General features: G+C 32.1%; 7 protein-coding genes, 1 long non-coding RNA gene and 2 pseudogenes across 11 annotated transcripts; 5 read left to right on the top strand and 5 right to left on the bottom strand.

Moving 5' to 3' along the window:
• Positions 1 to 19,092: 19,092 nt before the first annotated feature.
• On the bottom strand, positions 19,093 to 26,794 carry LOC105797680 (G-type lectin S-receptor-like serine/threonine-protein kinase At1g34300; annotated as a pseudogene).
• Positions 26,795 to 26,927: 133 nt separating this feature from the next.
• LOC105799432 (cypmaclein-like) lies at positions 26,928 to 28,887 on the bottom strand (annotated as a pseudogene).
• An 11,958-nt stretch (positions 28,888 to 40,845) lies between these two features.
• Positions 40,846 to 42,877, bottom strand: LOC105799431 (uncharacterized). Its single transcript, XR_001135568.2, has 3 exons — positions 42,661 to 42,877; positions 42,276 to 42,317; positions 40,846 to 41,104 (listed from the first exon to the last, which is right to left on the bottom strand). It is a non-coding gene; the product is annotated as an uncharacterized LOC105799431 (long non-coding RNA).
• Positions 42,878 to 53,396: 10,519 nt separating this feature from the next.
• LOC105799430 (ABC transporter G family member 25) lies at positions 53,397 to 60,056 on the top strand. The gene is made up of 3 exons (XM_012629983.2): positions 53,397 to 53,637; positions 53,764 to 54,607; positions 58,740 to 60,056. Exons 1-3 carry the CDS (start codon positions 53,518 to 53,520, stop codon positions 59,756 to 59,758), a joined length of 1,983 nt encoding a protein of 660 aa, XP_012485437.1. The 5' UTR covers positions 53,397 to 53,517; the 3' UTR covers positions 59,759 to 60,056.
• A 6,516-nt stretch (positions 60,057 to 66,572) lies between these two features.
• LOC105799429 (uncharacterized) lies at positions 66,573 to 67,172 on the top strand. The gene has a single exon (XM_012629982.2). It carries the CDS (start codon positions 66,573 to 66,575, stop codon positions 67,170 to 67,172), a length of 600 nt encoding a protein of 199 aa, XP_012485436.1.
• Positions 67,173 to 80,145: 12,973 nt separating this feature from the next.
• LOC105799427 (receptor homology region, transmembrane domain- and RING domain-containing protein 2) lies at positions 80,146 to 89,498 on the top strand. The gene is made up of 4 exons (XM_012629980.2): positions 80,146 to 80,614; positions 80,893 to 81,123; positions 82,472 to 82,876; positions 88,633 to 89,498. The coding sequence occupies exons 1-4, from the start codon at positions 80,473 to 80,475 to the stop codon at positions 89,199 to 89,201; spliced, it is 1,347 nt and encodes a 448-aa protein (XP_012485434.1). The 5' UTR covers positions 80,146 to 80,472; the 3' UTR covers positions 89,202 to 89,498.
• A 6,167-nt stretch (positions 89,499 to 95,665) lies between these two features.
• LOC105799428 (protein disulfide-isomerase 5-2) lies at positions 95,666 to 101,350 on the bottom strand. The gene is made up of 5 exons (XM_012629981.2): positions 101,002 to 101,350; positions 100,665 to 100,768; positions 99,922 to 100,292; positions 97,604 to 97,911; positions 95,666 to 96,251 (listed from the first exon to the last, which is right to left on the bottom strand). The coding sequence occupies exons 1-5, from the start codon at positions 101,200 to 101,202 to the stop codon at positions 95,943 to 95,945; spliced, it is 1,293 nt and encodes a 430-aa protein (XP_012485435.1). The 5' UTR covers positions 101,203 to 101,350; the 3' UTR covers positions 95,666 to 95,942.
• A 9,915-nt stretch (positions 101,351 to 111,265) lies between these two features.
• LOC105799424 (probable alkaline/neutral invertase D) lies at positions 111,266 to 117,604 on the top strand. Of its 3 annotated transcripts, none has more exons than XM_012629977.2 (5): positions 111,266 to 111,412; positions 112,091 to 112,534; positions 113,028 to 113,459; positions 115,316 to 115,874; positions 117,101 to 117,604. In XM_012629977.2, exons 2-5 carry the CDS (start codon positions 112,142 to 112,144, stop codon positions 117,394 to 117,396), a joined length of 1,680 nt encoding a protein of 559 aa, XP_012485431.1. In that variant the 5' UTR covers positions 111,266 to 111,412; positions 112,091 to 112,141; the 3' UTR covers positions 117,397 to 117,604. The 3 variants fall into 3 exon arrangements, with proteins under 3 accessions (XP_012485431.1, XP_052476544.1, XP_012485432.1); XM_052620584.1 differs by having other exon boundaries at positions 111,267 to 111,412; positions 112,134 to 112,534; XM_012629978.2 differs by lacking the exon at positions 111,266 to 111,412 and adding an exon at positions 111,755 to 111,907.
• A 438-nt stretch (positions 117,605 to 118,042) lies between these two features.
• Positions 118,043 to 119,301, top strand: LOC105799425 (NDR1/HIN1-like protein 6). The gene has a single exon (XM_012629979.2). It carries the CDS (start codon positions 118,368 to 118,370, stop codon positions 119,127 to 119,129), a length of 762 nt encoding a protein of 253 aa, XP_012485433.1. The 5' UTR covers positions 118,043 to 118,367; the 3' UTR covers positions 119,130 to 119,301.
• Positions 119,302 to 134,234: 14,933 nt separating this feature from the next.
• Positions 134,235 to 137,156, bottom strand: LOC105799423 (serine carboxypeptidase-like 45). Of its 2 annotated transcripts, XM_052621374.1 has the most exons (11): positions 136,881 to 137,156; positions 136,596 to 136,697; positions 136,424 to 136,519; positions 136,230 to 136,322; positions 136,053 to 136,123; positions 135,618 to 135,962; positions 135,397 to 135,521; positions 135,231 to 135,320; positions 135,029 to 135,146; positions 134,754 to 134,938; positions 134,235 to 134,612 (listed from the first exon to the last, which is right to left on the bottom strand). In XM_052621374.1, exons 1-10 carry the CDS (start codon positions 137,110 to 137,112, stop codon positions 134,792 to 134,794), a joined length of 1,419 nt encoding a protein of 472 aa, XP_052477334.1. In that variant the 5' UTR covers positions 137,113 to 137,156; the 3' UTR covers positions 134,235 to 134,612; positions 134,754 to 134,791. The 2 variants fall into 2 exon arrangements, with proteins under 2 accessions (XP_052477334.1, XP_012485430.1); XM_012629976.2 differs by lacking the exon at positions 134,235 to 134,612 and having other exon boundaries at positions 134,631 to 134,938.
• Between the last annotated feature and the right edge of the window lie 7,023 nt (positions 137,157 to 144,179).

The raw sequence follows: 144,179 nt of genomic DNA, 5'->3' as shown, positions 1-144,179 counted from the left end.
TTCTGCACCATTCCCGAAAGTGAATGTAACAGTACACAATAATCATGAAAATAGAAAATAAAGAGGTCGTAAACGTAGTGGGAGACGTGGTCGAGGACGTACTAGTAATCGTTATCATGGTGGTCATAACAACGATACTTCTAACCACCAGAAAAGGAATAACAATTAAAGACAAGAAAGAAGTGGTCAAAATAATCTTCAAAGATTGTTGAGAATATATGCTACCGATGTGGTATGAAGGGGCATTGGTCACGTACCTGTCGTATGTTTGAGCATTTAGTGAAACTTTATCAAGTATCCATTAAAAAGAAGGGAAAGCATATGGAGACAAATTTTATATCCCAAAATGATGAAATGGAGGCAAAAGATGAAGATATTCATTATAATTCTAAAACTGACCATGCCTACGAGGGTAATAAATTTAATGACCTTAAAAATATAACTCACTTAGATGTGACAAATTTATTTGAAAATCATTAGAAAAATTGATGTTATTTTGACATTTTTATGTTGTTTTAAGTATGCTTTATTTTCTTGCATAAGAACAATTTATATATTTAATAAATATTTGTAATGTTTCTCATATTATATTTTGTTTATTTTTATGAAGAATATGAATATTTAACAAAATTTCGATGGACCCAAAATCAATGGAGACATGTGTCTTGCAGATAGTGCTACAACACATACAATACTCAAAGTTAAAAAAAATATTTTTCTCATTTGGAAATAAGTAATGCCCATGTTAATACAATATCGAGTAGTTCAAAACTTATTAAAGGCTTCGGAAGAGCTATTATATTATTACCTAAAGGTACAAAATTTGTCATTGATGATGCTTTATATTCCACTAATCTCAAAGAAATTTATTGAGTTTTAAAGATATTCGTCTTAATGGATATCATATTGGGACTATAAATGAGAAAAATATTCAATATCTATATATTACAAATGTTGAATGTGGAAAGAAATATGATTTGGAAAGGCTACCTGATTTTTCATCAGGTTTATATTATACACAAATTAGTGCAATTGAGTCACATGTTACTACAAACTAGAAGTTTGTAGAACCCTATACTTTTACTATTTGGCATGATCGGTTAGGCCATCCCGGATCTATTATGGTGCGAAGAATCATCGAGAATTCAATTGGACACCCATTAAAAAACCAAAAGATTCTTAAATTCAAGGATTTGTCTTGTGTTGCTTGCTCTCAAAGAAAATTGATTATTAGACCATCACCAGCTAAAGTTGGGATTGAATCTCCCACATTTCTGGAACACATTCAAGGTGATATATGTGTGCCCATTCATCCACCATGTGGACCATTCAGATATTTTATGGTATTGATAGATGCATCTAGTAGGTGGTCACATGTGTGTTTATTATCAACTCGCAACCTGACATTTGCGAGACTACTTGCTCAAATAATTCGATTAAGAGCACGATTTCCAGATTATGCAATCAAAACTATTCGTCTTGATAATGCTGGTGAGTTTACATCCCAAGCTTTTAATGATTATTGTATGTCAATTGGGATAAAAGTTGAACATCCTGTAGCTCATGTTCACACACAAAACGGTTTAGCTGAATTGTTTATCAAACGCCTCAAACTAATAGCTCAGCCATTGCTTATAAGAACAAAACTCCCTGTTACAACTTTGGGATATGCTATTTTGCATGCAGCAACACTTGTGCGCTTAAGGCCAACAAGTTATAATAAATACTCCCTATTACAGTTGGCTTTTGGTCAGGAGCCAAAGATTTCCCATCTTAGAATTTTTGGATGTGCAGTATATATTCCAATTGCTCCACCACAACGCACAAAGATGGGTCATTAAAGGAGGTTGGGAGTATATGTTGGTTATGAATCTCCTTCCATAATTAAATATGTTGAACCATTAACTGGAGATTTATTTATTGCACGATTTATTGATTGTCATTTTGATGAAACAACATTCCCAATATTAGGGGGAGAGAAAATACAACTGGTAAAATAAATTACATAGAATAGATCATCATTATCTCAATTAGATCCTCGCACAAGTCAATGTGAACAATAAGTTCAAAGGATCATGCATTTGCAAAACATCGTCAATCAACTGCCAGATTCATTTACCGACCTAAAGAGAATTACAAAATATCACATACCAGCTAAAAATGCTCCAATACGAATTGATATCACAATAGGGCAAATTGTTAGTGCAAAAGAAAGTAATCCACGTGTGAAGCGTGGAAGGCCAACCGGTTCCAAAGATAAAAATCATCGTAAAAGGAAATGAACAATTATTCAATATGGTAATATCGTAGAGGTAAGTTACCAAGAAGAGCCCAAATATATAACTAATAAAAAAACTCCAGAAGAGGTTTAGGTACCTAAAAATGGTGATAGCAAAGAGATCTCAATAAGTTATGTTACTTCAAGAAAAAGATGGAACTGAAAAAATATAGTTGTCGACAACAATTTTGCTTATAATGTTGCTATTGAAATAACAAAAGAAAAAGAGGATCTTGAGCCTCAATCTATTGAGGAATGTAGAAATAGAAAAGATTGGCCAAAATGGAAAGATGTAATTCAAGCAAAATTAAATTCACTTTCTAAACGTGAGGTTTTTGGACCTATAGTTCAAACACCTAAATATGTAAAGTCGGTATAAATGGATATTTGTGCGAAAACGAAATGAGAAAAATGAAGTCGTAACATATAAAGCATGACTTGTAGCACAAGGATTTTCGCAAAGGCCTGACATTGATTATGAAGAGACATATTCTCTTGTGGTGGATGCAACCACGTTTAGATACCTTTTTAGTCTGGCAGTACGTGAAAAACTTGACATGCATCTAATAGATGTTGTTACAGTCTATTTGTATGGTACACTTGATAGTGAAATCTATATGAAAATCCCAGAAGGATTGAAAATCACTAAAAGATATGGAGTTTCCCGGGAAAATTGCTCAATCAAAATTAAATAAAAGTTTATATGGATTAAAACAATCTGGACGTATGTGGTACAATCGTCTTAGTGAATATTTGTTAAAAGAAAGTTATAAAAACGATCCAATCTGCCCATGTGTTTTTATAAAAAGGTCTGGATCAAACTTTGTGATAATTGCTATTTATGTTGATGATCTAAATATTATTGGAACACCTAAAGAGCTTCAAAATGCAGTAAATTATTTAAAGAAAGAATTTGAGATGAAAGATCTTAAAAAAACAAAGTTTTTTCTTGGCCTGCAGATCGAGCATTTAAAAGATGGGTTTCATGTCCATCAATCAACTTATACGAAAAAGATCTTAAAGAAATTTTATATGGATAAAGCACATCCATTGAGTACTACGAAAGTTGTACGATCGTTAGATGTGAATAAAGATTAATTTTGTCCTTGCGAGAATGATGAAGAGTTTCTTGGTCCTGAAGTACCATATCTAAGTACCATAGGAGCATTGATGCATCTTGCAAACAACACAAGACCTAATATAGCTTTTGCTGTAAACTTGTTAGAAAGATTTGGTTCTTCTCTAACACGTAGACATTGGAATGAAATTAAACATGTATTTAGATATCCCAGAGAGACCATTGATATGGGGTTGTTTTATTCAAATGATTCAAAATCCCTATTAGTTGGCTATGTTGATGCTGGATATTTATTGGATCCACATAAAGGTCTATCTCAAACGGGATATTTATTTACATGTGGAGGTCCTGCCATATCATGGCGTTCAATAAAGTAGACATTAGCTGCTGTCTCTTCAAATCATGTTGAAATAATTGCAATGCATAAGACAAGCCGAGAGTTTGTTTGTCTAAGGTTATTAACCCAACATATCTAGAAGATATGTAATTTGCCTTTACAGGAAAAGATGCCAACTATCTTATACGAAGATAACGCAGCATGTATAGCTCAACTGAAGGGTGGTCATATCAAAGGTGACAGAACGAAATATATTTTACCAAAATTATTCTTCACTCATGATCTTGAGAAGAAATGTGACATAGAAGTACAACAAATTCGTTTTAGTGATAATTTAGCAGATATTTTTACAAAGGCATTGTCAACTTCAACGTTTGAAAGACTACTGCACAAGATTGAAATGCGTCAACTGAAAGATGTAATGTGATATTACCATTAGAGGGAGTCAAAAACACATTGTTCTCTTTTCCTTTAACCAATGTTTTGTCCCATTTTGTTTTCCTGGTAAAGGTTTTTAACGAGGCAACTTGTAATAGGAGATTGTGTACTCTTTTTCCTTCATTAGGTTTTTATCCCATAGGGTTTTTCCCTAATAAAGGTTTTAATAAGACACATTTTTATTTAAAAGACATCTAATGGGGAGTGTTGTAAATACATTAAATGGATGTCTATAACCTTTAAAAATTTATAGAAGTAATGAGTTAAAACCCTATTTATTATTAAAGATGCTTAATGTAAGTGTTAATGAAGTAGTTAAATAAGCTTCATTTATTTATGTTGCATTGAATGTCAAGTGGCTTATATTTAGAACTCTTTTATAAATGAAAAGAAGATATGAGAAAGTTCTCTGTTTACTTTAAGTGTCTTTTATTTGATTATTTTATAACATATCACAACTTTTCTTATATTCTATACTTAGAGTTCTATTAAAATAATAATTTTATTTTATAATTAGCAAAATTTTGTTTTCATCAAACTTTTTTAAATAATAATTGTAAACTAAATTATAATTATTTTTAAATGTGTAATTATTATAATTTTATTAAATTATCCCAATATTTAATAAATTATATTATATTTAAGTGTATAATTATGACAACTTCTATTTTAGGTAAACTTTTTAACTAAACATTCTAAATTAAATATTATAATTATTTTTAAATTTCAATTTAGTAATATGATGGAAAAAAGTTATTTTTATTAGTTCAAAAGTTTCTCTAAACTCGTGTTTATATATATTAGACTCTTATTTTTATATTAATATATTAATAAGTAAATATATCATCTTAAAATAAATTGATAAATAATAATTTATGAGAAATTATTGTATCATCAACCATAATTTATAAATCATAATTAATATATTATTAAATAAATATTTATAGTAAATATAATAATTATAATTTTAAAGTATGAAAATACTGTTTCACTTTTAAGAAAAAAAGATTTTTGATTTCATTCGACTTAAATTTCATTGGAAAAAAAGAGATAAAATTGATTAAAATAAAATAGGTAAATTAATCTAAAATTTCACATTTCATCAATAATTTGAAATAACCTAAGGAATAAATAATATTAAAATACATCCTATATTTTGACATCTTGCTATTATTTGAAAATGTGAAATTATAAGATGATGCGAATGCTTTGAATCCAAACAAATTATTCTTAATTTGAATTGTGAGAGGTGTAATTTTACATCATATGAACCAAATACACCTTTATAATTTTGTTCCATGATGACTGACATTTTTAATAATAATAATAATAATAATAATAATAATAATAATAATTTATACTCTTTATATAAAAGAATTGTTTTTTCAATATAAAAGCCCTAGTATATATAGGGTAAACTACAAAAATAGTCATTTTTGTTTACCTTAGATTACATTTTAGTCACTTATGTTTGAAATGTTACATTTTAGACACTTACATTATCATTTTGTTACGAAGTTGTCACACTACCGTTAAACTCCGTTACCTTCGTGACGACAGTCCTACGTAAAAAAATTAGGTTTAAATGTTACATTATCATATGTAGTTCAAATGAGTTTTAAATGCCAACTTAGATGTCCAATTGCTGGGACGAAATTAGGTTTTTAAAACCCATTTGGACTACCATGTAAGACCGCTGTTAAGACCACTATTAGGGAGGTAACGGAGATTAACGGTAGAGTGACCACTACATAAAAAAATGATAACGTAAGTGACTAAAACGTAACATTTCAAACATAAATGACTAAAATATAATCTTAGGAAAACAAAAGTGACTATTTTTGTAGTTTACCCTGAAAATTATGAAAAATATGATGAAATGTTAGCTTTTTCAATATTTTAATTAACATATGTTAATACATGGTATTAATAAAGATGGAGAAGGAGGAGAGGGAGCAATGTCGAAGGTCGGTTCACCCACTCTAGGATCGAGAGCTGGACAAGTAGAGGGGCTTAGGCAAATGTGATAGATGATTTAGTGTACTAGAGTTGAAAGTGGAGGAGTCCTCCTATAATGTTGATACATTTGGGTATTTATAGGTAAGTAAGTGTTATTACCTAACTATGCCACACATTGGGCCATGGATAACCAAATGAAAGGTCCAATTGGGTTCAAATTAAGGTAGGGATATAATAATAGTCTCTGTAACACCCCTAACCCTTATCCGTCGTCGGAACAAGGTTACAGAGCATTATCGGATTTTTCAGATCAAATACGAACATTTCATGTCATTTAACACACATATCAGAAACTAATCATAACCACCCATATTGTTTCTTATGTGAGCCCTCGAGGCCCAAAATAAACATATGAAATAAATCGGGACTAAACTGGGAACTCAGAAAATATTTCAAAAAATATCAAAAAATTTTAATGGAGTAGGGGACAAACGCTCGTGTGGCAGAACCGTGTGGCTCACAAAGTCAAGAGACACGCCCGTGTCTCAGGCCGTGTGGGCATTCAAAATAGGGACACATGGCTTTGCCTTAGCCCGTGTCCAAATTAGGGTGCTTACTAACTTGGGTCACACGACCAAGCCACACGCCTGTGTACTAGGCCGTATGAAAAATCCTGGGTATTCTGTTTTGCAATTTAATAGATGCAGGAGATACATGACCAAACCACACGCCCGTGTGCTAGGCGTGTGTCTCTGCCGTGTGGAATAAAATAGGCTATTTTATAAGCCATTTTTCTCACCCAACAAGGCATGTACCTACAATCAACCTTATACATATCAACAAGCCATACTTAGACATCCAAAACAAGCCAAAATATGTGGCTAATCTCAACAATTTACTAATAGGCCAACATTGAACAAGTTACGTATACATGTCATTATAACCAAAATCAAAACATTTTAAGGTACCGATAGAACCGATGGATAGTGTGATATAACTCCGACAAGCTTCCAACCCAATCGAGCTTTTGATAATCTAAAAAGTAAAGAAAAACAAATACGTAAGTAATAAATGCTTAGTAAGCTCATATAAACTTTAATCATGTCCATTCATTTCAAATATGAAATTTATAAATATCAAGAATAATTTAATATTGATACCACAATACTTATGTGGCTATATTAATCAACTCACCAGGTAAATAAATCTACATCATCACTTGTACATATTATCCCTAGCATAATAGGATTTTAAAAAACTTTATACTCTTCCGAATTTCTTTATTTTCACTTGCATTTGTTTACTTTCTACACTCATTCCATATGCATAACACACCAGTCATAAACATATCATTCAACCATAGCCACAAGCTAATGCATTTAAACATAACATTTTTTGAATTAATCATATAATAAGTCTTTTCATAAGAAATTACATAACTTTAAACTTACCACTCTTTCATGAACACAAGCATAGTTTCATTTGAGCACTTACCATTTCAATGCATCTTATAATTAAACATATTACCATTCAACCAATAGCTTGGCATTTGCCTAAGTATCAAACAACAACACTTGTTAGCGTACTTGAATATATTTCATATAATTTCAACATCGATAACCTTACCATCTCAACATGTTACACTTGAGTTTATTACTTATCTCAACTTACATAATTTCCAAATATCAACATATCAAGATACTGATATAAATACATATCATAATACATATCATTCTCTTACCATTTTTTCATCTACATATATATATCATTTAAGACAACTCTCGATATTTCACCTTTTGAAGAACGACTTACGGATTTGAGTACATCATTTTTAGAAGCCCGAAGGCTGAACAGAAGCTCATGAGAGCTAAACAGAAACCCATAAGGGTTGAACAGAAGCTTGTAAGAGCTGAACAGAAACCCATAAGGGTTAAACAGAAGCTCGATAGAGCTAAACGTAAACCCATAAAGGTTAAACAGAAGCTCAAAAGAGCTAAACAGAAAGTAAACATGAATGTACTAAAATCTAAACCTCGGTTTACTTGGGTAATTTGCCATCATTTTCCTCCAATCCCATCATGCGCCATATAATGAATGTACTAAAATCTCGCGTTCAATCCAAACTGAGTATTAATTTTGATAATATTTTTTAACAATAATTCAATTCTAACAATAGAACTTATATATATTATCAATCACCAATAAACAATCATTTTAAATCAAAATTATACAGAGTACAACTCATACGAACTTACCTAGTTGAATTGCAGAAATATCAATATTCAATGCATTTTGGAAATTTTCTATTTTTCTCGAATTTCCACTCGATCTCAATCTAAATTAATAATTTCATTCAATACATTAATTTAGACGATAAAACCATTCATTTCATGCAATTTAGTCATTTTAGACATTTTTACAAAATTGCCCCTAAAGTTTATCTTTTATTCAATTTAGGCCATGAACTCAAAACATGCAATTTAACCATTTTTAATACAAATCCAAGCTAGCCGAATGTTCATGGCATTTAATACAGTCCATTTTTCAATAATTTCACAACAAACTCTTGTGCTTTTACTATTTCAACAATTTAGTCCCTAATCGGGAAATTTATCAAAATTACTTAACAAAATACTTTTAAATATCAACCAATATCTCAAATTCATCATTTAACATCTAAAATCATATAGATTCATCAATGGAAACATTTAAAATCTTTAACAGTTTCAAAATCGAAGGTATGAATTAGCTAGACGTATTAGTAACGATATCAAAAACATAAAAATTATTGAAAACGGGGCTAAATTGAACTTACCTACAGCAAAAAAATGAAAACCAGCTTGATCTATCTCCCTTCTCTGTTTTAAACTGAAAACTGGAGAAGAAAAGCCTTGAATGCTTTTAAATTTCAATTTGTCTTATTTAATTTCAACATAATTACAATTTAGCCATTGTTTCTTTTTATTTTATTTTTTTCTTCATATGCGGCCTCATCCATTGATTTAGGCATATTTATCACTTATGTACCTTTTTATTTATTAACCAAGCCATTTAGTCACATTATTATAATTAACAAGTTTTGTATCTTTTTCAATTTAGTCCTTTTAATTAATTAACTATCAAAACATTAAAAATTTTTCAACGAAACTTTAATACTACCTTAGTGACACTCCATAAATATTTATAAAAATATTTACCACTCAGTTTATAGAATCGAGGTCTCATCGGATTTATTATAAAACACTTGACCTAATAATTTATTATAAAACACCAATTACTAATTCAAAACCTTTTTAAAACCATATTTGACTCGTTAATACTTAATAATAAAATTTACTAGCTTACTCATCGGATTTGGTGGGCTCGAACCACTATTTTTGACACCCCTAAAAATAGGGTTGTTACAACTCTCCTCCATTAAGAAATTTCGTCCTCGAAATTTCTCACTTGATAAAAGTCATCAAGTCAAGTATTTTTGTCTTCTTAATGATAAACTTCAGATAAGTCCACCATAACTTATTTCGATTCAGAACTCGTATCAGAAGTCACATCAGAACTTGATATTATACCAAATTTAACTGAACGACCATGATATTCTCATATCACAACTTTATCATTAGCAGTACAATTATCGAGAAATTCAAAGTGATCGTCTAACGAATCTTAACCGAGAAACCCAAATTATCAAACTCTGATTAATGCTTCTGACATGTCTGCAACTGAAATCTTTCAACTTATATTTATTTCTCCTTATATGGAAAGTGTCAAGCAATATTGTTTAACACAAGCGCAATAGCTTCAACCATTGAGATGACTATAATCCATAATACCATTTCCCGATTAGAATTGGTCTAATAGATATATTTCTATATTATGTCTACTAGAATATGAATCTCTCATTCTGACTGTTCGTCAATTTACCAGTGAATGCACAAAATTTATTCCTAGTCCTGAGGATAGTCTCAAATGCGTATAACTTAATTAAATTTTGTAATGAATAACCCACTCTAATTAAAAAAATTGTGTCCTTCTATCAATTGAATAATTAAAATTGCAGAATATTCTTTCGTCTTATTGTCAAGATAATCCATATAAACCATATATCATAATTCTCTCGGAATACTAACCGAAAATTACCACAAACTGCATTAACTCTAATGAATTATGACATCCCGTTATTGACTTGTTGACATAATTCTGGATTATGACCAATATATAACTTTATACTCTTTCGAATTTCTTTATTTTCATTTGTATTTCTTTACTTTTTACACTCATTCCATATGTGTAACACACCAGTCATAAACATATCATTCAACCATAGCCACAAGCTAATGCATTTGAACATAGCCTTTTTCGAATTAATCAAATAATAAGTCTTTTCATAAGAAATTACATAACTTTAAACTTACCACTCTTTCAGAACACAAGCATATTTTCATTTGAACACTTGCCATTTCAATGCGTCTTATAATTAAACACATTATCATTCAACCAATAGCTTGGCATTTGCCTAAGCATCAAACAACAACACTTGTTAGCGTACTTAAACATGCTTCATATAATTTCAACACCGATAACCTTACTATCTCAACATGTTACACTTGAGTTTATTACTTGTCTCAACTTACATAATTTCCATATATCAACATATCAAGATATTGATATAAATACATATCATAATACATATCATTCTCTTACCATTTCTTCATATACATATATATCATTCAAGACAACTCCTGATATTTTACCTTTTGAAGAACTACTTACGGATTTGAGTACATCATTTTCAGAAGCCTAAAGGCTGAACAGAAGCTCATGAGAGCTAAATAGAAACCCATAAGGGTTGAACAGAAGCTCAATAGAGCTGAACAAAAACCCATAAGGGTTAAACAGAAGCTCAAAAGAGCTGAACATAAAGTAAACACGAAAGTTCGGAACAAATGCTGAACTCCGGTTTACTTGGGCAATTTGCCATCATTTTCCTCCAATGCCATCATGCGCCATATAACGAATGTACTCAAATCCCGCATTGAATCCAAACTAAGTATTAATTTCGATAATTTTTTTTAACAATAATTCAATTCTAACAATAGAACTTATATATATTATCAATCACCAATTAACTTTCATTTTAATTCAAAATTATACAGAGTACAGTTCATACGAACTTACCGGGTTGAATTGCGAAATATCAATATTCAAGAACATTTTGGAAATTTTTTATTTTTCTCAAATTTCTACTCGATCTTGATCTAAATTAATAATTTCATTCAATATATTAATTTAGACGATAAAACCATTCATTTAATACAATTTAGTTGTTTTGGAAATTTTTACAAAATTGCCCTAAAGTTTATCTTTTATTCAATTTAATCCCTAAACTCAAAACATGCAATTTAACCATTTTAATACAAATCCAAGCTAGCCAAATGTTTATGGAATTGAACACAGTCTATTTTTGCAATAATTTCACAACAAACTTTTGTGTTTTTACTATTTCAATAATTTAGTCCCTAATCGAGAAATTCATCAAAATTACTTAACAAAATACTTTTAAATATCATCCAATTTCTCAAATTCATCATTTAACATCTAAAATCATATAGATTCATCAATGGAAACATTCAAAATCTTTAACAGTTTCAAAATCGAAGGTATAGATTAGCTAGACCTATTTGTAATGATCTCAAAAACATAAAAATTATTGAAAACGGGGCTAAATTGAACTTACCTGCAACAAAAAACATGAAAACCAACTTGAGCTCTCTCCCTTATTTGTTTTAAATTAAAAAATAGAGAAGAAAAGCCTAGAATGCTTTTAAATCCATTGATTTAGGCATATTTATCACTTATGTCCCTTTTTATTTATTAACCAAGCCATTTCGTCACATTATTATAATTAGCAAATTTTGTACAATTTTCAATTTAGTCCTTTTTAATTAATTAACTATCAAAACATTAAAATTTTTTCAACGCTCGATTTATAGAATCGAGGTCTCGATACCTTATTTTTAAACCACTTGACCTAATAATTTATTATAAAACACCAATTACCAATTCAAAATCTTTCTAAAACCATATTTGACTCGTAAATACTTAATAATAAAATTTATTATTACCCTTAATAATGCGTTGATGGATAGTGTTTCTATTCGACTAGTGAGTTGTCAAATAGAAGGTTCGAATTTATACAATGGAGATGTGTTGTAAGTATATCGTGGATATGATTATTGGATATGTAAAATAGAGGAGGTTCAAGCCATTCATTGACATTGTAAAATGTAAGATATGCGACCCATTCATTGGAAATATGAAACGTAAGAAATGAGTTTTTACGAGTAATATTTGAGTAAGTACTTGCGAAAGGTGGTATTATAATGTTGATCTGAAAATAATTATTGATCTAGAGAGATAAAGTGCATGTGCTCGTAGTTATAAAATTTATTCATTAACCTAACTCTGAATTTTACGAATAAGATATGCCTCACTTCTACCAAGAGTCCCAAGGGGCCCAAATGTTGAAGATATGCCTTACCTCGGCTGAGAGCCTAAAGGACTCTCGGGGGGGCTCGAATATTTGAGATATGCCTTACTTCTACTAAGAACCCGAAGGGTTCATGGAGGGGTTCGAATGTTGGAGATATGCCTCATCTCCGCTGAGAGTTCGAAGGGTTCATAGAGGGGCCCAAATGTAGGCTGATCGCAATTATTATTTGGAGAATAGCGAATGTCTTGCTTCCAGATACATAGGAGAGGCTTACGGCAAGTAATTAAGTAACCCTGCTCCCAATCACATGAGGGAGGCTTACGAAAGGTAATAAAGTGGCTCTGCTCCCAAACACATGGGGGAAGGCTTACGAAAAGTAATAATATAACCCTATTCCTAGACGCATGGGGTGAAGCTTACAAAAAGTAATAAAGTGAGCTTGCTCCCAGACGTATAGGGGGAGGCTTATGAAAAGTGATAACTTGACCTTACTCCCAAACGTATAAGGGGAGACTTACGGAAGGTAATAAGATAACCCTATTCCTCGATGCATGGAGGGAGGCTTATGGAAAGTAATAAAGTGGCCCTATTCTGAGATGCATGGGAGAGGCTTATAGAAAGTAATAAAGTGGCCCTACTCCAAAACGCATGGATGGAGGCTTACGGAAAGTAAGAAGGTATTGCTTCAAGACGCATGAGGGAGGCTTATGATAAAAGTCACAAGTCAATCACATTACTGTGGCTTTTGTAATTCAGAATTTCGTGGAGAGTACGGTTCTACTACGTTAAATCACATCAACCAAGTCTACTCAATTGGAATTTACATAATAAAAATCGTGTCAAATCATAGCTTTCAACCAAGTCTACTCAGCTTGGACTTACGTGATAAAAATCGTGTCAAATCACTACCATCGGCCAAGACTACTCGACCCAAATTTATGTAATGAATGTTTGTTGAGCTCTCCTACAATGCGAAGAACCTCATTATATAACCTTTTGATGTGTGAGTGGACAGATTATATATGTCTAACAGTTCAATTCATCTTGACAAACATCTCTTCTAGGCATTTTGTCGAACACCCATACCCTTTTTTGTTCAACAAATTTCCCAACATTCGTATAAAAATTGATCGAAATAATTCGAATAAAGACATGTGGCTTAAGCCCATATTTCCAAACATGGCCTTGAAACTTTCTCCAAAACCAAATTTAAAAACCTAACAACAAGCCTTTATTAACGAAGAAAACGTGATACTCATGGACCAAACTCCAAGTCTAAGCACATCTTTGTAATTATCTAATAGTAAGTTGTGACGGGAGAATGACCATGAGCAAGACCTTTAATTAATGCATTATAGATAAAACATTGGGTTTTTCCACATATCAACATCATATGCACTAATCATTATATTGTATGCCACATGAAAACACCAAAGACTCCATAATTTCAACACACAAAAAACCAATTTTCCTAACCATCTCAAGAATCGAAGTCTATGCACTAGACAACCTTATTCTTTTATTCGATGTTCCAACTCGACTTAACAAGGCATTCTCAAATAAAGATTCAAAAGAGAGTAGACTCAATTGAAGAATTTCCTCACGGTTTACGCACATTATGTTTTATGTGTATTCTCTATTTGACACATTCCCATCAATAACCTCTCTAACAAGAATTTTCCAATGCAATAACCTTTGGTTGTGTAGGAACCAAACGGTTCAAGATGACTACGAAGGGTTTGGTGGTGGAGGACTTGGGGCAGTTTGGTCTACGCTCACGCATCATTGTTGAAACACAATATCAATGGAGATGGTGAAGGAGGAGAGGGAGCGGTGTCAAAGAAGGCTAGTTCACCTACTCTAGGGTTGAGAGTCAAACAAGTAAAGGGACTCAGGTAGAGGTGGTAGAGAGATTAGTGTATTAAGATTGAGAGTGGATGAGTTCCCTCAACTATGCCACTCAGTAGGCCCTGGTTGGCCTAATGGAAGGTCTAATTGGGTCTAAATTAAGGTAGGGATATAACAATATGTGTTAGGATATCAAGTTGCGGAGAACTTGTTAAGTTGTTGTTAGACTTGTGCTAACAAAGACAACAACAAAAAATTCATAAATCTTTTAACAGTTTTTAACAACCTTTTATTTTTAAACTATTATTGTCATACACAACAAAAACATATAGGTATCAGATATTAAAACAAAGATAGAAGGACTTATCTTTTACAAGATAAATTGGAGCATGACAAACAGTCTTTAAGATAAATTTAGGAGGGTTCATGCAAAAATATTAGGCTTGAAAAGTAGGCTTGAGCAAAAAAATTAGACTTGTTTAAAATATGAGTCAAGCTCGGGCTTGAATGTTTAAGCCCGAGCTCGACCCACGTGATCCGACCCACTTTTTAGTTTTTAATATTTTATATTATATTATTTTTATATATTATATAATTTATAACACATTTTTTTGAACATATAACACATAAAAATTAAATCTGTAATAGTAAACATTAAAAAATATTAAGGTGACTACATATAAAATTTTAATAAATAAAAATATATTAAATTATTAAATTTTGAATTAAAAAATAATATAAATATATTTTAAATTTTTTTAAAAATAATATGGGTAAGCTTAAAATGAGCTTGAGTTAGCTATTTACAAATATAAACGAGCTTGGACAAAATTTTGAAACTCATATTTTGAGCCGGGCTAGACTTGGGCGAACATAAAATGTGTTAATATTATGCCTAAGTCCGATCCGACCCATTAACACCTCTAGTTTTAGTTAATTATCATTTTTATTTTTTTTATCTTCAATCTTTATATTCAATAATAACAATTTAATTGGTTATAAAAATATTTTAAATATTAATAAATTAAATTATAAATTTTTTTTTGGTAAAAAAGAAAGTTTATTACATATTACAAACCATCAAAAAGTCTATTACCCACACCTTGAATATCATGTTTGATGTGAGCAAAAATTTCTAAAGGACGACTGAGAAATGCTTGCAATCGTTGTGCGCTACAATAAAGCTATAATTTGATTCAAGAATTCACGATGCAGCCGAATAGATGATTTCTTTTTTATTCCATAAAGGCCCATAATACCCATTGAATAGCTCCCCTCGAAATGACTATTATGACCAAACATTGAATAGTCCCGAAAATATTATTCCTCAAATGTCCTAAAAAATAACCTTTTGAGTCGGCCAAAAAACACTTGAATACAGTAAACAATCACTTTCCCCAAGCACACTTCTCCAACCCTTGGACCGCAACAGCTTAAGACCATCATATATTGCCCAAATCTTTGTTTGCTCAATGCTACACTATCCAATATTGCGTATGAATCCATAGATCCATATGCCGCAATGGTCTTTGACAACCCTAGGCACCAAAGCCATTCCTGAGTCAGGTCTCCTAGCATCATCAGTGTTCAATTTCACCTAACCTGGTGGTGGCGAGGACCATTTGTCAACCGTGAACGAGCACGACTAGTATGAGCAAAGTTGCAATCTGTCTCTTTAATGTTAACTACCTTGCTCCAAGAGGTTTTGACAATATCAAACACGTTAAAAGATTCATTTTTAAAAACAAGGAGATTTCTTTGCTTCGATAATTTCCAGCAAATCACACCAAAAGGGAGTGACAAGTGAAATCATGGAAATATAACCCCATGCTATTTCTAAGGTTCTCTAAAATCCAAGCTAACAAAGGAAGAGAGAAAAACCTGTCATGCAAATTTGGAGGAAAGAATTGCAACCAAGTCACACGAGCCTTATAATAGTCGAAAACGTGTAGGTAGTCTCCTCTAAAAGACCACACATATTACATATCCCATTATCAGTCTTACCCTTTGGGCACCATTCAGCATTAGTGAGAAGCCTCTAGAGGACAAGCCGAAGAAATTGGTGCACTCGCAGTGGACCAACAGAAAGACTATACTAAGGATTATTTTTTATCTGTTTCTGACTAGGAATCCCATGAGAGGGAACTTACGTCGTCTTAACTGAAAATTCTCCGTTAGTGGACCATTTCGACATAAGAGAATCCGGTCCGATAGTTAGATTCGGGGGCGGAATACCAGCTATTTTAAGAACAGATATCTAGGTGATGGTGAAGATAACCCCATTTCCAGTCACCACACTTTTAAGAGGCATATCCTCGTCGATGCCTTTGCTATTAATGCAACGAGACATAAATGGACCCAGGTGTTATTCCAAAATCTGATCCAACATTCATCCCCCACGGACCAGCATAAGCTTTGGTGCAAGAGAGGCCAAACCTTAGCTAAATATCTTCAAACGAAAGAACATCTAGAACGAGATATATCCAACGGGCACTGCTCATAAATTTTGTATTTGGAACGTAAGATCTTAACCCAGAGAGCTTCTTTATTGGTGACACAATGGAAACCCAATTTTAATAAAAAATAGGATTCATTTTGTTCTTTCAAGTGCCTAAGGCTCAGAGCTCCATTAACTTGCGGTTGGCAGCATTCTTCCCATCTAACTAGTGCCGGTTTCCAGCTAGAAGCGGATTTCCCCCAAATAAATCCCCGTGCAAATTTCTCAATTTACGAGCAAATTCTGCTTGGAATCAAAGTAGTTTGCGTAAAGTAGCTTAGATTGCCATAAGGACAGATCTAACAAGAATAATTCGTCCCGCCATGGATGGAATCTTGGCATCCCAATTCCCAACTATCGAGTCTCTTCCGGATTTTATCCAAAACAAACTTAAACATACTAGTGGTAAGTCTCATATGGAACAACTGCATACCCAAGTACGTGGCCAAATCTGAAACTTCATTAAAGCCGAGCACATTACAAATATGAGACGCAAGAGTGGGATCGGTATTGCTGGAGAAGAAAACAAAAAGTCAATATCTCTTTGATAGTTGAACCCTGCACCACGTCAGCTTCAGCAAAGAGGAAAAGATTATCCGCACATAATAATGTATTGTTGAATTAATATATGCAATTTTTTTTTAAGTTACACAATTACAAATAATTATAAACAAATTTAATTATTAGAAAACATATCCTCACAAAAAAATACATCATAATAACTATAACCAAAATTAATCATTAGAAAGTACAATTAAACTAATAATCAAACGTAAATCTGAAAGGATAAGCAGGGACCTACCTCTCCAAAAAGAAAATTTTTCAATTCAGTCATCTTACAATCAAGTTAATACATAATAAACTTATATTTTGGTTTATGAGAATATTATAATCAAATTCTGGCCCTATTAAAACAATTTCTAGATTCACCCTTGCTGATAATTAAAATGTATCCAAACCTATGCCAAAATAAATTTATACAAAGTTCACATATAGTGAGACATAAACCAAAATAGATACAAGCACACATGGTTTATACAAAATGAGACTTGAACCTTGGATCTTAAATTTTCAAGGTCTTAACATTACCATTAAGCTAAGGCCTTATTGAGGGAGGCTAACTTTGTTTGGTGAAGTCTAAGAATTGTTGTTTGCCTCCGACGGACCCCTCAAGGGTTGATAATGTCTCTAGTGGAGAGTTTTGTCTCTCACCTCTAATGAGAGCCTAAGTGAATGCTTGAAGAGGCGACAGTTTACAAAGTGAAAATGTCTTATTGGGTGTCTAATAACATGCAAACGCGCATAGTAACTCATGAAATCAACATTTGCTCTTGTTAAGATTTGAATTTATATCTTATAGTATATAGGGCACTTATGGGAAACTACACCACCACTTGGGCTAACAATGATAATTATATTTTGTTTTTACCATCTCATTTACCTTTTTATGCAAATACATGTTAAATATTTAATTAAACAAAATATAATATCAACTTTTAGTTGATCTTTGTACTTTTATATTTTAATTATTTTCCCTGTTAAAAATTTTTAAATAATGGAAACTAATTAGTTTACATAAAATAATTTAATAAATTCATCTTAATGTAATATATATGAATGAAATAAATATAAATTTAAAATATTTAATTTTAACTGAAGTTAAATATATTTTTATGAAAAAGCCAAATATATTTAATTTTATAGTATTTTAATATGTAATTAAATTTTATTATTTTAATAATTAAAATCTGGAAAAGAATAAACTAAATAGAAAACACATACATAAATAATAACAAAAGTATAATTATCCTATTATTTAAAATTTAATTAGTAATTAGATCTCAAAAGTGTGTTATGTGATTTTATTTAAACTTAAGAGGTAAGTTAATAGCCTAATTGTATTTTAAATCAAACTTGAGGGATAAGTTGAAAGGGAAGAGGAAGAGTATAAATTGAAGTTGTTGCAGCGGGCAACGCAAGGCTGGAAAAGGCCCGCACGACTTTGATATAGTTGCCAATGATACAAAAACAATGGCATGACCCTGTCACAGACTCATCTTTACCAACTCCTTCGCTCTTTGTTTCAATGCAAATGACTCAACCAGATTTTAGCATTTCAAAGTTCCTCGAGGAACAAAAATGCTGGCAACATCATCGGCCTAAAATTTCATCTCAGCAAGTATTTGGTGGCAGATCCTTTCTTAACATGATCATTCACGCGCCACTGTTTTGAGGAGTATGTGCCTGCAAAAGTAAACCCACACAAAACCCATACTACAAGAATCAATTTCAACCACTCTCGATTTATAATTTATAAAATTATCAAAATAATCATTCACTATACAAAATCAACTCAAAATTTAGGTACATGCTAGTTTTCGAAATATAAGAAGGTTATACAAACATTATTGAGTTGAGAGTTGTGGATTGGATGCTCATTGATGACTTCTTAGACCTTTGAGATTTACCAACACTTGTGCATAAAAATAGACAAACCGTACACTGAATGATAAAACTCAATGGTATTTTCATGATTCAAGTTAATAAAACAATAACATTAAAAATATGAACACAATCAAAACATGCTCTAAATTCAACCAGTTCATTTAAAAATATGAACACAATCAAAACATGCTCTAAATTCAACCAGTTCATTTAAAAATATGAACACAATCAAAACATGCTCTAGATTCAACCAATTCATTTAAAATATCATTCATGTCAAATACCAAGATCATACAGTATCTCATTTGACCAAATTTATACACATATTAGTTCATATATTATAGTAATATAACATAATCATTTCATTCCATTCCAATTCTTACTATCTATTCATTTTTTTTATTTGATAATCCTCGAATCAATTGATTCATTTCATTTTCATGTTGACCCTCAGGGTTCACAATAGCCGATTCGCATGATTTTTCACATGCTATCTTTAATTACATTTCATATATATATGCACATATAGTACCATTTCATATTATCTTTTCAATTTAATATCATTTATGGAGTTCATACTTTATAACCCTTATTAATTGGATTTAAACTCAAGATGGATACACGGATCATCCAACCAACACACCAATCTGGCCCTTGAATGCATCATCGGATAAACCAAAGTAAATATACTGACACACATAGTGCATCATCAGACGAACCAAAGCAAATATGTTGGTGCACAAAGTGCATAATCAGACAAACCGAAGTATAAACTCGTACACAGTCTAATCCTATAGTATGCCAACTATACCTCACTCTACTTGAACAGTTAGTAGAGTACCAGTGATCTAATTACATTACCTTTACATGTTCTCTTATCAAAGTTTCATACCATATTCATATCACATCATATATCACAATTTCATTCCCTACTTGGTTATATCATATTCATTTCAACTCAATTCACCACATTTCGTCATCAATTCACATCATGAATAATTAATCAACTTATATCATGTTTATTTCTACTATATTCAATTCAGTTCAATCTATCATCATGTATTAATTGAATCATGCAATTGTAATACACTTGCCTCAGTAGATAAATTTGGAACAATCAGACAGATGTATGTATTTATATATATATGTGTGTGTGTGTGTGTGCGTGTATATATCAACATATTGAACTCAAATCATAAAAGTACAAACCGAATTTCCCGCTAGTCGTCTACGATTCCCGATTTTCCCTTCTCAAACGATAGCCTGACGTCGTCCTTAACTATGTTCAATAATTCAATATTAAAAACAATATCATATTACATCCAAATCACGTTAAAAATACATAGCCAACATATTTTGCATTTTATTCAATTTATTTCCTATATCCGGGATACTTGTATTTTTCACTATCTAGCACCGGGTCAAAATTCGATTTCACATTTTTCATTAAAAATCTTATACTTTCTATTTATAGCATAATTTTGTTACAATTTATAATTTATTCAATTTAGTTCCCAATGTTACAAATTTATTTTAATTTCTAATTTAACCTATATCACAATCTAAACTTATTAACCATCAATTTCTTCAAATTAAGTTTGAAATAATCAATTTACTATAATGATAACTTGCTAAATATTATTTAATTGAACAAATTAATGCATGGATTAACTAATTCAAACTTCCATAATAAAAATCTATAAAAATTCTAAAAAAAGAGACTTGATTGCCTTAATAAAATTAATGATTGAATGCTTGAGTTTTCTTTCTTTTCCTTTTAATGGCTACGACTTGGGAAGGAAGATGTTAGTGTCATCTTTTCATCCACTAAATTTACTATTTATAGCTCAATTAAAGGAAACCATCATCATCCTCCACTACCTCAGATTAAAAATTATTTATTAATCATTTCTCTCAAATATTTTTTAATTAAAGTTAATAAACTTTAATTATTATTTTTTCAATTAAATTACTTAATCGATCTATAATATATTTTTATGTTAACTTAAAATTACAGAAATAAAATTCTGAAATTACATTTTTTACCCCACTTAAAATTGAATCATTATGAAATACCCCAACTGTTTGCAATGAAGAAGATGAAGAGAGAGATGGGGAAAAAACAACAAAAGTTGAGAAAATGCTGATATTACTGCTCACGTTTATGCTGGCTTTGCTTATAGAACCTTCAATGGCAGCTTCTAGTACTGGCGGTCTCTTAATATTTGTGATTCCTTTCAACATCTGAATCACTTTTCCCATCATTGACCGTTGAGAAGGCTGTTCTTGGATTCACCAGAAACTAACCTGAATTGCCCTAGTTATTTGCTCCATGTCCACATCTTGATTAACAAGCTTTTTATCAACAATTCCCTCTATATTACCCTTCTCAAACTCTTCATGAGCCCATATAAAACTTTTTCCTATTTGTGCCCGCTGAAACATCAAAATTCCTTCTTCCACTCGCTATCTCAGACAATACCATCCCATAGCTATAACATCAGATTTTGAAGTTATTGGAAGGTTTGCAAGCCATTCAGGTACCAAATAGCTCCTTGCCTCCCTAACACTTGTCAATATTCGATATCTATTGTCTTTGGGATTTATAACTTTGGCAAGTCCGAAATCTGACACTTTGGCATTGAAAATTTCATCCAAGAGCAATGAATAATGCAGTCCCTACACTCCTCATGAAGGTACATGATTCCCCCTGTAGTTCCAAGAGCAACATTATGACGGTATTCCCAACTCAACATCTTTCCTGAGTGCTCTTCTGTGGTAAAAAGGAAGTTATCTAGAGACCCATTTTTCATGAACTCATAAACTAAAAGCCTGTGATGGCCCTCAGCGCAAAAACCAATCAATCTTACCAAGTTCAAATGGTGGGTGCTACTGATGGTTGCAACCTCCATTCTAAACTGCTTTTCACCCTGCTCGATACCTTCTAGTTGCTTCACTGCCACAACCGCTCTACTAGAAAGAACTCCTTTATATACAGCCCCAAACCCTCTGGCTCCAAGCTTTTCCTTAAACTGCCTTCGAATGCAATCAAAACCAACATGGTAGCCACAATCCAGGCATGCACCCTCCAACCTCTCCCATTCCATCATTATCTGCAAAAGGAGATGGGTTTGGTAATACTGGTCCACAAACCTGATACCCACTCACAAACTCAGTAGTTTTCAAGTAACAGAGCCCTGTTCCATCCGACAAAGAAGTGGAAGCAACACAAGAAGCGGTGACAAGACAAGTCAATCTACAAGCTGATATCCCAACAAAGAAGGTCTGAGAAGACAGCTCAGGCGGATAAGTCAAAGATTCAGCATGATCCAGTTCCAACATAGCAGCACTCCCTGGACAATCCTCTATATTCCTTTTCCTCTTACACCCTTGCCTCAAATCATTCACATCCAACAGCCTAAAATTCTCCGACGGACACCCGCAAATTGGACTCGTATCACTATAACTACAAATTCCCATATTCCCACAATAACCAAAAACATCACACTGATTCAAAACTGTTATAGTCCCACTACCCATAGAAGAACTTTACAAACCTCAAAATATTACTTCCTTTCGCATAATCACTACTGTAAGCCATAATTACCCTAATACTCAAACTAGGATCAAACAGACTCAAAATACCAATAGGTTGCAACCCTAAACTCGGTTAAGTTAAATATACATCAAAAGAAGAATTCAACCCTTGTGTTCAATAAAAAATACTATCATTCCATCTCAAAGTCAAATTCGATTACCTAGAGGCCTATCTAGGAGGCTGGAAGCACTACCTTAAAATGGAAAATTTTTTAAATTTTTTAAAATTTTTAATATTTTAAAATTTTAAAGTAAAATTACATTATAACCCCTAAAAATATAAAAAATTAATTTAATTTTTTAAAAATTATAAAAATATAAACTATAAAAATAATAAAATTATATTTTTATTATTGTAAAAATTATAATTTAATTTCGACCCTAAAAAGTTTTTCTAGCTCCCCTACCATGACCTTTGAAGAGAAAAAGAATACAACCCTGATGTTAGAACTCTACCAATAGTGAAGTTCTATCGGAATGACTATATCCGTTGGATGATCAAATGAAGACCAAACTGCAGAACTACCATTGCATAGTAGCTAGAGTTCCCCAGAGTCTTCTATGGAAGCATAGGAAACACCCTGGTTGGTGGTGCCAAAGTCCCAAACAACAGCGCCAAAATCATTGACAAGATGAAGGGCTCCATTAGAGAGTAGATGGAGGGAACCATCAGAGTCAATGGTGGTGCCATCTCCAACAATCAAAATAGGAACCCCACCTGCATACGTGATGGCAGCGAGGAAAGAGTTGGAGGAAGCTGAGGAAATGAAGGAAAAAAGAAAATGGAAATGGAAGAGCACCATGATTAAGGTAGGGATGAAGGGGAGATGGAGACGGAGGAGCCTAAGGAGATTGTGGCGGACTGTAACACCCCAAACCCGGCCTAGACATTATGGTTGAATCTGGCGATGTCACATGGAAAGGGATTTGAAGACAAGATTGTTGAGTTTAAAAACCGTTACAGTAAATTAGCTTTTATTTAATTCGAAAAAAAAACTAGTTGATTTGCTTTAAAATTTGTCTTTTAGCGAAAGCTTTTGTAACTAATTAATTTAGAGAAAATCGTTTCTATTTACGAAAAACCTTAGTTTTTAGAAAAAATAGTGTTTTGTGGAGTTGCAGTTTTAAAAAAATCCATAAAAAAGTATAATGTTCCAAATTTAAAGCCAACCAGTCTATAGTCTAGAAGATACATCAAAAACCCCAAATAAGTAATAAATTCTAGGCATTAACGGAAAACAGTCTAAAATTTACGTGTGGCCACCGTCGAGTTCTTTGTTGCACCGACCTGTCAAATTTGGGAATTACCTGTACAGATTAAACAGAGAAAGGGTGAGTTTTCGCAAAATCAGTGTGTAATCCCCATAGAAAACATGCATACAGATAATCAACAGAATTCAGTTAGACACAGAATGGGGACTCTGCCCATCACAGAATTAGTTTGGGCCTTAGCCCATTCAGATACAGTCTTAGAAATACATTAGGGCATTGGCCCATATCAGATACAGAATGCATATAAAGTAAATCAGAATCCTACCCACCAGCCTCTACACACCATCTCCGTCCAACCCTACACACCATGTGGGGATTAAATCAACCCACCCATCCCTACACACCATGCTATATCGAAATGTGGCACATAATCAGAAGGTTGCAGTTGAGCTGCTAGATAACAGGCTTAATAGTCTTTCAGACACTTCCTCCAAATATCAACTCACCCCGATGCAATACAATATACAAAATATGTCATGCCATTATGCAATTAATAGTAAATACATTCAGATATCATAAGTCATTCTCGGTATGGAAATCAGACAGACAGATCACACATATAGAGGTCTAAGTAAAGCTTACTGACCCGACAGTAGGTCCACAATCGACTTGGGCGACCCGTGCAACTTTACAGAACTTTTCAGAAAAATGGGCTCACACGCCCATGTGTCCCACTCGGCCCAAATTGGCCTTTGCCACGTGATCCATTTTTAATCTAACCCGTGCTAGTTAATTATTCATATATGTTTTCACTATTTACTTATATGTTCCTTCAAAGCTGTCTACTTGAGTCACTGTTACTAAATTATTTATATCTCGAGCTACAGAATTCCAAATTAAGGTCTGTTTGATGCTTTTGAAACTAGACTCAAATATCGTTCTACCATAAAATTTTCAGAATTTTTGGTTCAGCCAATAAGTACAGTAAAATCTTCAATATTACCCCTATTCTGCTGTCTGACAGCTTCGACCTTTCTTTGCAAAAAATTAATTATCTCTTAGTAAAAAATTTGGATGATGTTACCATTTATTTCTATTTAAAATAAACTCATTAATAATTTAAACATGTAAATTTTAACCCCTAATTATTTTTATCCAATTTTTGATTATTTTCCAAAGTCAGAACATGGGAACTCGAATTAATTCTGACCTTGTCTCATAAAATTTATTATATCTCACGATTTACAATTCCATTACTTACGTTTCTTCTATGAGAAACTAGACTCAATAAATTTTAATTCCATATTTTGTTCATTCTTTAATTCGATTTCCACAATTTATGGTGATTTTTCAAAGTTAGCCTACTGTTGTTGTCCAAACAACAAGCAATTTCGGCTTTTCGCCGAATCTTTTTTTTTTTTGCGTTTTGGGTACACACCTAGTTTTGTTTGATGTTAAAACAGTCCCCGAGCACTCCAAAGCCTATAATCAAGACACTCAACATCAATTTAATGGATTTACAAGTGAATTGAAAACCAAGAACGAACTGAAACCCAACTTACCACCAACGATAACCCTCCGTTTAATTATTGTTAAAACGAGAACATTGAATTCACCAATCCAAGCCTCCCCCTATGCCCAAATCGCAGAGAAAAAATATTATCACTTCAGTTGTTAAGAGATTCATGACAGAAACAAAGAGAAACACTTACCGAAACTAAGCGAGCACTAACTGCGTGCGAAAACGAAAGAAAATAAATGGATTAGGGAAAAATCAAGAAGAAGAAAAAGAAGAGAAAGATGGAAAAACTCAAAGAATTTAGGCAAGAGGAGAGGGAGAAGAATAAACGACAGAAATTTTTTTGAAAAAGAGAGTATAAAATCCCGATAACCCCAAAAATCCTTTAATCTTCTCCCCTAATTCCCACTACACATCCACTACTGAATCCCCCTATTAAAAAACTATATCCTAAAGTCTGAGCAAAATAAATAAATAAATAATACTCTTGCCTGCATAGGGATTCAAACACAAGACCTCCACCATAATAACACACCATTTAACCACCAAACCAATAAACCATTCTAATGTAATTTACCCAACAATCAAATAAAAGCCTACTAAACAAGAGTAAGGCCTAATTCATTCAAAATACCAAAATTTATCCAAGCGAAAGCTTGAACTCACAAGCACTCCCAGAACAAAGAACCACTAAAACTGACAAATATTTATGTCATATTTTCACAATAACAAAATTAGAAATTTAATTTATAGGATTGGCGAATTTGATTTATATGAAGTATAATATTATTTCAATATGATTATACTCCAGTAATTCAAGAAAAAAAGTTGAAATAAGTACATAAACATGATCTAAAAAGTTTAAGATTACTCACTAAATTAATGTTTCAACTCTTTTTATTGTTATTATTTGGCAAATAAATTGTGAAAAATATAAAGACAATAATGAAAACAAATGAGTGAGGGAGTATTGACTTCTCAATTGTGCTTTGCTTTATCTTTGCTCTTCTTAGCTGGCAGCGAACACCATCCATGAATCTCCTATTTCGCTCTGCATCCCCTATTTTTTTTTTTTATTTCTAGATTTATATCATATGCCTCGCACTCAACTCTATCTTTACTACATTATTATGGAAGATGTCGGAGTAAAAGAACACATGTAAAGCAAGTGTTGACTTGAGCAAAGAAAGATAGTTGCATGTCAAACAACTGTACACTATACAAAATAATGCTCTAAACTCAGCCCACTTTTTATTTATAACAGCCAACCCAACATGTATGATAAAACTTGCATGCATGACCTTCCCCTTCAACAAACAACCCACTTAGCCCCCATGCCCCATCCCAAAACATCATACCTTTAGGGATAGTTTTAGTATGCCCTAACTAAAACATATGTTACTCTTAGAGTCTAGAAACTCCACAGGTTAGAAATCAGGGGCACTTGAGCATATGCCCATGGGTTTTGAGTTTGGCATAGCAGGGGCAGGCACTCTTGAGGCCGTAAGCACCCGGAGGAACGCAGTGGCATTTCTTACAGCATATTTTGCATACTCTCACACAAACCTTCTTTGTTGGTTTCTTCCTGCACCGCCTGCAGCATGCATATTTGCAGTCTGAATATTTATATTAGAACGTCAGTAATGACAATATATCACAAATAAAATAGAAATAAAAATAAAGAACACATAGAATTTTACGTGGAAACACTTTCGGGGAAAAAACTAGGGGCAGAGTAGAAGAAAATTCACCATGTCGAATTCGAATGATTACAAGAAGAATTCCGACTACATCTATTTATAGGTTAAAAAAACCTAATTCTAATCAAACTCAAATATATTATGCTAATAAATGCTAGATATATTATACTCATAAATATTAAATCTTCTAGAAAGAAGATATATTTTGTTTAACGTGACTTGCAAGCAATCTCTTAAAATTGGAATCACACAACTCTAAGCATATTTAACTACTTCAATTAATAATTAATACAAAAATAATATGATAAGTTCGGCACTAAATATAAATAATATTATTAAACCACGGTACACTTCTTGATAAATAAAACACAATGCTTAAAATATGTGATTGTTGAGTGTTGAGTTCAATTCTTATTATTTTTTCTTACCCCAAATTCAAGTATAAATATGTAATTTTAGCAGTAATTTTAATATGTTTATAAACAGAAATTTACCTAATTGCAATCAATTCGAAGTTCTTGGTTAGAGAAATAAGGCTTGGTTACATGGTAAAGAATATAACACATACTGATTTTCTTGTGATACTTATTAGTAAGAGCCACCATATCACTTCATTCATCTGAGTTAAAACAAAATGTAAAAAAAAATAAAAATAAAAATAAAATTGGGTTAGCTAGTGCATACTGAAGGAAAAGGAAGACCAAAAAGAAGAAGAAGAAGAAGAAAAGTTCAGCATTGCACAAACCATTCATATAAATGTGAAAAGAATGTACAAGAAAAATGACAATTTTTTCTTCTAAACGCATTAGTGTTGCATTTTCTTTTCCTTGCAATTACACATTCTTATCAGTGAGCTAAATAGGTAGAGAAGAGGAGACTCACATTTGGCAGAGAGTTAGCATTATGACTAAATGCAGAAGCGTGCAGCAAAGCCTGACACGGAAGAAGTAGACTGAGTGAGCAATTTTCAATGGAAAAGGTTTATCCCCTTACTAAGTGAAGTTTTTACCTGTATAAGGAGGATGGCAACTAGAAGAAGGAAGAAGAGCTTCATTTTTGTATATCAATGGCGGAATGACAAGGTTATTGATTAAAGGCAGATACATACAAGTGTTAGATATATATATATATACGAAAATATTTGTGTGTTTAGAGAATCACGTGTCAAGACTAGTGGGAAAACAATCACAGGCATTGCGTTGGGAGCAGTGGAAAGAAAATGTCTGCTTATGGAGGTTGCTTCTGCTTTTCGATGGGGTGTATTGGATTTGTAAGGGACAACATCAAATACAGTTGTTTGATACATTGGCAGATGCATGTATATCATATCATATCTAACTATAAGCAGACAAATGAAACAGAGAGGTATGGCAAAGATGGAAGGTAGCTGCCTATATCTGCCTTTCCCCACCACTGCTAGGGTCGTCCTGTTCACATGATTCTATTTCCTTTACCTCTCCAATTAATTCATAAGCATACCACGTTACGAGAAATATTTTTTTTTTATTTGAGGAAAACTAACACTTTCAAGTTAAATAAATTATTAATAAATTCATAAAAATAAAAATAAAATTATAAGATTATAGAATGTAGTACAATTAATGAGTTTTAACTAATTTTTTTAATTTGGTTTAATTGATTTATATCGATTTTTTTTATTTTGTTTCAAAACAGTAAAATCGAATAATCTAGTTTAGTTCTCAAAACACGATTAAAGTTTAAACTTATTATTTATTTGAATATATATTAAAAACATTGAAGTATTTTACTAAGTTAGATCTTCATTAAAAATAAAATTATGCTTTTATTTTTGAAGTCTTTATCTGATGCACTCATGTACTTTAATAAATCGGATGATTGATTTCATTAAAACTTTTTAAATAAATATAGATGGTTTATACCATTATATAATAAAATAAATATATAAAAGAAAGTTCTTAACCTAATAAGTGTACTATTCTCGGGTTTATTTATCTCGTAGAAAAATGGTTAAATATCAATTTCACTTCTATTTATGCTTAAATTTAAAATTTAATTTTCATATTTTAATTTATAATATAATTTAATTTGTATAATTTTACAATGTTATCTGTTAGTCCAAATAGTTATATCGTTAATTTTTCGATTAAAATGTTTTGTGGTTATTTTAATTTTCCTTACATTTTTTTCTACATTATAAAACAATGATTAAAATTTAATTTTGGTCCCCATACTATGTTTGTAACAGCCCGTTTTCAGTGAAATCGGAACAGTAGTTTCAGGACCACACATTCAAAGTCAGAAAAAGATTTAGTTTAATATTGTTTTATGGTTTATAGTATGATAGAATTGCCATATAAAAATTTCGTTAAGAAATTTTACCGTTTACATACCTAATTTGATGAAAAGGACTAAATTGCATTAAGTGCAAGAGTTGAGTTCTAATAGCTATTGGTATTAAATAGCTATAGAATTTGAAATTGGAGGTCCTTAAATAGTAAATAGGCCATTTAGAGTTGTTAGTGGATAAGCATGAATAGTCATCATTGGAAATTGAATGAATTAATAAGGTTAATTTTGGAAATTAGTGATTAAAGTTAAAATAAATAAAATAAAATAATCTATTCTCATCATCATCCACCAAAAATAAAAAATAAAAGAAAGAAACCTAGCCATGGAAGCTTGAAATATTAGCAAGCTTGTTTTGCTTAATTAGGTATGTATTCTTGTCCCGTTTTTAATGATTTCTATGTTTCCGAGATTGTAGTAGCTTAATCTAGCTAGCTCGGGGATTAATTTGCAAAACTATTAAAGTATTAGGGTTTTTCATTGATAATTATGCTTGAATTTTGAAGTTTTATGATAGAAAATGAAAGGTTGTTGTTAGGTAAACAACTTTTATAAAGAGAATTTTAATGAAATTATCAATTAGGGATTAAATTGAAAAAGATGATAAATTTATGGTGAAATTGTGAATTATGTGGGCTGTTATTAATATGTATAAAAATTGACTAGGCTTGAGTAATGATTAAATTACATGAAAGTCATTTTTGAGGTCGAAGCATTACCTTAAAATGGAAATTTTTTCAAACTTTTAAAATTTTAAAATTTTAAAATTTTAAACTAAAATTATATTATAACCCTAAAAATATAAAAAAATTGATTTAATCTTTTAAACATTATAAAAATATAGACTATAAAAATAATGAAATTATATTTTTACTATTGTAAAAATTATAATTTAATTTCGACCCTAAAAAGCTTTTCTAGCTCCCCCTACCATGACCTTTGAAGAGAAAAAGAATACAACCCTGATGTTAGAACTCTACCAATAGTGAAGTTCTGTCGGAATGATTGTATCCGTTGGATGATCAAATGAAGACCAAACTGCAGAACTACCGTTGCGTAGTAGCTAGAGTTCCCCAGAGTCTTCCATGGAAGCAGAGGAAACACCCTGGCTGGTGGTGCCAAAGTCCCAGACAACAGCGCCAAAATCATTGATAAGATGAAGGGATCTGTTAGAGAGTACATGGAGGGAACCATCAGAGTCAATGGTGGTGCCATCTCCAACAATCCAAATAGGAACCCCACCTGCATACGTGATGACAGCAAGGAAAGAGTTGGAAGAAGCTAAGGAAATGAAGGAAAAAAGAAAATGGAAGAGCACCATGATTAAGGTAGGGATGAGAGGGAGATGGAGATGGAGAAGCCTAAGGAGATTGTATGGATGAAGCAATAAAAACTCAATTGACTGTTGTTTTTTTTTTTTTTGGAACCGGCTAGAATTATCATTTATTGTGTGAAAAGTAAACAGGTCAAAATCTAAAACAAACTAGAAGTTGAAAAACAAAATGCCTAAAAAACAAAAGTTACTCCAGCCTAATAAATGAGCTCTCTCAACATTGAAAAGACAAAACAATGAATGCCCAGGAGCCCGTTCACAAAGTCATCTCCTTTCCAAGGAAACAACTGCACTTCTTCTAGGAACTGATCAGTGAACCAGAAGCCCTGTAATTAAAAGTACCATTTCACTCTCTTCTGATCCCTTTACAACCCTTCATCTTCCTTTAACAAATGACAACCAGACAGTAGCAAGCCTGTGTTAACCTACCACACCTTAGAAACCTGGGGTTCATCTATTGAATCTACCTCCCGGTGATCATTTTCCACCGCGTCCACTGTACAATTCGGCACTCCTCCAAGCAGATAAGTATTCCATTCCCTCCTTAATCTTTCCGTAGCCAAAAGATGCGCCACACATTTTCGAAAGTTCAAACACATGGATTTTGAATCTTCAATATATGCACTGATAATCGATTCGTCTCTTCTGTTTGACTGAAGCTTCTTGACCACCGTGATGGCATCACCTTCAATCACAACCTCATATAGCCCTAAATCTAAGCCCAGACGAACTGTCTGAAGACATGCAAGGGCTTTCGTGACAAACACAATAGGTATGTAACTGTTAATAACTGTTGTTGACCCAAAGACATCACCTCTTTGATTTCATATGACAATCCTAGGGAATGTTGTTGGAGAGCCGCATTATAGTTAATTTTTATTGAAGTGTCTTCTGGAGGCCTCCATCTTTCCGATTCAACCCTGTTACCAAGTAATTTCACTTTTAGAGCATGCTATTGATTGTTTTTAAATATGAGAAACTTGTAAATATAATATTTTATATCAATAATAAAAATTGTTGATATAATTGTTTTTTTAATGAAATATGTTATTAAATACAATTTACATGTTGTGTAATGATGCAAACTTAGTTAGAAGTTAATCAATTATTTTGGCCAAATTGAGTACATGATTATACATGTTTTAATGTTGTCATTTAAGGTGCCTTTGGGCATATTGGTTGGATGTTATTATACCATATGTGTTTGGCTTGATTATGCATAATTTTTGTGCCTTTTAAGAGCTTATGTATATGTGCAAAAGGGATTATAAGTACATGTTGAAAAGGGTGAAATGTAATAGCCCGATTTTAGGCCTAGTCGGAATAGTGGTTTCGGGACCACAAATCCGACGAGAAAAAAAAATGTAATGGCCTGAATTTTCAGAGGTGTCGGAATGGTGATTTGAGATCACTAAATTCGACAAATGGGTAGAAAATATTATTAATTTAGTAAGTATAAGTTAAATGTGAAGTTAGGAAAATTTTTGAAATAGTGAATAGTGCACTAGAAATAAATATTAAAATAATTAGAATCAAAATGAGGTATCAAGACCTCAGGGATTTTAAACCGAGCCATAAATATTTTTATAAATATTTATGGAGTGTTAAAAAGTTAGTATTAAAGTTTCGTTAAGAAATTTTAAAGTTCCGATAATTAATTGAACAAAAAGGACTAAATTGTAACAAATGCAAAATTTTGAGAAATGATTAAATAGCTTAAATGATAAAAGGAAGAGGGCTTAAAAGGCAAATAGACCAAAGGTCTATTTAGGCTGGACGGCAAAGGCATGAAATCAGCAAGAAAGTAAGAAGAATTAAGGGCAAAATTGGAATATTGCAAAAATTTGCTTAATAAAGTTAGGACCAAAGTGGAATTATCTAGATTTCTCTTCATTTTTCTGAATTCTCATCAGCTAAAACACCATGGAAGGGCTTATTCAAGCTGGTTCTTCATATTTTTATTACAAGTAAGTTCAATTCTTGACTATTTCTTGAAATTTTTGTATTTTTATGACTTTTACAACTAGGCCCACTTGTTGAATTCATTAGTTTTGATTTTATGAAAGAAGTTGAAAGTTGATATGAATATGTGCTGGAAGTATATGATGATTTATCATGAAATTAGAGCTTTAAATTGTTCATATGCTGATTTTATTGAAATAATTGAATAGAAAGTGAATGTTTGGGACCTAATTGTAAAAGAGTTTGAAGATAGAGTTATATGTGGAAATTCTGAATTTCAATAGTTGTGTAACAACTTATAATGTCTAGTAAAGTACTAATTGAGAAAATTAGATTAATTGAGGGGTTAATTGAGAAAGGACCGAATTGTATAAACTGTGAAATTTGGGGCAAAATGGAAATCAACATTTTGCACTAAAGCAGTTTTGGACAGCTGCAGTAGTGTAACTTTGAAAAATCACAAAAAATTGTAGAGATTGAATTAGAGGATTAATAAAATATGAAATTAAAGCTTATTGAGTCTAGTTTCTTATAAAAGAAACGGTGTGAGAAATGGAATTGTAAATCATGAGATATAATAGATTTTGTGAGACAATGTCAGAATGAATTCGGGTTCCCCTGTTCTGACTTTGAAAATTCATTAAAAATTGTAAAAAAATGATTATGAGTTATAATTTATATGGTTAGAATCCTTAATGAGTCTATTTTTAGAAGAAACAAACAAAAATATCATCCAAATTCTGTATAATGAGATAATTAATTTTTAGTGAAGAGTGGTCGGAACTGTCAGACAGCGAAACAGGGGAAACTTTAAAGAATAAACTGTACTATTTGGCTGAACCAAAAATTCTGAAAATTTTATGGTATGAAGATATGTGAGTCTAGTTTCAGAGAAAATTAACGGATCTTAAATTGGAGCTCTGTAGCTCCAGATAAAAATAATTTAGTGACTCTGACTCGGATAAACAGCTTTGAATATACATGTTAGTGAATATTGAAATTATGGTTAATGTTGTTTAAGTGTGTTATACACATTAAGGATGTGGAATGGAGAGGAGGAGGAGGAAAGTTGGGAAATATACGAATGATTTGTGTATAATTGGTCATATGTTTGATTATAATTGATAGATGATGAAATAGAAATGATGCTTAAATTTGTGCATTATTGGACATGGTTTAAGCTCATGTGTGAAAATAAAGTTTCATAGCATGTGTGTATGGTATATTCGGTATATGATTTGGCATGAAATAATGTCATGAATGGTTTATCGTGTGGTTAGTTCCAAAAAGAGTTATGTTTCAATACACTAGCTTGCAACTATGGTTGAATGATATGTTTATATCTTGTGTGATGTGCATAGGAAACAAATGTGGAGAGATAATGAAATACTAAGTTCATATGGCTGAAATTTAATGATTAAATGTTAATTTCATGAATTATACAATGTATGATGAAATGTATTTATTGTTGAAATGAGAATAAAATAAAATTGTGAAAATCGAATAAATGATCAAATTAAGTGGAACGCCGGATTTGAGTACTTCTGATCAAGTGAAAAAGTGATAAGTGCTACACTTATCTGATCAAGAGACAAAGTGATAAGTGGCAGCTTTAGCTACACTTATCTGATCAAGTGAAAAAGTGATAAGTGCTACACTTATCTGATCAAGTGAAAAAGTGATAAGTGCTATACTTATCTGATCAAGAACAAGTGATAAGCGGTGACAAAGTGATAAGTGGTAGCCTTAGCTACACTTATCTAATCAAGTGACAAAGTGATAAGTGGTAGCCTAGCTACACTTATCTGATCAGGGACAAGTGATAAGTGATCATACGTAAGACCATAGTTATACTATGGCAAAGTGAAAGTGAAGTACTCAATTTTACGTAACCGTTCCCTAATTTGATTAAGGATGGTAAGTGACAAATAGGCCCAAAAGAATTAAAGTAAATGGATAAGTGGTAGTGTATTTATATCAGGACGATGTTGTTATTCAAGCTAAAGTGATATTTTCATTGCAAAATTGAGAATTTCATAAACGTGTTATTAAATGGTATAATCAATAAACATTAAGTTAAATGGTAAATACGTATTAGTGTTGAACTTGATGTCATTGAATTGTACGTGGATTAAATGGAAATTGCTAGTGATATGATCTAAATCGTGAGTATGAGAAATTGTGAATTGAAGGAAATGGAAATGAAGCATTGAATTGCATGAGTATGTATCGGGTCTCGTAAGCCCTAATTACTATGATTATAACATTTTGATGATATACTGTGAAAAGTTATAGGAGCATGTTAATTATTTTGAAAGTTTTAATTTAGATGAAATTTTATAACTCGGTTAAATACGGTTACAAGTGCATGTGTTTTGGTAATGCCTCGTACCTTATTCCGGTATTGAATATGGGTAAGGGGTGTTACATGAAAAATGGCTTGTAAAATAACCTATTTTCGTCCACACAGGCAGAGACATGGACGTGACTCAGCCTTGTGTGACACACGGCCAGGTGGTACGGCCGTATGTCCCCTGTAGTTTTCAAAGGGTTACAAGTCAGGTTTTACATGACCTAGCACATGGTCAGGCATACGAGCGTGTGAGGTTATTTTTAAGGGTACACGGGCGTGTGGTTTGGCCGTGTGACCCAAGTCAGTGAGTTACATGGGCAGACACGACCGTGTGTCCCTATTTCGAATGCCTACACAACCTAAGACACGTTTTGATAGTTAATTAATTAAAAAGGACTAAATTAAAAAAGGTACAAAACTTACTAATTAAAAGAAATAATGACTAATTGGCTTGATAAATAAATAAGTGAGGACTTAAGGAGCAATTAAGCCTAAAATACAGGCATGAGGCAGCATAAGTAGAGAAAAAGAAACAAAATAAGGTGAATTAGGGGCAAAATGGTCATTTGGTAAAGTTAAGAAAAATAAAACAAATGGCTAAAATGATTTCTAGACATTTCATCTCTAAATTTCAACCTAAAAACACCATTGAAGAGCTCTTAAGAAGTTGGTTTTCTATTTTGCTATATATCAAGAGCCCATAGATACTCGTGAAAAAGGAAAAGTAGCAGAATAGTCCCTGAACTCCTACAAATATTACAATTTAACCTAGGTAAGTTCGTGTGGTTAAACTTAAATATTTATATTGATATTGATTTGATGAATGGTATTATGTATTTATTCTACTGTTGAAAATGAAATATTGTTAAAGTTGCAAAATTAAATTGAATGTTCGGATTTAAATGGAACGCGAGATATGTCTCCATTCAGCAATCGATAAATTAACGGCATTGAAGGAAAGTGACAGCAAATTACCCAAGTAAACCGAGGTTCAGCATTTGTTGCAAACTTTTGTGTTTACTTTCCGTTTAGCTCTTACGAGCTTCTGTTTAACTCATATGAGTTTCTGTTTAGCTCTATTGAACTTCTGTTTAACCTTTATGGGTTTCCGTTCAGCTCTTACGAGCTTCTGTTCAACCCTTATAGGTTTTGTTTAACTCTAATGAGCTTCTGTTCAGCCTTCTAGCTTTAGAAAATGATGCATTCTTATCCATAAGTCATTCTCAAATTTGGTAAGATTTGGTAAGTGACTTATGTAATTGAAATTGGAAGAATTGTTGTTTATTATTGGTATTGATTTGAAATAAGTGTATTCATCATTTGAAGTTGTGATTGGCAGGAAGTTTACATTGAATGATTTTATTTAATTGATTTGTTATAGTAGATTCGGTAAGATTTACGTTTAACCCATCGAACTTACTAAGCTTAATTAAGCTTACTCGAGTTGTTTAATGTCTTTGTAGATTTTCAAGAGGTCAACAGATCAGATCAGCACATCAAGTCACCCTATCCAGCTTATTTCAGTAGTTTTTGAAACATACACTATCTTTTATAAGGCATGTATAGGGTTCGTATGGATTTAATTAAAGTTTGTCTTGTGTGTAAATGTTAGTAATTGTAATTTTGCCTATATATATGTTTATGTATATTTCAATTATGGTGAACTTAGGTAGAGTTATTGCATGAATTCAATAGGTAAGTTTGAATAATTATGGTGAACTTATGTTTATGTATATATGGTGATATACTATGTTTAAAACATGATTTTGGCTTATTATGATTGTCTTGTTGTGTTTATTGATGTATTTAAATGTTGTGTATAGGTTGATATTAAAATAGGTGAGAAATGTGGCCTTGAAATGTCCTACTTTTGTCTACACAAGCAGAGACACGGGCGTGCGTCTCAGCCGTGTGTGACACACGGCCTAGCACATGGGCATGTGGTTTGGCCATGTGTCCCCTGCATCTTTAAAATTGCTAAACAAAATGCTTAGGTATTTTCACACGGCCTAGCACACGGGCGCGTCGCTTGGCCGTGTGACCCAAGTCAATGAGTTACATAGGCACAGACATGGGCTGGGACACGGCCGTGTGCCTCTATTTCGAATGCCCACATGGCCTAAGACATGGGCGTATCTCTTGACCTTGTGAGCCACACGGCCTGTTCACACGGGCATGTGTCCCCTACATCTAATTTTTTTTTTAAATTTTGTGAAAAATTCTCTGAGTTTCTGGTTTGGTCCCAATTCATTTCTAACGTGTATTTTGGGCCCGATGGCTCATATAAGAGACAATATGAGTGATTATGATTAGTTTCTAATATGTATGTTAAAAGATATGAAATATTCGTATTTGATCTGAACAGTTCAATAATACTCTCTAACCTTGTTTCAGTGACGGATTAGGGTTAGGGGTGTTACACTTTTAACAAAACAATATTACCCTCTATTCTCATATCATGAACTACTTTAAGTATGGGCTCGAACCAATTGAATTGAAACACAAAACTAGAAAAAGTTTTCTCCTATTTAGGGGTGAAAAAAAAATCATCTCTTTTTAATAGAAACCTGTAGAATTGTTATTCCAGAAAAATATATGTAATATTTGAGAATTAATTCTCTCCATTTTTTTACAGAATAACAGTCTCTCAAAGTTGTGTTAATAGCTCTATCGGTGCCATCAATTTATAGGAAAAGAAAGTATAACCCTAGTTGAATTGTAGTGGTTTATTTCAAATAGAAAAACAATATCCTACTTAGAATAGGACTAGGGTGGATGACACACCCTAGTATTCCTACTAGGGTTGCCTCCCTCTTCATGTCCATGAGGAGTTTTTGGGCCCCTCTCACATGGGGTCCAATTATGAGTACTTCTTAGGCCTTTTTAACCCAGTACTCTGTAATGTGATCCAACCCGATTTAGTTTTTCTATTCCCAAAATAAACTTTGATATTTATATATAAAACAATTTTCTCATCCTTATTTTACCCCTAGCAAAATTTTGACGATTTTACCCTGGTAAAATTTTAAGAAAATATGTTTAATATTTCATAACTCAACATGTTCACTATGACCAAATGGTTATCTTCAAAATATTTCTGCTTGCAAATGAATTGTGGTTTTCTTACATATGAATGCCTTCGTTTTGATCTTAAATCGGTTATTATGTTTAGCTAACTGATAAGGAAGAAGCTCAAGTGATAAGGAAAAGCTAAGCAGGAGTAATAGGTATCAACTTTTAGGTATTTTCTAAACTCAAACCTTTTGTGGTTGTTATATATATATATCAATATTGTTTTATTGTGTTGTGGTTGACTTCATGTTCTGCTGATGATGAGATGAATTATTGTGGGCTGATTGTTGTACAGTTGTTGTATACAAAGTGATGATTTACATATGCATGTTGATTGTATGTTTCAATTCATTGTTTTGATAAACTTTCACTGGTAAAATAATTATTGAATAAGTGATCGTTGAAATAGTTTGATAGATATGCTTAGTAAGATTTGTGTTGTGTTATTAACAATATGTTTAGTCGAATGTTTGTTATATTTCCACCATAAATATGAACGATATGTGGAGTATGAAGGGATGTATTGGCGGAAGAAAGATGTAGAAATAACATGTTGTACACTCTATGCCACATGATATTGGTTTTGCAGAGGTTTCGGCGAGTTGTACGGAGAATGTATATGCATGATATTTGGTTTTTTGGAGGTTCGGTTGGATTGTATGGCAATATGTGCACATCTTTATGATAAACCCTACGTGGGTTCTTTCAAGTATGCGACTCTGTAGAGTCTAAGGCTTAATGTCTCATATGTATAAGCAAGTCCATGACCATGGCTTACGTAAGTTATGAAAGTCCTCTAAACTTATTCTTTAAGTTTTATGTCAAAGTTATATATGAGATTTCACCATTTGAAGTCCATGACAAAAATCCGCATATATGAGTTCGCCAAATTTATGAAGTTTTTTCTATGAATCCGAATGTATGTTAGTATTTGCCTATGGATCCGCACGCATGAGTCCGCCATATATGAGTTCGCATCTATGAATATTCTATATGAACCTATATGTATGACAGTCCGTTGGATTTATCTTTATGGTTCAATCTATGGCATTCTGCTAGTCTTATATTCATGTTTCAAGTTTAAAAAAATCAAAAAGACTATGCTTTATAAGAGTCAACATGGACTATTATCCAAGCAAGAAACCGTATGGGCTTATTCTTATGTTCAAACCACAAGAGTCTGTATGAACGAGTTATATCAAGCCATAACTTGTAGGGATCTTCTCCATGTAGGAGTTTTCCAAGAACTATCTTTAAATCGAGAGTCCACAGTGACTATCCACCAAACAAAAGTTTGGCAGCAGTTATTAATTAAGATGGAGTTCACAAGTAAGAACTTGTATGTATGAATCTGCGATTATAATTTTGCTTATAAATGTTCGTAAGTAAGGTCTGTAGGTATATGTTCGCCAAGCTTGAGTCCACGTTTGAACGAATTTAAGTGTAAATCCGCATGTAAAAGAAATTCTCCAAGTGTGAATCTCCATGCATGAGTCTTCTAGAATTAATCCGCTATACGTTAATTCGCGATGATAAAAATTGCTAAGGTAATTTGCATATGTTCTGTTGGAAAAAGAGGTAATATTTCATCTTGTAAGAAATCAGTACAAATGGGTAAGTAAAAATCAATCTTCATTGTGGCTTATCGTACGATCGATATGAACGGAGGATTGTGTCAATACAGAAAGCATACAAATTCTCAAGATGAGCCAACATAAGGAAGGACAAGAGTATGTTAGGAGATCAAACCCATGAAGTTTTTTTACTTATAATTCATAAATGATATATTATATTGAAAACTCACTAAGTTCATTTGAGCTTACTTAGTTTTTGTTATGTTTTTCAAGTATAATGATTTATATAAGGAGCTGAAGAGGGATCAAGCCAGAATTCATTTAAGCTTAGACGAACTTATGTTCTTAGCTGTAACTCGCATATAGTGAGGCAGCCTAGAGGTTGAACCTCAAGGTTAGAATTTTCTTTTTGTAACTAAATATGAAATGTAGTGTTTTCACTACATCAAAACTAAGTTTTTTAGTGGCGTTTTTCTGATCCTATAGCGGTGCTTATAAGCGCCGTTAAAACAATTTGTGGCGTTTTTATAAGCGCCGCAAAAAATGTTGTTATAGATAATGCTGCTAAATTTTGCAGCATTTATGTAGAAAAACGCCGCTATAGAACATGATCTTTAGCGGTTCTATAGCGGCGCTTTTCCCACAAACGCCGCTAAAGAGCATGACCTCTGGTGACACTTTTCTTACAAACGCCGCTAAATAACATGACTTTTAGCGGCGCTTTCCCTACAAAAGCCGCTAAAGAACATAACATTTAGCGATGCTTTCCCCACAAAATCAAGTGATTCAAAAACCGTTTTGAAAAGAACTCACAAAGATCTACGATTTAGACACAAGAATCATATATTAATAGTAGATTATAGGAAAATATTGCTCAGGTATCATCTCTCTAAGAGTTTTGTATCTCACACATCAGTCCCACGCCAAATATGTTACAATAATACCAAAAATAAAATCAAATATCATTGCCGATCTCTGTAAGGTTATTGATTCTGCATGGAAACAAATGATGCAGCAGTACCCTTTCGCGACGACATCATATCTCATCCTCTTCAAAGGGATCTCGTTCAGGATAATCACTAACCTGCAAATAACAAGTTCCATCCTAAGTTACAAATAAATAAAAGCAGTAAAACAGGTAGGAGACACCAAATATTTTACTGTCAGAATACACCTCTTGGACTTCGGATATGAAAAATGATTAAGCTGCCTGTTAAACATATATGTAATATATTTTCTCATGAAAGAAGAAAAACTAGACAAAAATAGAGTCCATCAGCAGTTTGGATAGACTTGTTAGATACTCAACAAAGAACTCTCACAGAGATCTTATGAACATAAACAAAGAAAAGAACTCACTGATTGCCCTTACGGTTAGTCACTTAGATCAAAATCTTTCGGAGCAAAAAAGTATGAATCGGATTCCCTAATATATAATCTCACTAACATGTACAGCATTTATTCCATCTTTTATTCTTCCTATCACTTTTCCGTGTCCCATCCACTACTATAAATCAATTAGCAATCAATGTTAATGCTACTTTTCCATTTTTAATTATGCTATAATAATTAGAAGGAAACACAAAATAAACAAATAATACTATTTAGTTATGGACAATGAATTGCAATGCAGTAAACTTGCTTTCTTAAAGTCTGCAATGCCATCATGGATATACGTGCATTACGAGCTATTGCAATAAAGGTCCATAGATAGAAAAATGAAAAAGAAAGATGCCAGTGGGCAAGAAACTTTGCCAAGGGTTAAACTTAAAGGTAAGCTCCAGCAGTTTATTCAATTTGTTGGAGCAGAATGCCTCATAATAGGACTATATTTGCCACTGTATTTAAGTACCCTATCAATCAGTCTATGATCTTCAGTAGCTTTCCTTAAGCATCTAGCAACAAAAGAATATAGGTTTTAAAGATCATTCATTTGGCACTTCAAAAAGGGGAAATCACAAATGAAAAACTAACTAATCTCTGATCTCTAAAGATGATAAAACTAGAAATAAATTAGCACTACTGAATTTTATTAAGTTCTTTCATCAGTACAAAACCATTGTCAAGATGGTGGGCAAATATTAAATAAATTCTTCTTGAACTACCAATGTCCAAAGGTAATAAATAATAAATGACATTTTCTTCAAAACACACACACACATGGAATTGGACTATTTTACTTCCTTTAAAAAGAGTGAGAGACCAAAACAGTAGTTTAATATGCTGCAAAAGTCAAAAATTAATACACAACCAACCTTGATATTTGAGCAGAGGTCTTCCATGTAGTCATCTGACATCTGTAAATGAAACCATCAAGCATGACCAAGACAGAAATAGGCGAGTCTGGGCTGAAACAATTGGTTTTTTCCATTGACAAAATTTGGTTTTTGTCCAAACCTAAGATTGCTTAAGGCATCTATTATTTGGGTAAAAGTATATTGTAAAAATTTTATGGACTAAACACCATTGTAAATCACATATTCCAGTTTCGATAGGTATAAATTAAAAAAATTAAAAAATTGAAGAAAAGAGAAAATAAATTACAACAGATCTAGAAATTAAAGAAAAACACAAAAATAAAAGCCAATGAGAAAATTAAAAAATAAAAAAAAATGAAGAAATGAAGCAGAACTGTCTTACCTGAGACAATGTCGATTGAGACTGATATTTTCTTCAATGTGAGGAGCAGCTAAAATAGAAGAACAAGGGACGGGATTTTGGGGTTTTCCAACAACGAAAAGACTGAGAAAGAAAAGGGACGGGATTTTGGGGTTTCAAGCAAAGAAAGTCTAGGAAAGAAAGGAGAAATGAATTTGGGGTTTTCAAACAAAGAAAATACTGAGAAAGAAAATAGTTCGTGCTTGGGAGATGATATCAAAGTAAAAAACCTTTTGCGGTGTTTTTATCACAAACATCACTACTGTTTTACCTATTGTGACGTTTTTCGTCCAAATGCCGCTAAAAACGCAGCTAAAACCTTAATTTCCTGTAGTGTTTATTTACAACGAAGAGAAATTGATTAAAATTATTATAACTATTATTGTTAATTTTCCATTAGCCTACTTGTTAAGACTTTTGATCTAGAAGTTGATAATTATATTTTCGATTAAGTATGATTAATAAAAGCATATTTGACGGTTTTAGACACAAAAGGTTTTTTTCAGCTTTGATTTAAATTGTTCATAGTTTGTTTCGTTGATGTTGTGGCAATTTATATTCGAACCCGTCGGTTGAATATGCAGTATTCCAAATTTCAAGCTACACATAAAAAAACAATCCTAACACCTTAATAAATTCCAAATTACTATACCTTTATTTTATAGTTAAGAAATTAAAATCACAATTAAACGTATCATTTTGATTACCCATTAAAGACTATTCTAATTCACCTTTATACATTATTACCATGAAACCTAAGTAATCAATTCTATTATGCAAATTCTGTTGATATCAATAGACATGTATAACTTCGTACTCAAACCTATCCCAATATTATTCATTTAACATAACATCCAATTCCTATTCATACCTGATTCTCCAATTCTTCCTCATCAATCAAGGTTATTAACCTATTCTATCATTTCTTTTATCAATTTCCAAGTCAACTATGGTAGGTCCCCAAAGTAGATTCAATTACGTAATTGATTTGGGTTTATATTTTGCATCTTTTTTAAAAACTCACAACCCAACCTGATTAAGTTGATTTCCTAAGAAATTGGTTTCGGTAATACCCATCGCTGCGGACTGGAACATTCAACACTTTTTTACTGCATCACTCAAAATCCCAATTAATTCCGATTATATCAACACCAACATGGTACATCATCCTCTGCATGAATAATATTAAAAAATATAAGATTTTTAATTGTTTATTATTATGTTAAAAACTTAATTAGAATGTACTATTTTTAAAAAACATTTAATATATATATAAATATATGTACAAATATTAAATAACTGAAACTAAATAAATTTCAAATATAAAATATTCATCAATTATATAAATTATTTATTAATAAACTCAAAATAAAAATTTAACATTCAAATAAATCCAAAATTATTGATAAAATGCATCATTAAACATGAAAATTTAAGGATTTAGCTCCTTTACTTTTTCTTTTTTATAAAAGAAGCTGAAAGGTGAACAAATATTTTTCTTTGGTAATTAGGTGAGTGAGTTTTTCTTAATTATATTTTAGTTTTTATATTTTTAATATGAAAATATGTTCAAAAAATAAACTTTTTTAGTAGTCTTTTTGATTAATCATGTTCCAATTAAGTCTTTAGCAAAATAGTCGGATAAAAACTTTATATTTTGTCATATTATTCATCCATCAGATGGTGCACTATATTCCCGCAGATGCAACCGAAATTGATCGGAAGGAGTCGGTGCAAAAACCTAAATTTTTATAGCTACGACAATGGATGCTGAGTGTTCCAATTTAGCACTAAACGACGTGCATTGACCGATATAACTAAAACCGATGAAAAATTCACCATCATAATTAATAAAGGAATGTAAAATTTAAAAAATAATAAAATATTTATTTATGTATATCTTAAAGAACGGTATGGAAGTCAAGATTGAATTAATTTCCATGAGTTGAAAAATATGGGTTTAAAAACTAAAAAGTGTCAAAGGTCGATCTAGTTAGAAGGTGATGATTAATTCCACTTATCTAATTGACCTCTTCAATCTTTTGAAGGGCTATCAGAAAATGAATATCAAACTTGAGAAATGCGGTGCACATTAATTTCTGATAGTACAATGATAGTTCAGCACAGCGGGCCACCAACTCAAGACTAGTACCAGTAACCAGCAGCTGCTAAGAATTTCTTTTTAACTCCAACACTTCCAAACTTTGAAAACTTAATAAAAATCTTAAATATAAAAACAAATTAAAAAAATTGATTATTGAATTGTAATAATAACATGGTAAGTTATGTTTCAGTTTATACGAGCTTACTAATCACCCGTTGCTTACGTAGTTTCTTTCTTTTGTTTTATAGATTATCGGGAGCTCGATCAGTTGGAAGCTCGTCGGAGATCTATCACACTATCCAACAGTCAATTTGGTAGTTTTTGAGTATTTTGGCCAAGAGTTATAATGACATGTATAGGGTGATATGTAATGGTATTTTGGTGAATGTGTTAATGGTGTTTTGGCATGTATAAGTTTTGAAAGCTATGTTGGTTTGGTACACTTTGATGCCTTACCAAGCTATGTCATTTTGGTTACTTTAATGTGCTTGTTTATAAGGTTCTTTTGGTATGTGTTGATGGCTTGCATTTGGTCATATATGGTAGTTAGTTGAACTTGGTTTTTATGTTTGGATTATGGCAATGTTGGCATGTTTTAGGTAATTGATGTTTTGATGCATTTGTGGTGCCTTTGAATGGCATATTCGTTAGGTGATTTAGGATGTTTGAAATGATATATTTATGTGTATTTGAATTATGCTTAAGTCCCTTGTAAGTGTGCACAAATGGTATGGTGAGTTATGCATGAAATGACTTATTTTTAGGTAAAATTTTGGTTCACACGGCCTGAAACACGAGCTATCACATGACCGTGTGTCATTTGTGAGTTTATTAGTGTTCAAGTCAATGAGTTACATGACTTAGCACACGGGCGTGTGTGGAAAGTTAGAGAGTTACACGGCCTAGCACATGGCCTGGCACACGGGCGTATGGGACATCTCAGTGAGTTACACGGGTGAGGATACGGGCCGAGACACAGTTGTGTGTCCCTTGTTCGAAAGTTACACAACTTGGGGTGATGTCACGCGGTTTGGCCACATGGCCGTGTGACCCCTGTTTCTAATTTTTGCAACTTTTTTCTAAACTTTCTGTTTTGTTTCAAATTAGTCCTGGATTGCCTCAAAGCTATTTTTAGGGTATCGAAGGCTCGATTTAGGGATGAAATGCATGTGATTGAATGAATTATGATATGCTTAATTTACTTAAATATTATGATGTTAAATGTTTTCGATTGTACAATAATGCTCTATAACCCTAATTCGACGATGAAGACATGTTAGGGGTGTTACATTTGCCCTGGTCCTTGTTCTAGCCACAGAACCAGTTGCAACTAAGGTTATCTATACCTTAGGTTCAATTGTATGATTTCCACCAAGGGCTTCATCAACCTTTGTAGGCTCAATGGATGAAGTATAACTTGTTAATCTGATTGTATCACAATAATTTGGCTTAGATGCTTTCTTTAGTCTTGACTCGTTCATCAAGATTACCAATGGCATCATCTAATGAATTATTTTTCTTTACCCATGATGATGGCTAAGGTTGAATTAAACCATCCAAGAGATAGACTTCATTGTTGCTAACTTTTACTGGCTATTCATCAATAGGTTCTTGAGACACAAATTTAGCTATAGTTATAGGTGCAGTTGCAACAAGCTCAATATCTAGCGCATTTAATTCTAAGGGTATTCAAATGGTCGGTTCGACTATTAATAGAACCGAATTACTATTAACTAAATTATTAGAAATGTAAAAATATTTAACCGTTAACTGAACCGAAATTTTTTCAAATATATTAACTGAACGAAATATTTTGGTTAATTCGGTCGTCGGTTAACCGAATTAACCAAAAGTTATATGTTTTTGTCTTTTGGTTAAAATAAATATAAATCATATAAAAAATATATTGTTAATGTTAACTTTCTTTTTTTTAATAGTTCAAAAAATGTATTATATATTATTTATTTCGGTTAATTTGGTTAATTATCTAATTTCGAACCTAAGTAATCGATAACCGAAATTTCATAAAATTATTAACCGATCTTTGACACTAAATTCAACCACCGATTGATTAATCAAATTAGATTGGTTCAGTCGGTTAATTCAGTTTTAACCAAACTATGAACACCCCTATTTAATTCATCATTATCATCTTCTATAGGTCTAGTGGATGGTTGATATGCTCCAACATAGTCACTTAAAACACAACAAATACAATCAACAAAATTAACAATGTAGGCACCATATTACCACAAGAATGATTGTAATGCCCTCAATCCGATCCGATTCACCAGATCTAAATCTAGGGTGTTACCACATGAATACAGACATAAATTTAAACTATTATTACAAACCACAAATAATTACAGATTCGAGTTGTAACACCCTTAACTCGATCCGATCAACCGAATCCAGATCTTGGGTATTACCACACAAATATAGACACAAGTTTAATTTACTTATAAAATTTAGAGATAAAGACAATTTACTTAACAACAAAATCCCAAACTAAAATGCATAAGTAAATACATTGAGTAAATACAACTGCAATGATATTTAATTTGGAATCCTAATTTATTACAAGCACCTCAAGTTATAGGGTTTTCAATGACAACTCAAATTTTGAATACGCCTCCTTAGGCGTAGCCTTGACATCACCCCTCCTAGTGTAGACTCAAATCAATTCGCCTGTAACAAAACACACACTCATATAAGTTTGTAATAACTCAGTGAGGAAAACATCATTTACATGTGTCATTTCTGCACATCTCAACTAGTTAATTATTTGGATGATCACATCGTTCTGAACCTTCAACTTAGTCCTTAGCGAATATTCCCTCAATTTCTATTCTCATTTACAAGTCAGATACTATATCTTGCTCAGAGCTCATCTCTTACTCATCAACATCTTCAATATGTCACTTACCTCTTTCAAATTGATCTTTCATAAGTTTTTACCAGTTTCCTTTATAAATATTCATACAATCAAATCACCGTCACCCTTGTATGCGTAACTTTAAGTCATCGTTCCACAATCCATGTTTGATCACCTATACATAATAGGTACATTCCTTCCGATATATAGTTAGAAAAATCCTTATTCAGAATACGCTTCTTTTATGCTTACCTATCACTTCTTATATATCTCCTCACTTTTTTATTTTGAACCACGGTTTTGTATAACACTTTATCGTGGCCCATAGAGACATTGTGCCTTGCTGATATTTTTAATCACACTTACAAGCCATGTTTAATGCACCAAAGTAGTTTAATATAGAATCCCCTCAAGATCATTCCTTTAGGTCACATCATTACGATCCTTACTAGGATACGTCACAAACACTCTGCTTTTGGATTTTGCCATAAAAGCTATCACGTCAGAATTCACCACACAGGCTATTTATTCATTGTTCGCCACAAGGGCGGTTCTTAAGAGTGTGCTGCGAAAGCATTTCTTACGGAGTTTGCTACAAGGGTATTCCTTTCATTTTTCGCCACAAGGGTTTCATTGTAGGGTTCACCGTAGAGGTTATCCCTTCATGATTCACCACAAAGGCGTTCCTTTCATATTGCGCCACATAAGTTATCATTGTAGGGTTCCCCACAAAGGCTACCCCTTCATGATTCGCCACAGAAGATTTCATTCCTAACATGTTTACGATATAGATTTGCCTAATTTCTCACATAACACGTTATATGAGGCTTGTCCATCATTGTCTTGGGACACGCAAAGAACCCTATGTATTTACTGTCCTTTAGTTTCTTTCGAAAAGTGTCGTGACCATGGGATTTTCCTTCAATATTCATATAAGAGGTCATATTTTTAGTCCTAACGAACCCCTTTAGACTCCACTATAGTGAACAGACACAGACCTTAATGCACTGATGCAATTCACATTCATCTTTAACTCCACAACTCACTCTTAACAGAGCATACCCATAGCATACATCTAAGACACACATATATGATCAAACCTACTTCTCATATTCCATACCATAATATGCATCATATCCTTAACATTTGTTCGTATAGTTGCATGACCATCATACTTATACTTTTCTAGTTTCGGTCTCTATAGAAATATCTCATATACATGCAAGAGTCAATATAGGGACTCACCTGATTCTCACCTACAATAGTTCAAAACTCCAAATCCAAACTTCCACCACGCAAATCAGTGGCAGCTATTGCTACAAAACATGAAAATTTATAAAGATATATTCATATACCCTTCTTTTCTGTTATTTCTAATGTTAAAAATCCCTAAGTAAGGTCTTATATCTTTATCTAATTGATCTACTAGATCCAACAGGCAGAGTCATAAACCTTGCCTCGTCATGGAGTAATCACCAATGAAGATCCAGATCTACAATTCCAACTTGAAGGAGAGAGTAATATTGTAAGTTCTTTAAGATTTAGGTAACAATACTTCTTAAGAAAGAAATAATAAAAACTCTCTCTTTTGTAACTTGAGTATCTATATAAATAACCTAATCCCTTATTGGAACTTGACACGTGTCTTAAACTTCCAAGACTACCTTAATAAAAATAGTTTACAACTGTATATGAAAATTTAATATTTTATAATTCTGGTCCAACCCTTCATTCTATCCTAACTGGTAACATCCTTAACCCATATACGCCGCCAGAACAAGGTTACGAAACATTACTAGAGTTTACAGAATAATTACAATTAATTCCTGTCATTTACTATTCATATCTAAAATTAATTATATTTTATTATATAGTCCCTTTAAATGGGCCCTCAAGGCCTAAAATAGGCATTAGAAACAAATCGGGACTAAACCGAAAACACAGAGAATTTTTCGTGAAATTTTAAAATTTTTCTTAGGTGCAGGGGACACACATCCTTGTGGCCAGGCCGTGTGGGCATTCGATGTGGGACACATGGCCGTGTCCCAGCCCATGTCCTTACCCGTGTGTTAGGCCGTGTGAAGGGTGCAGGGGTCACATGGCCGAGACACATGCCCGTGTGCTAGGATGTGTGCAAATACCTGGGTATTTTGTTTTGAAATTTCAAGGTGTAGGGGACACACGGCCAGACTACACGCCCATGTGCATGGCCGTGTGTCACACACGTCCGTGTCTCTGTCTGTATGGACGAAAATAGGTCATTTTAAGGCCACTTTTCTCACCCTTTTTTACATCAACCTACACACAACATTAAATACACTAATATATCCTAACCAAGCAATCAAAATCAACCAATACATGTTCTAAACATAATATAACATTACATATACATCAATTACTTATACGTACCCATTTAACTCATTTAATTGATTTATTAAATTCTACTACTAATTACACACATACAAACATTTAAGATTCACAACCACAATTCAAACTATTTCATTGCCAAACCAACCCTATACATGCCATATAAACCAAAATTTACATTTTAAAAACTACCGGATTAAACTGGATAGTGTGGCTTGATGTGTTAATCTAATCTCCCAATCACACGTTAATCTACAAGAACATAAAACAACCCGAGTAAGCTTAATGAAGCTTAGTAAGTTCAATAAATTAAACATTGATCTTACCGAACTTAATATAATAAACTAAATTGTAAATAAATCATACATTCTCCCTATCAAATACAACATAAGTCAATGAACACACTTCCTTCAGATCAATATCATTAATAATCAACATATCTTTCAATTAATTCACATTTACCAATTCTAACTGAATCGAGGAACGACCTACGGATATGAGTACATCGTTTTCTTTGTGCCATAGTCCAACTATGGTCTTACACATGCATTGCCATGGCCCAACGATGGTCTTACATTCGTAGTGTCATAACCCAGTTATGGTCTTATCATCAGAATGTCATAGCCTAGCTATTGTCTTACTTATAAATACTGTCATGGTTCAACCATGATCTTACATTCAAAGTGCCATAACCTAGTTGTGGTTTTTTCATTAAAATGCCATAGCCCAGCTATGGTCTTACATATAAACATTGTCATGGTTCAACCATACTCTTATCCGTCAATTCATCTTTTGCTATAAAATGATTGTACTCTATCATGCGTTCTACTTGTTTTAAGCAATCATTTCAATTTCATATTTTAACAATAAATTTTAATCTCAATAAAAAAATATGACTAAATAAATTTTATCATTCATAAATTAATAAATAATCATGAAAGTTTAACCATATGAACTTACCTAGATTGAATTGTAAAATTGGTAGTACTTCATGGACTATTCAACTAATTTCCTTTTTCTCTTTGATCTACGGGTTCTTGATCTAAAATGTAAAATTTTTCATTCATTAGCATATATTTCAATTTCAGTCTACTTCACAATTTATACCCTTTAGATTTTGAAATTACACAATTATCCTAACTTTTACAATTTTTCAATTTAGTCCCTTACCAATTAACTCATCAAATGAGCTAATTTTTCTCAATTAAAACTTTATCTAAATATTATAAGCTATTACTCAGCCTTTGATAAACAAACTTTAATACCAAACCCTAAGATTTAATCTCTTTCACAATTTTGTCCTAAAATCAATTTCTATTAAAAATACTTGATAAAATCATCATATAACAAAATTAAAACTTCAAATCCATGTTAATTCATCTTAAACATCCATCAATCATCAATGGTAGCTTTCAAAATTACCCATAGAATCAAAAATTAATAAAATAGATAGTTGGACCTAGTTGTAAAAATCTCAAAAACACAAAAATTTCAAGAAATAAACAAAAATTGAACTTACATGAAGAAAAATTATGAAAAACCCAGCTATTAGAAACCCTCATATGGCGTTTTGGGACAGCAATTTGGGGAAGAAATGTCTAGATTATCCTACTTACTCCTTTTATTTTATTTTCATTAATTTTCCCCACATAACCAATTTGCCCCTCACTCACTTGATTTTTATTTTTCTTTTCTACTTAAGCCGTTTCAGCCTTTTCAATTAGGCACATTTACACTTTAAGTCCTCCCATATTTTTCTTTTAAGCTATTTAATCACTATTTCATCAATTAGCTAGTTTTGCACCTTTTTGAATTTAGTCCTTTTTACTAAATTAACTATCAAAACGTTAAAATTTTCTAACGAGACTTTAATACTAACTCAATGACACTCTATAAATATTTATAAAATTATTTACGGCTCGGTTTATAAAATTGAGGTCTTGATACTTTGATTTAGAAATTAATTAATTTAATAAATATTTCTAAAGCATAAATTACTAATTCATAAGCCTTCCTAAACTCATAATTTGTTCACAAACACTAAATAATAAAATTTTTGAACTCACTCGTCGGATTTAGTGGTCTCAAACCACTGTTTCCGACACACTGAAAATTAGGTTGTTACATAAATACCTTGTTAGTACATAACTAACTTGATATCCCAATAAATTGGGTGTACAGTACCTTTTGTATAACCCAATTTACCCACAAATCCTCATCATTCTTACCAATCTTTTTTTCTTTACAACTTACCACACTCAAAGAACAATCCTTGCATAATACCCTAGCGTCAACTATGCGTTCGACCTATACGCCGAAAGCATCTATTGGGCGGATAGGACTTTGCCACTCAAACTATTTTCGGGTTACTTGCCTAACTCAATACCCGCCAAAACTAGGTGTTACATGATTGATCACATAAACAACAATGACATATACAAAGATATGTAGAGTAATTTAATTACAACAGTTATCATCTAATATCATTACTTCCTACATCTACAGGACCTTACTCAAAGAGTCAATATACTATACTTTAACAAGTACAAGTTGTGATTTAAGTCTCACTCACTCAATAAGTAACAACGTCACTGCTATACTCTACGCAGGATCATTCTCTTCTAAGTGACTCACTTTAGTTTACTAACAATATTGCACTAGAAAAGACAATTCCTATTTGAACAAATAAAATGCTCTCTTCATACATCCTCTAACCTATTACAAGTTATGCATACATATAAGTAATGTTACAGTCGATTACAGTAACTTTCCCAAAGGTATCAATTAGCTTCACATTTCCTCGATATTAATCACTCATCATGGTATGATCTTCCAAACAAAAAGATTTGAACACTTTGATTTCATCCTTATTTAGTTTGATTCATCATAAATTATGGCTCATAAAATTTAGGTAAAAGATATTTCAATCCATATAAAACTAATGTTTGGGTATACCTCATTGTAAATGGAACATAACATTGAAACTAACACAAAAATTACCCTTTTAATTAAAAAGAATATTATTAATTAATATGGTTGAATTAATTTTCAAGGTAGACGTAATAATTGCATCTCTCCACTCAGTGGGTCAGTCATTAAATTAAATTTGAATGAAGTTTTGAGTCGAATTGCAGCAAATCCCTTCACATTCCAATGTATACTTTCATTGTCTCTCTCTTAGGTATGAAAGAGAAAACAGATATTTGGGAGGGGAGCCGGGGGGATCAAAAGGGTGGCGCTTAATATATACCGCACTTTCCATGAACAGCCTTCACAAGCTGACAACTGGCGCATCCTTCCGCCACGTTGCATTTTTGTCTGTGGGCATTTCCCTTTGACGTGGCACCCACTCCCCCTTTTCCCTAAATAAATACACCCCGCCCTCTCTACCTCTCTCTCCCCAGATCCTCTCCACTTCTTTCCTTCCTTTCTTTCTTCCACACACACTTTCCTCCCCCACAACTAAGAAAATTAAAAGGGAAAAGGGTAAATAATGCCGGGCTTTGGTGGTGTAGGACTTCAACTAGAAACTCCCAATAGGGACAGTCCAACTCGAGATTTGCGTGACCACCTCCCTTCTTTAATGTCTTCTTCTTATCCTATCACTCTCAAGGTAATTACTAAAAGGACCCCAATCTCATAAACAAATCCTCTGCGACTTCAGTCAACACTGGTTTCATTTTGACCTAAACCCTTGACCTAATTTCAATATTATTTTAAAATTTGCTTGTTCATGCAGTTCATCGACGTGTGTTACAAGGTGAAGATTCAGCAAACCAACACTCGAGGTCGGAGCATTAAACGCATGTTCACCCATGGATCCACACCTTCTGATCTGATATCAACCATCCAAGAGAAAACTATCTTGAACAATATCACGGGCGTGGTTTCACCAGGGGAAATCTTGGCCATCCTTGGCCCTTCAGGCAGCGGCAAATCTACACTCCTCAATGCCTTAGCTGGGAGGCACCAACAACAAAGCCGTGCCTTCTCTGGAACTATCCTTGCTAACAACAAAAAATCCACCAAACAAATAGCCAAACGCACCGGATTCGTCACCCAAGATGATGTTCTTTACCCTCACTTAACAGTTCGTGAAACACTAGTGTTTTGCTCCCTCTTAAGGTTGCCCAAAACATTGACCAAAAAAGACAAGATTTCAGTGGCTGAAATGGTTTTATCCGAGTTGGGGCTATCCAAATGTGAAAATACAATTATCGGGAACAGTTTCATACGCGGGATTTCCGGTGGAGAGCGAAAAAGAGTGAGTATAGCTCATGAAATGCTTGTAAACCCTAGTCTGTTGATTCTTGATGAACCAACGTCGGGTTTGGACTCGACAGCGGCTTTCCGGTTGGTTTCGACGTTGGGGTCGTTGGCTCAAAAGGGAAAAACCATAGTTACATCCATGCACCAACCTTCAAGCCGAGTTTATCAGATGTTTGACTCGGTGTTGGTTTTGAGTGAAGGAAGGAGCATTTATTTTGGGAAGGGAAGTGAAGCCATGGCTTATTTTGAGTCTCTTGGATTCTCGCCGTCTTTTCCTATGAATCCTGCGGATTTCCTCCTTGATCTCGCTAACGGTACGTAAGCTTTAACTTGTGTTTTTGTTCATCTGAGCTGAGTTAACAACTCGGTACCAAAGTCTAGGTTCTCTGCTCTTGGTTTTTTTTTTTTTTTGCTTTTACTACAGAAAAACAGACTTTTCTTTGGGGCTAATTATGAAAGGGGGCAGTGAGACATAGTTTTCAACTTGTTTTCATAATCCAATGAATTTCCCAAACGGAAGTTTGGTCAGTTGGTCCACTCTCCACAGTGATAAACCATAAACTTGTGTTTTCCTCTCATCATTAAGACAAGATCATGTGGCATGCATATGCTGCGTCATCCTCTCTGCCTGCGTTAATTAGTTCGCCATTCCTTTTTAATTTTCTTTTCTGCCTGCCATACGCATTCATCACGGTCATCAGACCCTTTTTTTTAACCCTTTTACTCTCATTCCTTTTGGGCCATAGTATTTAAAAGTAAAGTACCATATACATGTGGCCTACGACGTTTTCATTAATTATTTCTGCCACACCATCTTATAGTTGTGGAATATGGTCTTTTTTTTTTCTCTCTCTAAAACAAGCTCTTGGAATTTCCTTATTTTCAAATGAAATTTGGCAAATAATTGATGAATTTTCTATAGTGGTGTTGGAAGATAATGGCACTTGGCAAATGGCTATAGGTCGTGTATATAATATTAGTCTTTTAGTCATGCGAAAGTAAAATATGGAAAAAAGGTAAGGGTAGTTTAAATTGTTTAGTCTTTTGTTTTTGCTTTACGTAACTATATCTATATATATATGTAGTGTGGATAAAGTGGGATTGAGATACATTGATTTGAGAGGAAAAATATAATAATTTCCCTTTATAAGTACACGCGTCAGATATTCATGATCTAGAGACGACATTTTCACTCTCTTTTGTTCCCCTTTTTCCTTCTTGTAGCAGCTTGTCTTGTTGGTATTGCTTGTTCCCTTTTTAATATTGTATGTATGTTCTTTTCTTCTTCTTCTTTTTCCAATGCTCCCCCATCCCCCACCCCCAAGAAATCTGCCATATTTTTTTATCATACAGCATCTTAAAGCCAACTCTCTGCTTCACTTTATACACCGCTTAAGACCCACAAAAATTCTGGGTCAACTTTGGTACCTACTGTGCAAGAAAGGTAAATGTGTATATATATTCCTTTTGGGAATAGGTGAATTAGTTAGGTTGACAGTAGTAGAATTGATTACAGGAAGAGTGGTGGGAGGGAGGGACCCCATGCCCCATTAGTCACATCCGTATGGGACCGTGTGATTATTTCACACAAGCCATCACATATCTATCTGGATTGGATATGATTTAGCATTAAGCTTTCTAGCTACTACTGACTGCTCGACAATGAATGATATATTTGGGGAGTCGAGTTGATTTGTATGCAACTTGGAAGGACTTGGGTAGCCACATTTCCTCATGTCTTTGAATCATTATACAGCCCTACCTTATCTTATCATAACACTTAAAAACCCATAATTATATTGTTAACCTCAATATTTGAGTTGGTGATATATATTGTAGCTCATTAAAAAATTATACATGTGCTATTCCCAAAAGAATATATGGATTGTTTGTGCCTAGGGCAGTGTCATAATAGTGGTAGAGTACCAAGTATTTATTATTTGGGCAAAATTAGTACGAGTTAGATGGTGATGTTTTATCTAAGTTGTTGCTTGATAAATAAAAAATATAATTTATTTAGTATAAGTACTGAATTTTAAAACAAAACTATTTGTTATATTAATAAATTTGAAGTTTTATAATATAATTATTTTGTTTGATAATAGATTTTAAAATTATTTATTTCATAATTTTCATCTTATTAATATAAGATTTATATACAATAATTTCAATTCTTTAACAAAAGTAAAGATATAATTTACTTTAAATGAAATTTTATAACACAAATCACCTTAAGATGTAATAAGTCGTTATCTATTTAATTATCCTATTTAACATTTTTGTTGAAAAACTAATTTGATTAGTTGAACTTCTTATAAAAAATACAATAAGTCTTAGGTAGTAAGATACATTACATTATTAGGAGGGCAGCTACAAACCCTAAAAAGAAAAAGTCTTCATGGATTGTAAAACGAGCGTGAAAAATATATATATTTATTTAAATTAAAAGTTGAATTTTTTTTCTCAATGCAATGAAAGTTTTCAAAGCTTTATGGAACACACCCTACGTTGTATTAATTGGAGGTATTATTGTCCACTTACTTGGATTGGAGTGAAGCTTTGATCCTTTAATATATTAATCAATATGGCAAGTTGGTGGATGACTTGAAAAACAAAGGAGAAAGCAAAGAGTAGGGCAAAAAGCTTGGTTTAGATTATTAACATTTGTTTCATTTAGTAATTGGTCAAATTTAATGGCGCATGTCGTAGGAAAAGGCAGGCCAGCAACCAGCTATACCCTAAAACGTGTTATCCTAAGAAAGTTAGATTGGTGGTCATGTGAATCATCTAATTGGAGAGGTTAACTCCACAGCTTGGAAAAGAAATACTGAAAATGCTTGTTAAGTTGAAGTTTTGGAGTTTGGACCATAGATAGCTATAGTGCATAATTATATTATTATTGTTGTTGTTTTTATTCTTTTCCGCATCAAATATAGAAAAGCAAATGAATGGTGGGGTACGTCACTAGTCCACAAAGTCTACTCACAAATAATGTAGATGAAGTGCGTTTCCATGGTTAGAGCCAGGAACTTATTAAATTTAATTCAATTTCCCTTTTGCTTTTTATATTATCAATAATAATTATACATATTCTTGGACACTATGATTGTAAGGTAGATGAGTGATGACGGCATTGATAGCGTTACAAACCATCTTATTATGTATATAGGTATAAAGAGAGAGCACTTGGAAGGTGGTGGTGCATCGATTAGTCCTGCCACATAGCTGCTGTCAATAGATTCTTATTTAGTTCTCTCTACGGAATAAACACTAGTCAGTTACCCGAGACATTGGATCGTAGCATCCCATCTCTATTCTAATGCAATTAATTTATATCTTCAAAGGATTTGACATTAGTAGTCGTTTTTATCTACATGTTAATCAGAGTCAAAGTAAGCTGTGAATATGTTGGACGATGAATATTTCCCCAGGTCCACATAGGTTCAATCAGTCTTCTCATGTCCTTCCTACTTGCTAGGTGATTTCTGGCTGATAAGCCAAGCTTCACACTCGTCCAAATATGACTTTGGTTCTTATTATTAACCTCCACTGTTTCTGATGTAGTTTATTTCCTTCACCTTGAGGCTTTATTCCCTTCACAGCCATCTTACATAACCCCCCCCCCCCAAAAAAAAAAAAAAAAGAGTGGTAAAAGTGGGGAATTTAGATTTGAAAACATAAAGGAAATGGGAAATTTTTGCAGTAAGTGGTGGCCCAACAAACGTAGTGGGCAGGGCAGGCACCAACCTGAGTGGAGTACCACCTTTACCACCAACACTGGACAGCTTTAATCTTTCTTGCCTTTGCCTTTGCCTTTGCCTTTGCCTATGTTACTCATTTCTTGCTACTACATGTCACTAACTCCTACATCAATTAAACTAATTTATAACCGTTAAAATCATTTCATAATGGGAGGTGCGTTCCTACTAATTCCTTAATTTTGTTTTATTCCCTTCTCTCAAAATTTTTTTTTTCTTTTTATGCATGCCTTTGTGCTTGTGGCTAATTTAATGGGATCTATCATCATCGTCATCATTAAGCTGTTTATGTTGCATTAGTTTTCAAGTTCGTTTGGCCGATCATCATGCATACACATTTAATCCTCTTTATTTTATTTTAACCAAACTTTATGTCTCATATGCTTAAATGGTTTTCTTCTTCTAAGATAAGGTCCAAAGAAGTACTTGATGACTAGTAGTGTCGGTGCACCGTATGGAAACAGAATTCCTAGCGAATATAGCCAAGATTTTAAGTGCTTCTAGTAGAATGTTAATGAGTGCCTGCCTCTAGGTACTGAATACAAAAATTTACGAAGGGATTTTTTCACTATCAATGTATCCCAAGGCAAGATGGTTTGTGTTTTTGGTTCATTAAAAAAAAAAAAAAGACAAGTGAAATGAATATTACTTATTGAGTATATCCTAAATTTCCTTGTATATGTTTCAGGTGTGTGTAAACTTGATGGTGTATGCGAAAGAGAGACACCAAACATAAAACAAAGCCTGATTGCTTCTTACAGTACCTTGTTGGCTCCAAAAGTAAGAGATGCTTGTATGGAGATCACCGCTGTTTCAGAAAGGGACTCGCATTTGATCGGGAGCCATTCTTGCCAACAACACACGAGTAGCTGCAGCGTTGACCTCTCTACTTGGTTCTATCAATTCAGGATTCTACTTCAAAGAGGGCTTAAAGAAAGAAAGCATGAATCTTTCAACACCCTCAGAGTCTTCCAAGTAATTACTGCTTCCATCTTGGCAGGTTTAATGTGGTGGCATTCGGATTATCGAGACATACAAGACCGCCTCGGTCTCCTCTTCTTCATTTCCATATTTTGGGGTGTCTTGCCATCGTTTAATGCAGTATTTGCCTTTCCCCAAGAACGTGCCATCTTTATGAAAGAGCGTGCTTCCGGTATGTACACTCTCTCTTCCTATTTTATGGCGCGGATTATTGGGGATCTCCCAATGGAGCTCATCCTTCCTACGGTTTTCCTTATCGTGACATACTGGATGGCTGGATTGAAACCTGATTTGGTGGCATTTCTTTTGACATTGGTGGTTCTTCTCGGCTACGTGCTTGTCTCTCAGGGGCTCGGCCTTGCATTAGGAGCAGTAATCATGGATGCCAAACAGGCTTCAACCATTGTTACTGTCACAATGCTAGCATTTGTTCTAACAGGAGGATACTACGTGCATAAGGTGCCAGCATGCATGGCATGGATCAAGTACGTCTCTACTACATATTACAGCTACAAGCTGTTTGTTAACGTCCAATACAGCCAAGGAAACAAAATTTCCTCGTTGCTGGGGTGCTCACACCATGGAAGTAACAGAGTTAGCTGCAAGTTTATTGATCAAGACATCGCAGGCCAAATTAGCCCGAAACTGAGTGTGGGAATCTTGCTTCTAATGTTTGTAGGATATAGGTTGCTAGCTTACCTTGCATTGAGGCGCATCAAAGGTTGAGCCTTATGTATTATTAGTTTACACGTATTTGTAATTCATACATGCCCTTGTAATCGTAATTTTTCAAAAGGATGGCGAAGGAAAAAGAGAAGAGAGATTTATTCAGGAAGTTGAGTTTGCATTGATGTTTCGGCCACGCTAAGTGTAAGTCAAGAATCACTCTCTGCAACGAACTCTGGTCTTAGCATTTGTAAATTAAATAGCAAATAGCGACTCGCATTTTAGATGGGCTTTCTTCGGCTCTTTGCCGGTTCTGTAAAAGTCGAGGGGTCAGGTAATATAGGCTTACTATTTTTAAGTTCTTGCTCCCAATGGGCTGTTTTAGGCTCTTTTCAGCAATTAGGCTAGTGATAGATATCTCGGTCCAAATGTGCTAATAAAGCCTCATTACATGCAGGCCTGAAATTATTATTTAAATATTCAGTTATTAATTATCTGAGTTTTAAATTTGAAATTAAATTACAATATAATTCAAAATTAATAATTAATTAGAATTAACTCAGTATAAAATACAATAAGATGTACAAAGTGCAAGGCCTACACTTGAGCTCAAAGAAAATCAATACATTGTCTTTTACACAAACAAATATTATGCATACAATTTAGTATCTCTCGACTTGAACCATCAATTAGTGAATATATCTTGGAATTTTAATGAAGTTGTTGGTGTCCACAACTCATTGGGTTAAAATTGAAGATATATTACACATAATACTTATTTATAATTTTGTTGGAAGTTTTCACCTTTAGCACTAAACTGTCATGTGCTTATTTTATTCCCAATAAACATTTATAAGAGAACCCCTTAAATTCTTGTTAAAGCGACATCACTTCTTATGTTTATGCAAGTAGAGTTCCTTTATTGTGCCCATTGCTTCAGACATTAAAGAATATTCAATGAACTTTATTAAGAGTATTCAACTCATCCTCTATACGCTATAAGAGCCCGCTTGACGAAGTTTCCGTATTTGGTTACTGTTTAGCGTATATATGGTAAATTAAGGATAGATTTGGGTAAGAAAGCATTTGTTCTGGCTAAGTATGGAATTCTGTGTACTATGTCATTTGGCGAAATCCTAGTTTGGCGAGTTCTAAGGTTCGGCGGACTCTTTTATTAAGTATTCGACCCATCCAGATGCTTTGGGCGAACTCGTTAAGTATGCAACTGTTTAGATTTGTTTATTATTTTAGTATGGTGATTTGGTTAATCAAGTTGAGGTCTAGTTAGAACAGAACCAGACTACTGTAGAAGATAAGGCCTAAATTTTGTTAAGTGCGCTTAATCACGTGAATCAAGAGAGTTAGTGTAATTATCTGATTTTTCCACTAATCTTTGTCTCCGTTGCTTAAGTATATAAGGATAGCGGTGGTATTTCTAAAAGACTTTTACGTTTTCTTCTTCTTTCTTGATTTCCTCTAGAAGTATCCGAAAAACTTAAGTTTAGAAAACTTTATCGAAGTGAAGGTTCGTAGTATCTAGCTAACTTATACGCTAGTATCAACTCACTCGTAATTACTGATGAACCTTAGGTTACCATTGAAGTCATTTACGTGTTTTTCGTATTGCATGCATAGATATTAGAATGGTGTGTGAGGAAGGAAATTTCCTGATTTTGGATTAAGTGTTGTTGGTTCTTATATGCATGTTCAGATTTGATAAAGGCAAACAACCTACTTTGTAGATTTTGCTAGAATTTCTGGTGAGTTCTAATTTCTTACTTCCATGTATTATAGATCTCTTTGTTATATAATTCGTGTAAGATAAGTAACCTTCCTTTGTAATGGATGAAAAGTGTATGTGTGGATAATGTTTATCTAGTGTCATCGGTCTAAGTTTAGTTTGTTTCTGTTATGAAGTAAGTGTCATCCTTCATGCTTAAGCCACCACCATCTGCTTTTGATATGTATGATATGATTTGATATGTGGTGATGAAAATGAGGAGATATATTTGTGTAGCCTCCGATAGGACAATTATATTGTAAACCGGGTTGGCAAATCACTATAAAACATGTTATTCTGAATGAAAATGATATGAAGAGTTAATTGGGAGAAGGTATGTGAATGAGATTGTATGATATGCTTCTAATTCTGAATTATGGGTACGTGGCTGACATGAAGATGGGTTGTTTAAGTTGTGTCAAGTTGGCATACAGTATACGCCCAAATGATAAGTAAGTTGACATATTGAGTCTGTATGTGTTCTATATACGCCATTGGGCGTACTATGTTTATTATGTGTAAGTCTTTCTGAAATGTTCGATTATGTTATAAGTAATGATATGTATATTTTCCCTTTGGAACTCACTAAATTCATATGAATTTACTCCGTTACCTTTTCCTTCTCAAGCTTGTTGATTGAAAGAAGACTTTGTTAGAAGGACTACGCCAGAGTGTTGCTACTATTGTAAGCTGACTATTTTGTTTTGTATCATGCATGACTCTTGGGGGTTGCGTATAAATGTATTTCAGAAACGATCCATATAAAGAACTTTTATTTTGAAAAGACTTTGTTTTTACAAGATTTCTATTAAGTATAAACGTCTGGATTTAAATTATTTCATTATGCTTAATGAAGCTATTATATTTGAACTTATAAGCCGATGGCTTAAACATTATTTCAAACTGTTAATGATTTCATTCAAACTTCAGTAAAGCCACAACTATTATATGTTTATATGTATAACTTTGTATTAATTTTATAAAGTTTTCGCCAAATTATTTTGTTGTAAGCTAGTCCAATTTTGAGTAGTGACACTTCAAACTCGAATCTTATCATAGGGTCGGGTTTGGTGTGTTACATATGTAGTGGATCACACTAGTCATTATAACATTATTTATTTGGAATGGGTTTCACTAATGCATCATAGACACATACAATACTTGTTTTTATCCTTTGCACTTTTTAATTAGAGGTTACTAATTAAAAGTTGGGTTCCCATTATTAGTGTCTAATATTAGGGGTTTTAAGCTCATTTCTCTTGTAGTACTACTTACCTAATCCCTCGATAACCTTTTGGTTAAATTATTTCCTGAATTGTTTGTTGATGTGACATATGTTATGGTAATTACCTCATTAGAGATAGATTCTCTAATATAGTCATGTTTGATGCTAATATGTCTCGGTTTTCCATTGTATACACCATTGTATGCTCTATACATTGTAGTTGCATTATCACAAAACAGAGAAATTGTTGGCATTAGTTGTGGCCACAATTCTACATCTAATAACAAATTTGTCATTCTGCTTCCTTGCCTACTATAGTTAAAGTTATAAACACATATTCCATGGTAAAATAAGAGATGCAAGTTTGTTTCTTAGAAGCCCAACTAATGGCTCCCCCTCCTCTAGTGTTAAATATCCAACCTAATGTGGATTTATTATCATTTGCACTAGTGGTCCAACTTGCATCAGAATATCCTTCTAAGACAACAGAGCTATACAAATGGTCAACTCTGGACATGGAAAAGATCTAAAATACCGTTCATTAAACAACTAGTTGACCATTTGCTTCCTTCTCCTTTTCCTTAAAATGCCTTTCAATTGATTTCTTAAATGGACGCTTAGCCTTCAAATTAAGCACGAATGTCAAGACGAAAAATGCCCTTGTGTCACGAATTCCATCACTGACTTCACCAAAATCAAGATTTCCTCTGTGGGTTGACTTTTCCAAATATAGAGGTGAACATCATGACCTTCCTTGTAAAACATCTTGATGCAAAACGTTTAATTTGCTCTAATTTAAGGTCATTTGTTTTTTCCCAACCTACATCATTTTAGCTCAAGGATCAATGGTAGTAGCACTAAAACAGTCAAAATTAACTACAATTAAACGAATCTAAAATACTAAAATCGACCTTAAACCTAATAATTTTACCGAAAATGAGCATAAATTAAAAAGTGAATTTAATTCTAAAACATATATTAATTAGATAGCGATCAAATTCTCTCACACTTAAAACTTTTATTTGTTCTCAAGCAAAATGACTAACTAGACTCTCAAATAACAACTCCTTAGACTAAAAAGTTGAACACATAAAGTATGCAAGTATGACAATTATAGAATTGCATAAGATTGATGACAATGTCCTAAGCATATCATGAATGAAATAAAACCACTCAAGAAATTAAAATGTCCAAAGCGTGCGTGTTCAGCTCATGATTTTCCTATTAGAAAACATGGAAAGGATGCGCTATGAAAATTTAGTTTTTTTTTTATACAATCTAGAACCAACATCGTTATTTAACAACAATAAATAATCGATAATATAGTACTTGGATGAGTTTTGATCCGAATTTAGAAATTAAATATGTGAATTTGTGATTAATTCGAATTGCTCATGAAAACGATCATATCTCAAGTTATAGAACTCAGAATTATGTAATTCAAAAACTATTGCAAAAACAAGTCACAAATCTATAATTTTGGGCGTAGGAATCACAAAAAATAAAAAAGGGTACGAAGGTTTCATAAAATCTTAGCCCCTAGAAATCCTGTGATTAATCTCAAACTCATATATGATTTGTACAACTTTACGAAAATGATCTTATCTCGAGCTATAAACCTTGAAATCATGTGATTCAAAAATCGTTTCAAAGATAACTCAATATCTAACAAAATATTGACGATTATAATTAAAATCTAAAATTTGAGGATATACATAGGATTTCGACTTCTACCCGTTGAAAAATCTCAACTTTTATCTTGTGTTCAATTCTTTAAGTTAAAGTTCACTCTCTAAAAATCTTAAAATTTGAAAATATTAGAAAAAATGATTCGATTGAAATTTTGAAGACTTTGGATTTTTTAACTCAAAGGAAAGACTCTGAGTTTAATGAGCACAAGTCCCTCGTTGGATAACTAAGCAAAGCCAAAGGTGTGCTGAAAAATCATTTTAGGAAGACAAAGTTGAAATATGATTTTTTTAGAGAATAAAATATAATTTTATTAATATATTAATTTATAATTTTACAAAATTTTAAAAATACATTGTGCCCCTTCAGTTTGCCCACCCTATAAATATCATTTATATATATTTGAAAATTTTTTAAAATAAAATAAGAGAGAAAAAAAGATGATTAGTATGATAAATTTGGTTTGATAATTATTTGTTTAAGGTTTCAAATTTATCATCTTAGATTTTTTTAAATTATAGTTTAAATTTTTATATATTTTTAAGATTTTTAAGAAGTTTTTTTGAATTTATACACATTTTTATAGAATTTTGAAAAAATACTTTACAAATATTTTGAGAGAGATAGATTTACATATTTTTAAAATTGTCGGGGACTCAAGAGGTATTTATATAAAAATTTATTAAGTTATTTGAATTGTAAAATGCAACTCAACTCGTACTTGAAAAAACTAAATTACTTATTTGATTTGAAAAAGTTAAATAATTCAATTCAATTGACTCGAAATTAAAAAAAAATCAAATGTATCAAATGTTGCTCCCATCTAGTTAACGAAGTTAAGGAAATTATGTGGATGAATGAGAAACTTATAAAATAGAAATCAAAGGTGAATTATTTACCAATAGATCCAACTTATTCTAATAAACTTGTAGTTGATGCAAAATCTATAGATTGACATCGTTAAATGCAAACCAGAGTTAAAATAAAATTACCATGTCAGACTTAAAACACCATTTTTGTGTCGCATTAGAAATGAAATTTGCTCCATTTATTCAACACCCCATAATTCTCTACGTTGGAACTATCAAAATCTAGATTCATCCTATAATCTTTTGGATGGGATGTTAAAAAAGTTACATATATACAACTTAGAAAGCATAATTTTAATATATAATTTTATATATTTAAAAGTTAATTGATAAAAGATGTAAATGTAGACCCAAATTTTATTTCATAATTGAAATTTAATTAAACTATTTTTAATTTAGATGATAATAAATGGTTAGTGTATGGTGGTTTGATTAAAGAAATGTGTGAATGAAGGTAGGATTTCATGTCAAAAGGGGTTTGTGCATATATGACGTAAGGAGGCTGAGACTGTCACGTAGTCTAATGTTGCATTTGCATTTCCATGGCCACATTTCAATCTAACCATAATAAGGACACCTCCCAAAATAAATATAAATATGTGGGACTATTTCTTAAATATATAGGTTCATCTTTCAATAAAAAACAATAATAACCACAATATTGATTTACCACCGGTTTAGGGTCCCGTGTTTCGGGTCAGCTACATAAACCACCACCATTCTCTCCCTACTCCTTTTTATATTTCCTCGCGTTCCCCTCTCTTTTTTAATTGATATTTTCTTATAATCTGTTAAATTTAGTCATTAATCTTTTAAGAAGATTTAGATTATTTTAAAAAGAAATAAAATTACTTGCTAAACCATTAACTCTTTCATGCATATTTCATGTTGACATAATATTATTTGTATTATATGTCATGTTAATAAATAAAATTCAAAATATATATAAAGTTGTTAAAATTAAGAAAAATTAGCATTAAGTACATATACGTTAACATGTGGAATGAAATGTTTAAAATTATACATTTTAGTTAATATTTTTAATTTTTAAAATTAATGTAAATTTTTTTGAAAATTTTATGCTCAAAATTGACTTTTTTTTATAAGGGTGAGAACCCAATTTAATTTTAAAAAATAAAAAGTAAAATTGATAAAAGAATATATATAAACCTAAAGAAAAGAAGAAACTTTTATATGCAACAAAGAGGTATCAATATAAATATATGCAAACAAGATCAAATAAATAAATAAAAAGGCATCATATGACAACACAAATTGGTCTCCCCCACCCTCTCTCTTTTCTCGTAAGCTATGGATTCCTCATCAACTCAAAGTGGCCGTGACCAAATGGCTTCAAAAGATTGTGACACCATCATTCCGGCAGCCAAATACCCTTCCTCCCGACGAACACCTTCTTCTTCATCGTCATCTTCACTCGGATCTTTGTATTTTCCGGAGGATTCACCTCTGAGTCCTGCTACACCACTCCGATTTTCCGGTGTACCCTTTTCTTGGGAGCATTTGCCAGGGGTTCCTAAGAAGAAGCTGGAAGATGAGAAGCAAAAAGGGTCCATAAAGTTGCTGCCATTACCTCCCCCGGCCACTCCACCCACCTCCAGAAGGAACAATTTTGAAGAGATTTTAGCCCGGAAAAAAGCATCGAATGCAGGCGGGAAGGATCCATTTTTCGCGGCGATGGTGGAATGTTGCAAAGATGATAATGATGAAAAATCAGGAAGCAATTTATGGAGTGGAGTTAAAGTAACAAGGAGTATCAGTGACAGGTTGGGATTTATTAATCTCTACTCTTCTTGTAAAAGAACCTGTGCTGTCTCGGAATCAGTAGTGTGTCTGCCAAGGTCTAGCAGAACAGCTAATTACAGCATACTTACTACTCGTCGCTCAACTTAAACAGATCCAGTGATCACATTCTGCTGCTCTTAATTTCTCTTTCTTTAATTTTCCTCTGTTTTATGTTGCATATGAGGACAAGGATGGATGATGTCTGTAATATATAATATGAATAGAAAGCTGAAATGTTGCCCCTGGCTTTTGTCTTTTTTAATGAATGAATGAAGGAATTGGGCAGTTTGATCATGAGTTACTAGAAACAATGATATAATAATTTACTTGTGCTGGCTGTATTTTCATGTGATGTATGTATTTTAGGAATCACACTAGTCCATGTGAGAGAGCAAAACTCCATTGGACCACCTTAGAAAATGACACTGATGTTCAACAAATTTGACTCTTCTCCATACCACTTGTGTGTTTTTCTGTCAATATTTTTTACCTCTGCAATTGTTGACCTGTGTTTTTTGTATTGGGATGGATGGAGCTATATCAGGTTGTTGAGCTACCTTCAGTGTTAAAATTTGGCATTGGAGGATTTGTTTCCAAGAAAATGAAGCTCCTTCCGCAAGCATTATCTTTTTCTTTATTACTTTTGGTGTGAGAAATAAAGGTTCTTTTTTCCCAATGTACCAAATATAATGAAATTTAATAAACTACGAATAAAATATCATTTGGTAGGATACTAGAATACATCATTTTAGGTGCACGTTGTGGGATGCTAATGCTACATCCTTTTTAACCTTGTTCCCTCCTTTTGGTTTTTTACAAAATCAGATCACTTTTCTTCTTCTTCTTTTTTCATTTTTCATGCCATCATTTGTTTTTTTATATATGATCTACTCTATGCAATTTGATCTATAATTTTCATGTCATTTTCTTCGCTCTCTTTTTTCATTTTTATATTATTAGTTTTATATTCTCAAAGTTTTAGATCTCAAATTAATTATGAAAAATCTTGTTAATATTGTTTTTAGAAAATGATTTTAAGAAAATTTACAAAATAATAACAATTATTTTACATAAAATCAGACATTAATACATTTTCCAGATATCATTTCTGTAAAAAATTTACACCAAACAAACAAGCCCAATCAAAACTTCTCTCTCTTTTTCTCTTAATTTTAAATTTTTATTTAATATAATATTTAAAATTATCTATAACTCATTCCAATTTTTAGTTAAATATATAAATGTGTTCGAACTCATATACAAATCATGTAATTATATTTACACGTTTAATTAACAATGATTTATTTCCACGTCCAAACCATGGAGTTGTATTTACACGTTTCTCACTCACCCAATCATCTGTCCTTCCAAAGCATGTCCAGCTCAATAATTGTCGTTATATTCGATATGTATAAATTTGATACATAATTAATAAAATTTAATAATCATTTAAAATAAATATAACTAGAATTTTGGATATATCCACATCTTACATCTTATTTTAATATATTAGAATGTTGTGTCCGATTTCGTTCCGCTTCAATTTCTTATTAAATATTTATAGAGTAGTGTGACTTAAATTCCATTTGACCCGGCTTGAAAAGTTTAAGGTGCAACCCACTTGTTAAAGAAATAAAATAGGAGATTTGTGGGGGCGATCGGGGTACGGGGACGGAGCCCCTGTATCCATATAAGGCTATACTTCTTCTATTTGACATTAATTATAACAGGGTTGTTTAATCCTTAAAATAATATGATTTCACAAGTATAAGAATTCCTTAACGTGGAAATAGAGTTGACCATTGGGTTTGGCGAAAAAAACACCACGATAAATTAATTTCTCCCTCTTGACGTTTTTCTCTTAATAAAATAAATCGTAAGCCATGAAGGCTTCAATTTGTGTGTGTGTGTTTTGTGCGGGATCAATTACAATAATCAACCTTTCATTATGTACTTCCATCAAGTAATCGGATGAACAAATAGCTATTAAAATAAAACACTTAATCCTTTTAAATCAAGCTATTTGATTTTAGACTTAATTGGGTCTATAAAATTGGCTAAAATCTTACATCCTCCCACTTGACCTGGTGCGATAAAACATAAGCTTTAACAGAATAAACTTTGAGTGTGCATAACAAAAATAACATTAATCATTATTATCTTATTATAGTGTATGCAATGTGAGTTATGATGATTGTATATAATTTAACTCACATACTTCTTTCTAAATAATATAACATTACAACTCAATATAATAGGATTTTAAGTAACATACATATCACATCATGATCATAATAATATCTTATAAAGATTTTTTTATATTAAATAATTTCAAAAATTATGTACACACAATCATGATAAATAAGAAATACGTCCGTTTTATCTCAGTAACGCAATAATTGAGCTCATGGTGTCACAATATCATCAAATTTCAATAATCAATACAATTGAGACCCATCCATTAATACCTCTTCGTTTGTTGTGTGACTATTTTCGGGCAGAATAAGTATATTGAAAACTTATATATGAATGGTTCTACCAGTGCCATCTATTCATAGGGAGAGATAGAAGAATCCTAGTTGAATTAGTAGAATACAAATAATACTTATCTGATAGAAAACAAGAAGCCTCTGATCATAAAGAAAAACAATCTGCTGAAAAAGAATTTCCACCCAGGAAGTGCCCACTGATGAAGGCACTACTTCTATGCCTATGGGGATGAAAGCCAAAACCATTACTGAACTCAAAGCCTCTATAGACTTCAATCAAAGACTTTGTAACAAACTATGAGTAGAGGCCAAAGCAATCATAGTAAACATTGACAAACAACGGGCTCTAGTAGCTAACCTACTAGCCCAGGATGATGAGGACTGATTTGGCAAATTTGTTAAACAAAAAGGGGGAGAAATAAGTTGAAAGGAAGATTGGTTTATGGAGAGGGAGATTGTTTTGAGGTTTTGAGGGGGAGATTTCTGTTTTTGAAACTGAACTCCTATTTTGGTTAGTTTTTTTATTACAGTTGTTGGATAGCTATATACTTACTTTAATGCCTTATTCGGATGATGATAGTTTTTGGATTCTATATGAACTATCTTTTCATTGATGTTTTATCTCAAAATTGCTTAGTTAGAATTTTGGTTGATTGGTTATTGATGCATTCTGGTTCATAGTATTAATGATTAATTCACTAAGTTACTTGCTAAGTAATAATGAGAACATGGTAAGGGGGAGCAGATGTTTCGTGATTGATATAGCTTCTTGGACTGTTAAGTTTTGTTCAGCAAATTTCCAAGAAGGGGAGAATGTTGAAAAATAGGAAACTGGCTTTTAAGTTCCAAGGAAGTGCCCACTTCCCTAGCATTGGAGCTGTTTAGTGATAGTTTCTATATTTGAGTATTGACAATTTATTAAATGGTTTTAATGTGTTGTGCTGATTATTTGGAGCATATTGAGCCCAACAATGAATGTCATATTACTTGGGAAACTCACATGGAAGATTAGATTGAATTAAATTACTCGAGACAATCCTATGCAACATGGGCATTTCAATTGGATTGAAACTCTATGAGATTAGCTGCAAGAGTCCATGTATGTTTTATTCTCTATTATTATATTGTAAACAATCTATCATATTATTGTTTTAATGGAATTGTTATAGATCTTCTATGTTAGCAAGTCTAAAATCTATTTAAAGGAGAGACTTGTATAGGTTTTTGTATTGAGAGTTTTTAGCACTTATGTTGTTCAAGTTAGGAAACTTTTCTTAGAATGCAATTTGTTAGTAAAACCGATTTTGTTGTGGTTTTACTTGCTAAGTTCATAGGGGTGAACTTAGTGGTGAGAGTATTGTTCTTCAAGGTTCGAAAGTGAGGAGAATCATCATGGGATGTGTGATAGGTTAGGTTCACTTATTGTAATTATTGAAGAGAGTAAATATTTCTCATCGAGCTAGACTTTGCAGATGTAGGAAAATCGAACTGCATAAAATAACACATGTGTCCTTTGTGTTTTCGATTTCCAGATTTGGTGCCAGAGAAGTGCCCACTTTTCTGTCACCCGCTCCAAGCACTTCATTTAATCACTAGCAACGATTTAATATTGTCAAGTTTTCGTTTTGGTCACCTAATTTTTAAGTTTCTTTCATTTTGACCAACCAAAACAAAATATTTTTTTAAGTCTTGATCTAGGTAAAAAAACTTAACATTAAAATAGGTAAAATAAAATAAAGAACACTAAAAACTAAAACAAGGCATTGAAAAATTGTCAAAATGTACTTGTTTACCCCTAGTAGAAATTCTATTTTTTTCAAATTAGAAATTTTATATTTTAAAATTCAAAATCAATTAAATAAATTGTTGAAAAATTTAATCCTTTAGTAATGTCAATCGATTAATTACTATAATATTAAAATCCATTTGATTAATTAATTAATTTTCTTCTAAAATTTAAATTTTATTTTATGTTTTAAATACTCTTTAACAAAATTAACTCAAATAACTAATTTTTAATTATGCAATTTCTTGAATTGATTTTATGAAGAATAATTTAAAAACAAAAAATAAAATTTTTAAATTTAGAAGGAGTGTAATTAATTAAATTGATTACCTTGTGTGAAACTAGCACCGATCTTGGAAGATTTTTATGGCCGAATTTGGAGGAAGCCGCAGAAAATGCACATTTCCAATCTTAATTATCATTGATGGATCACTGTTTAACCTCCCCCAAAAAAGAGTTTCTCTGCCTATGGACATCTCTTCTAATTGAATTAGACAGTGCTTTCAAGGGTATAGGGTTTATATATAATTAATAGTTATTAAATTATATTTCTATAAAAAATGAATAAATAAATAAGATATGTGATGAAATCTTAAAGTTAGAATTAGGATAAGAGAGAGTAAGCAATTACATAAAAAGGAAAACAAGTGTATAAATAAATATATACGGTTGTGGAAGTGGGAGGAAACATGAGGTATTCTCTTCTTGAGCTTTATATATAATGATGAAAGTGATGGTGGAAGTGGAAGCTTGGCCACTTTGAGAGTGCTGAAAGCAGAAACCAAATGATGATGATGCCCCCTTTCTTGCCCATTATTAAATCCACCAACTTCTCCTCTTTTATATCCTAACTCGTGTATTAGAATACATATAAAAGCATCTACTTTGTCTCTAAACCCTTTTTCTTTTTCAAGCATTTAATGGTGGAGTCTTCTTGTCCTAAATCCATCTTTATTATTTCTGTTCCAAGGACAGAACGTGCATGTTTCTACAGAAAACATAAAGGCCCTCTTTGGGTTTGCAGTCTGCATTTACGGACCAATTCCGTATCACATTGACTCCTATTAGTTTAGTCGTCTTGCAAATTGCGGGTTTCAGTGGCATAATGTTACTTCTATTTTATTAGCTAAGGCTTAGGACTTTATTCACAGGTTAGGCATTTTATATAACAATAATCTATATTTATAATTATCATAATATAAAAACAAAAGTTCGAATAGAATTTTATAATTTAACATTAAAAATTAAAATTTTGGTTCTGATTTTTGGATTTGATGTATTGTTGCAAAATTAATTAATTATCATATCATACAATTGAGCTGGTAGTATTGTTGCAGTGTTATGAGTTTTGTTGCCATTTCTGACTTGTTTTCTATCCAACTGATTATTGGTTCAAATTTAAGGATTTATTTCCCAATGGGAGAAGGAGGAGTGTTTGATGGGAAGCAAACTTTATCCTTTTATCTTTTAAAGTCTTTCACTTAGTTTTACTTGGACCCAAAGTTTATTTGGATTTGCTTGGAGTTGAAGGTTTTGTTTGGAAAATCAAAAGAGAGATTTTGTGTCGATTTCTCTCCTTAGCTACTTGGAGAAGGTGGAGGTCTCAATCTATAAATAGGCTATTGTGATGCATTTGTGAATCGTGCATCTTGAGTGATTTGGTGAGTGCCTTCGGCCGAATAGTTGCTTATCATTACTTTGTATTTTGGCACACTTGTGTTAAGCATTTCTTGGAGAGTTTGACGAACTGAGGAGCAACGGGGGCTCTATTAATTAAACTACCTTCCTTCATGGAATCCATGGTTTCAAACCGAACACAGGATATTGAAGGTGGGCGAACTCAACCCTCTATTATTGGCCTTGATGGTACCACTTGACCCAAGGAAATAAGCAAATATACTCTTGGAAAAAAGGGTTGCTTACGGAAATTCTAAAGCCTTGTACACAATATTGAGTGGAGTTAACATAGAACAATTCAAGGCAATTTCTATGTGTGAATCTTCTAATGAGGCGTGGCCAATTTTGCAAAATCAACATAAATGGAAACAACCTTAATTTTCCAATTTTTGCCAAAACACCATTAATCTGAAAATATTGCATAGTTTGATGAACTTCCATAGATATTGGTTGGGATCTTCATGAGAAAAACCAAAAAGCTTATTAGCTTCAACCATCTGAATGACTGCTAATTTAATCTCAAAATTGTTCGCTTCCACCATCAGGAAGCGAATACAAGTACGAAGCCCTTCGACATGTGGTATGACATAGTCTCTAATAGACCTAGGAGCAGGAGAAACTTGTGCATTATTCTACTCATTACCATTGTTATTCCCATTAGGATCAGCCATTTTTGACTCTTTAGATTCAACCTTGGAATTAATGCTTAAACATCTGAGTCTTTGTAGAGTTCTCTCAGTTTCCAAATCAAGTGGTAGCAATAAACAAAAAATAAATTTGAGCTAGGTGAAAAGTAATTAAATTGATGTTAACAAAATTAGCAATTGGCTCCCTGACAACGGCACCAAAAACTTATTGATCGAATAGCGCACACGCAAGTATATGTATCGTTACAAGTAGTATAAAATATCAATTCCACAAAGAGCTATTACTAATCGAAATGTCAATCATCAAATATTACTCTAAAATCTATCCAAATTAATCAATAATCCAAAGAAAATAAAAATAAGCAATGCAAATTAAATCAAATAATCAATCAGTAGTAAAACCTTAGGATTACAATTTCATCCAATGTGTTAGTTAATTGATCCATCTCCACCCAATTTATTCCTAATAGAGTTGATTATTAACGTAGGGAACTAAAATTCCCTTATTTCTTTTCAAGCAATTAAAGAACTAATTTAATCTAACTATTGAGCTATATTCCTATGCCAATAATATAGACCAAATTGATTAAGAATGAACCCTATTATGGCTATCCAAGGTAATCAAATATATTCATATCCTAATTATGAATCACGGATTGACCCATCTAGTTATTCATTCTAGACCTAAAATGAAAAGTCCTCTTTCTATTTCTTTAGGTTTTGTTGGATTAATAGTTGATCAGGCTATTATCAAAGAAGAACAAGAATGAATAAATAATTTAAACTCTATCAACAATTAAAAGAGATGGAAATAGAAAATATTCAATTAACTAAGCATAAAATCCATTGTAACTCTAGAAAAGAGAATTTAGTTCATGGAGAATTTAAAAAACATCTTAAAATTGACAAAATAACTAGAATAAGAAGGAAAAACGATGGAGGAACTTTGTCTTTTTATTGAAATCCGTCGATTCATGATGCATGAAAGCTTGGGCGATTCTTGTTTTCTTTTTTCTCCTTTATTATCCCTAAAAATTGTAACTTTTAAAAAACTATAATGTATAGCGCCACTCCAGTAGAAAATATTTCCGTTGGAGCAAAAAGTTGTCTATTTGCTTTCCTGAAACATTCTTTTGCTGGAGCAGAGAGTTGTCTGCTTGCTTTGTTGGGGAGGAGACATAGTTTCTGTTGGAACGAAAATCTGCTTATGTCAAGCGATTCTTTCTTATGCCTTTTCGAACCTACATTAGATAAGAACACATTGAAAATTAGTCTAATTTAGCAATTCAAATATATAATTATCTAAAATTAGTCAAATGACAATCAATTGCATTACAAGTTAAATAAGTAAACAAACAAGAACCTTCATTAATTGAATATGATGAAGAGGATGGTATATTAAAGAAAAGGATCATAACTGAGAATATTTAAATATTTAAAATATTATTAGTATTTATTTTTATTGTTTGTAGGAAGTTCGAATTTTTAAAATTTTCGTCTAAATGTAATTTTATTTTAATTAAATACTTTTGTTTTACTTACAAAAGATAGAAAACTAGAAAATTTTAAGATATTCATTTTGAATAAAATTCATAAAATTTTAAAGTAATTCGAATATACCTTTTAATTTATAACTTTTTATTTTAAAATAAAAATATATTTAAAATATACAATCCCAGTAGTCACTTATTAAATGAAACTATTATATAATAAAATATAATTTTTGAATATCGTATAATTATTTAAAATATAATTTAAAATTCCTTTACTTTTAGAATATTATATATATTTTAATTCTCTTTAATAATGGTTACTGTTACATTAAATAAGAATATTTGGTTAAAGGGCAATAACTAAATCCATTTTGGTTCCTAAACTTGAATTTTATCAAGATTTGATGATGTGACTAGTGTTATTAAAATTAGACCAGATCGGATGGATTGAGAACGGATTGATATAACGGTCCAAACAAAAAGGTTGAACCAATTGACTAAAAAATTGCTTGAAATTGGTAAAAATAAAAACACAGAAAAAACCGATTGTATAGGTTGAATCAGTTTAATATTGTTTTTACTCTTTTTTAGATTTTTAGATTTTTTAATTATTTATTTAGTTATTGTTGGCCCAAAGGTCCAACCATTCGAATTGGTGGTCTGACCTATTCAACCATCGATTTAGTTATTAAAAAACTAAATGTGACACTATGATATTGAATCATGTCATCACCTGGCAATTTTTCAAGTGTGTCACGTCATCAAATTTTTATGTTTTTCAAATTAAGGAACCAAAGTAGATTTAATTGTCAAGTTCAAGTGCAAAAATGGGCAAAAATAAAGAACATAAAATAAACCGATTTACCAAGTTGAAGAGAAAAATTATATATTATCCCTTTATTAAATAATAGTAAAAAAAAACACCTGATTTTGAAAACTAGTAATAGAAGAAAAGCATGAGAGCAAATTGATTTCAATAATTCCCAAAAATTAATGGTACAAAAGAGAAAAGAAAAAGTTGATAATTAGAGGCTCCTTCGTGGTCCTGCACCTTACTTGTAATCGACTTCACAAGATAATAATTAGTATAAATATATCAAAATTTGGATCATCTGCTTCTAAATGCATAACATTTTGAAAAGGTAATTCGCACTCTTAGAACTCTAAGATAGTGTTAGATGAATCATTAAAAAGGATGTTGAATTCCCATTCTATAGTATAAACCTCACAGGAGAAACTAGAGAGCTGCAAGTTATTAATAGTTGGGTGCGTCCATTGAAACTACATTATCATACCACTCTCATAATGATGAAAAGGTGAACGTGGGGGGATACAATGAGTGATAGGGACCGGCCGGCATGCAGCAGCCACACTGAACCGACCATGCCGACGGACTAATGGAATAGATCATGAGGAAACTGTGCGTGGAGATATATTATAAATATTAAATCATGGCCATGGGTCCCTTCCCCTTCCCCTTCCCCTTGCTAGCTTAAGATTCAAGGGAAAAACATATGAAGTTAAACGTGGGCCTGAACTGAAGGGTCGAAAATCCTTTTTGGAGTAAGGTTAAATTTCTCGGCTATTAAAAACTCAGCAACATTAACACTTCTTAGTTGAAGAAAATTAAGGTGACTTGTCATTTGGTGTTCGGACACCATATAATTGTGTTGAAGACAAATTTAAGTGTTGTTCAGGTGTGCAGCTACTTTGTTACGTACCACTGAAGAATTTCGACAGATGAGCAGTCCTAGATGTTTTGAAAACAAAATTTAACTTGTCTTCTTAAATGTCTCATAAGGTTTTAAGTCTTAAAACCACCTATTGGGCTTTATCTTACTATCTAACTCTATTAGGCTTGAATACATGAACGTGGAGGCCCAATGTTACTCTATAATTATTATTTTTTTTCAAAATAAGAAAACTTTGTGCAAGACAAATGTTTGTTTGTTGTTCAAAATAAGTTCTCACTTATAAGACTAAAGAATTTCTTAAGACAGCCTTAACTCTTCGATGCCATAAACTTATACATTTACGTATTTTATAAATTCATGAGAGTTTTAGGAGTTGGAAGGTTATACGTATAATTATGAGGTTTATAAAAGTTATTATAATCGAAAGATCACAAAGTTGATTTGTGCCTCAAATTTTGGAGTACTAAGAAATGTTGTCTGAAAGAGTTCCCAAAATAGTTGAGAATAGCATATGATAATCCATTAATATTATCATCATCATCATCACCTTTTCGTTATTTTATTTTATTTTTCTTATAAATGTTTCACATTGTTGTGTTCTTTTAAGAAAGGTTAAAATATGCTATTAGCCATTTTAAAAATTCAATTCTCTTACTTTTTAATTTAAAATCTTAGTCCAATCATTATCGTCATTGGTAGTTTCTATTAAAATTTTCAATTTAACATATTTATATGTGTATATATTTAAATTATTTTGATTTTATTTGATTCCAATCAATTTGATTTAATTCCTTTAATACAGATTTTGTATCTTTATTCATGGATGTTTCCAAAATTCCTCCATATTGAATGCCTATAAAAGCCTAATAATTCTTCAGAATTTTTTGGACAATCACACTCTCTCACACCGAGTTTATTTTACTCTCCAAAATTCTTCTTTTTTCTCTTCATATTTTCCAACGTTTCGGTGATAGAAAAAGGCAACGTTTGTTCTTTGATCACTGTAGATGTGCTACTGTTTCGATCATCATGTTATTGTATCCTGAGAGACAGTCGACCAACGTTTCTTCAAATACCGTAGGAGCGGCCGAATCTGTTTTAAGGAAATTGTATAAAACAGGCCTCAACATCTAGTAAAACTCAATGCTTCTTTTTGATTTCTGATTTTCGTTATATTATTTATTAGTTTTTCATATCTGATAATTTAAATATAAATTATTTATTTTATTTTATTTTATATATAAATATTTATTTATATTTATGTATTTATTCACTAACGTGTTTTGTCCAACACGTTCCAAACCAACATATTCCTCCGGTACCAAATAACCCATAAACAAGGGAAGAGCTGGTCTTTTGCAGCAGCAAACTGAACCAATACAATAATCAGTGCTAAAACATGTAAGAATAGTAAATAGAGCATCAATATGTATAGAACGCCGAAGTGGCTCAACATTCTGACAATATAAAAGAATATGGTCAAGCATCTCAGCCTGATCATACCAATATGTATAGAAGCCCAAAGTGGCTTAACATTCGGACAATATAAAAGAATATGTTCAAGCATCTCACCCTGATCACACCAACATATTTTATTCTATGTTTTTACTTACAATTTTTTTTTATATGGCATCAATTTAAGAAACTAGTATGTTATAGAGGTATTTACTTTGCAAACCGAAACTGTATTTAAAATGGTGTTCGAAATTGTGACCATAGTTTCAACTACAAAACAAAAAGTGCAAAAATAATAAAAAAAATATTAAGATTATTTACACAGATCGACCTCCATCTAAGTTTGCAACACCTTACCTAGAGTAAAGATCTACTATATTTCTCATAATACAACCAATGATGTAAATGCTAACACTGGTCTAACACTCACAGTTGTATAAAAACTAAATCGCTCTCCCACTAAATTTTTCCCTCGAAAGCATAGTTGTGCAATACAAGAGGTTTTTTTTATTGCTTATAGAACAAATTATCTAATTATTTAAAAATATTATCTAATTATTTAACCTGAAAAATATAAATTTAACAGCAAAAATATGAGAATATAAATTCTTTATTATTTTCAACTAATTTCATTTTGATTTGAATCATATTTTATTAGATTCTTTTCCAACAATTTTTTTTAAATTTATATTTATCATTTATGTTTTAGTAAATTTACATTTAAGATTTTATATTCCATTTTTTGCTTATGAAAGTCAATAATGAATATATTCTGAAAGTCAATAATGAATTAGAGGTGATCATGAGTCGGGCGGCCCGGCCTGGCCCGATGGCCCTCCCGAAATATAGGAGGGTTTGGTTAAAAATATAGACCCAAAATATGGGTTTGGGCAAAAAAATGAGGCCTGTTTAGAAAACGGGCTGGGCCTCGAGCACCATTTTTTTTAGCTCGGGCTCGACCCGGCTTGGCCCGAATATATAATATATTTTTTTATTTTTTTAATTTTAAAATAATTTTTTAGTGTTTATTAAAAAAAAAGGCTGGGCCGAGCCGGGCCCATGCCTAAGATGCGGGCCGAAATTTTTTCTGGACCTGGCCCATAATCACCTCTACAATGAATATAAAAACCTTTGTTTTTGACTGATATAAAAGTAACGTAGTTATCTATTTTTTAACATATAATTATAAATAATATTCATTTACCCATTTAATTAGATAATAATATCAAAATGATTAAATCACTACAATTATTATTTAATTATGTATTCTGCTTAGATTTCTATTATGATGTATTATTAAAATTTAAAAATATCACTAATGCTATTTTATTATATTAATACATTTTAACAATAGGTTTAAGGCATAGATAAGTTCCGAAATTTTGACTAAAAATCAATCAATCTCTTCGCAATAAGTACGCTCAATTGCTATTTAACCATTAATGTCACCATTAATGATTGTTGATATAACTTGATAGTTTGACGTGGACCGTCATATTAGTAACGTAATAATATAATTAATAGCTATTAACGATCATGTCGATATTTTAACAATCAAACACAAAAGATTTAATTGATTAGATTTTTAATTTTAAAGACATAATTAAATATATATATATTTGCAAAAGGTTTAATTATTTTGAATATTTAAATAAAAAACAAAATTGATGAGGTGTGTGACATTAAATACATTGTTAAAATTGGAGTAATAGAGGTTCTACTTTGGCCGTCAAAGAATATAGAAAATAAAAACAAAGCAATCAATTATCCACACAAAAATACAAAACTGATTGACCTAAACAGCTTTATCAGCAAATTTAAAAATAATAAAAATAAAGTATGAATTTGGATTGGAACGAACAAAATAAGATTTTCATTTCATTTCTGAGATCGTATTGTGTTGAAACAAATTGCGAACAAGCTTTAAAAAATATCTGTTGAAATAGGAAATCACTATCATCAGCAGATTAAAACTGTATCGAACTTTGAAAGCAGTATCTAGAGATTCGGATATTTGTTTCTCTTTCTTTCTTCGCGGTAATGGAAGCTGATGTATCTATTTCCTCCTAAGGCCCTCATCACAATCAAATCTCTTTCGTTCCACAGAGAGCTAGGGTTTTCTTTTTCAATCGAATTTCTTTTGGGTTTTTAAGTTTTCAGTTTTCGGATGAAGATGAATCGAGTTGTGGTTTTATTATTGTTATCATGGTTTCTCTGCTTCTCGAGTGTTTTCTGGATGACTTCTGCCAGTGTGGTTTTGATTGGTAACAACGTTACCCTCTCTTTCGATGATATTGAAGCTAATTTTGGTAAGCTCTTTATTCTCAGCAATTTTCTTTATTTGTTCTTGAGCAAGTGTGGGAAAATTGAAGAAATTTTGATCTTTTAGGTCTTCTGAGATGTCAAAATTGGATTTTCCCCTTCTTTGAGCCCAGCATATTTAATTTGTTGCATATGTTATTTTTTTTGTTACTAATTATAAACTGTGCATAAAATGAGAAATTGAAGTGTTTGATTGAAGTGAGAAATGGAAGCATATTGGTGTTGAAATATAACTGTTTTTTTTCTTTTGGTTGGTAATTTGCAGCTCCGGCAATTAAAGGGTCAGGGGAATGCGGAGTATTATATTTGGCAAATCCTCTTGATGCCTGTTCGGACTTGAGTATTAAAGTTGATGAACTTTCAAATGGTTCGTCCCCATTTGCATTGGTTATTAGAGGAGGGTGTAGTTTTGAAGAGAAAGTAAGGAGAGTGCAAAAGGCAGGATTTGAAGCCGCTATTGTCTATGACAATGATGATGATGGTGTCTTGGTTGCAAGTACTGCCCTACTTCTTTGAAAAACACCTTTCCATATCAATTGTTGCAATTGAATGTTTGTGTACATTTTGGTGAACTTGGCTTTCTAATGATTACTATTGTAACACCATGAAAATGCATGAATTAAACTTTTTGTTGTCAAAAAAAGTTTTTTGACACCTTTTAACAGGATTTACTAAGAGAAATAGATTTATCAATTATAACAAAAAGCTATCACCAACTTTGGACCCTTTGAATTGCTTTTTGACAGTATTTGGCTCTAAATCTTGATTGAATCGGTTGAATTACTCACCTTTTGTTAACCCTTTCAGACTTTTTGACCGTAAGCATTCTCCCATATTCATGTTTGATGTATTTTCTGGATGATGATTTACTGTGAATTGGCAATCATTAAACTATATTTGTGCTTTGCAAAAACATGGGTGACTTTGTGGACCTCAACTTTAGTAGTTTAGAATCTGTTTGTCATCTTTATTAGGGACATAGTTGAAGTCACGGTTGTGCAAAGTCTGATAAAGGTGTACTTGGATAAACAAGATTCATAGAGTCCCTTTAGTCCATTCCCTCTAGTAGATATCGCTTTTTATATAAATAGAGCTTTCATCTTTCTCTACTCTAAAATATCTGATCTCTGAGATAAAATTCTATTGTTAGTTTTGTTTCTGATGCATGCAATTGCATGAATAATTTTGAATCTATAGATCTTAGGATACAATTGTTGCAATTATTCTTTCTTTTTTTTTCCATTTTATTCCTACACTTTTGACATTCATGTAAAACTCAGTTGTATATCACGTGGTTCTTTAAGGCAGTATGCATATTATAATGTTTAAACGGTTTACCAGGATAATTCATCACTCTCATATCTTCAGTTATTTAAGTTTACTTCTGGCTGAGTAAACATGTTACATCTGTCAAACTGTAAATGCAATTATACCTGTCAACTCAATCTTCAACTAGTAAAATTTTGAATGTTGGAATCAACTGTCTGGAAGATACTGTTTCTCTTGAGTAGATTGAAAAATGATACACAGAAGGTGCTGAAATAGCTTTAAATATATTTTTTATATAGGACAGTTGGGTATTCTGTTGGACTCTGAATGCTTTCAAGAAGAGAGAGAATGACTAATTCTTTACCAGCAGTTATTTCATCCGTGTTTATGAATATGCTGCCATTATTCAATTATATATATGTCTGTTCATTTTCTGAAATTCTCCTTTTATTTTTAATATTTCATTAAGTGGAAGATGTTTGTTTGTTTCAGTCATCTGCATCATTCTTGAACAAAAATACATAATTTTCTAGATGGTGCCTCTGAGTTGGGCTCATACCTTTTTTTCTTAACAGTGGCAGGGAATGCAGCTGGCATTAAGATACATGCTGTCTTTGTTTCCAAAGCTTCTGGTGAAATACTCAAAAAGTTTGCTGGGTCTACTGATATGGAACTGTGGCTAATCCCTAGCTTTGAAAACTCAGCATGGTCGATCATGGCCATCTCCTTTATTTCTCTACTTGCCATGTCAGCAGTGCTGGCAACTTGTTTCTTTGTACGCAGACATCGCATTAGGCGAGAACTCCCACAGTCCTCTCGAGTTCGTGAATTTCATGGAATGAGCCGGCGTTTAGTAAAAGCAATGCCTAGCTTGATATTCACTGCTGTCTTGGAAGATAATTGTACTTCAATAACCTGTGCGATATGTCTTGAAGATTATACTGTGGGTGAGAAGCTCAGGATTCTTCCATGTCGCCACAGTAAGCTTCTTACAACGCAGAGGATGACTTAGCTTGCTATTTCTCTGTGCTAATTATATTTGCTTGAATGTGATATCCTAATTTTGCTTTAAATGGATATGAAAACTATTTGGTTCATTTGGTTTAGAAACGTTCAAATACTCATAATTACTTGTTTATGAGTTCAATAGTCTGCATGAAATAACATTTTCTGACTAGTATCTCATTTCCAAATTAAAGCTCAAATAAGGAAAATTTTGGGGGAGGGGGTGGAGTAAATGGACCTTGCTTCTTGGCATTTCAAATGTACTGTTTAGTATAATTGTTGACTTGTACTACATCTCAGTGAATTCACAATATTTTCCATCGTCATGTTCAGGTGTTGTTGTTTTTATACAAGACTATGTCTTAACTAATTACAGCAAATGTGATTAATGGGTATTTTTTTCCCATTCAATTTAGATTGGGTGGAAAATAGTTCTTTTTATAGTTTCCCCAAGTGTTGGAATTTGATCATCATGTAGGATGTAGAGATCCTAAATTGAATCTCACTTAAAGAAATCTGAATTACCTATAAATGACAGAATATTTGTGAGCATACATGCACTCATGTACGTTTATGCTTATATTACTTGTTTGCTGTCTAGAGATACATATGCTTTACATTCATTTAAAGACGGAAATATTCTCTTTGATGAATTGGGATGTAAGGAACAGATTTATATTACTATTATTGTGCTAAACATTGTGCATTTTGGTTAATTACTAATGTAACTGTATTATCTTTGCCTTAAAATGTAGTCAGATTTTAAAGTAAATAATAGTGCATGCTTAGTGTAACACAAACCTTTCGTTTATGGTGAGTATTTGCTAAATCTTGTTTCCCTTTTTGTCTGGTTGTTGTTTCCTCCCTAGAGACTAAGTAGCATCTTCTTCAAGGTAGTGATATTAGGCTCCAGGAAATCAGTTGATCTGAGATTTTCATTCTTCCTATGACTTCTTTGGTTGTAGTTATTACACTTAAGGTAATTGACATGAATCAAGCTGGATAGAATTCAAGAAAGAAGAATTAGAGAAAAGAAGCAAAAGTAGAGAAAATAAAGTGAGAGAAGAATAATTGAGTGGAGGAGAAGTTTTAAGTTTTTTTCCCCTTCATAACCTCCTGCATTCATAGTAGCAAACATTTTGTAACAATGTGTAGATAGTAACAACTATAGTAAAAGAACAACTTTGTCCTGAGCAGCTATGATAATTAACTAACTAGCCTAAGCACACTGTTACGGTAACACATGGCACTTTGTCATCCTAACCCAATTATGCCTGTATCAATACTGCTTGTTGAAAACAAGCTTTTCCTCAAGGATTGACCGATTGGGCATAGAATGTGGCAATCACCTGCAAGAACAGAGAACCATTTGAGGACTAATATCATGCCATGTCAGAGCTTGAAGCTATCAGCAAAAGGAGGTTGAAAGCTTCCTAGATGAGAGACAACTTGAAGCTGCATCAAACAAACTTTGCACTAACTTTTTGTCTCTTACAACACTTTAAGATTCATAGGATTCATGCCCAGCCTTAGGTAGACTCATCAGAAGACTAGTAAGAATATGACCAGGGATGTCGTAGAACAACAAGATGCCACTTCATGTATTTGCTTTATGAGATCAACATTAGAATCAATTACCTCCACATAACTTTCCCTTCTCCCACACTTTCTATAGTAACCCTTTTTAGACTGACTGAAAGGATACTATGGATGTATCTTTTTCACTATAATCCATGGACCAAACCTTCTTAAAGGAGTTAAAGTTCTTTGCATCTACATAATTGCTTGTTCTTGTCTCATCAATTGTTGCTGCCACCTTTTTTCATGTTCCATATATTCCACAAGTGTCGTAGCAATGACGCACCTCTCATCAAAGCTTGAAATCATAACCACAAGTTTTCCTGCTTTCTCAAGCCTTTTGGCTAAGTTAATTGCAGCAACTCCTGACAGAATGCCATTGGTATGAGCTACTTGTATGTGAGGCATGAGATTGTTGAGGAAACCTACTGGATTGAAGTACTGCAGTAAAATAATACTTCAATCTGTTCCACCTTCTGAAGATCTTGTGTAAATTCTTCAAGAAAACACTCCTTCCTTCCATAAGATTTATGGCCTTCAGGTCAAATTCCTCTACTCATGGTACCATCTTTTCACAATTATATTGGCCATGATTTCACATAGATCAATAGGGCTAATCAAAAAATAATGACAAGGATTACCCACACTTTCTACAATAGCCTGAATGCTAGGAAAGTGTATGACAATATCAAACTTCATCTTAGAGAAAAGCTTCTCAAGGTCATCCCTAGTCCTCTCATCAACCAAATCGTTGCCAAGTTTTTGAGAAAGCTTGGCACCCAACTCAACCCAAAGAACAACACAAGTAACAGAATTATGAAGATTGTTTATAATTGATACTTGAAAACCTTCATTGAGAAGCTTCAACATTGTGTGGTTGTCAATGAACCCAACTTGACCAATAACTAGAATATTTTTTCCCCACACTTCTCCTCACTTTATGGTCTTCAAAGCTTTAGCAAAACTGCTTTGCTTATTGCCGAAACTGAAGGCTGAAATGTTCTAATGGAGCAATAAAAAAATGTTTGTAACGTATTTTGGTAGATCCACATAGTAGAATCACTTCCTTGATTCCTTGCCTTGGTGAACAATATTATTGATAAAACAAGTCTATTGAAGGACATCAACCCATTGTCCTGCTTATATGCTGTCAAATACACTAGCAACAAGGTAGTGCGGCAATCATTAGTAATGAAAACAAGATTTCCATCTTCATAACAAAGAATCCATATAAAACATGCCCCGGAACCTTAATAACTACCTTGTAAGGCAATATTGTGCATTTTGAAATATCCAGCTGGGTTCATATGAATTATTTTCTATATGGCTGTACATAGTACTCTTTTGAACTCATGTATCTTGAGAATCAAAATATTCAGATGCCACAACCATAATCTTATGTCCGTGTCTAGCCAATGCCTTTGGTAAAGATTTGGCAACATCTATAAGCCCGTCTATTGTTGACCATAGGGTAATTTCTACTGCTACTACTACTACTACTAATAATAATATAATATTCGCGATGTTTGCAACAACTAGTGGTAATGTTTTCATCTTCAACCATAGGATCATCAACCTCGACAACCTTTTTCAATGCCTGCTTTGGTCAAATTGTCATTCTCTTTAACTGTAAGTCGAGCAAAACTAATGCATTCCAAAATGGTTGACGATCATGAATAGGAATCTCATACCTGTCTCATATACTCTTCATGAAGTTCTTAGAACCTTCTAAAGCAGTAGCTTCTATTGAAAAGCTGAAACAATAAAAGCCTCTAAACCGATGACAACCAAACCAACTCTCTCGAAAATTCCATTGCTTCGTTGGCTTCTTAGTAACTATGTTATTAATCTCCCTCATTTCATAGGCTTTGCATGAAATAAGGTCTGACTGCTTCAAGGCAATGTGCTTCACCGTTGAATCATTATACTAGTTCGGAGATAATCTGTTTTACATTTCAGTCTAATACTTAACCCAATAGTCATACCTTGACAAAGCTCTCCAATTTGATATTTACTTCTTTAGAGACCTTTGCATCAATGGTCTGTGCAATGGTCTGCTCTTGTATGACAGAATCTGACAGCCTTCATCATGAATAACATTTGCAAGCATGTCAATTGTCTCAAAAAGCTAGGCTGGATAATAATGTTTTTACAATAAGCTTTTGGATCCCCTCAATGGAAACAATCTAGTAGATCGCACCAAGGTGCACAAGCTACCTCTTCTTTGCATGAAGCTTTTTTATTGAATGAATAGATTATTCATCAAAGAAACCAATTTGTTTGTTCTTTTGTTGTTAAAGAAGTGTAGCTTTCTGTTACTAAAGACATACTTGGGTTTGTGGGAGTTGCCGGTCAAGAAAGCTTAGCTGGGTTATTTTTGAAATTTGTGAATGCTGGTAAGAAACTTAAAGAGATTTATTCAATTGTGTTGATTAATGAGAATAAGTTTGTGAAGATCCATGGCCCCTATCAGTTTTGCCTGCTACTAATGGAAAGGATGAATGGTGTGATAGTGGTTGGTTTATCTAATAAAATTGCCTTTTGATTCAAACCGAACCACGGCAACCTCTACCTATCTCTCTTCCATTTCTCATGCATCAAACCCTTCTAAACTTATATTGACGAAAACCATGTAGCCACAACTGACTTCATTACTTTTCTTATTTATTAACCTCTTCTAAACTCATATCCAACAACTCGCCTTTTCTTCAAACTCGATCCGAAAAACCTCCAACTCTATATCTAAAAAGTTTAATGGGTTTAAACTTGACGGATTGCCTAGTGAAATGGATACCGGAGATGATAGAGACTCAATTGTCAGTTCTTTTATTGTTTAAAAGTGTAGTTCTTTTTTTATTAAAGACATGCTTGGGTTTATAGGAGTTGCTGGTCGAGAAAGCTTAGCTGGGTTATTTTTGAAAATTGTGAATGCTGGTGAGAAACTTAAAGAGATTTATTCAGTGGTGCTGATAAATGAGAAAGTTTGTGAGGATCCACGACCCCTATCAGCTTTGCCTGTTACTAATGGGAAGGAAGAATGATCTGGTAGTGGTCAGTTTAAATAATAAAGTTGCCTTTAATTTGACTACATTTATGATTGATGGATGTGTAAGACAAATGTCAATCACTCTTTGAGGAAGGTACCTTTTGTGATGTTTATCTTGACTTGGAGCTTGAGGACAAGCTCTTTCTGTGGGAGGGGAGCAATGATATGGATGTTAAGTTTTGGGATGTGATTGATGGTGGGGTAAGAACAAGAACCAATATCAGCACTGAAAAAATCTTCACATCTTGAACTTTGCCAGATGTTGAACTGACATAGATTCTTACCTAGCTGGCATAGCTAGCTATCTAAGTTTTAATTTCATGCATCCTTGTGCTAGGAAATAGCAAATGTTATTGACTGTGATTGTTTTCTTTAGATTTAAGACTCGAGATTCTCCTGTTAATTTTCGGATTTTCCGGAAATTGCTGAGTGTGTAGTTATTATTTGGGAAGTTTATATGTAGGATTTCTTAAAAGTTGACTTCAGTTGTCCCTATGATGGGGTGCTCTCATAGGTTTTAGTTATCTATATGTTTCAGATTCTTCAAATTAATAATATCAAGTTTATGAAATTTCTAGCCGTTCTTATGCTTTAATTGGGATTGGAGCTTGAGGTTAAAGCCTTTAGATGATGTGACTTATGTGAACCTTGGTTTCAAGCTCAGATCTTAACTTGTTCCTTGTTGTCATTCAATTTTCTATACTGTTTGAGGTTTAAAATCAACCTTCTCTGCATTAGACTGCTTTTATGTTGTGGTTTTCAAGAATATGAAACATTGCTTTAAGTTCCATCCAAAATTGTCTTTGTAAGCTGGTTTATGGAACATACTACATTGCAGTTACAGGTTATTGAATTGTACCATTATTAGCCCCTCCCCCGAATAACTGTAGCTCGTGGAAAAATTTAAAGGAAACGTCAATTTGTTTTTTACTTCCTAGTTTTGTTTGGAACAGCAAATTATGTTGCAAATTGTAGGCTCTTGCTATAAATTATTGCCTACATGTAAAACTTCAACATGTTACCAGATTTTTTTTTCTTTTATTTTAATTTATTGCAGTTTATTTTCTATATGCGTATGTCTGAAATATTCTTGGCATTTGTTTTCAGAGTTTCATGCTTTTTGTGTTGATTCCTGGCTTACAACTTGGAGAACTTTTTGCCCTGTTTGTAAGCGTGATGCAAGAACTAGCACAGGTGATCCACCTGCATCAGAAAGTACACCATTGCTTTCTTCCACCCTGAGCACTATGTCGTCCTCTGCATTGTCATCTGTTCGATCTTCATTAGCATCATCATCAGCCATACAAATTGCCCCGGCAGTGTCACGGTCTCCATCAGTTGCTCATACTCATTCTCTTGCCAGCAATCCATACATTCAGCAATCACTTAGGTCCTATCGTCAATCTCCTATGAGCTTCAGCCGAAGCTCGGTAGACCTTAGGAACGCATCTTCTCAAAGATCTCGTGCTTCTCATCTGGTTTCGCCGGCATCATTGAATTACCCTTCTATATCGCCTCTTAATGCAAGGTACATCTCCCCATATTTTCCAAGCCCAAGCAACGCATCACCAAGTATAGTCAGTTCTTCGGGTCACCCACTGCATCCGCTGCATTATAGCGAGTCTGCTGCTAGTTTTTCTCCTTTTGCATCTGCTCAATCTCTTCCAGACTGTTAATTAGATGAGTGATAAGGAGGTGAGTTTCATGGAGTCATAGGTTGTGATAGCATTATTGAGTTCCTTCGGATGTGATTGTGTAGAATGTTAACATGCTGCTGCTACCAGATGTGTACATTGTAACATAAGATTCGTGTGAGTTACTTTGATTCCCCAAGTGAAATTGTGGCATTTACATAAATGAGGTTAATGTGTGTAACGTGAATAGAGGGATTATTTGTACAGTGTTTCTGCAGTCCCTTACTACTAAATGCTTAAAGCCTAATCCTGCCCATTTGGTTTTACTTTTCCGGTTAACTACTTGCCTTGTTTTCCGCTCTTAACATTTGGTCCCTTACTACTAAATGTATTTTAGAAAAAAAAACTTTATTTTAGATTTCGCTCTCAAACTACATATGATTTTTTACTTTCATACGAACTTTTTTCTTCTTGTTTTGATATTTAAACTATTACTTCGTTAGAAAGTAGGTGACACATTCAATCAATGAGAATATGTCATGTGTCAGTATTGACCAACATTTAGCAAAAATTGATTAAAATGAATCTGAATAATCAGATGAATCTAAACATTCATTTTAGATGCTATTCATAATATTATAAAAATCTTTTAATTTTTTAAGTTTTAAAATCCTAAAATTTAATAAAATAATTAAAATGCAAGTCCATAATGAATTTGGACAACAATTTGTTTAACTTCATTCTAAATGAGGTTGAGAATAATATATAATTTGTAAAAACTATTAAGATGCCATATATATATATATATATATGGAAATAATTTAGTACATTGCAAGTGAAATTTTAAACTCCTCAAGAATTGACAAGCGTTTAATAGGAGTATAATAAAATATTTAAAAATAGAGATATGCGACTCTCTCATATATATATATATATATAACAAGGTACATAAGTTATATATGTGACAAATGGCGCATTTGTGTTTTTTATTTAATTTTATAGTTTTTAAAGATAATTTTGATAGCTAAAAGTTAATATTTTTTAAATTTTTAAATTTTATTATTTTTACTTATTTAAGAAATAAACAATAAAATAAAAAACATTTTATGACGTCAAACCCACGTTAATTGAAATAAAAAATATTTAACTTCTTAAAATATAAATATTAAAAATTAAATAATTAATTAAAATCATATATATAATATAACAATGTACATAAGCATTCATATTACAAAACGTGATGAATCACCTTTTTTTTCTAATTTATTTTTATCTTTTTTCTTTTTAAAGATATTTTATTTAATATTTAGAACTTGGAAAAAATAATATTTAAATCATTGGTTAAAAAACTACAATTATGAAAATTTGGGGTAAAATTAATATATTTAAAAATAGTATTTAAATCATTGGTTAAAAATTATATTGTAAATATTTTTAATTTTATGTATTTTAAAGATGATTTATTCGAAAATTGTAATTTAAAAATATTTTAAATATTATTTTTTTATTTTAAGGATACATAAAAATTTTAAATACTAATTTTCAGGATAATTTAAACATACTTTTAAATATATTAATTTTTACCCAAAGTTTTAAAGATAAAAATTAAGCAATTTTTATGACTGCAATTATCAAATTTTAATTGTAAATATTGTTACAATGTATTTTTTCTTAATATTAAAAAATTAATATTTACAATGTAGTTTTTTAAAATATAATTTATTTAATACTAATATTTTAAAGTAATTTTATGATGCAATTATCAAATATTTTTAAAAATTATTTTTGTTTATATAACTAACTATTCATCTCAAACGTACTTAACATTGATAAAGAAAAATATTTATTTTAGAATTTTATGTTTAAAATAAATATATAGTTAATTAGATAAATTAAAAAATTAAAAAATAATTTATCGACTTAAAATACATTGAAAATTATTTTTTAAATTAATATTGTATTGAGCCTCCTATAAATATCCTTACGTATCCAAATATATTATGAAAGCCACTTCTGATTCTACGGCTTGAATCTGGCGATGACCTTGAATGCATCTTTATTGTTTTCCAAAAATGGGTCTTTTTTATTTAGTCGTGTTTTTTTATTCCAAATGCATGAATAATTTAATTGCACTGTAAGTCCAAAATTTATTACTAATTTTCATGAGTTCCTACTCACTCTTTTTCAATTTCAATTTTCATTTGGAACAATATTCAATTTATTGATTTTTTTCATATTCATTTTTATGATTTTGGTAAGACTTTCACAAGATTTTTTGTATGCTTAAAATTTAAAATTATTTATTAAAAATATTATTTTTACTTTTATTTAAAATAAATTTATATGTTGTTATAATGGTGCAATTTTTTCTTTTTACAGATTTTGCACCTCACTTGCTATTTCTGACTAGGTAATAACTTAATATTTTTATGTATTTTTATAAAAGATATCATAACTATAACGTATATTTGTATAAAAATTTTGTACAAAATTTAATTTAAATTATATTTTATTTATACTTAAAATATAGTTCAAAATTTAAAATAAATAATATTTATCTTAATATAAGTGTATCTATTTTAAATTTATTTCTAATTATTTAATTAAATTAAAATTATATATTATTTATCTTAACATTATATTATTTAATTTAAATAATGATTGTTTTACTGTAATTATTTAATACCTAAACTTTATTAATTTCAATTACTTATTTAAAATATATTTAAATTAATGATGGATAATTATATTAAAAACATATTTATAATCAATAAATTGTATTTTAATTAATACATACAACAACCCTGAAAAGAAAACTAGTTCTAAATATTTAAAAATATTAAATCTTAAATCTTAAAAATATTGTTTCACAAAATATAATCATAAAATCATTGTGTATAGATTAAAAAAGAAACACTATTTTTTAATATAATTTTTAATTTTTAATATTTATAATTTTAATAACCTATACTCCTTTGTACAATTTTTATATTATTCTTAATAATATTTAGAATGAATTTGAACAAATACTTATCTAGATGTAGTAGATACTTGTTTTTTTGTTACTAATTGTTCTATCAATAGTAGTTCCAAAAAATATAGTTCTCTGTAGGAGCACTCTATGGTGGGAACAACATCGTATTGGGAACGACTTTATTTTTGGGAAACAACTTTGGAAGGTTGGCAGGATTGGTGGTTGTTTTACTTTTGGGATGTTATGTAGAGCGTGGCTTAGAGGCTCATATACAAAAGATGTACTTTGGAAGACAGGTGTTTCCTCTTTATTTCTTTAATGAACAAACAATGCATTCGCACTTTAAAGTCTTTCTTGCTAAAATACTTTAAGTGGGTGTAACTTTCGTGTAACCATCATTATACCATTATCTATATAAGTTACTCTCCATTTTCCCATTTTTCCATGTTCAGGTAACCCCTTTTAATCCCACTACCCTTCAATTTAGCATGTTCATGCCCACTTTTCTCTTCTTAATCATTTTCCTTTTTAACTTCTTTTTTCAAGGCCTATAAATAAAGGTTTGTATTTGGGACCTTTTGGCAAACTTGGCACTCTAAAATTATAGAAGTTCAATTACTATAGATTTTAATTAAAAAAAGCTTGAGGGCCTAAATAGCAATTATCCCAATGATAAATGATTAATAATTAGATTATTATAATTAAACCTAATTAACTAAGATTAATTAAATAATAATCTTAGTATAAATAACATTTGGGTGGAAAGAAAGATGATCTTGTCATCTTCTTCACCCGTCCAAAAGAGAAAAAAAAATAGGGAAACTCCATTTTTGGAGCTTGAAGCATTTGACCAACTATTATTAAGGTAATTTTGGTCCTTTTCTTGCCATTTTTATAGATTTAAGGTCATGGGAGCTTGATTTAGCTAGCCCATGTTCCAATTTGTAAAACTATTAAAGTTTTTGAAAGTTTTCATTATTGAGAAATAGATTATATTGGCGTGAATTTGATAGAAATTAAGTTTAGATTATGGAAAGGACTAATTGTAAAGATTAATTGTTAGTTTCCTACATTAGGGACCAAATTCAATAAAATGTAAAATTACTACAAAATTTTTGTAGGGATGGAAATTACAAGGTCCCTAATGAGCCTAATGAGTATATCTGAAATCAGATTTTTATTTGTCCCGATTTTAGGGACTAAATTGAATAAATTAAAAAATATGTTTGGTTTTATATTTGAATGTGATTTGATATGAAATTTGATATTGTGTTATTGTTGAATTATTATTTGTACCTAAAGATGACGTTAATCCGTTGAGAGGGAAAGGAAAGGTGAGAGCCGACGACAAGTGACACGAGCTTTTAGTTTGTATTTCTGTGATTTGGGATAAATTTAATTGTTGCATATTGTGAATTTTGCATAATATGGTATTGAGATGAGTTGATAATGATTATTTAAAGGGAATTTCCATGTTTAAGATTAAATATCGAGATAGAGGACTAAATTGAATAAAATAAAATTTTGCATGAATTAATTGATACATGTTATTTGATATAGAATTTGGCTGAAACATGTTATATTAAATGTTGAAATAATGAAATTGATGATGAATTGAGAATGCGAGAATGTGAATGGAATTATATAATGAAATTGGAAAATTTGTTACCCCATTAACTGTTCGAACAGAGTTGGATATAGTTGGCATGCCACTGGATAGATTGAGTATGGGTTACTTCTACTATATGTCGATGAGGGTTGGGCACATTTTCCTACGGACTTTTCTATGAGTGATAGGCATAATCTATTTACTTCGGACGTTCCGATGAGGCACTGGGTACCAAATTGGTGTATTGGTTAGGATCCGTATATTTGTTCGAGTTTGAGTCCGAGTCATGTTAATAGGGAATATAAATTTTAAATTGGTTAAATGATACTCGAAATGATTCAATGTTATGAAATTGTACTACAGGTACATATATACGATATATGATTATCAGCAGTATGTGAAAGATCATGCAAACCGGTTAAACGAGTCTGAGGGCCGATTTGGAAAGTTAGCAAATGAATTGATTTGGTTCAGTAATGAAAAACGAATATGATTGAATGTGTTATATTGAAAGGAAATATAAACACTAATGACATTGGTATGATATCTTTATATAGTTCTTAATTAAGACAATGTATAATTGATCAATTTGACATAGGTGGTACACTTTGTGACATATATATGTTGATATGTAAATGAGGATTAGCATGAATTGTATATGAATGGATTGATATTAGAATTATAGATTGAGTGTATGCAATTGATTGAATTCGTATTATATTAACTTGAATCATGAAAATACCACTGAGCATTATTGCTTAAAGTACGGTTTGTTTTCTCATGCACAGGTTTAGGTACATGTGAAGGTCTCAAGAAGTGATTTCAGCATCCAAGAAGCGATCTTTGACTCAACAATGTTTGTATAGTCTCTTTTTGTTCGTTATATGGCAAGTACTTAAGTTGAGCCAATTTTTGATACAATATGTGATCATGTGAACTTTTGGAGTTGGAATTGGTATTTTGGAAATGGTCATATGTTTAGATGTATGAAATTGAGATTGTCACAATATTTGGTTAGGTATAAATTGTGGTAAGCTATTAATTTATATGGTAATGTATCTATATACATGTGCGTATATGCTAAGTAGTCCAAAGGTTAGTATGATGAATTGGATTGTGTACTTAGATGAAATTGTTGAGATGGATATAAAGTATATATGTATAAAAGGTACTTCAGCTTAGAATTGAACTCATTAGATGTGTGTATTTAGCTAAAATTATAATTGCAAATGTGTTTGAAATGTTTAGGTGATTGCAAGAAGGTGCCAAATTTTGACCATTTAGAAACAGACGGTCACGTCGCGACGAGACCAAGTTAGTATGTTACGTCGCGACGAGGAATCCCAAAAGTCATAACGTCAACTCGACATTTTGAATTCTTTACAGTTTGGTTCTAATTCGATCTCGGGTTAGCAAAAGAGCTTTTGTAAGCTCGTATGAGACTCAAAAATAATTATATATCATATTACACGCGTGTATTACTCATATTTGGATATTTAATAATTTTAAATTGAATGTAATTGCTCGTAGTTGCTCCGGCAACGAATATGGCATCCTGTAACTCGGACCTGACAATCAAGTTGGATATAAAAGTGTTACATCTCCTCACCTTACCCAAAAGAACCCTCTCTAAATGCCAATAAATTTAGATATCCATACTTACATTTTGAATTCTTTCTAGTACTTGATTTTTAAAATTCTATATAACTTTTATATTATTATAACTTTTACAAGTTTTTACATCACTGCAAAAAAAATAAAGTGTTTTATCTAATTTCTCTTTAAAAAAATCACATCCAACATATTTTAAAATAAATAAATAAATTCTAACACGTAAAAGCATACTTTGTGCACTTCCCGTGCCAAAACTAGACTGAAACTAACAAAAACTGATAAAAAAATAAATTAACTGTACACAAGGTATGGGAAATCATGAAGGGAAAACACCATTGAACATAATAACAGTGTCAGAGAAAAACAATGAATCTTCATAATACAACAAAGTACAAGCTAGAATACTTTGATTTCTTAAAACAAGATTGCCATCATTGAGCATATAAAAAAAGATACACGTCAAGAAAGCTGGGATCATCAGCTTCAACACAGAATTGTTAATTAGATTTCATTCACCCTTCTGCACCTCTATTCTGTAACTCACTGTGTTTTCGTTGTTGTATCTCAACCAGGAAGATACCTCGCCTTAATCTTCTTTCTTCTCAAGTCCATACCGACTGCTTTCAGCCTCAGAGCTCCCAGCATGATCAACTGCATCCTGGCTGCCAACCCTGGGCATATCGTCTTCTTTCCCAATGCTTTGTATAAGCATCATCATTGCAACGATAAAGACGAGTATGTACACAGTTCTGATACCAACTAATGAATGGATGAAGTCCATAAATGATGGCCCTTTAACTGTTTTCCTTTCTGTTCTTCCTTCTCTATATCCTTCTAGGAATCGTGAGATTTGGGTCCCCTGATCTTCAGCATCAAGGCTTTCAACACCAATAACCTTTCATATCAACAAAATCTAGGTCAGCAAATGCCTTTAGTCTTATGATACAAGATATATATACATGTAATATCAAGGAAGAAACCGCCAAGGTCAGCAACCTTATTGATTTTACTGCATGAACATGATCAACCATCATAGAAAAATAATAATGAAATAATCTCCGGCTCTTATTAGCATCAAGACAATTTCATGGGTTCAAAGATACAGGGATAATGAATACAGGAACTCAAGAAACAGTGATTAGTGTTTGGAAGCAGAGGCATCAATGACAAGAAAAACCTTTAAAGACAAGTACATAGTTATCATATGGACTACTTCTAGCTTCTACATACACATACATGCATCTAGGTCTATGTGTTCAAGTGCATTTGCTACTGCAATCAAAGAATTAATAAGCCTAGCTTATGAAGTTAAGAGAAAGATCAAGGTCCATTCTCAATACTAAAATTTCATTGCAACATGCATATCATAAAAATGCATATTACACCTAGGAATTTTTAGATTTTGATCTTTTACACTTGCATGCTCTTGCTTCAATTATTGCTCTCACTTTCATTTCCTCACACATGCTGACAGATCCAATACTAAACAAAGGTTGAAGAAAAGAGGTTAATAATGTCAAAGAATTATAAAAATATATAATAACATATATATCAACTTAGAGTGCTGTTGCAGTTGCTTTCTCCATCAGGAAAATATACTAGCATAAATGCATGATCCAGTACCAAAAGCGTTATAACTAGATAAAGTGCAAGAGATTAAATGGATTTGGTATAAATATAACTTAATTTTACTAACTATAAAGTCATATTTTTTGTTAATAATGAAAATTCAACCCTAACAATATTACTAATTAACTTTCATCAAATCAATCTAATACCTGAATTAAACATTAAAAAGTTAACACTAATATTTTGTATACCAAAATATATAACTTTTACCAAATACAAGTATCACATTGGACCAAAAACAACTAAGGTACCAAATTAGAAAAATGTGTCAAACTTGGGTACCAAATGATACATTAAGCTATCCCAAAACTAATTTGATCCCATAATAAACAAAGCTTGAAATGACCCGAACCCAAAATGATTCGAAAATTTTACAATCAAATTAATTGGACCCAACATGAAACCAACCTAATCGGACCAGTTGACATAACTACCTGTAGCTAATGATGATTAAGTTGGGCATGAAAAATGATCATACGCTGGAATATCATTAAGATTGTCATGTGCATTGATGATAAATTATGCTAAAATCAAGTACAGAAACAACTACCGACTATCATTAGAGGCACCATTTTTGCGACAGAATTAAAGATAAAATACTTCAGAATTAATACCTACCGAAAAGTACTCCTCATTTCCGTTCCAAACAATCATTTTTGGCAACTTTGTCTTCTGGTTGGCCTCAAATTTATCAGCAAAGTCTTCCCATTGCTCAACCCCAACATAACTAAATACCAAATCAGGATTTGCAGATGCAGCAGCCTTCAATAACTTGATCAAGTTCTGTGATTGGTCTTCATCCTCATCATTTAAGATTGTCAGGACAACTTTCCTCTCCTCATCTTTCAATAGCTTCAATGTCTCGTGGTTCAAGGGCACCACCAGAGGAAGCAAATTCTGTTTTACAAAATCCCCCAAAAATGAATCTGCATGATTGAAGCTGAAAGGTAAGATTACTTTTCCTCTATGCAGTCAGGAGAAATAAATTACAGTTGAGCAAAATTAATTGTTTGAGGAGTTTTAAGCAGGAAAAAAAGGAAACATTATATACAAGTAAGCATGTGAAGACATTGAGTTCAAAAAATAAGTTTATAGCACCTAAAAAAAAAATCAAGAAGATAAGCTTGTCATTGATTATATTGAGCAACAAATGCTCAGATAATGCTAAAGTTCAAAACGAGGTTGGCTAAAGTCTGAGGTCATCTCCCCTCCCCCCTCCCCCCCCCAAAAAAAAAAAAGACAAGATTGAAAAGCAAATGGCCTAGACTCCACTGAAACCTCATTTGTGATTGAATTGATTCCATGTTTCTTGAGCTTGACTATTATATATTACGTAGTCAAATATAGGAAAAACATCAAAAAGGGCAATATATTGATTTCATAGGATGTGTTTTTGAGTGAAAGACTTGTCAACAATAAGTTAAAGCTTCTGATACTCAATTGAGTTGGGAAAATGAAAAGAAGAGTATGAAGCCACAACCTAAGCATGACTTGATGATTAGGCTACTATTTACACAGATCACCAACAGTCAAGGTCCAAGAGTGGACAAATCAAGGTCAACTAATTATTAAACCATGAATCAGTAACCATTTCACAAGGTGCACATCCAGTCTTTCTTTACTCCTGATGGGTACTGGAAATCCAACTTAAATTAGTGGTTGACCAAATGTTGTGACTTTGACCCTTTCAGACAAGGGACATTTCAAGATGAAGTTCTCCTTAATTTCTTTAATTTTTATTTATTTATTTTTTCAATAATTATACCTTTAATAGCCCAAAAAAAAGGGCAATATTAAACTAATCAATTTAGAGTACCTAATGTCAAACAAGAGACTATAAGAAGAACATTATTATTGGCTAAAGGAAGGGGGAAATTATTCATGTTTTGAAAGATAAACTAAACCATATTTTATATTTTATTATCAAATTTATACATCTTACGCTTATTTTATACATAAACAAATACAAAAACACAAATATAAATATCAAGCCTTACTTCACTAGGCGAGTGCTTTTTCTTTTGTGCCTTGCATCTTGGGGAATATAATGGTTCTAGAGCTTAGAGTGCACCTTCAACCTTGATAACACTGTGATTTACCATAATCAGCTGGCATATTCTTTCTTATACCCTTTATTCGTCTATTCTAAAGGTCCTAATCTCCATAAATCACTATAAGAATCTTCTTCATTGTTACAATCAATATCATGTCTTTTTCAGTGAACTTGTTCTTAAATTTTATGTGGATCAGATCCTTCACCACATCAACATACCTATACAAAAATGTGACAAGTAAGAAGCCAATGAAAGGCCTCAAGTATCCCTAGCCTACTCCTCCATACAAGTTCTTTCTTCTTCTGAAAGTATTTCCTTTTAGTCCACATTTTCTTATCTGAGCTAACATGGAACTGCACATGATTTTTTGTCACAGTTGCTTTTATTTCCATGTCTCACTCCATGGCTATCACTATCAGTACATGTTATAGTTATCCTACGAAGTTGCCCTCCTCATTTTGGTAAAACCACATGCATTTGTTGAAAACTCCATTTAGGTATTTCTGACTGTTTAATTTAAATGATATGGGACCAGGTAACTCTAACAAATCCTTCGGTGACTATCTTCTTTTTTTTCGGGGCTGTTCCTAATTCTTATTCAGGAAATACCAAATCAAGTTGTCTGCTCAGATATTACTGAACCAATACAATTTTGCATTTAAATAATATTGTATAAAACCCCAAAGGGATGAATCAGAACTCAACAAATCCACCAGAGAAACAAATCCCTGTGGTCAGTGTTCCAAGTACTCATATGCAAAAGCACAAAGAAAATGGCTAAAGCAGTAGTCAATAACAAGGTGGATGATGCATGATAAAAGGATAAGTGATGTAGCATGATATTTTAAAGACACTTGAAATGCGATAATAATCTAATCTAACCTTCGAATGGGCCATAGAAGACGCTTTGCTGCTTATAGCTTGGATGAAGAGCTACCAAAGAAGGAACTTTGTCAAAGTCATACAACACCATGGCATCATCAGAGAAATCCTTTGCCACCGAAAACCAGGCCTTTTTCTTGTACTTAACAGCTAAATTAGATATCACTGTTTCATTCAAGCCAAAACCTATGTATATAGGAAAGAAAGTACCAGCTGCTTCAACAAAATCATTAATGGCAGAATCTGAACTAAGAATAGACACATCAGGAGCAACGAATTTCTTCAGATATTGAACAAGTAAATCTGCTTTCCTTGGTCCATTATACTCCATGGGAACTCCATGCATAAAGAACTTGAGGGTAGGATAGCCACTGCAAAATTGAATTCCGATTATAATAAACACAAATGACAAGAATGACAATGGCCTAGCTCAAGGGGTATGCTTTACATATGGAACTGGATCATTCATGTTAGATGATCATGTATAAAAGGCATCAACTAAATATACTTCACAAATCAAAACAAATGTATACAATGAATAACATATTACTGTTTACCAAGGGTGTTTAATTCAAGTCCATGTATTACCCCCAAAACTTTTTTAAAAAAATGCTGAAAATTTTACTAATATTTCATTCGATTGCCAGCAAGAAAACATTTCTACAAACTGAATGCTTTAGTTAAAAAACACAATAAATTTAATATATAATTGGTGATATAAGACAAAAGCCATAGACGCTTACTCGATATCATGTTTACTAGCAAGACGGGTAAACTTGTCAGCATTAACTTTAGCTAAAACTATTGGCTCATTCAATCCAGCAAGAACAGGAGCTGCCTCATCTAACTGCAAAGCAACCAGAGGGAAAATTTGGTAATTTTGAGTCAGTGAAAAAGTAGTCATTTTGGACATTCACAAAAACTGGAAACAAAGCCACTTAATTTGACAAGAATAAAATCGATTCCACTAAACTACAACAAAAGGGGGGGGGATTGGGGGGAAAGGGAATCTAAAAACTATAAAACAGAGCAGGGGTTTTGCAAAGATTGGATAAAGAATATTATATATATATATATAACCTGGGGGGAAAGACGTTTGCAGTGACCGCACCAGGGAGCGTAGAAGTCGACGAGGATGTAATCGAATGATGAAATAGCGGAGTCAAAGTTGGATTCATCCAACTCCAACACTTTCCCATCCACCTTTAACTCATTCGCTCTCGAACCATTTCCTGCTTTCCAGATCGTTAACACCAGCAATATGATCATGGGCAAACGCATGGTTGGAATTGGAGACCTTGCTTCTTTCTCTCTTTTTTTCCCTTTTTTTTTTTTTTCTTTTGTCTTCCCAGTTTCCTTAAGAAACAGCGTTTGCTGGGACTAATTTACTTTGATCAATCCAAACTTTAGTTCCCCAAAATATAATAATACTAAAAACAGATGCATAACTATTTATTAATACAGCCCAGTCCCACCCGCATAAATGTCTCTATCTACAAATTATAAATGTATCACTTTGATTCTAATCCCATCATCATCAAATTAATTTGATGAAAAATTCCAATAAATTATTATCACGAATTTTAAGAGATCTACCATATCAATGAAATGCAAACCACCACATCAAAGAAACAGAAATGCATTTATTTAGTAAGGTGTTGTTATAACCAAAAAACTCATTGCTTAAATCTCCCAAAAATTGCTACCAATTCATAAATTAAGGTGTGAGGAAATACTATAACAAAGAAAGCTTCCATAAAGTTCTCCCAAACACAACTAACTCTTGGGTCTTGGGTTTAGTTTAGTGTCTCTTATGGAGCGGCAATCAGATGGTAAAAACTTCGAGATTTAAGAGTGCCGAGTTGCATAAAATGTATCTTTTAGGGTTAAGTTTATTATAAATGGTAAATTTTAAATATATAAAAATTCAATATTCATGAATATTGAGTTAGGAAAAGGCATTTACTAGGTATTGCACTCAACACTAATCAATGTTCAACTTTCACTAGCGTGATTGCTAGGGTTAGGTTTATGATAAATGATGAAATTTTATATACATATAAATTCGACACCTATTATTATCAAGTTCAATTCAATGCTTACGTTTTAACTCTCAATGATAAAAATTAATTTTATATCTCTTAGATATTATAGGTAACTCGACACTTGTGGGTATTAAGATTGCATAACATAATTATTATTCGATTCTATTAGAGTAATAAAAACTTTATGACGCATATTTTACTGTAGAATTGTACATTCGTTGGTGTCAAGGTAGTCTTCTAAAAAATGTTTTAAGAAATAACTTTTGATAAACTTATTTTAATAAAAAATGAAGGAATTCATTTATACCAATGTAAAATTAGAGTAACTTTACACCCTTTTGCATCTCTTGTATGATTAATATTTTAACAGTCTAACTGTCATATTTTATATTCCATTCATATAGATCATGTATGTCAAATTTGACGTAAATAAAAATTTTCTAACTATTTGTTTTATGTAAAAAAATTAACCCTTTAATAAATATTAATATATACAATTACTTTAGAAGGATATAATAGAGATATTGGATTGATTCGAAAATTTATATGCATAATAAGTACAATTATATCAACAAGTTAAAAGATTAAATCATTAAATATTAATCTTACAAAAAGGTACAAAGAGGTAAAAACTATTATTTTAAAATAAAAAGAAAACCCATGGGTTTAGACTATATGATATATTCACTGATCTGTTTTTCATGCCAATTAGGCCCTAGTTTTGGTTAAGCTCAATTAATTAGAAGCAGTCTTGTCAACAAATTAGATCTAAGGTGGGTTTGAATGGGCGGTGCATTTAGCTGCGGTTAGTGTAAAAACAGTGGTGGCGGTGAGATTAAATACTATAGCGATACTGTAGCGTGAAACAAAAGTAAACTAAGCACACAGCACCGTACCTAACCACCCATCCAAACTCACCTCTAGTTTTGTTTATCTGTTTTCCTAATGTCATTTTACTTGACAAAAATTTTCCTTATTTTTCTGTGGATACTAATTAATCTATTTAATTAATAAGATTTCACTTATTATCTTCCTTTTTAAAAAGAAATTTTCACTTACCGTAAAAAGTTTAGATCCTTAGTTTTCTCGGCATAATTTCAAAAATTGCCATTAACATTTTTGGGTTTTTTCGCTTTGGCCCTTAAGCTTTTCTTTATTCTCATTCACGGTGTTGCAAAATTTTTCAAATGAGGCCAAAGTTGATGAAAATTATCCGCCAACTAACAATCAACATTTTTACATTGACTGTAATGACCCAAAATTCATGCGCATCGGAAAAGTGCACTGTCGGGCCTCCGTCTTAATGATATGGGTTCATAAATAATTATTAGAAATATTTATGAGTCTAGTAGTGAGCTTAATTAAGTTTTAATTAGGTAAATTTAGCTTAATTAAGAGTAATTGTGAAAAAGAATTAAATTGAATAAAGGGTAAAAGTTTAATTATAGATTAAAGAAAAACTTAAGGGGCTAAATAAGCAATTAGACTAATTGCTTAGAATGAGGCGGTTAATGAGTATTAAATCTTGAGATTTTGTTATTAATTTTTATTATAATTATAATTATTAATTATTATTATGGTTTTCTATTTAAATATTATTATTAATATTATTATATTATGAAATAAAATAAATTAAGACAAGTGTATGGTGATAAGATGGTATAAGTGTAATAATATATATATACACTTGTATTATAATTATTTATTTACTTAAAATTTAAGTAAAAGATTTTTATGAATTAAATATTATTATATTATTATAATGTATTATTATTAATATTATTAACTAATATATATATATATATATATAATAAAGTAAAATAACAAAAGAAACAAAAGGGAAAAGAAAGAAGCTTTCGAAACAGGGAGAAAGGAAAGAAGAAAATAAAAGAAAAGGAAAAATTAGGGTTTAAGGTTTTAAAGCTTTAAAAGGTAAGTCAATTAAGTCATTTTCTCTTAATTTTGATGTTTTAGAAGCTTTAGAACAAAGTTTTGTTGAAATTAAGTTGAAGTTTTGAAAGTTCTTAGGTTTTTAACATAGTTCATGTTGAACAAAATAATGAATTAGGGGTTTAATTGGATGAATTTCAAGTTAGAATTGATTAAAGGATTAAAATTGTAAACTAGTTATAAGTTTTACATAGTAGGGATTAAATTGAAAGAAGTTTAAAATTAGGGTTTTAATATGAACATTGAATAGTTAAGTTGAATATGGCAAGATATTAAGTAGAAATGAAGTGTGAATTGAGTTAGAAAAGTAAATGAGTTAATTAGGATTAAATTGAATTAGGGTATAAATTGAAAAGAAATTCAATTAATTATTGTAAATTAGTGCCGTATTAATAATGAAAAATTATTATTATTTTCGTAGCTAACAAAGAACCCGAGGCATCGGCACACAAAGGAAAGGAGAAGGCTATCGAGGACTAAAACGAGAAATTCACAGTTTGTATTACTATAATTCAAACTACTATTTATTAAAGGTTATATTAAAATTTATGTGTATGGTAAGTAATATTTTAAGGTAGGTATCAATATTGAAATGAATGAAACTGAGACGAAGTATGATTATGTATGAATATTTGATAGAATATTGTTGGAAAGTGGAAAATTATATTGAATTGAATTGTACATTGAAAGTGAAATTGAAATTGAAAAAGTGATTTGAATACCCTATTAACAAATCGAGCTTAGTCGGATATAGTTGGCATGCCATAGGATTGGAAGAGTACAGGAATTTATCGGCTTTGCCGATCAGGCACTATATATGTCGTATTAGGCACCACGTGTGTCGTTTTAGGCACTTTATGTGTTGTATATTGCTTCTGATATGTTGATCAGGTACTGAGTACCGTTTTAGGCACAATGTGCCGTATTGGTGAGTTTGGTTGGAATCCGTGTATCCGCCAAGGTTTGGGTTTGTTAATAGGGTGAATAATCGAAATATAAGAATTGAATAAATTTGATTGATTGTCCGACTGAAAGTATAAGAAAAAAATTGTTGGTCGAATTGTGATATTTGAAAGCATGAACCTAAGGTTCATGAATTGATCAAATTCAGGTTATTAATATATGAAATTGTTGATGAATTATTATATGAAATATGAAACTGAATGTAAATTAATTCTTATAAGTTATAAATTTTACATGTTTAATGTTATATGATTAATATTTATAATTCATTAAAGTTATATAGTTTGAATTATGGTAATACCACTGAGTATGAAATACTTAGAGTACGGTTGTTTTCGTGCATAGGTCAGTAGAATTCAAAGGTCCCGATTCAGCATCTAGATCAATCCCGGTTTCAGAGACAATTTGGTGATGCAATCTTTCTTTTGGTAAAAGTGGCATGTACTTAGGTATTATATATAAATTATGTACTTAAGTCTTGTAACTTTAGTTGTAAAATAATGTCTAATATGGATTATAAGTATGAAATGAAATAATATGGCATATTTGGTCAAATGTGGCATAAAACTAAAATAGAAATGAATGAAATTATTAGTTCAATTAAAAGTTATTTATGAATGATCAAGTAGATAAATTGTTAAATTAATGTTATAGGCATAATGATCAAGTAGATGTATGGGTTGTTATATTGATTGCAAATTGGTTATGATTTGAAATTGCAGGGAATGTTAGATAATTATAAAGGGGTTATATTGAGTTTTTTTTTTAAAAATTCCGGAGCACTCGAACAAGTCCCGATCCTCTTCTAATTCATATTCTGGGCCTCGAAGGTCCATGAAAGTGACTAAATTATTAAATTATAATATGTATGTTGTTTATTTGTGAATTTAATCGTAAATTTTCCAATATGTTTGGTAATGTCTCGTAACCTTGTTCCGGTGACGGTATGGGGTTAAGGGGTGTTACACTGACGTGGCGTGACACGCCATCAGATGACTTTGTTGACATGGTATGTCACAACATCACTAATGTGGCATTTTAGAAATTTATAAAATTAAAAAAAAAAAGGATGTTTTTTGGAATTATGTCTTTTTTATGGACTTCTTATTTTTCTTGTAAAACAATTCAATGAAACTTAATGTTTTTTAACAAATATTTCGTTAGTAATTTACATACTTGTTATACCCTTATCCACGCCAGGACACGTTGCAGGCCAAAAAGATGCCTAAGCAGTAAGCATGTCACAAACAAGTCAGGAGGTCACCTGCGAGCTCGCCTTTTTAGGATGATCACACGTGCAACAAATGGCCTAATCTTCATTAGGAGCATGAAGTTGTTGGTCACCAAACATTAGGTGGGCTCAACTGATTTATCCCATCAAGTCAGAACGAATGATAGGACATGTCATGTTATAGACATCCTCGTCCCATTAAAGACATCCCCTCCACGCGCTCCACAATGATGGTTAGATAGCAAGTCCAACACGTTAACACCATATTGCACATGACCTTTGCTTATAAATACCTCTAGGAACGATGAAGAAAAGATTAACTCTTTAAGAATATTAAGCATATACTCTGTGTTTTTAAACCATAGTTAACAAGCTTATAAATACCTTCTAGAGTCATCAACACTTTCCCTTAGTTTTTTTAAACCAAACAAAGAGACGTCACCTGCACAATGTAGCCAGTATAAAGATTAATTTCAAGGAGCAAACAATAATGACAATAAAACGGTTATCTAAATTATCATTGCTAGACTCATTGTCACTCGAAGAAAAAAGCTTTGAAGCATCTATGTGGCAGTCATCTCAAAGCTGAAAAATAATTTGGCCAATACCTAGTGGTACATCCTACTCATGATCAGGTAGGTGGCACAACTTGGTAATGTAGCAGATAGGTTCCAAAGTCACCCCTCGAAGACATCTAGCTATCTCAGACTTGACAATAAAAGGAAAAGCATAGGACGCCAGGGGCACAGTTCTATCGTTCTCAAAGCCATCTGTTATATCTTGGGTAGTGTGTCCGTTAGCACCTCTCTCCTCAAGACGGTACTTGAAAACACTTCTTAAAATAATCTCAAAGGGGCCACCAATATCTCATTTTAGTTCATTATCTTGAAATGATGAGAACCCTCAGGAATATCTTGTAAATGCAAACAATAATAGCAAGTCCCAGTAGATGGGCGCATCTATTCGACAGGGAAACCAAATCTCTTTTTGAACTTCATCTATACGAGGATGTACTTACCATAATCTTCTGGCATTCTCACCTTCTCACTGTAGATCACCTTCTCACTGTAGAATAAATTCTCTATCCAGAGAAAGGATGTTTGAGGCATGAACTCAAACAACATAGGAAATTGGTCCTCATTCAACTCCCGCAAGAAATACATATACCAGAATAACTTATCATAATGATATATTTCTTTCTTATGGGACATGATGAAAAACCTGACAAGTAGCCACTAGGAGAGACCCATCAATTGACCTGGTGCCACATTGAAGTCGTACAGAACATTCTGAATGAAATTCGGGAGGGGAATAGTAACACTTGTTTCAAGTAGAAACAACGAAAGGAATAACTCGAGTCTTCCACCAGTAGAATCAAGGCTAAATACCTCACTTAGATGATGTGACACTTTCAAGATACTAAACTCATATTTGTAATGTTACGCGAACAAACCATGACATAGTAACACATTTTTCATCTTCCAATAGGTCGTGGAACACTGATAACTAAGACTAACAAGAAGCTCATCACTCCCCTTTTCAGACCTCGTTGCAACAGCTTTTTCAAACTTCTCCGTGGCCATTTTTTTACTCTTCGCCGCCTCTCTTGGCGGAGTACGGCCACTACCTCTATCCTGAGATCTGCTAGTATGTTCATTTCCCTTAGTCATTTTCCAACAAAACAAAAGAAATAGCTCTGGCCACAACAAAAGAGAAATGTTACAAGATGAATTGAAGTAAATAAATCCTTAAAATGCAAAAATCGTTGCAGAAAATCAACAAAAGCAAGAAAATGGCCAACAACTGCTGCAAAAATTTCAAAAAGGCTGTCATTCATCATTATCATGACTCCTCATAAACACAATCCTCGAGGTAAATTTATGACAGAATCTCAAGCGTTTGAATATAATGTTTCACCATAAAATAAGACCACCATTCAAAGCAACATGTAAAAGAGAAAGTTATAAGATCAAAACGTCTCAAGGAATGTCACTTTATAACCCTCCTCTCGACTCAAAAAAGGGGGAATATTGTTATACCCCCATATTGTCAAGACAAGTGGCAAGCCAAAAATACGCTTGAGCAGTAAGCTTGCCACCAGCAATTCGGGAGGTCACTTACGAGCTCGCCTTTCCAGGATGATCACACGAGAAACAGATGGTCTAATCATCATTAGGAGTATGAAGTTGTTGGTCACCAAACATCACGCGGGCTCAACTGCTTTATCCCATCAAGTTAGAATGATGGATAGGATCTATCCTGTCACAGACATCCTCGTCCCATCAAAGACACCCCCTCCACGTGTTCCGTAATGGTGGCCAGATGGCAAGTCCACCACATTAACACCATTTTGCATAGGACCTTAGCAAATAAATACCTCTAAGAAAGAGGAAGAAAGAATAAACTTTTCAAGAATACTAAGCATGTACTCTGTCAACGCTCTTTCAAGTTTCAACTTTCAACCTTTATATTCCCTTCACTTCAATTCTCCATAACCTTCAGATCTTTGCCCCAACTAAGTGAACCAGCCTCTGTAGCAACCACCACTACCTCCTTTGTACTCCTTCTTGTTATATAATTGTTTCAACAATACCATTCACAAATGAAGACATAGTTATTATTGATCCTAAAATTGAAATGTATAAACATAACAAAACCTTATTATTTATTTAGGTTGAGTACGTAATTTTAACTTCAATGTTAAAATTTGTATCTAGATTTTTTTAGTTCAAATTGGTATTTGAATTTATCCTCCGTCATACATTGTAATTTTCTTTATTACACTACTAAAATAGAAAGACATGTACTAATCAAGTGGTTGCACATAGCAAGTATATCACGCCATTAATTAAATGTTGGCCAATGTTGGTTTAAGCTTATCAAAGTTGGTAATTTTTAATATACATTTTGTAAGTTTCAATAAATGTCTACTTTTTTCTTCTTTTTTTTAGTTTTCTTAAATTTTCTAAAATTTTTAATTTTTTTCATTTTAAAATATTCGTAGCTTTATAAAACATTAAATGATTTTTAAAATTTTCTTTTCCAAATTTTAATATACTTTCTTGAATTATATATATTTTCTGAAAATTTCTAAAATTTTAAATTATTTTTACTTTATTTTCTAAAGTGCTTTGATTCATGTGGCATGGCATATTATAATATACAAATTGATCCACATCATCCTATTTGAAGGGGTTATAAAAATAAACTAAAATATGTTACGAAAAATAAAAGAATATATGAAAACTACATTTAAGTATCTAAATGTGTATTTATTTATTTAGAAGAGAGAGAGATAGAGCAAAAGAGCAAGCTAGGCATGGATAACTAAATCTGACCCACCATTTATTTAAACCATATGGTTCCTTAACTCACACACACATACCCTAAGTCAAACCTCATTTTTAATCCTTCTACACCAACTCATTCATGCCTATCTTGTTAATATTTTTATATTTCAAGTGGTAGTATTTTTGGTACCAACTTTTAAAACTTAAAACTCTTTTTATTTTTTATTTTTATCTCACTAATTTAGCATAATTTTGAAAAATATTGTGAAAATTTATTTTGATTTAAAATTTAAGTGTTTAGTATTAAAATTTAAAAAATACTTTTGAGAAAAAATGTCTATTTTAACGTTTTAAAAAATGTATTTAAATTCGTTAATATTGTGATATTCTAATAAAAAATGTTAATTTGGCTCAAAATGTGAACCCAAAATTTCTTGCTTAAGGATTTCAAAATTTCAATAAATACTTTTTATGGTAAAAAAGTAAAATGTTTGCCAATAGACAACGTAAGAAATAAAATCATACAACAAATTTGAAACACTTTTATTCTTATATCTTTCTCCTACATCAACACCATTATCTAAATCTGCAGTGAAATTAAGAGTACCAAAACCAAAGAAATATTCCATAAATACTGTCAATTAATGAAAAATTAAAAGAAAAATCTTTTACACATTACCCATATTTCCAGGCAATAAACCAGGAAGAAATCAATCATTTTTATCCATCTCCCATAATGTTGGCTTTTAATTACTGCCCATTAATAAAAAATTATACCATCTTTCACCTAACCTGTTTTTCAATACAATCAACCAAGAAAGAAATCATTCATAAATAAAACAATATTTTCTTTTATTATTGGGTTGCAATTATCCATTGATAAGAGTAAATTGAACTTAATTTAATAGGAAATTTTGATAATTATTTATTAAAATCATTCATTGAGTGAGGCTCTATAGACATAAAATTATTGATCCGAACTATATTAATCCATATTGTATATTGTGTCTCATTTCTCTCTTTTATTTCTTTTCTACTTTCTTGAGAAGATTGAACAAAACTGTTTTGAGTGAAACTGTTGAAACATTAAGTTGAAATAAATGCAAACAAAAGGTTTTTTAAAGAATAATATGCATTAATAAATAAGTACTAATATTATACTTAAAATACATATTATTCTAATGCACATAAAAGAAATTCTTGAGCTACGATTTGCATTAATAAAGTCTAAGAAGAAATGATGTTCTATTTCACATCCACTTTTGGTGATGCTGATATTTCTTTCAATAACCTATAATATACTTTCAGCTATATGTGTAAAATAATATTTTTGTTTAAAATTTATTCAATAATGATAATAGATGGAGTGATAAAAGAATATATTTGTATATAAATCTTATTGAACACGTGTTCAATTATTATTGCTTTATTTAAAGATTATATAGAAACATTAAAAGATAAAAATCATAATAATTTATTTTAAAAATTAATTTTTTCAATTTCCAACTCAACCAAGGTTTTACTAAAAGATTAAAATTATTAAAATTCTACAAATTCACTTACTATCTATTTAACAAGTTTTACCTTTTTTTTAAGCTTGTAAGAACTCAGTTATCTTTTACCTAATCAAAATAGAAATAAAGAAGGGAAAAACCAACATAAATGACAAACAAAGAAAGTAAGAGATCAGTTGCCAAATCAGACAGTAAAGTCGTGTCTGAACTGTGTCTTTTGGTACCATTTAAGACATGCATTTACCGTCAATTACCGGTAAATTTAAGCGCCTTTTGTATGTTATTACAAAAGGGGAGAAGAAAACGACACGGCTGTTATTACAAATATGTTTTTTTTCTTTTCTTCTCACTCTATAAATATCACGTCTTCACAGCTAGCTTCCTTTTTCCTCCCTCTCTCTCTTCTTACCGACCGTTTTCCGGCCGGGTCGCCGTTTAGTTTTCTAAATCGAGGTTGCCGGAGAGTCCATTTTCTCCGACATTTTTCTTTCTTAAAAGGTTTGCTCTTTAATTATGTAAAGCTCTTTCTTTTTCGGGTGAGAGTTATTTTGATTTTTCAGTTTGATGTTGTTGCTGAGTTTCAGATCTGGATTTTCTTATTTAGGTGGCTTCATTGGCATTACTTTTTTTTTTTTCAAAAAAAATAAATCATGCTCCTTTTTTGTTCTTTTTCTTGGTATGCATCTTGATCTGTGTCCTCTATTTTTTATTTTCTTCTTGAATAGTACTTTCCATGGTAAACTTTTTCCTGTAGTAAAATGTATGGCAGTAACTTTCTAAAAATGTGCAAAAACGAATATTATATAAATATTAAGGAAAACTTTTTAAATAGAAATTTCCAATATATTTGAAGTGCATCATCTCCATATATAGTGGGGTTGGTTGTTGTAAATTCTTTCTTATCCCTCCAATCATCATGTAATTACCTTCAGAATAAAGTGGTGTTTTAAAAGAAAACCCTTTCTTTTATTTTCTGCACTGCAGCAAGGAAAGGTGTGTTTAATGGATAGAAAGGCATTACTTATTTTTATATCAGCTTTATAAATATATTCTTAGCATTTCAGTTTCTGTACCGAGCTCTTTTTTGCTATTCTTAAGGGTTTTTTTTGTTTTGTTCTTATCCACAATAATTGAAGTTCTAATCGTTTTTAACTTTTTATATTTCTGGACCTGTAGATCTCTTCTTTTGAGACTTGACTTTCGGTTTTGTTGATTGAAGACAAAGAAATGGAAGGGACTAAAGAGATGGGGCTTAGAAATGTGAGCTCAACGTGCTCAATCAACGAAATGGATGATTATGATCTCTCACGTCTTCTTGATAAGCCAAGGCTTAACATAGAGAGGCAAAGATCATTTGATGAGAGGTCACTCAGTGAGCTCTCTATTGGTCTCACCAGAGCAGGTCTTGACAATTACGAGACCACATACTCTCCTGGTGGGAGGTCAAGGTCAGGTTTCGATACTCCGGCTTCATCGACTAGAAACTCATTTGAGCCACACCCCATGGTGGCTGAAGCATGGGAAGCTCTCAGGAGGTCTTTGGTGTATTTCAGAGATCAACCAGTTGGTACCATTGCCGCATATGACCATGCTTCCGAGGAAGTTTTGAACTATGATCAAGTAAAGTTCTCATCAGATAATTGAAATACTATTGATTATTGGTGATATTGCAATTCTTATTGCATATGTATATGCTTAAAATTATAAACTTTGATTTAGTATTGATTATGATCATAAGTTAGGCATCCAACCTAAAACTAATTTGTTGTAAATGGAAAACTTGAACCTGAAGATATGGCCATAGCAAACTCTAAACTTACTTGAATATGGGAAACATTATTTAATAGTAAATACCTTGATCCACGTTGGATGACTTTGATTAGGTGAAAAACTTCGACCCAATCATGGGAACTTTAATATGAAAAGAGAAATCTGATTACTGAAAATAGGTTTGGTGAGGCAAAATGGGAAGACAAAGTATCATTAACCCTTTTGTTTAGGATAACTATTAAAGAAAATTCATGATATTTGTAGTTACTTTTAACACTTGAGATTCATTACCATTTTGGTGATGATTGAAATTTTTTGAGTTCATGTTTGATTTTTTGTTCAGGTTTTTGTTCGAGATTTTGTACCCAGTGCTCTGGCGTTTCTGATGAATGGAGAGCCTGATATAGTTAAGAACTTTCTCTTGAAGACTCTACAACTTCAAGGGTGGGAGAAAAGAATAGATAGATTCAAACTAGGAGAAGGTGCTATGCCAGCTAGCTTCAAAGTTCTTCATGACCCTGTACGAAAATCAGACACAATTATTGCTGATTTTGGAGAGAGTGCCATTGGAAGAGTTGCACCAGTTGACTCTGGATTCTGGTGGATCATTCTGCTTCGTGCATATACAAAATCTACTGGGGACTTGTCACTAGCTGAGACACCTGAGTGTCAGAAAGGAATGAGGCTCATACTCACTTTGTGTCTGTCAGAAGGATTTGATACATTCCCAACTCTACTTTGTGCTGATGGGTGCTCTATGATTGATCGAAGAATGGTAACCTATCCTTCTAGCCTTAATTTTTCTCTCTCATTTGTGCATGTGTATGTGCTTACCAATCTTGTAGTTATTTTGATCTGATTCGAGACATGCAAAGCATCTGAGAAATTTAAATTTGCTAACTTCATGAAAATGGAACCAGGATGTAATATTATTATTAATGGAAAATATAAAGTGTAGCAGATAGTTATTTATTGTTATAGCTGAGTAACAGAGATAATGGAGCAGCATAATATATAGAAATATCGTTCCTTTGGTTTTGGTTATCTGTATGTTGCTTCTATAATCATGTTGATGTGTGTTCCTGTGATTGTCCAACTTGCTATAATTTATTTGTTTGTTTAGACCGACATACTTTTGATTTGGTAATCAATCTTCTTGTCTCTTGAGAAGTCATTGATACAAATGAATTTATAATTTTATTTCATTTCCTGTATTATTATATTATGTCCGAAAGTGAAACTGTGATGCTTTACCAACGGTACATTTTTTTGTCTCAAATGCTCTGTTGGCCTTGGGTGTAGAAGAATAATGTTATCTGCTAAAAATAAAACAGTTCGATGAGAATCTTGTTAGATACAATCTGAATTAATAATTCTAAGAGCCAAATCCAGCTGTACTCAGGGGTGGAGCCAATTGGGGGAGGTCTGGCAGGGGCCCCGGCCCCCCCTAAAATGGAAAAATTTCCACTTAGGCCCCTTTAAAATTTATAAAATTTTAAATTAATAAAGGTAAAATTGTACTTTGACCCCTCAAAAATGATAAAAAGTTGATTTAATCATTTAAAAGTTATAAAGATATAGGCTATTAAAATGGTGCCAAAAAAAAAAAATTCTGGCTTCACCCTTGGTCAATTTTGACCATATAATCATCACAAAATTATGATCTACCATCTGATGGGACTGTAAATAGCGACAAATATGGTCTGCATCACATCTCCACTATTAATGTCCATCAAATATATCCATATTCTGTTACTGCTAAGACCTGGTAGAATCTAGTTACTTTGTGTTTGTCTCTTTCATTGGCATGGTATAGTGCTAATATTCCAAGTAAAAAACTTACAAGATCTCAAAAGCAAGTACCATCCATGGTAGGCATAGGTGCGAGGGAAAATAAACAATGTGTAGCATTTTGCTCTGCTATGTCAAGGAAGGGTACACTAAAACAATGTGGATTTAGGTGGCAGTAGTGATATAGTAAAAGTTTATGGTTCTTTTTGTTTAGTGGATCCATATTTTGTTTTTAAGTGAATAATTAGTAAGGATCCTTCATACTCATCAGGTTTGTAATGTCTGAGAAAAATCTGTTCATTTTGCTATTCGAAATGCAACCTATGAGATATTGCTTGTTTGACCTAAAGGGTTTCACACTTTCATCCACAAATGGTAGCTCACAAGTACGGGTGCTAAACTTAGTGTTTAGTGAGCTTTAGTCTATATATATTCAATAGAATGTCACAAATTCCCAATCTGAGATTGGGGGTTTACAAATTTATGAAGCGATTTCTTAGTTAGAAATCATATTTGCCTATTGGTGATCAATTTATGCTTGCATTAGTTATTGTATTTATTAAGGTGGTTGTCTTCATGCCTTCCTAGGGTGTTTTTCTTTTCTTTTCCTGCCCAATTTTGGAACTGAAAAATAGATCTTAATGAAAATTTCGAACTTGTAGGCCTGTAGCCACAGTTAATGACATAATTGTCTAAAATTTTATGAATACCTTTATTTCTAAGTTTCCTTCTCTAATAATTAAGTCAAATATTCTTTTGTCACCGTGCCTTCTCCCTCTTTGAGACCAGACTAGGACTCTGAGCTGCATGTTCGAATAATGGTGCGAACTTATTTTACAGGGTATTTATGGTTATCCTATTGAAATTCAAGCACTTTTCTTTATGGCGTTGAGGTGTGCTTTATCAATGCTGAAGCATGATGCGGAAGGAAAAGAATGCATTGAAAGAATCGTGAAACGCTTGCATGCCTTGAGTTATCACATGCGCAGTTACTTTTGGCTTGACTTTCAACAACTAAATGATATCTACAGATATAAAACTGAGGAGTATTCTCACACTGCAGTAAATAAGTTCAATGTTATTCCTGATTCTATCCCAGACTGGGTATTTGACTTTATGCCAACACGAGGTGGCTACTTTATTGGCAATGTTAGTCCTGCAAGGATGGATTTCCGATGGTTTTGTTTAGGTAACTGTATAGCAATACTATCTTCTCTTGCAACTCCAGAGCAATCAATGGCTATTATGGACCTTATTGAAGCCCGGTGGGATGAACTTGTTGGAGAAATGCCTCTAAAAATAGCTTATCCTGCAATAGAAAGTCATGAATGGCGAATTGTCACTGGCTGTGACCCTAAGAATACAAGATGGAGTTATCACAACGGAGGATCATGGCCGGGTAAGACCATCACTCTCAAATCTATCCTGACTTTAGCGCTTTTGTTCTTATAAGAAAGGAAATTTATTTGTTGCATGGATCACTCCAGATCTTACTCTGGAAAATAATTGATTATGGTTTTTTATTAACTGGAAATTTATTAGATGTTACAAAATACTAATTGCCATCATTGATTAGCATGTCAAAGACATGAAAAATAAAACCCATCGCATGTCTTGCTTGGGCTACTTGAAAAGTAACCAAAAAGCTCACTGGGAGTAAATCAGTGAATTGACTTGTTCACACTTTAGCTGTTGGTTGGTTGGTTTGAAGCATCTTGAGCGTGTAACTTTCATCTCAATTAAATAACAATTGATATACATTGAAACTTGAAGTTAATATCGTTAGCAGCAAGAGATTGGACCATATTCACATAAGCCATCCTCAATACCGCACCTTCTTTCAAGGTGGTAATATTCTGTTTGACAGGTGAAAACATATTCACATAATACTTTGGGAAATAGTAGTTAAGATGTCAATTTTATGCTTCAGAAGCGATAAGGAAACCCTTGTAATACTTCTTTAACATATTTCATAATGGTGATAAACTTGGTATCTTCATAATAGGGTATCCTTTTAGACTTGTGAAGTTCATGTGCCTGCTCCCTGTTAATACCATTTTATTTGCAATTTTGGGGTCCTTGAGTTAATACAGTATGTATCTAAGCTAGTGTCCTCTTACATGTATGTATCTAAACTCATTCTCTTCATGAGTTAAGTTTCATATTATTGTAGAAATCCCTATTTAAGACCAATATCATCGGTAAGCTAGGTAAAAATAAGATGATTTGTATCTTTGTCCATAGTCTTCTCTGGTCCTCTCTTCGTTGGATCGTGTTTTAGCCAAAGAAATCTATGCTCTTAGTTTTATGAAACAATATTTTCTACTATTGATTTTAAAATTTCTTTTAACTGTTAAGCAATCACGTGCTACTGGAATCAATGGCTATATCCTTAATGCTGTGCCCTGTGGGCTACAGTACGCAATGAACATGCTCTTCTTCACTTGTCCAACTGTATGATACTGATGATTGTATTATCACATGCTTGTTAGAATTAGTGGCTGTTAGGATGTAAACCTAAAACCCTAACATTCATAACTGAGTTCTGCATTTATATTTTACCATCTAATGTTTATTGTCTTTCCCTGTTTGCCATCTTGCAATTATCCACTACTTCCAATGCAGTGCTGTTGTGGCTGCTAACGGCTGCTTGCATCAAAACGGGAAGGCCGCTGATTGCAAGACGTGCGATTGATCTTGCCGAGACACGTTTGTTCAAAGATAGCTGGCCGGAGTATTATGACGGGAAGCTCGGGAGATATATTGGTAAACAGGCTAGGAAGTACCAGACATGGTCAATAGCAGGATATTTAGTGGCAAAAATGATGCTGGAGGACCCATCACACTTGGGGATGATTTCATTGGAAGAGGACAAACAGATGAAGCCATTGCTAAAGAGATCATCTTCCTGGAATTGCTAAACAAAACAAAAAACAAAACAGGGAAAAAGAGCTTTAAAAATTTTCATTATAACAATATTCTTTTTTATTTGGCGCTGCTCCTCTATTTAGGGTTTCATAAAAAGAAAACTTTGCTTTTTTCTGTACTGTAGCAGGTTGCTAAGACTTAATCTCCTGCCTTCTCTTCAGAAAAGAAATAAATAAAAGACACATTTTGCTGTTCTGGGTACATTTTTTAATGTATTTTTCATGGACTATGATGAGGAGGAGGAGGAGGAGGATGACTATGATATGGTGAATTCAACCCGAAACTAAAATTTTATGTATTCTTCAAGGTCCATTTGGATTAAAAAAAGTAAAGAGTAAGAGTGCAAGCAATGATCCTAACAGGTGTTGAGGACTTGAGATAAAGAGATTGAATCGATTTTTTAATTATTGTAGAATTGGTAACCAATCATTAAGAATGTAGAATAAGAAATATATATTAAATGTGGGAGGTGGTGACGTGGTTTAAGAAACAAACGAAGGAGTCCAGAGGTTTGGACGCAAAGAAAGAGGGTATGGTTTATGTTTACTACCATCGCGTTTGAAGAAAATGAAATCATAGTTTTATAGGGCGGCATTCAGAAATATTCTGTTATTTCATTGGGTAGTAGTTCCAGGGTTTTCAACACAAAAGCTTACGCGTGCAAGAAAAAGGGTAGTGGGAAAACAATTTCAAACGTCATTGCTACACCTGCAGCTTAAGAAATTACAAAGTCCCTATGGTTGTGAACAGCATGAGATGCTGCAATTTCGTCGCAATTTGAACGCCCGCGATTAGGTTAGGTGAATGAATGTTTGAAACCAAAGTTAATTAACCCACCGCCCACAACCCAACGAATGAAAGTCAAATTAAGGAAACTCCCATCGCATGACTTCATCAAAATCCATTGCTCTCTATCTATTTATTTCTACTTCTATTTCCTCAAGCTTTCTTGTAAACTTCCAATATGTCATCGATGGCGGATCAACAGAGAATCCATCCCGTCCTGGATGTCGAAGCACCGCCACAAACCTCCCCAACAGTTCCCTTGGTGCCCCAGGGCACGTCGAAATCCGATGACCAATCATATCCACCTTTCCATCGTACTTATCCACCTATGAACTCCAAACCTCCCAAGAAGAGAAGCCGTTGCTGCAAGTGCTTGTGTTGGACCCTGTCTCTTCTCTTGCTGCTCATCCTTATTCTGGGGATTACCGTTGGCATTTTGTTTCTTGTTTTCCGACCGAAGCTACCTAAATATTCTATTGACAGGTTGCAGATAAGCCAGTTCGATCTTAATTCTATGGACTCTACCTTATCCGCTACCTTTAATGTTACCATTACTGCCAGGAATCCCAACGAAAGAATCGGAATCTATTACGAAGGAGGTAGCCATCTAAGCGCGTGGTACACTGAAACCAAGTTATGCCAAGGGTCAATGCCAAAATTCTACCAAGGTCACCGGAACACGACGGTGCTGGTTTTGCCTTTGTCAGGACAAATCCAAAACGGTACAGGTTTGATCATGGCGGTGCAAGAGCAGCAACAGCGGACGGGAAACATCCCATTGAGACTGCGGGTGAGTCAGCCTGTGAGGGTTAAGCTTGGGAAGTTAAAGCTCATGAAAGTGAAGTTCTCGGTTAGGTGCGGGTTAGTGGTAGACGCTTTATCTGCTAACAACGCCATCACAATTCAGAGTAGTAGCTGCAAATTTAGGCTTAGATTGTAGAGTTCCTAATTTCTAACACCCGCCATATTTTTTTACATTTATGTTCCAGAAATAAGGAGGGTTTTAATATATATATGCGGTTTTGTTCTCCTCCATGCTATATACTTCAGTTTGTTGTTATATTTGTAATGGTATTGGTATTCTATATATTCTTTTTTCTTTTTTTGTGAAAGATTATGGTCCGATACCCATTTCTGATCTCCTTGATTTGTGGGATCATTACAGGGATATTCTCATTTGATTTTGTAGCCAAACCATCTCAATTTCCAATGCTGTTTATGGAAAACTAAACAATCTTTTACTCCTCATTTGTGCATTAGTTCTGTACAATGGGTTGCTAGTGCGACACAGATTTTGTCGTCGAAGACGGGAACCAAACAAATTTTTGCCAATATACATGCATGCACATACATGTTGGTTGGTTAGGCTATGTATGAGAAATTCTGGAATTTAATTAGCAATTGATCCAAGGTAAAGAACCCATTGCTTTGAAGGAAGCTAGCTAGTTAAGTAACTCTATTGGAGAAGATGGATGGATAGTATCTCTTATTGGGGCTTCAATCTCGAGTTCATTAATTCTAGTTCCCTTAAAATTAAGTAACTCCATTGCAGAAGACGGATGCGTGTTGAACTTGAATAGTATTTCTTATTGGTGTTTCAGGCTCGAGCTCTAGTCCCCTTATAATTAAGCAACCTCTTTCTAATTTACGTCAATTGGGTTTGGGGACCAAGTCTTGTGTTGAAGGGAAATTTTGATATTACCATTCACTTGTATGAAATCTTTTAATATTTATAGGTGAGGATGACTTTCTCTTAACTTCAGGTCTTGCCATGTGTACGGTGTAAGTCTCATCATGATCCATCACTTAAGAGGCATAATACCTTCTAGGTAAGCAACAATGGAATGAAGACAAACTAAGCAAGCTTCACATGTGAATCTTATAAAGAAAAACCCAACACTTATTCTTGGCTAGACAGATTTAAAGAGTGACAAGTGTCTTACATATGTCTTCATGAATCTTTAATTCTAGTAAACTTTCACTTTTGACGAGATCAAGGTAGTCTTATAACAAAATTGCGGTGACGAAAGACCAAGGTACTTGTAATAAAAAAAATGCATACATGTCTGTTTGATTGCCAGTAAAATATTTTCCGTAAAATGATTTCTGGAAAATGTTTTACTTTTCTGTAAAATGATTTACTGGAAAATATTTTCTGGTGTTTGATTGAATCATGTAAAATATTTTCTGCTTTGCTTGGCGATTTTTTGAAAATATTTTTCGGAAAAGTTGTTTTTACATATATTAATATATATTAATAAATTTTTATATTTTAAATTATTTTTACATATATTGCAATGATTTATTTATAATAATACTCAATTATTAAGCTACAATATTAATCGTTATAAATTGAAAAAACTAATATCAAATAAATTATTTGTAATTGTGTTAAAAAACAAGTATTGAATAATTAAAAAACAAGTTCTTGAAAAATCGATAAACAAAAGCGCTTTTCACCGGAAATGAAGGAAGGAATGAAGGAGGCGATAGAGAGGAGAGCACGGAAAAGTCTTACGGAAATTGAAAGGGTAAGACATTTTCCTAAAATGTAACCCATTTTCCCTTGTTTTGGAGTTCATTTTCCAAATGGAAAATGTTTTCCGCCAATCAAACGTTGGAAAAGTTTGAAATGATTTTCCGGAAAATCAATTCCGTCAATCAAGCAGACAAGATGCAATCATCTTTATTGCTCATATACAAATTTACATTAAAATCCTTAAGATACAATAAATAAATAATTATTTATATGAAACATATTATAGATGGTTAAAAACATGAATGTTTAATAATTACATACACATATAAAATTAGTGTAATCTTTGGTCCAATCAAAAATAATTTTATTTGATCTAATAAAAATATTTTATCATTTTCTGTTTTCACGGTTCAATATAGATGGGTATCCATAACATATGTCTCTCTTCCTTTACTAAGTTTTTATCTTATTGAATTTTTCTTGACAAGGTTTTAGTAAGACATGTTTATAGAGAATAGTCATCAAAGGAAAGTGTTGTAATACATGCATTTTGCATGTTGTAGATGGCTAGATACATAAAAGACCAATAGCTTTTATCTCATCGGGTTTTTTATCACAAAGTTTTAATGAAATACATTCATAGTAAATAGTCATCCAAAAGGAAGTGTTGTAATACATGCATTTTGCATATTGTGGATGTCTAGATGCATAAAAGACCATTAGTGTGATTTATAAGATACATGTTATTATGAAATGTATATATTGAATTATGAAATGTATGATTCTTCCACATATTTATTACCAAAAGCCCAATATTAAAGATATATTTCAATAAAAGAAAAGGATAATAAAATATTAATGACATGCCTAGTTAGTGAAGAATTAGAATTATAAAAACATTTTATTTAACATCTTTGATCTTTCTCTAATTTTTTTATTGATGGCAAAAACATATATAACTGGGAACCAATTTACATAATAATCCCTTTTTCTTTTACAAAGCATAAATCATTTTCTCCTCTAGATTAGATTGGTTGATGAGCTTATAGTATATGTAATACCCAAATTTTGCCCAGCCCGAGCCCAACTATTAAAACCCAGATATGAAAAATATCAAATAAATAAAGGTCCAATAATAGTCCAGCCACAATTCAATACAATAGGCCCAATTTCAAAACACCCAAAATTTAAACCCAAACCCAAAATACATTATCCTGGCCCAAATACCCCTAGCCCAAAACTGAAACAAACAGAAACCCTAGGGTTTCTGGGGTCTTCAGCCCCCGCTTTCCCTCAGCCTCACGCACGCACGTGGCACCACTCACGTGAGCCTACGTACGCGCGCGCCCGCGCACATCCGTACGTAACACGTCCCCAACCCTGCACGCCGTACCTGCAAGAGACGAAGAAACGAGCAGCAAAGCAGACACCAACATCACACAAAAGGAGCAGAGAGAAAAGAAACAAAAATGACAGAACGGGGGTGATTTGTTTTCATTTTTATTTTTCATTTTTCTGTAAATAGAGACTATAAAAAGACCAAGAGCGTACTGTAACGGACACACGCATTCAATATACAAAAATTGAGAATACAAAAATTCAAAAAACAGAGAAAGGTGATTTTCTGGGTTTTTATTCCTTTCTATTTTGCTTGTTGCTTGATTCTTTTCTTTACTTTCTTTTTCTAGTTTTTATGTCCATCAATCGTTGTTCAAAAGAGAAATATTAGAAAGAAAGGGAGGGACGTACCTGGTAGCGCGATCTTGGCCCTCTTCGCTGCCATCGGAGAACGGGCTAGGTTCGAGTGCCGTCTGAATGTTCTCAATGCACAGAGCGGCGCAGGGTTTTACTTTAGTTTAGGTTTTGTTTTAATGTTGTGGACGACAGTTTTTTTAGGGTTTATTTTAGTTTAATCGCAAGATTTAAAACGTCGTCGTTCGGAGCCCATACATTGGCACTGAAACGGTGTCGTTCGATAGCCCGATCCAGGCGGTGACCCGATCCAGGGTAGGATCCGCGCATACTGGACTAGGGGTCTATTTGCTTAATAGGTTCTTGCGTGTTCATCGAAATTTCAATTCTGATTTCCTTTAATTTATTTGTAATTGGTATCACACATTTGGTTATGTTTTCATTTAGATCCAAGACTATACGGCGTCGTTCAAGGCTGAGACTCGCGCGGTGACCCGACCTGAGGGCAGGATCCGCGCACTTGGGTTTATCAGTCTATTTGCGCGACAAGTCCCCCTTTCTTTTGTGTTGTTTCAATCTGGTTTTGTTTATTTTTTTTAATTTGTACCACACATTTGGTTTCGATTCCATTTTGATCCATATTTAAATGGTGTCGTTTTCTGTGTTTGGTTTTGATCTTTCTTTTTTTTTTTTGACGATTTGATATAATTTATATGTATATTTTGATGTTTTATCTTTGTTTTAAAATTCTTTAATATATTATATATCAAATATTTACGTAATAATATTTTTACATATAATAATATTCTTCATATACATATAAATTATTAATTATTTTAAAAAATGTTTTAATATTATGGTATTAGATATTATTAAGATTATGGATTTCAAAAGTTTTTAATATGTATATGTACGTATTTTAAATCGATTTTACTTATATGTAATTCATTTTTTTAAAAACTTACTTACGCATGAAATTTTTTATATACATATATATGTATGGTATATTTATATGGTTATGTTTGTATACTATTTTGTGAAATTAAAAATGTATATTAGTTGTTACTGAATTCGTTTCAAAATATTGTTCTATAATGTTATTATCATTTTATGTCAAGTTTATTTTAAGTTCATGTATAATGTGAATACAATTATTATTACTTTATTTGTATTTATTTATTGCTTATTTGTTATTTCTTAGTCTAAGTTTGAATTATCATTTATCTTTTGCATCATATATTTCTTTTAATTTTTTTTCCTATTTCATATTAAAAAGGCCTAGCGTTTATAATTCTCGAGAGAATTGCGCCCTAATTTACTGGGTTCTAATTTTTCTCGATGAATTTAAATAGCCATGTGCTTATTTTATTTAAACCATATCGTTTTAACTAAGCATTTAGGATTTCAAAATGTCGGATCCTAACTTACTAGATGTGACATTCTGTTATCTCGATGTTAAAATAAAGGCAATGTTTGATGTTTAAGAATTTCGAGAAAGTGAACCCTAACTTACTGGATTCGGATTTCTCGATTGACTTAAATAGTCAAGTATCCTTCTAAAAGCACATGATTTTCTAAAAAAGAACAAATTTAATTTTGAAGATTGAATGTTGACACCCTAACTCATTGAGTGTGACAATTTATCTCTTCGAAATGAATGCGTCTTATCATTAAAGTTTTCTCACCAAAGGATCGTATCTTAAAATCTTTTCAAAATTCGACAATAAAACATTGAACAATCAATTCGGTACCAATTTTGGGCGTCACGAGAGTGCTAACCCTTCCTCGTGCGTAACCGACTCCCAAACCTGTTTTCTCAAAATTTGTAGACCTAAAATCGCTTTCAAGGTGATCCGATCACACTTCACTAAAGACCGGTGGCGACTCCAATTTTTATTGTTTTTAAGTTTACTTACTATTTTTTTGTTTTTCACAAAAAGGGGTTTCGACAGTATAAAACACCATTACCCCTACCACAAGTATTTGCCTCCATTATTTCCCTTACAAGCATGTGATGTGATAGTTGTTTCTTTTTTCTTTCTAATTAGTATAATTAAAAAAAAGAGAGTAAAGAATAAAAATAGGAAAAAGACACGCTTAACATTCCAGCGAATTGGAGAGTGGAGAGATAAAAGGGTTCAAATGTACAAAATATATGCACTTCCTTGCAAAATCCACATTGGAAGTCATCAAAGATTATTATCAAAATGAGGAAGAAGATCAATCCTACCAGCAATTTCCACAATCAATTGGTGAATAGAAACAGTAAAAAATGCTAAAACACCAAAACTGTGCAAAACCATTGAATGAAACCATTTCAAAAGCCATCCTGACTCCCAAGGATGCTTCTATTATTGCATTGCAAGCATCACCATAATTCAGCCCGATGCAGTCTTTTTCTGCTGAAAAATGACAGCGTAGATGGGAATAATAATACCAATGCTAAAAGCTGTGAAAACACCAAGAGACATCTTCAGCTTCTGATTTTTTATCCTATCCAAGTTGTACATATGCTTAGCATGAAGGTAATATGGTTCATCATGCCCATGTGCATGGCCTCCCCCCATGCGCTTAATTGCAGTTGAATGAATCCCCCTATTGGCTGCTACAAACACAACAAAAATATATACCCATTGGAGGTTTTAACATAAAAGAATAACATCTTACAAGCCAAGTTCCTGAACAGTTTCTTTCAGCATCTGAAAATTCTGGAATTCATGCCCATAAGCTCAACAAAGAAAGACAGGCTCCAAATGGGAGCTAGAAGAGAACCATTGGCGTGCCTTTGAATGGTCCTATTTAGCTAAATTATAGACTCCATCTAGGATATGACTATTCATTTTAGACTTGATATGGTATCATCAAGAGTAAAGAGAGTTATTTTCACAACAAGAAATATTATGCATTGCATTCTAAAAGCCAATTAACCACCTTAGACAACTTCCAAAACCTACATAACGAAATTGCAATTAAGGTTCCTTTTATATTTGCCAAGCAATAAATAGCAAAGCAGACAAGATTATTGCAAGTTGTGTTCAACTTTCAGCTCATAGCCATTACTCTACCAATCCAGGCACGGGTTCTTTATGAGTCTCATTCAAACCCAAAGTCGGCAGATTTAGCATCCAATCATTCTCCAAAATCAATGGAATCATTGCATTTTTTAGCAAATATCGTGCCTGAGAATGTCAGGTAGACATTCATTTGTTGAAGAGGAGAGAGAAAGTAGTCAATTCAACTAGAGAGCGCTGAAAGCCACCAGTGGCCACAATAATCAGATGAAAGGGTTTGCCAGTTAAAAGTTAAGAGTAACATGCAACGCTAGAGATGGTCACATAAATGCAAAATAAAAAGCACCTCAAACACTTAAAAATAGAAAACGCAAAGCTTATATCATATGAACAAAAAAAAGCTACTAAGGCCCAGAAATTTTGACATCGCACAGAAGTTGCAAAAGCAACATTATTTAAATAAAAAAACAATAAGATAATAGTCATAATCGCTGGTTAAACCTATAAGCAAATGCAACAATAATGGATGCTTGAAACCAACATATAATGAATGACCATAGAGTTCACAATTGACATCTAAAGCCCCATCTAGCATTGTTGTTGACACAAAACTTAAGGTTAAAAGTTGCATTTCACTGCAACCACAATGCCAAACAGGTAAAAGCCAAGAAAATAACAGCTTTGTGGTTTAGAAGCTAGGTTTTGAATAAAATAAATATTGTTTTTCATATCTCTTAAAACTTTTTGACATTTCAATTTATCGCAACATTTCTCGGCAATAAAGTGAAATTAATTCGAATAGCTTCAATCAGTTCTTGACGCATTAGGTTACCACATTGATAAACACACAATAATAAAGAATTCCAAACATCCAGATGATTATCTTCCATTCTTTACTTATATTTTCATAGCCAAAAACAAAACCTAATTAAACTAAAAAAAAAAAACCAAAATCGCTACTGGATCACTAACTTGACTTGGAGAAAAGAGATTGAGACGAAGAATTCAGAATCTTAGAAACCGATCTAAGGCCACCGTTCAACGCCATTGCTTCTTCACAAAGATATGAATTGTAACGATTGGTGTTTGCCTAGTTCCACAAATAGCTGGCCTTTTCGCAACTCTACCATGCCCTTTATTTATATATTCAAAGGTGTGGACTGTGCACACGTGTCATTGGGCCAACACCTTTATATTATATCAAGTAAATATTTCTGACTAATTCTTTTAAATATTAATTGAATTAATAACCATTTTAGTTTTGGTTTTTTAGGTTAAATACGAATTTTAAATCCATCCACCAATAATCAATCATGTGAACCGATTACTCTCAATACAAGAATGATTTATAGGTGGAATGAGTTTTAATTCAGTTGATTTAATCGTTAACTCCTTAAATTTTGATATATGGTTATATTGTATAAAACGATTAAATGGTAATTAAAATTAGTTAGAATATGCAGATATATTGATGTTTATTGGTTATTGTATGGATTGCTTCGAGCATTCGGGTGTATTGACATTGTTGCGCTTTGTGTATTCAGAGTTCGGTTGATATTGTTTAAGTTGCGTACTATGCACAATGATATTGTCATAATTGTGACACTTGCACCGTTATTTATTGATCGACATTGGTAGTTCAGTTGGACATTCATGTGTCTGAACATTTTTTTTCTTGTACTACTTGGGAAAATCGACTGAATAAATTAATTAATCAAACTGTCTTTGATGCAATGAAGTGATTGAAACTAGTTTATTATGGTTGTAGTGTTATTGAAAGCTTTGCAATCAGATACTTGCACTTAGTAAATTCTATCATGCTTTGAAATAGTATTGAGCAAATTTCACTCAGTGCATCAATTGATTGTTGCCGTGCGCAAGATCAAGGTAGTGAGGAGGGGACTTTGTGGTAGCAATACTCTTGAGCTCATTCACACTCTATGAGCAATATGAACACGACATGATATGAACACGATAATACAATAAATTTTTAAAAAAAATGAGAATACAACTTCGCGATAAAAAGTATTTTTATAATGTTAAAACACATTGAATAAATGAAAATATTAACACTTCTCATTACACAAAATATAAACTACATTTTTATAATTTCAATGTCATTAAACAAAATCTCTATCTACCTTTAAAAATTATGTGATTTAGAATTGAAAGGGTTAAAATGCCATACTAGAAAAAAAGAAAAGAAAAAGGATTTGGTTATTTGACAATATTGCAATGCCATTAAATTAAAGGTTGGGGTTAAATTTGGAAGATTATTTGTATAAATTAAAATATAAAAGTTTATTATATATATCAAAGCTATACATGAATTATGATTTACTGTTTAATTGGATATACAAATTTTGAGTCTGCATTTTGATAAATGAATATTAAATTTAGTTCAATTTTCTTAAATCATTAACACCGTATTTGGTGTAGTATCATTTTAGGCTTATTTTTACATATGCAAAAAGAATTTATTTATCTAAGATGAAAAGTATTCGATTTATTTATTTTAAATGTTTATAATTGAATAAAATCAAATTTTATACATACAATTAAAACAAATTAAATCTGATGTATTGTGTAAAATTGATACTTACCTCTATAATTAACATTGATTGAATCCAAAATTATTGTTTAATTAAAGAAATATGATTTCTTTCTTGCAATGTTGAGTTGAACTAAGTTATGATGCGAATGTACATTAGGCATATCATTTATAAATATTTTATAGCCCATCCCTTTTGTGTTTAAAATATTATAAATTTGTATAAAGCATTACATGCTAACAATTTATTTAATGGGAAAATAGTTAGCGTAGTAGAATTTTTAGACTTCACAAGTAAAGTCGGAGGTTGACAAGTGTCTTATAGAAGTATAGTAAAATATTAAAAAATTTAAAAGGATATATGGCGGTTTTAAAGTGCTTGTGAAATAAAAAACACTAGCCCTTTATTTAATATGAATTTTAACATGTTGATATATTTATATTCTGCTTATGCTATTTTTATGCGGTGGATATGTAACTATGTTTCATATAAATTTGTCATAATGATTTAATTATTAATCTACATATATTTACTTAAAGTTTGATATTATATTTTTTATTTAAAGTCTTAATCCAGCGAAGAGCATATATTCTAGTATGTCGTCATTTTCAAGTTCAATCTATACCCTTAATAAAAAGACTTGTAACAAAAGATGCAAAAAGAGAGCACTTTTCAAGTTCCATTCGGTTTTCGTTTGTGAATTTCTTAAACTGAGCTATTTTGAGAAATCAAATTGAGAGGTTTTCGGAAATGGGTATGGTAGTGGATTAGAGAGTTATTGTTTGGTAATTAGACATTAATTAGAACTTATGCACTAAATTGTAAGATTAACAAAATTAGAACTAGTGAGGGGTTTATTTAATGCGTGAATATTAAAAAGTATGATTTAGAGAGTTAGGGGTATTTAAGTAGTAATTTTCCCAAACCCTTGTAGCAAAATCCCCATTTGGAATTTGCAAGAGGGAACAGTTTTTGGGGAGTTACTTTCACGAGTTCTTCCAAAAAAAACTCTCAAATTCTCTTCATTCCAATTTGCTTTTTCAACTCAACTTATTGATTTCAATTGATTCAAATCCAAGGCAATTTATTCAATTGTTTGCTAATTTTTCATTTTCCCTAATTCTTTTTTTTCAATTGCACCTTTTTTGAAATTTTATTAATGTTTTTATAATTTTAATGAATTGTTGACCTGAGATATAAAAAATAGTGACACATCATCAACTAAACACACTTGGGGTATCAATTAACGTTTGGCATTGACCGTTACTCAACCAACAATCACGTCAACATTCCTATCTAAAAAATGATTTATTTGAATTAATATGCAACAATAAGGGTGCAATATAAAAATTAAGACCAAGTAAACATTAAGAGTAAAATTTGTAATTACATATTTCATTTATTTCTTTCATTAAAACAAGAATTTTTATAAAATAATTTTGGGAAACTCTCTTTTCTCTTTTCTTTGTTTCACAACAGCTTGGTGCAAGAAGAAGAAATTGATTTTGATTTCTTTGTTGAATTTTGATTTTTTTCAGTAAAGCAAAGGTTTTTCTAACATTAATCAATGATCGTTAATCTTTGGAACATGATTATTGAATTTATCTCCATTTATTTTCCATTTTAAAGCAAATTTCAAATTAGTGAGGGAAATTTTTTATTTATGTAACTCTTGTTATTTTAGAACTTGATTTAGGTTAGTAAATGAGTTTAAAATGGAGTGTGATATTTAAGAATCAAGTTAGAATATTATTGGGTGAGAATTGCTTAAGTTTTCATTGTTGAGAGTTTTAGATGTTTTCGGTATAGGGAGATTGAGTTGGTGTTGCTGTTGGTTTTTGGACATTTAGAAATCCCTAATGTTGTTTCTAAGATTAGATTCTAAACTCGGTTAAGTTCAATTATGTTCTCTTAAGTTTTCAACAGAATCGAGATAGCTCTTACTATATCAATTTGCATATTATTATTAATTTTAAGAGGTTTTAATGCTTGATATATGTTCCTCTAACTTTATCTTACTATTTCAGTTGATTATTGTAGCCAAGAATGTGACCGAGACATTGACGGCCAATGGAAAGGAAAAATTGTTGAAACTTGAAATTTTGGTTTGTGCTAGCTTTAACTAAATTCCTAGTATAATGTCTTTAAGAGATTTAGTTTAAGATGCTGTTGATATATTGTTGTCATCTGACTTGATTGGGTGTGCCATGACTATGCCTTCAATATTTATAGTGTGATGTAAAATGAAATTGATGCTATGTTTTGAAGTGATGTTGGATGAATTATATTAATTATGGATAATACTTTATGTTTTAATGTGTTCTAATTTCAAAATGTCTTATTAAACAATGTCAAATATGATCCGAGTACATTTGATATGTTATAGGATTTGTTTGGTGTCAGATGAAGTATTTGTCACTTATGTGCATATCATTAGGCGCTTGTGCATGTAAATACATTTTGACACTTGTGTGCATCATTATGGAGTGTTAGGGGAACATGGCTTTTATGCTTGATTAACACTTGTATGCATCATGTGGAGTGTTAGGGTTTAATCCGTGCATTCGTGGTTAATACTTAATGCACACTTTAGTCCTTGAAGTTTACTACTTATTTTACTTTGCCCCTAAAGTTTTTGTTGGTCCACTTCAATCCTTAACGTTATCATTATTGCATGGCGGTGATATTTATTGTTTATTTCCTTGCTTTGTAACCGTCCATTTGATTTTTGGATAATGATTTTTATAATGTACTCGCATTTACTTAGCGTGTCGATTTCTTTATCAAGTGCCTTACATGCTTGAGTGAATATTGTTATAAGGCTACAATGATTATTGAAAAATGTGTTGGAGACATGGAGGTGGTATTCAGGATTCAAGTTGGATGTTATAATGATATTGTATAGTAGATTAAGCCTACGCCATGATGAATTTTGCTGAGGTAGGTAGATTTTGCGTTGTTGGAGATTTTTGATACGTTGGACATGATCTTTAACTAAGCTTTTATGTATCAAATATGTTGAATATGGTCTTACTGCATTTTAGACACGTTAGGTTGGATGTTGAGACTTAGCTTGCTACACTTTTTGCTTTATATTTGTAGTTTTGGATTTGGGTATCCATACCTCAAGATTAGGTAGCGAAATCTCATAGGGTGAGTCACCACGGTTTCGATATATTGGAAGTCAATAACTGAAGTAAGGGAGAGCAAATTTTGGTTAAAATTGATGAAATCAATTAAACCAACTCAATCGATTTAGTCGGTTTCGATTTGAGCAGTTTGTTCAATTTTTTATATTATGGGTTTGACTTTGTTGATTATTTTGATTAGTTATCGGTTTTAAAATTTTCATATTGACCCAATCGAAAGAACGATTTAATTTAATATATTTTTAATTATTTAAAATATATTTATAATTTATAAAATAATATTATTCAAGCCCAATAACTAAAGCTAGTTACCTAATCGAACACACCGACCTAAAGTCGATATTTGTTGATTATGGTTGATTAAGTTAATTCAATAAAAAAATCAACCGAAAAAACTAAATGCTTTCATATAATTAAGGGTCACAAGTATCAGAACCCGTTCTTAAAGATATCGGTACAAGGTGTCTAAGTACCGATACTTTTGACCTTGCATGTACTGATACTTGTGATTTGTTGTACCGGTACCTTGCAACTTGAGCTATTGTTTTCTAATTTGCATGTCATGTGTCAATACTTTGGGTGTAGATTACTCGAGACTCAAATGATTTTATAAGGTCATTATTCCTTGTAATTAGTAATGAATGATCTATGCTCAATTTTATGCGACAATAAATATTTGATAAATGTTTAGAACATGTAAAGATTCTATGCAATTATTGTTTGGGTTGCTCAATGACCAATGTGCCACTTCATATCCAAGTTGGGTCTCTGGATTAAGTATAAGATGTTACATTTAGAATCCATAATTGTTTTTGTCACTAAAGTTTATAGAAGAATGTCACTTGGAGTTAAAGTACTCTCAAAGGTGGCATGAAGGCAGGGGCAAAATCAAGATTTGTTTTTAGAGGTCGAAATTAAATTGTAATTTTTGCGATAGTCAAAATATAATTTTACCATTTGAATAGCCTATAATTTTTTATAATTTTTAAAGGATTTAATAGAAACTTTATCATTTTTAGGAGGCCAAAATACAATTTTACTTCTACTAATTTAAATTTTAAAAATTTTAAAAGATCTAAATAAAAAAATTTTCTATTTTAGAGGCGCCGGCACTTGCGAACCCCCTAGATACAACCCTGCCCAAAGGAAAGCATTTTGCAGCTAATTTTGAAGTTGCAGATAGTGATGAGGAGCAAGCGCAAGAGTTAGGGTCAGTTCTTCATTGCTTAAAAAAAGCAATTTTGACTCCAAAAGCACTTTTGAAAGAAAAGCTATGAAGAACAAGCTGCTTTTAATGAAATTTTAGCTTTTAAGATCTTTCAAAAGACTTCGAAAAGGAATGAAAAGAAGAAGCTAAAAATTTTAGCTTTTCCTCTCCCAAAAGCACTCTTGGTGCTTAATTATTTTTTCACCCCTCCAATAACATAATATTTTCCTTTTTTTTCTTTGTGCTTAATTACAATTGTGTTAAAATCATTAATTAAAATAAAAAATATTTCTTAAAATACTAATTACAAATATTTAATGGTTATATTTAAATATTTAAAATATAATTTATATATTCTAATTAAATTTTATAAATAATTAATATTTATTGCTTAAAAATATTTACAATTTATATTTTATATATTAAAATATTAACAACAAGTTATAATATTTTTTATATTATTACTAAAATATAATAATATTAACTAATTTAAATATTATTTAAATGCATATTTGTTACTTGATAATAACATGTCTAAAATGAACATTTTATTTCTCAAAAGTACTTTTTGACAGCAATGCTAAACACTCAAATTTTAAATCAAACTTTTCAAAAATACTTCTAAAAAGTACTTTTCAAAAGTAATAAAGAACTGGCATTTAAATGTGTGAGCTCGTACAGAACGTGTTACAACTGCTCTTGTCATTGTTGGTCAAAGTTTAGCTTTTGAGATGAGATTGATTGAGCATTTGGATGTGAGATTGTTAAACATGACGGGACCATCGCTTATTTGAAAAATCAGCTAGAAGTAGTGGAAAAGTTGAAGACCCGTGCCGTGAGATTCAAGCTGGATATTTTTGTGAAACAGTTAAAAAGCCTTTGGTAAATTTATGAACAAAAGGGGAGAGTGGCTTTCTTGTTATTTTGGTTTGGATGTTCTTCATACTTTGATTTATTGTTGGTTTTCTTTCAGACTTTGAAATTATTGTTTATTTGGGGTTTGTTGTTGATTTTTGGGCTATATTGTATTAGGGGTGAAGCTAAAAAATTCTGGTCGAAATTAAATTATAATTTTTATTATAATAAAAATATAATTTTTAAAAGATTAAATCAAAATTTTGTTATTTTTAAAAGAGGTCAAAATGTAATTTTATTTTTATTAATTTAAAATTTTAGAATTTTTAAATAATTAAAATAAAAAAATTCATTTTAAAAGTGCGGGCCCTACTAACCTCTTAGATTCGCCTGCCTGTCTTGTATCAACTCCTTTCTTTATTATTATTATTAATGACTCTCATTAATGGTTAAATTACTTTATCATATTTTATAGTTAAGTTTGCTGGATTAAGGGTAGTTGTTTTTCCGTCTAATGTTTTGATCCTTTGATTTGGTTTTGTTCAAAAATTACTAAATGGAGAGATTGTTGGAGCTGTTATGATTGTAGTTATAATTGTGCCCATAACTGTTCAAGAACTATAACTTCTCATATTTATTAGTAGTAATCTTTTGAAGTAAAACATTTGAGCCATGGTTAAGGTGATTTTATGGAAGTATGTTGGGGCATTTATGTTTGCCAATTTAATGTATAAATAAATCATTAAGGTTGGATTGATCCAGATCAGATCTCTTATTTTATAGAGATTGGAACGAGTGATTTGAAGAAATATCTTGAAGATATTTTATTTGGTTATTTTAGTGGGGACTATAATTGTGATCGATATGTATGTTAGCAAGTCAAGAATGCTTATATATGTAAGATTTGTATAGGTTAGTAGCACTTTATTCTTTTCATAAGGAATTTGTTTAGTAAGTGCATTTTTGTAAGAAAAATAATTGAATCATTTGGTTTTACAGTTGAGTTTTCAAAAGAAAAACTTAATAACAGTGGGTAGTAAGACTTAAATCATTCTTTGTACGCGATTGAAGATAGGGGATTAACAAATAAACGCAAATAATTACCGAACTGCTTAATTGATTGCCTTCAATTGTTATAAAACAGCTCCTTTTATCCCTTACAAAAGCTGTTGCTACATGTACTAACTAGACTTAGAAGTCGTTATTTGCAGCACTCAAAGTCTGAGGTCAGAAGAAAATAAAAGCCTTAATATACGGGACCATGGAATAGACCATGAAAGTAAACAACAAAATTTAGAAGATAAAACATGGAATCCAATGTTGAGCTATGTATAAAGTGTGAAACCATTTTCCAATTTGTCAGGCTGACCCCCCAACATCCTTTTTCGAATGTTGCAAAAGTAATTGCTTTCAAGGCCATGCCAAAAAAGAAGTGTGAAAAAGCTAGCAACAATTCAACAAGACGCCATGGAAGGAATCTGAGATGCAAATGGAAATTAAAACAAAAGAAAGGGGTAGTATTGTTAATCCATGGATTTTTGTTTTTTGATTGGAAAGCACATCCGTGTATGAAAACTTTCATTATTTAATTATTAAAGATTGCCAATGGCAGTACATACTGCTGAAATAAAAAAGGCATATGGATCCATGGGAACGCTCAAGCTTCTGGCAGTGGTTTCCCACTAAGAACTGCCTTAAACAGTGCCATTGATCGCTCTGGCTGTGAAGCTGGAGCGGTGTGTGAAGCTCCTCTGATGGTGGCAAAGGACAAGATATCACCATAAACTTGTGTCCACCCACCAACCTGGGGAAGCAAAAACGGTTGAAGAATGTAATTAATAATATTTGGTTTCCATTGGTTTACTGGTATAACTCATATTGTGACTTGGCTTACTTGTTTCCCTTCGAACCAAGGTCGGTAAGGCACCGTTGTTTTAAGTCCCAATGCTTTGGCTAGTTTATACACTAAGTTTCTGGTACCAGTAAATGGGATAACAGAATCCTGATCTCCACTGTCATAGCATGTTGATAATGATTTAAGTCCAATTACTGTATAAGGTAAAAGCTACAGCCATTTATAAACAAGCATATAATACCTGTAAACCATGACGGGAATACCGGACTTCACTATTTTACCAACAGTATAAATTGTTGGTGTCTCTAGGTCGTCCATGTATTGCACAATCCTGGAATTAGGACATCAAGTCAGTACCAACTACCAACTAATACCGGTCTTCACTAGGAATATTGAGAAATGATTACTTGTTACATAAGTTCCAGCTGGTGATTCCAACAAGTTTTGCATGTAAAGCTTTCTGCACATCTTTCCTGTTCAAGTATTTGGTTGTTTTGTCTTCTATACAAGGGTCTGCTTCCACTTTAACTTGCTAATCACCGTGAAATATCAGTAAATTGATAAATAAGGAAAGGTTATATAAAATGGCTTGCAATGTTGGCTATTGCAATATAAGCCTTAATTTCACCTGTTGACTGAACCCATCCAGTTGAGAATGAAGAGATGATGAAAACTGAGGTCCTAAAAACATGGGATGACTGAATATTGCCATCGGTGACTGACCAGATGATAGACATACATCGGCGATCACATCGTATTTGTCAACAGATTTACCAAGTTCCTCTGCAACTTCACTGTAAACAGATAGACAATCAGATGAAAACGACTGTGTCAAAGCCTCCCTCATGAGTCGAGAAGAGTTGCAAAACGAAAGGAGTAGCTCATAAGCTGAATCTGATATTAGGCCATGAGACCAATAATATTGATCTGCAGAGTTCATATCTGTAACGAATTCTAGAAGCGGATTCCCTATCTGCATTCATGAAGATTAAACAAAAAGTTTTATTTAGGCAAAATTCAAATTCAGTAAAGTGGGATAAACTGCAAATTTCCATGTGCTTACAGCTATCCCTTTCAGATTCAGCTTCAGTTTGGAGTGAATGATGTGCAGTGTAAGTTGTGGAACATAGTGCCCTGTTATGGTATAAGTCATTAATGTCTGTCCAGTTTGGGGAAGAAGCATATAACTCATAAGCTAATCAAATTTTTAAGTAGTTGCATTAATCTGAGATGAACATACCTGCATAACTTTCTCCTGTGATGTAGAAATCTCTATTCTTGTATTGAGGGAACATCAGTAACCACCTCTCCAGGAAAACAAAATTGTCTCTTGCTTGAAAATTAGACCACAACATTGAAATCCATTTCCTTGTTAGAAGTCTGATGAATACAATCAATTTCTAGCATCCTTTAAGCCAGTTTATATATATATACCTACTACTTCATCGTTTAAATCGGTGTAAAATGAGTTATTAGCCGAATAAGAGAAGCCAACTCCTGCCGGTGACTCGAGGTACAGCATATTAGCTTCTGCAACAAAATACTGTCAAAGATTAATTGAATGAAGTAAGAAAGTAATAGCTAGCTAGTAATGCTGTAGCAAGACCTTTATTCCAACTGTGGGCGTTTTTGGTTAAAGTCTTTCCATTTGGCTTAAAGGGTCCATGTTCAATAAAAGCTCCTGCTCCAACAGATGAACAACCAGGGCCTTGAAGAATCAAACAAAACTATACATCAATCTTCCCATATATTCTTTTACTCAAAAAGAGAAAAACTGGCATGCACATCAATGAATGAATTATGGAAAGGGTGCAGAGAAAAGTGAAAGTGGGTTAGTTAATAAATGAATGATTTAAAACTCTAACAGGTAACAGTGCATGTAAAAGTTTACCTCCGTTTAGCCAAAGGACAAGTGGTTTAGAAGCAGGCATGGTTTCTGCTTCAACAAAGTAGTAAAACAGAGCTCTCTGCCTGTGCGGCTTCTCATCATGGACGGTAACATAGCCAGAGAAGTGTTGGAAACTGACTTTGGGTTGGCCAGGCAAAGCTACTATTTTATCAGCTCTGGAGAAACAAACATGCAGAAGAAGAGTAACAAAGCCTACCCATTTCCCAGATTTCATGTTTTACAAGAAGGTTGTGGTAAAAGAATATGACTAAGCCGCCTCTCAAATACTCAATTATTAATATCAAGAAAATTATTGACAGGCAAAAGATACTAGTGGCACCCCACCATGGAAAATCGGATGACCCCGGGCCAACTCACAATAACCCTATAAATTAACTGTAAAATCTGTACATACACTTGACATTATAATTCTAGTTATTAACACTTTACAGCTAAAAAGAAAAACAATATAGTACTAATATTTAAAAACAGAAGATTGAGTTGGTGCCAGGAAGTGATAAAAATGAATTCAGTCCATAAATTCATTAAATTGATTATTGCTCATGTTTAGAAAGTGAAGAACACAGAAGAACAAACCTAAAGGGATGCTCAAATGCACTCCCATGCTAAAATCACTGTTTGGAGGAAGAATTTGCAGTCTTTTGAAGAGCTATAGTTGGGAGAACCTTTATCTCTTTACCTGGTCGTCCAAAGTAGGGTGCGCATTCGATCGAATCGAATCGAAAAAAAATTTTTTGAGTTAATCGAGTTTTCGAATCTCATTTTATCATCCTAACTTTATTTGAAGTTTTCTCGAATCGAGTCGAGTGAGATGAAATTCGAATCGAATATATTTATTCGAGTTAAATTTTAAAAAATAATTTTGGGTCTTTGTAACCACTGTCACCCATCGTAATAAAATTTGTCCACCTTAATCAATTTTTTTATTAACTTTCATCACCTCATAATTTATTTATTAATTTTTTAAATATTGGTTAGCTTCTCTACTTGCTTAGTTGTTTCAATTATCTTCAGATTCTTATATTTTGGAATTAAAAAAAATATTAAATGTAAAAATATGATTTTTTAATAAAAGTTATTTTAAAAATAAAATATGAAATTGATACCAATATAAAATTTTAACACGAATATTTTATGGCATAATTAATAATTCAATTTTAATATAAATATTCAATATGACTAAACAATTCAATAATATAAATAATATAAAATGTGAAATTTAATTTAATAATATAAATAGTAGATATAAATAAAATTATTACTATTTATGTTTAGTGATTTTTTTTAGATAATTTTGATTTTTTATTTGAGAGTAAAGGGTGAGAAGTAAAAGTTTAGGGGAAAATAAAAAAAATTTGGGGAATAAAAGTTTGAGGGAAAGTAAATAGGAGAGTAAAATTTTGGAGGAAAAATATTAAAAAAAAATTGGAGGGGGGAGGGTTTGGGGTAGATGAGAGGTGAGATGGGAAGGGAATAAAAGTTTTAGGGGAAAAGTGGGAGGGAGTAAAAATTTTGGGGGAAAATAAAAGGTTTTGAGGGTTTTAGGAGTAAAATTTTGAGAAAAAGTAAATGGGAGAGTAAATTTTTGGTGGGAAATGGATTTTGGGTAGATTGGGTGGTTGGGAGGGGAGGGGAGGGGAGTAAAAGTTTTGAGGGGAAAGTGGGAATGAGTAAAAGTTTTGAGAGAAAAGTAAAAAGATTTGGGAGTTTGGGGTAAAAATGTAAAAATTATGAGTCAAGTGTTTCAACTAGAGGTGCTCATGGGCCGGGCCGGGCCCATTAAAAAATTTTGGCCTGGCCTAAAATTTGGGCCTAAAATTTTGCTCAGGCCCAGCCCGAGAAAAAAATCATAAGCCCGGCCCGGCCCTTTTTTAATAAATACCAAAAATTTATTTTAAAAATTAAAAAAAGTATTTTAAAAATATTTTAAAATTAAAAAATAATAAAAAAAGTATTTTAAAAATATTTTAAAATTAAAAAATTTAAAAAATAAATATATTTATTATATCGGGCCTGGGACAAAAAAGTGGTGCCCAAGGCCCGGCCCGTTTTCTAAACGGGCCTCATTTTTTTGCCCAAGCCCATATTTCGGGCCTATATTTTTACTCAAACCCTCCCATATTTCGGGCGGACCGTCGGGTCGGGTCGGGCCGCCCGGCCCATGAGTACCTCTAGTTTCAACCTAGCTTATTTTCTAATTTGCTAAAATATTATATTACGTAATTTATAACATAAAAAAATTAAATCATATGAATATATAATATTCTAATGTAAACATTCAAAAAATGTTAACATGCCAATATAATATTTTAATAAATGAAAAAATATATTAAATTAAAATATTAAATTTTTTCTTTTCGAAAAGAAAAGAATATAATTTTAACAAAATTTTTAAAATTAATATGAGTGAGCTTAAAATGAGTTTAAGTTAATCATTTATAAATATGAGTGAATTTAAAAAAATATTTTAAACCCATATTTTAGGTCTAATCAAATTTAAACAATTATAAAATATGTTGATATTATACTTAAATCTATCCGAAACTCAATTCCGACCATAAATTCCTCCACTGTCGCCAGCCACCTATTAAAGCCCTATGAATGAAGATACGCTGGTTATATGGGTTTGATGTAACCTACATGAGCTTGATGTGCCCATTTGGGAGGCTAGAGAGTTCCTCAATTGGGCTGTGATGTACTTGGCAAAGCGACTTTTGCCCAATAACTTATATACACATGTAACTGGTTACTTTTATTTTTTGGATAAAGTGATATTGTCCAATGGTGAGAGCACACGTGTTGTTTTTAAATATTTGCTAAAGTTAAGATTAGAGAGTAATTTATCAACTTTTGATAGTGAGACCTCCACCTCCATTCCTTCAACAACCAAAAGATAAGAAAATGAGGAACTCTATAAATTTTTGGACATGTTCAAATGCGTAGATACATTAAGTTTTTCAAGGAAATCATATCCAAAAATTAGAAGAGAAAAGGTTGAGCGTAGTATGCTTATATTGAAAACAATTATGACTATGCTCAAACAACGAAGAAGCCTTGTTGTCTTGATAATAATAAGAGGTATAAATTTAGGATTAGCTTTGTGTGACTTATGTGCAAGTATTCATTGTCCCGATAATAATACGAGTCAACTAATTTGACCCCTTATTTCGAATTGGTACCTCAGTTAATTCTCAATCCAATCAGTTTGACCGACCAATCCAATTTTTTTCTTATCATAGGGGTTCATAGAATATATATATATATATATATATATATGATATCAATGTAGTATATATTTGTACAACATTTTAGGTCATAATGTTTTGCAATTTTGGTCTCAAATATTATTCAGATTTCTTCATATTATTTTAAAAGGTTAATGTTTTAGATTTTTTTTAATTTTGAAAGATAACATTGTTGTTATTATTTATACTATAATACCCATACCTATATAAATTTTATACCAATTTAGTTGTAAAATATCTAAAATAGATTTTAATAAGAATATTAAAAAAATTCTTATTGGTTCAACCGTCCAACCAACCTGTTAATTTGTACCAGTTATCAGGTCAGCCAGTCTAATCCCTTTCTCCATATCGATACCTTGGTCGATTCCCGATAATGTTCAAAATTCTCCTAAATAATTAAATTTTAAAAAAAGTTTTTAATGCTTATAATTAGATGAAATCCAATTATGCTTAAAATTAAAAAAATTCAATAACAAATGCTAACTAAAAAAAATTTGGATTTAACAAATCCATGTTTTAATATATGTTAGATTGAATTCCAATGAGTTTGTCTACTTCATTCTTACAATTTATATAATAATTAAAATTGAAGAAGTTGTCAAACGAAGCACTAAGGAAGTTTTTCGCTTATCTTCAATAATAAACTCTTACTGTAAGTTTTACTCCAGTTTATTAAGAGTTGTTGATAGTAAGCTTACCTAATTTTATTAACTTATAGAGTTCTTGACATCAAAGAAGGCTTAACCATCTATCTTTCTACCTTCTCACCATCCATCTTCCAACTAAACTGACTTGGTTTTATTGAATTCTCATGTTGTTGAAAGAGTATCTAATCCCTTTTGCACAAGCTACCTTCTACCCCATTCTTTAATTTCTCTATTCTATCTTCTTAATTCTTGTTCAATTCAATTCTAAGTTTTATTCATTGATTTCTAATATCCTTAGTAGGGGTGTGCATAATTCGGGTAAAACCGAAAAAATTCAGTTAACCAACCCAATTCGGTTAATCGGTCGGTTAACCGAATTTTTTCGGTCGGGGTCGGTTAATTTTTTTATAATTTTTCGGTTAACGGTTAATTCGGTTCGAAACCGGTCGGTTAACCGAAAAAATTAATAAATAAAATTATCCAACCCAGCCCAAACTCAATTACCCAACCCAATTACCCAACCCAATAAAACTAAAACTAAAAGACAACCCAATTACCCAATCCAATAAAACTAAAACTAAAAGACAACCCAATTTACTAAAGTCTAAAACCCAATTTACTTTAATAATTTATAAATTTTAAAATTTTTAAAAAAATTCGGTAATTCGGTATTTTTCGTAATTCGTTAATTCGGTAATTCGTAATTTTAACCAAAATAAAAATACATAATTTTCGGTTAACCGACCTTATTAACCGAAAAAATTTTGGTTCGGTTAATTTTAAAAAAAAAATCGATTCGGTTAACAGTTAAAATTTTTGGAAGGTCGGTTAATTCGGTTATAGTAATTTCGGGTCGGTTAACCGAATGAACACCCCTAATCCTTAGTGCATTGAACCTTTGTCACAAGTTCCTTAGGAAACAAGAAAGAGTCTAATTACTTTGAATTGATTGTTCGGACTTCAAAATTCAATCTTGAGCTTCCACATCATTTGGTATCAAAGCTCATGTCCGACTGTTCTATCCTAATCCTTGATTCTACACCATGTTATCTAAGAAAAGCCCTTGAAGCTTTATTACAAACACAAATTGAAAAAAAAATGACAAGATTCACTTCTTAACCCTTTTCTTTAATTTTTGTATATCTAATTTGAACTATTTTAACTTTTTCAAAATTTATTTCAATTACTATTTGGATTGAATAAATAAAAAAGGCGATAAATTCGAAAAAAAACATATTATTTTGTTAATCTAATTGGATTTCGAGTTGAAATTTTTCAGATAATACATTTTTATATATTTGTTGATTTTATCTTAAACTTTCATAATTTTTAGACACTTAAAACACAAAAACACTTAAATAGGGGGATTATCATTAGTGAGGAGTGTAGTGCCTTAATTTCTCGTAGGATCCCTCCTAAGTCAAAAGACCTAGTTAGTTTTTTAATTTCGCATTGATAGGAGGAATGCATGTAGGAAGAGCACTTTGTGATTTAAGAGCTAGTGTTAATTTGATTCATCCATTTGCTTGTAGAAAACTTGGGTTAGAAAAATTTTAAGCATATTACTCTTTGCAACCAATGGACTAAACCTTAGTGTATCCGATAAGCATTACAAAAGATGTGCTTGAAAGATTGATAAATTCATTCCTACTAGTTGAGGGGGAGGATGCATTGCTAGATGTTGCTGAAACTTTTATTATTGATGTCACATACTAAAAATCGGGTTCTTAAATTGAGAGTTTGAGACATATACTGAAATTAGGGTCATAAATAATTAAAATAAAATAATCAAGTTTTATTTTATTAATTAATCTAAACAAAACTTCATTATGAGGTTTAATTTGAAAACAATGTGTTTTAATTGAGTTTGGACCTAATTGGAAAATGAGAAAAATAGGGAGTGACCAAAAGGCAAAATTACACAATTTTTGAAAAATTAGTCTTCTACTTTGAGTCATTCAAGTCTAATTCTCTTTTAAACCTAAACCCATTCAAATTTTTCTCAAAACCACAATCAGAAAGTTACCCATTTTACATTTATTAACCTCTCAAACATCAAAATAACCCTCAATATCAAAGGAAAACCATGTTTTCTTCCCCAATTTTGTCATTGTTCTTTTGTGTTCAAATCCCAAATAAGAGTTGTAGATCGTCGTTTTCAACGAATTAAGATAATATTCTGACTTTTTAGGATTAAATAAAGAGTATTGTTAATTCAAATTGAGTTTTAAATGATTGTATGAAGATTTATTTAGATTTAATGTTTTTAAAGCTAGATTGGATTAGAAAATGACAAATCTTGAAATTTTGAGTAAACTTGTGTTTTCAAAGTGATTTTTGGTTCATTCTAACCTAATTAGAAGGTATTCCATCTCAACTTGATAGGTTCTTACCGAATTTTTAAGAATCAAGCATTTTCCACCTTTTACATGTTATTGAGAACTTCAATTTTTCGAAAATTTTAGAACCATGGATTTAGGTAAAATTAGTGGTTTAGAGCTGAAATTAAATGATATTTAGGGTGTTTGAAATTGAAATTGAGGATTAGAAACGAGATTAGAATGTTGAAACTTCAATTCCGGCAAAACTAGCTAGTTTTCGACAGTGAGAAATGAGAGACTTGATTTGTGTTTTCCTTGCTGTTTGGTTGTGTTTAAGGCTGTTTTTAATGAGTTTGGAATGTGTTTGTTATGTGTGTAAAGTACCGGATCAATCAAGAGCCACTCTGAGCAAGTTTAAAAGCAAGGAAAAGCTTATTTGAGCTTTGTGTTCGGAGTCACTGCTGGTATGCGCGATTCGTAGTGTTAATCAGGATCTTAGGATTAGCTCAAACCCTTGTCTTAAGTTCTGAGAGTAAGTCTTTCCTAACCCTACTTTAAAAAAAAAACCCTAACTTTTAAAAAATGGACACGAAAAATACTTCCAACTAGAAGCATTTTCCTAAAATTGACCTAGTCTCGTAATTTTTGAAAAAATAGCCTAATCTAGTAATTTTTTTTTTAATTTCGGCATTTTTAGGAAATTCAACCAAAATTATATAGTGTTGTTTGATTGACCTACGCCGACAAAATTAACAATCAAACTTGGTCAACATTAACGAAAATATTTGGTTGATTAATTTATATTTTTAAAGGTTCAATTGGGTGGTAATTTTTCTTGGGAGGTTAATTGGTTTTTTTATTATTTTTCATTGGTGGCTATTTTATTAATAAGTCAATAATAAATTGTAAAAAACATTCTATCACTTCAAAAGTTTTTCTAAATTTTTGCTTGTATATATATTATATAAATTATAGATTATAAGAAGATTATAAATTATACAAATAAATTATAAATATAGATGCTTAAATTTTACAATAATATTTTTAATAAAAATATTAAAATAT

The sequence above is a fragment of the Gossypium raimondii genome, chromosome 9, assembly GCF_025698545.1.
Source record: "Gossypium raimondii isolate GPD5lz chromosome 9, ASM2569854v1, whole genome shotgun sequence".
Taxonomy (NCBI): domain Eukaryota; kingdom Viridiplantae; phylum Streptophyta; class Magnoliopsida; order Malvales; family Malvaceae; genus Gossypium; species Gossypium raimondii.
This window is presented reverse-complemented; position numbering and strand designations above follow the sequence as displayed.

Coding starts and splice junctions, on each gene's coding strand:
- LOC105799429 (XM_012629982.2), top strand. CDS start 66,573: ATGGATTCCTCATCAACTCAAAGTGGCCGTGACCAAATGGCTTCAAAA.
- LOC105799427 (XM_012629980.2), top strand. CDS start 80,473: ATGAAGATGAATCGAGTTGTGGTTTTATTATTGTTATCATGGTTTCTC. Junction 80,615..80,892: donor TGATATTGAAGCTAATTTTG/GTAAGCTCTTTA, acceptor GGTAATTTGCAG/CTCCGGCAATTAAAGGGTCA. Junction 82,877..88,632: donor GATTCTTCCATGTCGCCACA/GTAAGCTTCTTA, acceptor ATTTGTTTTCAG/AGTTTCATGCTTTTTGTGTT.
- LOC105799424 (XM_012629977.2), top strand. CDS start 112,142: ATGGAAGGGACTAAAGAGATGGGGCTTAGAAATGTGAGCTCAACGTGC. Junction 113,460..115,315: donor CTATGATTGATCGAAGAATG/GTAACCTATCCT, acceptor CTTATTTTACAG/GGTATTTATGGTTATCCTAT. Junction 115,875..117,100: donor CAACGGAGGATCATGGCCGG/GTAAGACCATCA, acceptor CTTCCAATGCAG/TGCTGTTGTGGCTGCTAACG.
- LOC105799423 (XM_052621374.1), bottom strand. CDS start 137,112: ATGAAATCTGGGAAATGGGTAGGCTTTGTTACTCTTCTTCTGCATGTT. Junction 136,323..136,423: donor TTTAAACGATGAAGTAGTAG/GTATATATATAT, acceptor CTAATTTTCAAG/CAAGAGACAATTTTGTTTTC. Junction 135,147..135,230: donor ATTCCCGTCATGGTTTACAG/GTATTATATGCT, acceptor ATGCTATGACAG/TGGAGATCAGGATTCTGTTA.
- LOC105799430 (XM_012629983.2), top strand. CDS start 53,518: ATGCCGGGCTTTGGTGGTGTAGGACTTCAACTAGAAACTCCCAATAGG. Junction 53,638..53,763: donor CTTATCCTATCACTCTCAAG/GTAATTACTAAA, acceptor TTGTTCATGCAG/TTCATCGACGTGTGTTACAA. Junction 54,608..58,739: donor CCTCCTTGATCTCGCTAACG/GTACGTAAGCTT, acceptor TATATGTTTCAG/GTGTGTGTAAACTTGATGGT.
- LOC105799425 (XM_012629979.2), top strand. CDS start 118,368: ATGTCATCGATGGCGGATCAACAGAGAATCCATCCCGTCCTGGATGTC.
- LOC105799428 (XM_012629981.2), bottom strand. CDS start 101,202: ATGCGTTTGCCCATGATCATATTGCTGGTGTTAACGATCTGGAAAGCA. Junction 100,769..101,001: donor GCAAACGTCTTTCCCCCCAG/GTTATATATATA, acceptor GTTGCTTTGCAG/TTAGATGAGGCAGCTCCTGT. Junction 96,252..97,603: donor GAAATGAGGAGTACTTTTCG/GTAGGTATTAAT, acceptor TTGATATGAAAG/GTTATTGGTGTTGAAAGCCT.